Consider the following 137,574-nt stretch of genomic DNA (forward strand, 5'->3'; position numbering starts at 1 on the left):
CTTGGACATCTGGGATGTGCGGGAGTGGAATGTCTTGTCGTGGGAGCAGATGCGGCGGGAGGTGGAGGAATTGGGAATAGGGGATGGAATTTTTGCAGGAGAGTGGGTGGGAGGAGGTGTATTCTAGGTAGCTGTGGGAGTCGGTGGGCTTGAAATGGACATCAGTTACAAGCTGGTTGCCTGAGATGGAGACTGAGAGGTCCAGGAAGGTGAGGGATGTGCTGGAGATGGCCCAGGTGAACTGAAGGTTGGGGTGGAAGGTGTTGGTGAAGTGGATGAACTGTTCGAGCTCCTCTGGGGAGCAAGAGGTGGCGCCGATACAGTCATCAATGTACCGGAGGAACTGAGGTGGGGTTTGGGGCCTGTGTAGGTGCGGAAGAGGGACTGTTCCACGTAACCTACAAAGAGGTAGGCATAGCTGGGGTCTGGTGTTCCTAAATGTTCAGCACAGTATTTTAAACAGTATCTGTGGCAGTATTTAAATGCCAACAAGGTGATTAGCACACTTGAGCTGCTTTTTACAAATATTCATTTTTATGGTGACAGGGAAGAAAGTGTTGTTGTAAACAATTGCTGTATCACACGGATTTGAGAATTTCAACTTCAGGTGACTGTGTGGAGTTTGCACGTTCACCCTGTGTCTGCATGGGTTTCGTCCGGGTGCTCCGGTTTCCTCCCACAGTCCAATATGTGCAGGTTAGGTGGAATGGCCATGCTAATTTGCCTGTAGTGTTGAGGGATGTACAGGCTAAGTGGATTAGCCACAGAACTGCGGGGTTACAGGAACAGCATGAGTCTGGTGGGATCCTCTTTGGAACAGATGCAATGGGTCGAATGGCCTCTATCAGCACTGTAGGGATTCTGTGATACCTAATACTTAGAAGGAAAGATAAGCTGAAACTGTTTGAAGATAGTATCTAACTAGACTTTCACCAAAATAACTGGGTTGGGGGGAGGTTTGGTGAACAAACAGCACAACTGGGAAATCCAATTGGAAATCATTCAGCCTCCTGTTTTGTCAGCTGACTTTGACTGTGACCAGTTGGGAATTACTGGGAGCAATTAACTTACAAACTGGGGCTAACTGGCTAAAGTAGAGCACAGCCCATTTATGTGTTTTTTTTAATTCACTGATGGAATGTGAACATTGCTGCCTGGGCAGCATTTATTGCCATCCCTAGCTGCCCTTCAGAAGGTGGTGGTGAGCTGCCTTCTTAAAGAGCTGCAGTCCACCTACTGAGGGTTGATCCACAATGACTTAGCCAGGGAATTCCAGGATTTTGACCCAACGACAATGAAGGAATAATGGCATATTTTGAAGTCAAGATGGTTAGAGGTTTGGAGAGGAATTCGCAGATGATAGTGGTCCCATATATCTGTTGCACTTGTCATAGAGAGCTGTAGAGATGTACAGCATGGAAACAGGCACTTCGATCCAACTCGTCCATGCTGACCAGCTATCCTAAATTAATCTAGTCCCATTTGCCAGCATTTGGTCCACATCCCTCTCAATCCCACCCATACATATATTCATCCAGATGCCTTTTAAATGTTGTTATTGTACCAGTCTCCAACACTTCCTCTGGCACCTCATTCTATTCAGACACTACCCTCTGTGTGAAAAAAATTGCCCCTTAGGTCCCTTTTAAATCTTTCACCTTAAGCCTATGTCCCTTTAGTTTTGGACTCTGCCCTGGGAAAATGCCTCGACTATTCACCCTATCCATGCTTCTAAAAGATCACCCCTCCAGCCTCCGATGCTCCAGGGAACATAGTTCCAGCCTATTCAGCCTCTCCCTATGGCTCAAATCCTCCAACCCTGGCAACATCCTTGTAAATCTTTTCTGAACCCTTTCAAGTTTCACAACATCTTCCCTGTAGAAGGGAGACCAGAATTGTACACAATATTCCAAAAGTGGTCTAACCAATGTCCTATACAGCTGCAACATAACTTCCAAATCCTACACTCAGTGCACTGGCCAAAAAGACAAGTGTACCAAATGCCCTCTTCAGTATCCTATCTACCTGAGACTCTACTTTCCAGGAACTATGAAACTGAACTCTGAGGACTCGTGGTTCAGCAATGCTCCCCAGGACCTTACGATTGAGTGTATAAGGCCTGCCCTGTTTTGCCTTACCAAAATGCAGCACCTTCACATTTATCTAAATTAAACTCCAATTGCCACTCGTTGGCCCACTGGCCCATCTGATCAAGGTGCTATTGTACTCTGAGATAGCCTTCTTTGCTGTCCACTACACCTTCAAATTTGGTGTCATCTGAAACTTACTAACCATACCACCTACGTTTACATCCAAGTCATTTATGTGAATGACAAAAAGCAGTGGACCCAGCCTTGATCCTTACCATTACACAGGAACTGTGCTGCCTGAAACAGTTGTCTGGTTCAGGATGCCCACTGCATTGTGTGCGTTCTGCTGCGCACTGCGTTTCAATGAGACAAGTGACTAGATTGCACCAGTTCATTTGCAGGACCATATTGGGACTTTAATGTGATAGATGTATACAACAACCTCAAGTTTTTTTTTATCCTGTTGTGGGACATGGGCGTCACTGGCTGGCCAGCATTTATTACCCGTCCCTATATACACTTAAACTGAGTGACTTGCAACATTATTCCGTGGTGCCATACAGTCATACAGTATGAAAACAGACCCTTTGGTCCAACCAGTCCACGCCGAACATAATGCCAAAACTAAATTTCCCACTTGCCTGATCTTATCCCTCCAAATCTTTCCTGTTTTTGTATCCGCTCAAATGTCTTTCAAACATTGTAAATATATCTGCATCCACCACTTCCTCAGGTAGTTAATTCCATTTGTAAACTACCCTCTGTGTAAACCTTTCTTTTTAAATCTCTCTCCCCTCATCTTAAAGATGTGCCCCTTGTCTTGAAATTTGTCTTGAACTTAGGGAAAAGACAACTACCATTAACTCTGAGATAACAAAATGTGAGGCTGGATGAACACAGCAGGCCCAGCAGCATCTCAGGAGCACAAAAGCTGAATTTCAGGCCGAGACCCTTCATCAGAGGTAATGTAACGGAGGAAGAGGTGGGGTTTGGGACCTGTGTAGGTGCGGAAGAGGGACTGTTCCACGTAACCTACAAAGAGGCAGGCATAGCTTGGGCCCATGCGGGTACCCATGGCCACCCCCTTAGTCTGTAGGAAGTGGGAGGAAGTGAAAGAGAAGTTGTTGAGGGTGAGGACGAGTTCGGCTAGGAGAATGAGAGTGTCAGTGGAGGGTGACTGGTCAGGCCTGCGGGACAGGAAGAAGCGGAGGGCCTTTTACCATTAACTCTGTCTACGCCACTCTATTGAATGAACTTCTCTAACAGGTCACCGTTCAACATCGTACACTCCAATGAAAAAAGTCCCAGCCTATCCCACCTTTCTTTATAACTCAAACCTTCTACAACCAGCAACATTCTGGTAAATCCCTCTGAACCAACTCCAGCTTAATAATATCCTTCCTGTAACTGGGCAACCAAAACTAGACTCGATATTCCAAAAGAGGCCTCACATATCCCATTATCTAGTCACCCTTTATTTATACATGGAGTGTCCTTAACACTGATCCAGCTTCCTCAGAGCCAGCTCTCAGAGCCAACAGAACCTCTGACACTTTTGAAAATATGGATCAGCTAATGCTCCGTGACTGGATCATGTTAACACCCCCATTCGGAACTCCTATTCTATGCAGTTCACCTGGCTGACCTCGTTACAATCACTACATCTTGCTAGGCCATTTCAGAGGGTAGGTGAGAGTCAACACATTGCTGTGGGTCTGGAGTCACATGTAGGCCAGACCATATTACTGAGCCAGTTAGATTTCCCAACAACTGGCAATGTTTTGATGAGTAAGAATAGATTCTTAATTCTAGACTTTTTAAAATTGAATTCAAATGTTGCAGGATTGAAACCAGGGTTCCCGGGACATTAGCAGCATGTCAGGATCAATAGTCTAGCAATAATACCAATAGGCTATCACCTCCATTCACGTTACATGATTAATTAGTTACATTTAAATCAAAGTTGCAATGTTTCATGCGGTGCTGGAAGGCAGAAGTGGAGAGATATCAACCTGCCTCTGTTAGTAGCTGCAATGCAAATGACTGTGATTTTAAGAAGCTGCTCAGAGGTCTTCCAGTCTCTACTTATTCTCTTCATATTCCATCATTTCTTTGTATTTCCTGCTGTTCGACAACTGGCTCGGCCCACCAGCATAAAACAGAGTTACAAGAGTGGTCTGAGAATGACTTTAGAACACTCAAGGAGAAGCAGCTCAGCAACCCTGATTGGCAATGAAATCAGGACAAACTGTGCCGCGTTATTTCCAGAAGAGAATTATTACCAACATTCAGTCTATGGGACTGCTGTCTAATCTCCAACATTCCAGAAGCATATTTGTAGGTTAGAAAAGTACACATTTCCAAAGATATGCTTAATGGCTATATATACACCTTAAAAATTTGGTTATTGCATCCCTTCGTGAGCCTGTCCAAAATGCCCTACTGAAATGAAACCTTTCTTGCACGTCTAAAAGGTGTTTGCACAGACAGGGGCCATCAGCTGGAGAGATTCCGAACAGGAAATTCAAAACAGAGTGGATCAGTGCCATTTTGAAGGTCAGTATTCCAGCTAATGTCTTTATGCAGGCCAGGTAGTGAACCAAATGTTAAGCACGAGGATGGTCTCTCGTTCAGACTATTTAAAGCAATGATCAGCTATCTACTAGATAGTTGCACATTAATTTATTTTGGCAGCTGCTACGATTCTGTAAGTGTTTGGTGTTTTCACTAATTGCCTTAAGTTGAAAAGGTCTAGAGAGACAATACATTGGAACGTAGGAACAGAAATAGGCCATTCTGCCTTTCAAACTTGTTCCAACATTCAATGAGATCATGACTGATCTATGGTCTAAATCCACATACCTACCTTTGGCCCCTGTCCTTTAATCCCTTGGCTTTAACAAAAACTTATCTATCTCAAATTTAAAATTGATCCAGTATCCATTGCCATTTGTGGAAGAGAGTTCCAAACATCTACCACCTTTTGTGTTTGGGTGTGCTTCCTAACATCTCTCCTGTTCTAGAACTAGTTCTAGAATCCGCAAGCAGTTTAGATTTACAGCTCCTACAGCTTTTGTTTACTGCAAGATCCACCCATGTCATGAGTTCAATGGATTTCAAGGTTTAAATGGGGATAGACAATTCAGATATAGCAGCAATCTACAAGTCCATATTGTCTCTGAACTGAAAGCCTGTAAATATATTGAGCAGCTCAGAAAAAACATATTTCACTTGATGCAGCAGTGAGTGCAATCCAGCTAAAGGAAAATATGATGCTGGAGTGGTGTGCGTTATGTCAGAGACACATCCATAATGATGAGTTCATTGAACCATACATATACAGGTTGTGACAAATTGCTTCTTGCGTGTACTAACTTTGTAAAGTTACCTGTCTGAAAAAGCTAGGGTTACGCTTGTGAATAAGTGCTGAAGTGCAGTTTCCATAATCCAGTCTCGGGAAAGGATGGTGAAATAGTAAAACGTCAGCAGTCATTTAAGCAAATGGAGCAGCTCTTGAGAGAGTTTCAACATCAGATCATCAAAAGTGATCAACTGGAATCCCTTATGAAATTTTAATGATGTGTGATCACCAACAGTGTCACTAACACCTCGGGGAATTATTGGGAAATTGCTTGGATTTGTCTTGTTACATCTTTGATGTGTTTGCTGAATTATTTGGATTACCTCAGATTAATTTTGGGACGTTACAATATGAGATCTTCCTCATTTCTATCTTTGGAAATTCTACCTTTTTTGTCAATAATCTTTAAATTTTGTTTAAGTTATGTTTATAATAAATTTGTTATTCTTTGTTGAAATAAAATCTAGCTGAATTGTTTCTAATATTAAAGCACATTGGCTGTAACATCAACATGCTATAATTTCAAATTTATTGTGACTGTTGAAGGATTGAGACTTAAAATAGAAAGTTTCACCCCTCTAATGTCAGTGGTGTTGGTGGAAGAAGACAATTAACTGAAATCTGTTGTTATACAATTCCACAAAGTATAGGTATCCATTGCATTAAATTACCAAATAATGAAAGCAATAATGTTTGTCATATTCCATCCATCTCCATGCTTCTTCTCTAAAATATAATAGGTCTCTGTCGCGGAGCAAGGATTGTATTTCATGGGGTATCTATGCCCATTCCTCCTCCTGCCAACTCAGTAACATAGAATAATGAGACAAAATAAAGTCTCAGTACAGCTTAGTACAGACATGGACAAAAGAGGTGAATTCTGGAGGTAGAGTGAGTGTGTCTGCTCTTGCCATCAAACCAGCATTTGCCTAAATATAGCATCATTGAGCCTTAGCAAAACTGGAGTCAATGGGAATCAGGAGAAACAAAACACTCTTTGCTGGTTGGACCATGCATAGCACAAATTAAGATGATAATGGTTGTGGAGGTCAGCTCAACTCCAGAACATTTCTGCATGAGTTCCCCAGGTTAGTGTCTGAGACCCAACCATATGCAACTGCTTCATTCATGACTTTTCCTCTATTGCAAGATCAGAAATAGGAATATTCACTGATGATTGCACAATGTTCAGATACTGAAGCAGTCCATGTCCAAATGCAACAAGACATTGAGAATATCCACATTTGGACTGACAAGTAGCAAGTAACACTTCTACCACACAAGTGCCAGGCAATGTACATCTTCAATAAGAGAGAGTATGACCATCACCCCTTGACACTTAATGGCATATTCATCACTGTACCCTCACTATCAACACCCCAGGCAGGGTTACCATTGACCAGAAACTCAACTGGACTCACCACATAAACACATTGACTACAAGAGCAAGTCAGAGGCTAGGAATACTGCAGTGAATATCTCATCTCCTCACTCCCCAAAGCCTGACCACCATCTACAAGGCACAAGTCAGGAATGTGATGGAATACTCCCGACCTGCCTGGATGAGTGCAGCTCCAATAGCACTCGAGAAGGTTGTCATCATCCAGGATAAAGCAGCCCACTTGATTGGTACCACATCCATAAACATTCAGCCATTCCAATATTGACGCTCAATAGCTGTGGCTACAAGTTGCGCTGCAGAAATTCTTAAAGGCTCCTTCGGCAGCATCCTCCAAACTCAAGACCATTACCACCCAGAAGGACAACAGTGATAGTTATGTGAGAACATCACTATCTTTAAGCTTCTCTCCAAGACACTCAACATCTTAAAAGGATCAAAATCCTGGAACTTCCTCCCTGTTGTAATTGCAGGTCTACCTATACCAAATGGACTGCAGTAGTTTAAGATGGTAGCTTACCACATTTAGTAGAGCAACAAAGGGTAAGGAAAACATGCTTGCACAGAGAGGGATGCCAACAACCCGTAAGTGAATACAAAAAAGGCGATAGCTCTGAAATCACGATGCAGGATTAACCTATATCTATTCCTTTCAATGTAGGCAGCACATAAACTTTGCACTGACTTCTAATTTAAACAAGTGATGGTACCCACTGTTGACTGGCCAGACATTTCAGAAGGGGATCCAGTTTCATGCAAAATACTGTTGAAAGTTAGTCCCGACTACTTTTAAAAGCAATCTGAGCCATTTAAAGGGAACACGGCTGCTCCCTACAGACTTCACTTCAGCTCTGAAAAAGAGTGATCAAGACTCAAAATGTTAGGTTGCTGTCTCTCCATGGATGCTGCCTGACCCACTGAGATCTCCAGTATTCATTGCTTTCAGTACAGATTCCAGCATCTGCTGTAATTTGCTCCCTCTTAAAGGGAAGTTGTGTTCTGATTTCAATGGATGCTGAAAGTGGCTGCAAAAGTATATACGTCCTGCAAGAAATGGAAATGCAGTGAAACAAGACAAACAGCATGCTCCAAGGTTTACTCACTCAGCACTTGAAGTCCATGAAATGGACAGTAACAGAAACATGTATTTACACATGACCAAGATGCCCTTTACACAAACTTTGTGAATACAGTGGGACTATTGCTGTTCATGCAAGCACTTTGATCTTAATGCCCCAGAATTCAGTGTAGGAAGATGTTTGATAATCTCACACAAATGGTCAATGTCAGTGAATTCATCCATAAATGCCATATCTTTACAGTTGAAGCTTTGGTCTCACACTGGGCTTCATTCAGTACATTCATTTTACTCACCCACTAATCATTATCAATCATAACCTATTCTCACATTCACAGCTTCGCCTCACTCTCATGACCTTCACACTGCTGAAGACTGCTTGCACACGCAGTCAGCTATTCAGTTATGATAGACAGGCCAACTAAACAGATTGCACAACGTGTACTGACACACTGCCCTTTCTTGTGCAGAACATGTGGATATACAGCTGCAGGCAGCAACATCTAAGCAGAGTAGAGAACAGGCACAGCTATTTGTCCATACCTCGAGGGAGGAGACAGAGCTGCAATGGAACAGTCAATATGCAATTCCAGCTTCCACTACCTTTGAACTCCCATCAGTATAGAACCATTTTGAGTATTCTGCCATTTGAAGTTCCTTTCAAAATGAACCACTTCCTGTATTAATTACATCAGCTTGTATGTCTTCCCATTTCATTGCTATGTCTTCCTGCGCTGTGTTACTATGCTTCTCTCTTTTTATCACATTGTCATATGTTGCTTACCTGCAAACTTCAAAATTATACAACCTGTACCCAAACCCAGGTCATTTATAAATAGCAAAGGAGCAATGAGTTTCATGGACTTCAAGTACTGCGTGAGTAAACCTTGGAGCATACTCTTTGCCCTGTTTCCATTTCCTGTAGGACATATATATTATTGGTCATATTATATTATGTGCCTCCAACTGGTGTGTTTTCAATGTGGGAACATATAAAATAGAGCACCTCATCACATTCCTACTCATCCGAGCTAACAAAGTCAATATGTAAATAAATAATATTTAAAGGAATATGAGCTTGTTAAAAAGCTCAGTTGGTCACAAAATGATCCTGTCTACACGATAAAATGGTTAACAGTAGAGCAAGAGTGAACAGCCTGCTTTTTTGTTAGTGGCAGAAATGGGTTAATTATCTTTGGACAGTGTCCCTTGCCCAATGGGGTCATCCCACAAGATGATAGCAATCACTTTCCTTCCCTCTGCCTTTACTTGAAAGCCCATTCTCCCACTCCTCTCTCCCACTTCCTCCCTTAATAGCCTCCTGAATTACCTAACTCCAGGATCAATGGTGATGTTCTTCCTGAGCTTGCCTGTAGTCCTGGCACAAATCACGACTGATCTCTGACGCTGCCGGGACTATTAGATTGCCGGGCAGATCCAGAGTATAAACCTCCTCCACAGTGCAGAAGTTAAAGAAAGAAACATAAATTTCTGGAAACTAAAGGTGTCAAGGGTTATAGAGTGAGAATGACAGTGTGATGTTGAGTTAGGGAAACAACCATGACATATTGAATAGCAGAGTAGGCATGATGGGCCAAATGGCCTATTTCTATTATCTACAGATCTATATTTTTATGAGTAATCAATGATGTACCCAAGCTAGCACCACTCCTTTAATGTGCTTCTGTTTTTCAAATTTCTATTATGCTGCACTTAATCAAATGATTTTCTGAAGGCTTATTCTGAAGGTCTACATGTTCTACCACTCTTAAAAATAGTCCCCCCAAAAGCATTCTCAAAGAATATTTGTACTGCTCATTTTTCGGATGTAAGTATGCAAAGGGAACATTGGCAGGCCCCTAGGTCAGCGAAAGATTGCAAAATGATTTTAAGCTGGTCCTCAGTCATGTCCAGCACATATATTTCCAGTAAAGCACACTGGAATGAGAACTTTGGTTTAATGTTTCTCTGAACTAGAAACACTCTGCTGTGCCTCCTCACAATTGCCCAACTTAGATCAATCGGCTAACAGTACAAGATAGGGGAATAAATAAGGGACAAAAGCATTGCAGATCTGAAACAAAAACTAATTGCTGCAGAAATTTAAAACACTTGGTCATATTTTCAGAGCGTAAAGCAGAAGTTAATTCTTAATGTTCTCTTAACAATTAACACTGTGCCTCTTCCTACAGATGCTGGCATATTGAGTCATAGAATTATACTGCATGGAAACAGGCCCTTTGGCTCCATAATCCCAAACTGGTTCCACCTGCCTGCTCCTGGCCCGTATTCCTCCAAACATTTCCTATTCATGTACTTATCCAGATGTCTTTCAAATGTTATAATATCCACTACTTCTTCAGGCCATTCATTCCACACGCGAACCACCCTTTGTGTAAAATATTTGGCTCTCTTGTCTTTTGTAAATCTCACTCTTCTCACCTGAAAAATATCTTCCCTAGTATTGAAATTTTCCATCCTAGGGAAAAGGCAACTACCATAAACTCTAACTATATCTCTCATTAATTTGTAATTTTTTTTAACAGGTCATCTCTCAAGCACTTACACTCCAGTGAAAAAAGTGCCAGCCTTTCTTTATAACTCAAACCTTCTATGCCTGGCATCATCCCAGTAAATCTCTTCTCAACCCCCTCCAGCTTAATACAATCCTTCCTATAACTGGCCAATCAGAACTGGACATAGTGCTCACTAATGTCCTGTATAACTTCAACATGGCTTCCAACTTGCTGAGTTTCTCCAGCACCTTCTGTTTTCATATTATATCTGGAGTGTTTTCTAGAGTCATGCCAACTAATACCTTTATTGACAGAAACTGAGCTGTGTCACTTTAGTTCAAGACAACTTTTACATAAACAAAATGTACACGAGGGGATCTGGCCACCTTCCTCATTCGATGTGCAGGATTTTTCTGATGGTGGGATTCCCACCCTGCCATTTGAAGAATTGGCAGCAAATGTTCCTCAGCTGATGGCAGCTGCCAATTAATGTTCTGAAGAGTATTCTTAGTCTTTATTCAGGGGGACGTCTTGCCTCAGAGCACTGTTGGCCATCTGATTGTGCTATCAGGGAATGGTGGACACTGTTAGGACTACAAGCTGTCCCACATGTCTGTGCCAATGCTTACTGAATCAGGCAGGTAGTGATTCTTACACTGAGGGTGGGCAGCCTCACTATGGGATTGAAGTGAAAGTGAGGTAGGTGCCATGCTGACATAGCTGTGGGAGTGAGGGCTGGTGCATGGGGAATTATGGCAATGATGGAGGGGGTATAGAGCCCCCAGGGTTGGGGCTAAGCTTTGGTTGGGGGTGTGGTGCATCTGATCTAAAGAGAGAATCGCTGATGGAGGCACCTTTTCCCACCTTCCTGTCCAAAGCCTGAGCTGGAATGTGACCCACCATGCTTCAAGTCTCACCACATGCTGAAAAAATTACCACAGGCCAGTAAATGACCAATAATTAGCCAACCACAATCATCAGTTGGGAGGAGAACTAACTGACCATTCAAGGTCTCATCCACCCCATCTCCCACCCTGTCACATGAAATTACATACAGGTCAGGGGTGACAGGAGTGCATGAAGGTCACCTGGGAACTTGAGAGGCTCCGCACTGCCTTCAAAATCACCATCAGTGGATTTTAAAATTCTGCCCATTGCTGCAGGATTGTCTGTAAAAGAAAGAAAATTCTTCACTGAAATCAATAGTACAATGGGCAAGGAAAAGTTCAGAGTAACTTTTTCCAATTTGCATGAAGAATAATGCGGAGTGTGTGCTGACAATGCACATTTACTCCACACCAGAGCAATTACTGCACAGTAATTTACTCTTGAGTCTTTCCACTTAGCCATTTGCACGTGGTTTACTGTCAATAGCAAAAGGTCTACTTGATCTGCTAGACTCAAGTATATGACAGTACAGTATGTGAATCTAGCAAGATCACCATTTAATTTTCTGCTGAGCTCCTCCATCAATATGTCAAATTTTTAGATTTATGGGCAATGATTTAGGGTAAGTAAAAGCCGACTCCCTGTGGTGTAGGCTTTATTGCTATTAGCCACGAAAGGAAAATCAATGGCAAATGCTTCCTCAGAGAGCACTTCTGGAACACAGTCATCACCTCACAGCAATTACCAGCATTTGAACGACAGCAACAACAGATCACAATGGAGGAATAGCTCCTCTGTGCTGAATATGGAGCATTATAATTAGAATAGGATTGGTATTAAACAGCATTTTTCACTGCTCGAAAATTCCAAACAATTTTGATATGATTTTGTTCATTTTTTTTTCTATTTAATCTCTGTCAAGAAAAGCTTTATACACTTGCAGGGACATGAGAATTACTCTCACAATCTTTTAAATCCAGTGAGAAAGAATACTTCATTGTGAGGAAACTAGATCCAGGTAAAGCAGTTTAAGAAGTGGTCACCTTCTAAATCAGAGATGGTGAGGATTCTTCCCAATTTTTAGAAGCTCAATAGTTTGAGGAATTCTTTCCCCCAGAAAGGGTTGAAAGCTGAGTTACTGAATTTATTTATACAAGGCTAGTCAGATTCTTGATAGACCAAGAAGTCAAGGGTTGTAGGGCAGACAGGAGGGGGTGGATTTCAGACCATAATGAGATCAACAATTATTTTATAAAATAATGGAGCAAGTTCAAGGGCTGAGTGGCCTGCTCCTAAATCAGATGTCAAAGAATCACAGATGTGTTATGGTGGAGAAGGAAGCCATTCAGCCCATGTGTCTGCACCTGATGCCCCTATATTTTTCTAAAGAGAACATAACCAGTCTGCCTGTTTGAAACAATTACTCTCAGGCTATATTCACATTATCATTGTGACCCTGATGTCCAGAAAACTTGTCAGGATCCTAGTTGATAGTACGACTGGACAAGTCAGCTCCCAGGATGGAATCTGATTTAGTCAACCTTTATTATTTTGTTGGTTAATTAACATGATGGCTAGACAATTAAACATATTCACAAAAAGTTGCAGATTTTCTTTAGACTTAGTGGTTACCACTGCTGCCTCACATCACTAGGGACCCAGGTTCAATTTCACCCTCAGATGGCTGCGTGGAGTTTGCACTTTCTGTGTCTGCATGGGTGCTCCATTTTCTACCCACAGTCCAACGATGTGCAGGTTAGGGGGGGTAGGCCATGCTAAATTGCCGTCAGTGTCCAGGGATGTGCAAGGCTACATGGATTAGCCACTGAGAAATGGAGGGTTACAGTGATGGGGTGGGTCTGAATGGGGTGCTGTTTGGAGGCGCAATTTGGGCCCAATAAGCCATTTGGCCTGCTTCCACACTGTAGGGATTCTACAATTCTAAACATAGAAAACAGTTAGAATAATCGTAAAATGTACAGAAGAACTAAATTTCACTTGTTCCCAGACATTATCTGTCAACTCCATGGAAATTGTAGGCCTATCTCAATACTTTAGTTTTTACTTAACTGATTCCTTCCACACTTTTTTTTGCTGTAGGCTGTCAACATAATTTAGTTAGTCCTTTCCAAATCTGCCAACATGACCTTTTCACAAACCTGAGAACCTACATTTTCTGTGTCTAATAACCTGTAGGTATCTAATCAAATTGTCCTGGTTTAGAAGATTCATAGACTACATTCTTCTGCTGAGAAGGCATGTTCCTTGACTTGCCCTGAACTTCTTTTCGGAGAGAAACTAAACTTGCTCCTAAACTCAACTTGGATGTCTTCTGGACTGAATTTTATTAAAAAAATGCTCAGTTCTATATTCTTCAGAACTGCAAACAATGTTATGGAACTTAAATGTTTACCTCACGTGTCATAAACCCGACAGTATACATATTTATCATTAACACCACAGGTGGGGTTTGCAATCATCATTCTGTGACAAATGCTGAATTTAGGCTCTGTAGCAGATTAGTCTGACCTTATTTTTCATGAAATTAACCAACAGCCATCAGATCTATTTTGTAAGCAAAATTAAGGATGATTTTAATGGATATATAAACTATGTACCTTTCATCACATGTTTAATTACAGTTTGAATCTGGCTAAAACATAGCTTGACATCAATTAAATTCCATGGAGGAGGAGGTTTTACTCTACTCCAGTATCAGATAAAGTCACAACATTGGACATACATTATTAACACTGTTGCAAAGAAGCAACTGGTCAGCACTGATGCCAACCTTATAGTGTAAATTCACTTGCAATTTTCAACACACCAAAACTACAAGCCACAATTATTCCAAGATGGTGAAGTGGATTTGTTTACAGAACCTTTGTCTTCTATTCTGCATTGCGTTTTCTGTAACTCCCATTGTGCTTTTTAGGAACTGTATTATCTAATTCATATGTATAGCTTCTTATCTGCATGAAGTCAACTAAGAGATTATGTATTCCTAAAAAATAATCATTCAAAACTTCATCAATTTAAGCAATAATATAGTTTAAATTTATAAATAGAAACTGCTGGAAAAACAAAAAAATCTTAAAGAACTGCGGATGCTAGAAATTCGAAAAAAAGAGATTGCTGGAAAAACTTACTGGACCTGAAATGTTAATTCTGATTTTTCTCCACAGATGCTGCCAAGCCTGCTGAGTTTTTCCAGCAATCTTTTTTTTAAATTTCCAGCATCCACAGTTCTTTCAGATTTTTTGTTTTTGTTTTTTTTTAATTTTATGTGTGAATAATTTTCTATCCGTTTTTTACATGAAGTTATTATTCAAAACATCAAATTGAACTGGCTTCTTGAATCATGCTTATAGTTAGTCATGTTTAAAGATCTTTCACAAGTTTTGTAGAAGTACAGAGAAAACCACACAGACCAGAATGATACTGGTTTTATCTCTGGTCAGTCACCAACATCAGTTTAAGTAGAAATTCCCCATACAATGGGTTAACAACATTATAATAATAGAATCATAGAAATGGCGACACGGGGGGCAACTATTCTAATGCTGCAGTGCTTTCTTCACTTGAAGCAGTCTACTGTAATCCTATTCTTCCCTTTCATCATCCTTTTATATTCTTCCTATTCAATTACTTCAATTCCTTCTTCCCTTTTAAATGTTTTGGTTTCTGCCTGAACAGCTACTTGTGATAAAACGCTGCATGGTTCAGTAATTTTCTATGTAAAACAAGTTCTTGGACCTTCCTCCTTCATTCTTCTGGCGATAATCCTCAATTGTCTATATTGCTGGATACTAATTTGCTAATGGGTGGAAGCAACTTCTACAATTCATCATTTAAATTCTTTCATTAAAACTCTTTCACATCTTTGTTCATAAATACAAGCACTTACTCCTGGCATCATTTGAATGAATCTCCAAGGTTTCTGTGTTTTCACTGTATTCATTCATTATGCTTTTGTGTTCTCTTGTATAATGGGATGACTGAAATTGTCCATATCCTGAAATCTTTGTCCAACTAATGAATTGCACAAATTCAATAAACCACTCTTACTACTGTATTTAATTTATGTTAACTAATAACTCTAGAATCCATGTCTCTGTTTATGTTCTTTTCAATCTGCACTTCCATTTTTCGATATCCACATATCTACATTCCAAACTCTAAAGATTCTTAAGAATCTTGAAGTCTAATTTCAAGGAGGTAGATGCAGTGTAGCAAATTAAGTTACCTCATTTTACCTGACAGGATCAGTAAATATATCTTCAGAAGCTAAATCCTACATATAGCATGGCTAAGCTTAGATACTGCTCAATGCAAACTGCTCACAGTTTCACCTCACCTTCACAAATTAAGCACTGCAGCAAACTTTTCACATTTTATAGCTTACACACACAACCAGCTAGCCAATCATGGCCTCATTCACATTTCCAAATTATAACTGTTCCACTATTGTGTTGTAGGTTTTATGCATGTTTAACAGAGACTTACGATCTCATGGACAACCATAGCTTCAGTTTATTTGAAGATATACTATAGGGTTTCTCCAGAGTGGGTTTTCACTGTGAAGGTTCAGCAACTATTGTTACAGGAAAGCAAGGCTACTATTCCCTCACACAGCGTACTGCAAGTTCAATAATGCAAAAGCTGCTGATCACATGTTTTACATCCTGGCTATTTGCTCATTAGCATATCCTCTCCTCTTTACTTTCTTATTAGCATATAACTTCAAAATTTCCCTTTTTTTCTGAGATAACATCACGTACATTAAGCATGAATGTATGAGTACATCACGGTAGTAGAACAATTGACACAGAAATAAGAGTTCTATAACCGAAGAATTTAAGAGTCAAGGACACTGTACAGAGACCAGGTGATTTACCAGTTCTCCTGGATCTTGTATTGATATTAACTTCCTAAGATCCAGACTGATCACATGGATGTTCTTGACTTCTTTGGGGTTGATGTCTTAGGTAATGATTCTAGGGCTGACGTTTTCATGGTCATCTTCCACAATGTCAGTATGTGCCAGATTCCAATGCAGTGCAAGGATGAATTTGGAATGGTAATTCAGTCTGCCTCTTCCAGAAGACTTAGATTCCTTATAGTGTGGAAACAGGCCCTTCGGCCCGACAAGTCCACTATGGGCAATTTAGCATGGCCAATCCACCTAGCCTGCACATCTTTGGACAGTGGGAGGAACCACAGCACCTGGAGGAAATCCACACAGACAGGAGCACAATGTACGAAATCCACATAGACAGTTGCCCAAGAGTGGAATCGAACCCAGGCCACTGGTGCTGTGAGGCAGCAATACTAACCACTGAGCCACCGTGCCATCCCAAGGTGGTATCTAGCATCCAACCCATTTGCATTTAGATGTAATGGAAGCTCCTCATCTGCCATCAAGGCTGATATTAAGTAAGTCAGCACAGGTTGAATGTGATGTTTGATTTGATTTATTATTGTCACATGTACCAAGATATTGAGAAAAGTATTGTTTTGCGTGCTAACCAGACAAATCATACCTTACGTAAGTGCATCGGGGTAATAGAATAGATGCAGAATATAGTGTTGTAGCTACAGAGAAGGTGCAGAGAAAGATCAACTCTAATAAATGAGAGGTCTGTTCATAACTCATCTATGATTGAGCACAGGGGAAAACAGAAAGGCACCTCAGATCCTGATATCAATAATTTTATAAGAAGCACATTTATTTTAGCATGACTTGTGTTTTTTAGTGAATTTGATATTTTGGTTGTTGGATGAGTCGGTCACAGAGAGCAGCATGAAAGCAACAGGTGTGCAATTGTGTTTGCAAATGTCACCTTGCTGAGGAAAAAAAATCTATTTCTCTTTGTCATCTTACACTTCCATTGTTTACACCGTAACATTAAAATGCTGGTGAAAAGCATGAATCATAAATGAAGGAGAAACATTGGGAAGGACAGGAAATGTGTGCCTTCTGATAATGAGTAAAATGTATGTTTAACAGAGTTTAATGTTTTACTAGTGGATATTTGCAGTGTTATTTTTAAATAAAAATTAAAAGAAATAATTGATACATAAAAGAGCTATGCATCAAAAACATAAATAACTGCCTCTTAAATTAAAAATGGAAGAGTCATTAAATCACATAAATTAGAATAAAGTCAGATCATCAGAAGTATAAACCAAATGTAATATTTCATGTACAAATTTTGTCAATGCAAAATATGTGCATAAGTATTTAAAGTTTAAAACATTCTCTCTCAATTCAAGGAAATTCAGCTAAACCATGCATGAATTCCCACAACATTGAATCATTATATAAATTGAGAAAGAATTGAAATGGAATGAAGTATGCTGTTTTCTATCAACTTTTCACTTTTTTGAGAAAAAGCAGCTTTTTGTGCCATTTTTTCATTTTACTCCTTTGGGTATAAATTAAAATATCATATCACAGTTGAATTCCTCTCATGTTTATTATTGGTAATAGCCCCAATTAAATTCCACTAAGTGGGAATTACCATACTGTAAAGGATTTTTTTAACCAGGGAAGTGTGACATAATATTGGGTTACTTGATATTTAGTGATAATTGATTGATAGATAATTTTAAGTAAGCATTACATCTTGGGATAAAATGGCATATAATTCCTCAAGTGACTGAAAAAAAAGCACTCTGGCATCTAAGTTTGGGAACATTTGAGATAATCTGAGTAGCAGCATAATAAAACTGGAGTGTCCATTAGTTTCACTTTCCTGGGGAAAAGTGCACTCTCAACCAGTGTAATTCAATAGACTTTTATCAATTTGTTTTTTTCAATACAGCACATTCAAAATATAAGTGAACTTGAAACACATGCTTACAGCAGTCACAGTATAGCTCGAACATAAGGAATTCAAGACTCTGAACAGACACAGCAGGCAGTCAAATGAGTTAATGGTTCAATAGCATATGCTGTACTTTTTACTGTCAGGCAGGTTCAGGAGCACAGGCTAATTGTTTTATTGTGTTTATGACATTGTCTTTGAGATAAAACACTTGAGTTAGCTATGATGCAGTTTTATCACTCTGGCATTCTGCCAATGAGTCAGATCGCCTGTATTGGCAGCTCGCCAGAGGCACAACATGGAGCCAAAGTGTAAATGTTGTTTCTTTTTTGGTTACAAAGCCAACCGGACTGTTATATTTATGTCAGAATTTTCAATCTCCTTTAAACAATACAATGAAACCTGAGAATCAATCTCCTTAAACCCTTAAAACCACCAAAGCAACCACTGTCATTATCTGGTGGGGTTGGGGAGGATGGGCATCTGTATTAGTGACAGGCAAGGATTATTTATGTCAGAATAATTATTTTTTGTTTGTTTAATCAAAGTCACAAAACGAAGATGAACAGACCTGGCAGAATGTCAGTGAGTTTTTAGTAGTACAAAAGTCTACAAAGCTAAACTGCCTCCTTCTTATATGCTGATGACTTGAAGTTCACATAAAAGTGCGAAAAGTTGGACTAAACTCTTAGTTCTGAAGACATTTCCTACATCCTGGCATGGACCATATCCTACTAGGAGCTGTACAGTACAATACTGTCCACTGCTAATTTACTCATAAATAAAAATGCATGTGGCCAAAAATAAATTCTTACCATTGTACCATTAAACATACACTTCGTACAAATTTCTTATTCTGTGTTTAAGAACTGGTACCTTCTTAATTAATACAATATCTTTAAGAAGCGATATTATCATGTAACTTCATGCTAGCTGCTATTGCTTGGGAACTATGACTTTGTCTCCAACATTCTACTCCCAATATGGGGGTGCTGATGTTGGACTGGGGTGGATAAAATCAGAAGTCACATGACACCTGGTTACAATCCAACAGGTTTATTTGAAATTTGAAACTTGAAACAAGATCCGAAAGCTTATATGGTTTCAAATAAACCTGTTGTACCATAATCTGGTACCATGTGACTTCTGACATTCTACCCCCTACAGCCACTTGAGGCCATCCAAAACACAAACGCCCATGTCCTAATGTGCTCCAAGTCCCAAACCCCTTCAGCCCCTCTGCTCACGGACCTACATTGCCTCCTGGTCAAGCAACACCTTGATTTTAAAACATTATACTCATTTTAAATATTGTTCCATGACCTTGTCCCCTCCCTTTTCTTTGTGATCATCCCCAACATCACAACACTCCAAGATATCTGAATTCATTGAATTTAAGCCTCATGAGCACCCACTGTCAATTGCTGCACCATTGATGGGTAGGCTTCCCATGGACTAGATCCTATGCACTGAAATGCCTTTTTTACAGCTGTTCACCTCCCTCTACCTCATTGTTAACATTTAAGGCACTACTTAAAAGCTTCTTCTTTGACGAAGCTATTTGACCTACTAGCTCAATATCATATACCTTGTTCACAAAGCCCCTGTGAAGTGCCTTGAGACATTTTATTTCATTAAAAAAACTAATAATCTTCCATTAATCCTCATATTCTGGAAAAGTTCCAGATGATTGGAAAACCATCTATAACATCTATATTTAACATGGGAAGGAGACAAAAAAAAGGTCACTATAGTTCACTTAACTTAATGTCTGCTCTTGGGAAAATGGTATTGTCTATTATGCAAGATGTAATAGCAGAACACAGAAATACAAAATATGATCATGCAGAATCACTATGGCTTCATGAGGGGGAAACATCGCTTGACAAATTTACAAAAATTCTTTGAGGTCATAACAAACATGATAGATAAAGTGGAAGCAGTGGATGTAATATATTTGGATTTTCAGAAGGCACTTGATCAAGTACTATATATTAAGCTACTTAATAAGATTTCCTGGTGTTGGAGGTAGTACATTAGCAGGGTAGAGGATTAGTTAATGAATGGAAGACACTGAGTTAGGATAAAGGGGGGCATTTTCAGGATGGCAACCTATAACTAATGGTGTGCCACAGGGATCAGTGATGAGGCACAACTATTTACAGTATGTATTAAAGACTGGGATGAAAAAAATGAATGTACCATAACCAAGTTTGTGAGAACATCTTAGCAAGAACAGAAGAGGTAAATAATATCATTTAAATGGTGAAAGACTGCAGAAAGCACGAGAACTGAGGGACTTCAGAGTTCTCATCTACGAATCTCAAAAAGCTAGTACCTAAATTAGTGATAGGCAAGTTTTCCTAAAACTGATACTCATCAGATCACAGCCAGCATACTGTGATCTGTGTTGGGCCCCTTATCTAAAACAACCTACCATTGGATACAGTCCAAAGTAGGTTCACCAGGCTGATAGAAGGTATGGAGGAATTATGAGGACAGATTGATTAGATCGGGCCTATACTTGTTAGAACAAAGAAGAATGAGAGACGGCCTTGTCAAAATGTGCAAGATGCAAGATGTGGGAAGGTTGTTTCCCCTTGTGGGAAGAGTCTGGAACCAGCAGGCATAATCTCAAATTCAGAGGTTGCATATTCAGGACTGAAAAGGAGGAATTTATTCTCTTAGAAGCTTGTGAATTTGTGGAATTCTTGACCACAGAGAACTATTATGGCTGGGTCATTAAGTATTTTCAAGGATGAGATAGAAGAATGTTTAATTAATAAGGGAATCAAGGGTTACGGGGAAAAGACAGAAAAGTAGGGTTGAGCATTATGAGATCAGCCATGGTCTCATTGAGTGACGGAATAGAATCAATGGGCTGAATGGCTTAATTCTGCTCCTATGTCTTATGGTCTTAAGTAATGTCATTAGTGTGTACAGATTGATGGTCCAATCTACTGCAGCCAGGAAAGCTGAAGTTGTTCCACTTACTTTTGTACTAATGATTCCAGACTTAGAGGCAAAACACACTTTTTGGAGCACTATCATTGATTTTAGACTTAGCACAATTTACCTACAGCACTATTCACACAGTCAGGGCAGCTTACAACAGTTGCAATATAACAGAGTATCAGTCACTGCTAAATGGAGACAGAGACATCGAACAGGGTAGTGATTGACTGAGTTGAATTATCTTAATTTACACCTCACGTCTGGCTAGGCATTCAGATTCTGACTAATCTTGGGTTTTTGCTAAATGTACAGACTTGCATTTGTAGGGCACTCCAAATGCTCCCTTTTAAATTGTAATCACGGAAATAACTCCACAGAAGCCAGTAACCCATCTCCAAGCCATCCTGTATTTACACATAACCAGTCCTTAATGCTATCACTGCCTCTTCAGAATCAGCTCCCAGAGTGCCAATATCACTGACACTTCTTTTTATGTCAGCCAGGGCACTCTGATTGGTTCAGACTGGCATCCCCAGTCAGGAAACTCATATACTATGAGGTCCATCTGGCTGTCCTCATTACAATCACTACAATCATCACCTTGCCTCCACTTGTCTCAGTCTCATTTATATTTTGTTACTTCTAGACCTGATTGTTCAATGGACAGATACTGGTGGTGGTGGAGGGTTGTATTTTGGACTGGAGGCCTAACACCAGTGGTGTTCTGCAAGGATTGGTTCTGAGTCCTCGTTTGTTCGTCACTTATATGAATGATTTGGATGAGAGGATAGAAGGTATGGTTAGTGAGTTTGCAGACCAAAATTGGTGGCATAGTAGAGAGCAAAGGTTTTGTAAGATTATGAAGGGATCTTGATGAAATGGGTCAATGGCTGAAAAATGGCAAATGGAGCTCAATCTGAATAAATGCAAGGGATTGCACTTCAGTACAACAATCAAGGGCATGGCTGATATAATTAATGGTAGGACCTTGGATCAGGTTGTAGGACAGAGGAACCTAAGGGTTCCGGTACACAATTCTTTAAAGTTTGCTTCATGCATTGAGAAGATGGTTAATAAAACGTTTGGCACACTTGCCTTCATTGCTCAGTCCTTTGAGTTCAGAGGTTGGAAAGTCATGTTGAGGTCATACAGGACATTGGTGAGGCTACTTCTGAAATACTGTGTCCAGTGCTGGTTGCCCAGTTATAGGAAGGATATTACCTATTAAGCTGGGGAGGATTCAGAAGAGATTCATCAGGATGCTGCCATGTTTGGAAGGTTTGAGAAAGGCTGCACAGTCTTGGACTGTTTCACTGAAGTGTAGAAGTTGAGAGGCAGCCTTATAGAAATTTATAAATAATGAGGGGTATAGATTGAATTAACGTAGATGTCCTTTCTCTAGGATGGGAGGTTTCAAGTCGAGGGGGCACATTTTTAAGGTGAAAGGAGAGACATGTAAAAAAGACACAAGGGGCAAAATGTTTTACTTAGAGGATGGTTCATGTGCGGATTGAACTTCCCAACGAGGTGGCGGATATGGGTACAATTACAACATTTAAAAGACATTTACATAATTACGTGAATAGGAGAAGTTTGGACAAATATGGGCCAGGACCTGGCAGGTGGGACTAGTTTAGTTTGAGATTATGTTTCGCATGGACTGGTTGGACCGAAGGGTCAGTTTCCGTGCTGTCTGACTCTATGACTACTATTTTCCCAACTTTCTGATGTTCAGTTCATTAAAAACAGTTTCCAATATCCTAACTCATACAAAACCTACTCATCATCAGTTGACAAATGCCTGGATTTTAACATTCTCTTCTGTATTTTGAATTCTTCATGACTATTCTGATTCTATTCATACAACTCTTTGAGATAACTGTGTTCCTTCCATTTGAACCTTTGCACAACCTCAGTTTTAATCACTTCACTACTGCCAGACATGCATCTAGCTGCAGAGGCCTGATGCACTGGAATTCCCTCCATAAATCTCTCCATTTCTATTTTTTCCTTTAAGTCTCCTCAAAACCTGACTCTTTGACCACCCTCTTAGTCAATCTATCTTATCATCTCCTTATCAAAAAATCAAAGCTGTAAAGGAGAAGTTGGACAAATTTGTATTGTTTTTGCTTGAGTGTCAGACGCTGAGGGGTAACTCGATAGAAGTATATAAAATCATGAGAGGCATGTAGAGGTTGGATAGTCTTCTTTCCTAGAATGGAAATGTCAGATGTTAGGGTGCAAAGGTTTAAGATGAGAGGGGAAACATTTAGAGGAAAGGTGCAAGGAATGTTTTTCATATAGACAGTAGTAGGTACCGGGAACGTACTGCTGGGGGAGATAGTAATTTCAATGCTTAAGAGGCATTTATACAGACATATGAATAGGCAGGGAATAGAGGGATAGAGACAATGTACAGGCAGATGGGAGTAGTTTAAAATAGTATCATGGTCAGCACAGACATGGTGGGTTGGAGAGTGTCTTCCTGAACTGCACTGTTCTATATTCTATGTTCTGAAGAACTGTGGATGCTGGAAATCTGAAACAGAAACAGAAATAGCTGGAGAAACACGACGGGTCTTGCAGCATCTATGAAGAGAGCTGTAATCTTAGAGTCTTGTCAAGTATTTTGATGTCAAATTGTGGATGATAATGATCCTTGAACTGCTTTTACAGTAATGAAAGTGCTCTGTAAGTGCTTGTTCCTGTAGTTGTATACACAATAATGGCAATTAATTACGCACAGCAAGACCCTCAAACAGCAATAAGATGTAAAACTGACAGATTTGTTTTGCTCATACTAGATTAGGGACACAGGTTGGCCAAGATGCTAGAAGAACCTCTCTGTTCTTCTTCTGAGGAGCAATGAGGGACCTTTCTATTCATCTGAACAAGCAGGCAAGAACATATTATAGCCTCTGGAAATGCAATATTTCTGCAAAATGACAAAAAGTATCAGATTGGAATGTGTCAGAGATAATGGGAACTGCAGATGCTGGAGAATCCAAGATCATAAAGTGTGAAGCTGGATGAACACAGCAGGCCAAGCAGCATCTCAGGAGCACAAAAGCTGATGTTTCGTGCCTAGACCCTTCATCAGAGAGGGGGATGGGGAGAGGGTTCTGGAATAAATAGGGAGAGAGGGGGAGGCGGACCGAAGATGGAGAGAAAAGAAGATAGGTGGAGAGGAGAGTATAGGCTGGGAGGTAGGGAGGGGATAGGTCAGTCCAGGGAAGACGGACAGGTCAACGAGGTGGGATGAGGTTAGTAGGTAGGAAATGGAGGTGCGACTTGGGGTGGGAGGAAGGGATGGGTGAGAGGAAGAACAGGTTAGGGAGGCAGAGACAGGTTGGACTGGTTTTGGGATGCAGTGGGGGAGGGGATCAGCTGGGCTGGTTGTGTGGTGCAGTGGGGGGAGGGGGCGAACTGGGCTGGTTTTGGGATGGGCTGGGGGAAGGGGAGATTTTGAAGCTGGTGAAGTCCACATTGATACCATTGGGCTGCAGGTTTCCCAAGTGGAATGTGAGTTGCTGTTCCTGCAACCTTCGAGTGGCATCATTGTGGCACTGCAGGAGGCCCATGATGGACATGTCATCTAAAGAATGGGAGGGGGAGTTAAAATGGTTCGCGACTGGGAGGTGCAGTTGTTTATTGCGAACTGAGCCGAGGTGTTCTGCAAAGCGGCCCCCAAGGTGAGGGAGGAGGTGTGAGGGCAAGTGTAGCGCTCTCTCAGTCTCCATCTCAGGAAACCAGCTTGTAACTGATGCCCATTTCAAGCCCACCGACTCCCACAGCTACCTAGAATACACCTCCTCCCACCCACCCTCCTGCAAAAATTCCATCCCCTATTCCCAATTCCTCCGCCGCATCTGCTCCCATGATGAGGCATTCCACTCCCGCACATCCCAGATGTCCAAGTTCTTCAAGGACCGCAACTTTCCCCCCACAGTCGTCAAGAACACCCTTGATGACGTCTCCCGCATTTCCTGCAACACATCTCTCACACTCCGCCCCAGCCACCCAAAGAGGATCCCCCTCGTTCTCACACACCACCCCACCAACCTCCGGATACAACGCATTATCCTCCGACACTTCCGCCATCTACAATCCCATTCCACCACCCAAGACATTTTTTCCATCCCCACCCTTGTCTGCTTTCCGGAGAGATCACTCTCTCCGTGACTCCCTTGTTCACTCCACACTGCCTTCCAACCCCACCACACCCGGCACCTTCCCCTGCAACCACAGGAAGTGCTACACTTGCCCTCACACCTCCTCCCTCACCCCATCCCAGGCCCCAAGATGACTTTCCATATTAAGCAGATGTTCACCTGCACATCTGCCAATGTGGTATACTGTATCCATTGTACCCAGTGTGGCTTCCTCTACATTGGGGAAACCAAGCCGAGGCTTGGGGACCGCTTTGCAGAACACCTCTGCTCGGTTTGCAATAAACAACTGCACCTCCCAGTTGCAAACCATTTCAACTCCCCCTCCCATTCTTTAGATGACACGTCCATCATGGGCCTCCTGCAGTGCCACAAGGGTGCCACCCGAAGGTTGCAGGAACAGCAGCTCATATTCCGCTTGGGAACCCTGCAGCCCAATGGTATCAATGTGGGCTTTACCAGCTTCAAAATCTCCCCTTCCCCCACCACATCCCAAAACCAGCCCAGTTTGTCCCCTCCCTCCACTGCATCACACAACCAGCCCAGCTCATCCCCTCCCCCAATGCATCCCAAAACCAGCCCAGCCTGTCTCTGCCTCCCTAACCTGTTCTTCCTCTCACCCATCCCTTCCTCCCACCCCAAGCCGCACCTCCATTTCCTACCTGCTAACCTCATCCCACCTCCTCGACCTGTCTGTCTTCCCTGGACTGACCTACGCCCTCCCTACCTCCCCAACTATACTCTTCTCTCCACCTATCTTCTTTTCTCTCCATCTTCGGTCCACCTCCCCCTCTCTCCCTATTTATTCCAGAACCCTCACCCCATCCCCCTCTCTGATGAAGGGTCTAGGCCCGAAGCATCAGCTTTTGTGCTCCTGAGATGCTGCTTGGCCTGCTGTGTTCGTTCAGCTTCACACTTTATTATCTTATATTAGATTAGAATGTGTGTTCAGATCCTGGAGTCAACTTCAATTCATAACCTTTTTACTTAGAGGTAAGATATTGTCACTGTTTAATAATGTCTGAAACAAACAGATAGGAAATCCTCCCACAGCATGATATGCTTTATTACAATTAAGCAGTATTGAATACAACCTCAGACTGTAGACAGGTTATTGAGTATGAATTAGATTTCCTGATGTTCTGAAAGGACTATTGTGGCAGAATTTAAATATGCTATGAGGGTAATTCTTTTTGGGGTAGGTGAAATGTATTTCAGGAATCATTAACTTCAGCAATTGAGAAGTTAATTTAGAAGGTTTTGAAGGAGAATTATGCTTTCATTAGTAATATAAAGGAACCAACAATATCAAATACAAGTCATACAGCATAGCACCCTGGAATAGTACAAGATAGGTTTGTAAGATCTCAACCTTAATGTAGCTTCACATACAAAAACAAAGGGAAAATTTGAAGATAACTCATCTTCAACTTTGTCACTTTATAGCACTCTGAACTCTAAGAGAGAAAGTTGGGAATTCAAGCTTTAATTGAGCACACAATTCAGGAAAAACCTCCATGCAGAGAAGGTTGGAACTAAATTTTTTATACGTGTCATTGTTTGAACGATAAAGTTAAAGGAATCTGTTTCCTTGTGAAGATAAATGTTACCGATCCCATAACACTTGATTAATTGATTGATTGATAGATACACATGATAATAAATCAAATCAAAGTTCAGTGAAAAGCTTTGGTTAAGAGCAGTACAGGCAGATCAAAGTAAGCAAGGGCTTACAGATCTTTGGGTGAAAAAAACTTGGATAGTGTGAGGCACGTAAGTTACACTGTACAGGATATGCACGAGGCAACATCAACATTATTTGAATTTAAAGAGTCCATTCATCAGTCTAATAACGGCAGGGGAGAAACTGTTCTTAAACCTTCTGGTGCGTGTGTTCAAGCTTCTGTACCTTCTGCCTGACAGAAGAGGTTGCAGGAGATCATTAGCAGGGTGGGAGGGGTCTTTGATGATGTTGGCAGCCTTTCCACAGCAGGGAGCCATGTAAATGCAGTCCAGGGTGGAAGCTTTCATGCATTGGCTTCTGTAATGGTCTGGGCTGTGCACAAAACCGTTTGAGATTTATTACAGTCCTAGGCAGTGCAGTTGACATATCAGGCTGTTATGCACCTGGACAGTATGCTTTCAATGGTGCATCTGTAAAACTTGGTGAGGGTCTTCATGGACATACTAATTTTCCTAAGCTGCCTGAGGAAGAAGAGGCATTGTTGTGATTTCTTGACCATTGCATCTATGTGTGAAGTGCAGGACAAGTGGTTGGTTATCGTCACTCCTGGAGACTTGATGTTCTCAACCTCTGCCCCATTGACGTGGATAGGGGCGTGTACTCCTCCTTTCTTTCTGAATTCAGTGATTTTTTTTATTTTGCCGACATTGAGAGAGAGGCTGTTATTGTTGCATCACATCAGCAAGCCCTCTGACTCCTTTTTGTACTTGGGCTCATTATTGTTTGATATCCATCCTACCACAGTGGTGTCGTTACCAAACATGTGGATGGGGCTTATTTGGAATTTTGCTACACAATCATGAGTGTACAGGGAGTACAGCAGGGGGCTGAGGACGCATGCTTCGGGGGGGGCTCCAGTGTTGAGTGTATTCACAGAGAAGGTATAGTTACCTATCCTCACTGATTGTGGTCTATGGGTCAGAAAGCTAAGGATCCTGTTGCAGAGGGCGGAGCTGAGACCTAGGTCTCTCAGTTTTGAGATCAGTCTGGAGGAGATAATGGTGTTGAAGGTGGAGCTGTCATGGATGAGCAGGAGTCTGGTGTAAGTGTCTTCGTCGTCCAGATGTTCCAGGGATGAATGTTAGGGAAATGGTGTCCACTGTGGACCTGTTACGTAGGTAAGCAAATCGCTGAGGATCAAGGCAGGCAGTCTTCCTCCTTGAAGAATAATAGAATGTTAACCTTTGGTCAGGACCAGATTTTTCCTCAACCAAAACTGCAAAATACAAACATAATTAAATTCATCAATATCTACCGGATCTTGCTGTGGAAATTTGGCTGCCGTAGTTATCTCCATAGTGGGGGCTCCATTTCAAAATGTAATATTTCTGAGAAAGTTCTTGGCTGTATTACTGACACCACATAAATATGAGACAATCTTTTTCTCAGGCCATTTGGGGGAATGCCCCACATGGGCAGTGACAGAGGGCTGGAAGAAAGTAGCCACATGAGATGGGTGGCCTGTGGAGCAGCATATTGGAGAGTCACTGCTAACCATAAATCCACGTGAGGAAAGTTCAACATCTGCAGAAGAAGATAATTTTTGTTTGAAAAGCCAAGAGCAGATTATACAAATCATTTTTAAAAAACCCTCAAATTTAGAAATATGTAAAATGCAGCAAAATACACATTTTAAAGGTATTCTATTTAAGAATGAAGTTGTCATAGGAACTGAATAAAGTAAAGCTATGTAAATTATAAACAAAATAGCAACTGTTTGCATAGTTTAAATCTACTAGAGAGTAAAAATTAAGGTTGGTTTCCACTGTGCAAAAATAGTGCAAGCTTTTTTACATTTTTATGAAATTCCAGAAATAAACTTTGCTGAGATTAATGCACCAAGTAACCTAACTTCTCACTTTGAAACTCTGAAGCATATGTAGCATTGGAAGTAATTCCTGGCGTGAAATTCACATTAAAATATTCCTCAAACTATGTAAAAAGACAACTTTGGGTATTAAAGCAGGAGATTTCCAAACAGCTGTAAGAAGAAATCAAAAACTCGATGCTGGTACCATATTTAAAAGTCCATTGTGCACCTGGAGAAGTACTGTCAATGTCTTCTTAACATGTCCAACTTCTACACCTTGGTCATGATACATTCATTCTTCTGTCTCCTGGGAGGTGCCAGTGGCATCCCGTCAAGTCATGCCCTCCTTCATCCCTGCGAAAGAGAGCACGAATGCCTTAAAGGGTGCACCAACTCAACAGCCTCCTGCACCCTCCATCAGCTTAGATACTGACCGGTGATGGATATATTAACTAAAGTCAGGAGCACCGGTGGGTGCACAAAATATTGTCTCCTCAACTGATCGAGGAAGAAATACCCCAGGTCATCGGCACTCAGAGAATTGATGGAGACAAGTCATCTGCTCAGCCCCAGGCAAGGGACGACTCTGTTGTGTTGTGATAAGGAACTTCATTGAAGTACATGCAGAAAAACAGGAACAGCAGGCAGGTTTATTGGGGGCCCTGGTCAACTTGACCAGTCCAACTAAAACATTGTTGGACTGCACCAGTGACATTAGGACTCCACTGCTTCTGGCATGTGCTTACCTGACTGTCCCCATGGCAGTTACCATGGAAAGCCAGACCAGCGCCCTCAGAGTCTGTTGGATATACACACAGAGCAGCACTTCATCGTTCTGACCACTGTAACTCAGCTCCAGTGGCAAGGTAACAGGGAGACGAGGGAACCGTTAAGAAGATGAGTCACCAGACCTGACACTTTAACTCTGCTTTCTCTCCACAAATGCTGTCAGACTTGCTGATTTTTTAAGCTAAAATACAGACTGGCCATTTCTGCAGCACCAGGTTAAATCTACTTCCTGATCCTTTTACCAAATTACAGCTGTGCCTCAAGAAGCCTAAACTCAATGACTGTCATGTTTGTTTACAGACATGTGAGCTTTTTTTTATATACTTCTCTACCTCCATTTTTTAGATTTGGTGCCACCTTAATAAAATCCACCCTTGTTTAGTTAGGGAGATCTAACTTTACTTCCAGACTCTTCCCTGTTCCTAAAAGAGCTTCATTCACTAAAGTCTCAGTCTTTTTTATAAGTGTGGATGGTTTTTCTGTCTTTCCTAGCCCACATATTTTTTCCCTGTTCCTCTTATCAGCTTCTGGGTGAAGGTTTAACTTTGAAGAGCTGAACCAGTCGTGTTGCTGCTTTCACGGCTATTGCTGTCACTCTCTGTCAATAAGTGCATTTCACCTCCTAACTGACCGTGTCTTCATAAAGTGGCATGTTTTTAAAATTAAATTTGCACCTTTCTTCAAAACATTATTTTACATTATTCCTGGTGGTGACAGTCTGTTCAAAATTCACTGTGTCAGTATTCAAACAACTACAATGCAGTATTTTTTATTTGAAGAAGCATCTAGGTCTGAAACGTCAGCCTTCCTGCTCCTCTGATGCTGCTTGGCCTGCTGTGTTCATCCAGCTCCACATCTTGTTGTCTCAGATTCTCCAGCATCTGCAGTTCCTACTATCTCTGATGCGGTATTTGCTCTGATTGCCACTGCTCACATTTGCATGGATTGATTGCCTCAGAAGGTGTTAGAAGTAATTCACTGCCAGCAATCCTCATTTATTCATATTCTCTCCAGATTGCTTGTCTAAACCAAAGAAACACTTATCTTAGGGCTATTAAAGACTCTCAGCAGTTGTATACAATACATCTGCTCCCTTGGAAGGCTAGTGCTGAACTCTTTGTGCCCTAAGGACTAAAGACTATAATATTTCCCCATTGGGTGAAACTAATGCAATTTCAGCACTAACTCTTTCAGAATCATTATCTTATGTAATAGCTGAAAAATATTACGGACAGGATAATCATCTGGAATGTTGTAGCTGGCAAAACATGAGGCAAGTTCTACAGTTTGTCTTAACTCTCTCACCCTTATTTTCTCTCCTTACTGAAATCTCTCCCTAAACATGCATTTCACATCAAAATGATCTGACTTTGAATTCATATGTATCTCACTCAAATTACCTTGTACCTAAGTGCTAACCTCATCTACTGCCAGCAGAAATATAGAAATCTCTTGGAACAAAAAAATAAGAGGCAGATCTTCTCGAGTATATGACATCACTTGACTTTGCTCTTTTCGGCACACAGCTTAGAACCTGGTAATGTTGCACAGTATGGAGTACCAGGTAGAACGATATACAATTTAAAGAGTTGTGGATCACAAGTAAGTAGAAGTGGCATAGTATGCAATCAATAAATGGAGCACTGAGTTACTTGCCCTTACTCTTCTCTTTGACTCTTGACTGCGTGGTCATCTTGCTCCTTTGTGTTTTCTTCATGAGGCAGAACCAAGGGTTATACCCTTTTTACAGAGCAATGTTATTGAGAATTCAGTAGACCAGAATAAAGCTGGAAATCTCTGACTTTACTGAATGACTTATCCAGGCTGCTCTGTGAAGCAGAAATCTTATAAAATAGTAAGTTAGAACCACAGATTGCCCACTGTGGGGAAACAGGCCAATCGGCCCAACAAGTCCACACCGAATCTCTGAAGAACATGCTACCCAGACTCTCACACCTAACCTATCCCTGTAAACCTGCACCTCCTGAGGCTAATCCACCGAAACTATACATTCACAGACACTACGGGCAATTTAGCATGGCCAACCCACCTAACCTGCACATCTTTGGACTGTGAGAGGAAACCAGAGCATCCAGAGGAAACCCTCAGAGGCTTGGGGAGAATGTACAAACTCCACACAGACAGGTGGCCAAGACTGGAATTGAACCCAGGTCCCTAGCACTGTGAAGCAACAGTGCTAACCACTGAGTCATCATGCCACCTATATAATGTTGTTTAATATATTTATAATTTGTACATTTGCTTGCTAAATCATAATTTATTTACCACTAAAATAAATAAAGGTTCATTTGCACTCTTTGTTGACATGGTTGTGCAATTCAAATACTTTTATATAAATATCATCTTTGAATTGTAAGAGGAGGCTACAAGACTCTTCAAATTGTGGGATGTGCAAAGTCAAAACTGTGACCTCAAAAAGTCAAAAAGTTTCTGCGCTTACCCTCAGAATTGTGCAATAAATGTGAACACATTTAAAGTTACATTCTACCATTTTACTGGTCTTATTAATTTCTGAATTTTGTCTCACTGGTTTCTATGGTAAGGCGTATCATTTTACAACCCTAGTACAATATGCTAATAGCTTTACTTGTGGAGTGACTAAATCCTTGAAAGCTATCTCTAATTTTCTTGTATTTTAAGCGTTATGGCCTATTGTCTTCGCTTATTTAAAACAGTATAATGTAGCATAGCTCTGAGTCAGCCAGAGCAAGAATATTAACCTCTGGGTCAGTCAAAGCATCAATAACAACGCTTTAATGTCTTCAGTACCTCTGCATTTTGCATCCGGATTCATTGGATTGTAATAAGGAGCGGAAGTGACAATTTATTTATTCTTCTTAATCAGAAACCTTGAAACTAATTCTAACATTCCCACATGATAAAATGTGAGGCTGGATGAACACAGCAGGCCAAGCAGCATCTCAGGAGCACAAAAGCTGACGTTTCGGGCCTAGACCCTTCATCAGAGAGATCTGATGAAGGGTCTAGGCCCGAAACGTCAGCTTTTGTGCTCCTGAGATGCTGCTTGGCCTGCTGTGTTCATCCAGCCTCACATTTTATCATCTTGGAATCTCCAGCATCTGCAGTTCCCATTATCTCTAACATTCCCACTGTTGCCTGATAAGATTTCACAACTCAATGGAAACAGGATTGAACCAAAGCCTTTCTGCTTGGTGTGGCAGAGATTACACCACGTGATGCGTTCATAACAGCAGGGCAACAATGAATAATTCATAACATGCAAACAATTAGCACAGTTTTAGATAAACAAAATATTGCAACAACATCAGAGAATGAAAAGGTAGAATGAAAACCAAATAATCTGGAGGGTGCATAGTAGGAATCCTGACAGCATTCATTCAAAGCACAAACAATGCTGTGAATATTCTTACAGTGTGCAGTTTTCAATTAATTACTCCCAACCTTTCAGAGGTCAATAACAATGTTATGAAATACAAACATAATTCAATGGCTTCATTTTCCTTTTCGTGAGCAGGATATTTTGGTGTACATGTTTAATTCAAAAACCTCAGCTGCAAAGTCACACATTTGATAGAAGTCATTTTAATACATGCTTTGACTTGTGATTGATAGATCACTTTGTTTGATTAAAGAAATATTAGGAGTAAAGAACAATATTGATACATATCGTTAAGTTAAAGCAGGAAATGTCGTCAATACTGAACAGTCCAATGGCATCTAAAATAGGAAAATCAAATTAGCATTTTATCTGCAAACTTCTCAAGCTTTCTCAAATCACCAACTTTTCGCTTTACTAGTGTTGACAACCTAATTTGACTTTCCAGCCCTTTTGTTTTTATTTCAGGACTTCTGAATTTATAATTTTTTTTCTTACTCAGCACTAAGGAGCTTCTGATACTTTTTTAAAAACTTGCCTAGTTGCAATGCTTTACCCCCTTCACTAACTTACCGAGGGAAATGATGTATTCTTTATTCATCAAATCAAGAACATTCTAATTTTAAAAACCAACCCAATTAAAATTCCTCTTACTATACTCAAGTGAAAATAGTCACAGTATCAAATTTCCCACTATAGGTTTTTTTTTATCCCTAGTGCCATTAATTAAATTCTTTCATGGGATTATAGCATGGATGATAGCATTTGTTGTTCATCTTTAATAGCCCTTGACAAAATGGTGGTGAGCCACCTCTTTGAGAGAACTTCTTGTGGCACTCCCACAGTGATGTTAGGAAAAGAGATCCTGGTTTTTGATCCAGTGATTGTAAAGGAATGGTGATATTGTTCCAAGTTAGGATAGTGAGTGCTCAGGAGAACTTGCATCTCACGCTGTTCCCATGCCTCTGCTGTCCTCAAGCCTCTCGATGTTGTAACTTCAGAAAGTACAGTGAGAGGGAGCTTGCTGAATTGTTGCAGTGCATCTTACAGATAGTACACAATACTGCAGCTATGCACCAATGGTGGTGGAAGTTATTATTTAATGTGGAGGATGGGGTTGGTAACCTGGTCGGGTTACCTTATTCCGGATGATATTGAGCTTCTAGTGTGTAAATAGAGCACCACTTATTTACACAAGTGGAATAAGAGATGAATTATTCACTGCGGAATTCCCAGCCTCTAGTATGCACATCATTTCAATATTTATACAATAAATTCATAGAATGGTTACAGCACTGAAGGAAACCATTTGGCCCATGATATTTATTTCAGTTCTTTGCAAGATCAACTCACATAGTCCACATCCTCAAATTTCATAGAATTCTTTGGTCACTGGTAACCTTGAGGATTTTGATGAAAGGGGATTCAGTCAACTATTGTTTGACATCTATTGAAGAGGGTTAGATTTTTCTCTTGTTGGAAATGGTCAATTTTCGAAATTGTTTCAGCCAATTTGATTCACTCCACATGACATCAAGTAACGGTTAGAGGCATCGATACTGCAAAGATTATGGGCCCTGACAACATTCCAGCAATAGTACTGAAGATTTCTGCTCCAGAACATGCTGCTACCTTAGTCAAGCTCTTCCAGTACAGTTACAACACTGACATATATCGGAGAATTTCCTAGGTTTAAGCCTATACACAAAAATCAGAACCAATCTAACTCAGCCAGTTACCACTCCATCAGTCTACTCTTGATCATCATTAAAGTGATGGAAGTATCTTCTGTTGTGCTATCAAGTAGCACCTTCTCAGCAACAGCCCGCTCAGTTTGGACTCCACCAGGACCGCTCAGCTCCTGATCTCATTATAGCCTTGTTCAAACATGGATATAAAAGCTGAATTCCTGAGGCGAAGTGAGAGTGACAGACCTTGACATCAAGCATGCATTCGACCAGCATGGTATTAAGGAGCCCTAGAAAAACTGGAATCAATGAGAACCAGGGAGAAAAGTCTCTGCTGGTTGGGTTATACCTGGTACATAGGAAGTTTGCTTTAACTGTTGAAAGTAGGTCATCTCAACTTAGGGCATCTCTACAAGAGTTCCTTAGAGTAGTGTCCTAGGCCCAACCATCTTAAGCTGTTTCATCCTTGACCTTCACTCCTTCATAAGGTCAGAAGTGGTGATGATTGCCGATAATTGCACAACGTTCAGCATCTTTTGAGACTCCTCAGACGCTGAAGCAGTTCCTGTTCAAATGCAACAAGATCTGGACAATATCCAGACTTGGAATGACAAATGGCAAGTAACATTCACATCACATAAATGTCAAGGAATGACCATTTCCAATAAGAGACAATCTAACTGCCAACCTTGACATTCAATGGTGTTACCATCACTGAATCCCCCACTATTGACATCCTTGCGAGCTACCATTGCTCAGAAATTCAGCTGAACTCACCATATAAATGTTGTGGCTACAAGAGCAGGACAGAGGGTAGGAATTCTGTTATGGACTTGACCAAATCCCCTTGAAATATATTGAAAAGGTAGACTAGACCCCAATGTTTTCTTGTTTTAAAGGTAAAAGTAAGGTATTGTGCTCTAGATCTAATTCAATTGGTCAAACAACTATATGTTAAGCAAAACACCCTTCGTTTATACACTATAGGTAAAGTACAACCAAAGACAAAAAAGAGATTTGGCATGACTAACTCTGTTGAAATGCTTAACAAAATAATAGGTACAGTGCTAATACTAATTAACTCTTCCAATGTCTCATACACACACCCTGGACGAAAGGTAAATTCAGAAAACAGACTATCTCATATTCAACTCCAGCAGCAAGAGACCTTCCAGCTTTTAGTTGCAACAGACAGAGGCAAAAATAGCTTCCACTTCTGCAAGACCTCAGCTGCAACTGCTGAAATCTTAAACTAAAAATCCTGGTTCTGTGAGAACTTGACTACGCCCATACAAGTTGCTTTTATTGGTACAATTTTTCCAAAAAACCCAAGGCCTCACAAGCAGTTAACTTTATTGGCTTTGCAAATAGACAGCTCATCACCTCAATCTTAAAACCTGTCTTTAAAAGAACAAGGACAAAATAATCTCTTAAAACCATAGTATCATCCTAATACTGCAACTCATCCCCTGAATCCCCAAGGCCTGTCCGCCATCTAGAAGGCACAAGTCAGAAATATGATGGAAAACTCCCCATTTGCCTGGATGGGTACTGCTCCAGTAACATTCAAGATGCTTGACCCCATCCAGCCCAAAGTAACTTGCTTAATTACCACCATATCTACAAGTATCCATTTCTCCCACCACTGACCTCCAGCGCACACTGCTGCCACTATCTGCAAGATGCACTGGAGGAATTCATCAAAACACACAGGCAAGTTCTCCTCCAAGTCACCCACCACCCAGATTTAGAAATATTTCACAGTTCCTTCACTAGCGAGTTTTGAGAAGATTTGTAGCTCAAGTTGAGGTTCTGGATGTAGTTTGCTCACTGAGCTGGAAGGTTAGTTTTCAGACATTTCGTCACCATTCTAGGTAACATCATCAGTGAGCCTCCGACGAAGCGCTGGTGTTCTGTCCCGCTTTCTATTTATCTGGTTAGGTTTCCTTGGGTTGGTGATGTCATTTCCTGTTCTTTTTCTGAGGAGATGGTAGATTGGCTCCAAATCAATGTGTTTGTTGATGGAGTTACAGTTGGAATGCCATGCTTCTAGGAATTCTCGTGCATGTCTCTGTTTGGCTTGTCCTAGGATAGATGTGTTGTCCCAATCAAAGTGGTGTCCTTCCTCAACTGTATGTAAGGATACCAGTGATAGTGGGTCATGTCATTTTGTGGCTAGTTGATGTTCATGTATCCTGGTGGCTTGCTTTCTGCCTGTTTGTCCAATGTAGTGTTATGACCCACTATCACTCGTATCCTTACATACAGATGAGGAAGGACACCACTTTGATTGGGACAACACATCTATCCTAGGACAAGCCAAACAGAGACATGCACGAGAATTCCTAGAAGCATGGCATTCCAACCGGAACTCCGTCAACAAACACATTGGCTCCAAATCAATCTACCATCACCTAAGAAAAAGAACAGGAAATGACATCACCAACCCAAGGAAACCTAACCAGATAAATAGAAAGCGGGACAGAACACCAGCGCTTCGTCGGAGGCTCACTGATGATGTTACCTAGAATGGTGACGAAATGTCTGAAAACTAACCTTCCAGCTCAGTGAACCAGCTTACATCTGGAACAAAATATAGACCCACTCTTTGGTGGACCGAGAGGAGGAGAGCGCTGTGTAGGAGGTGGAAGGAAGACGTCGGGTTGGCTGTGCACCCTTGCAACCAGTGGATCTTAATGCTGGCTTCGGCCTAACGCTGGTTCAGGGGAGCAGCCAACCTGCAACGATGGCTGCGGCAAGTACTTGTGCCCCAGGTCAGGGGGTCCGGAACACCATCCGTGTTTCCGTAAAGAAGGTGGATGAAGGTGCACCTGTGGACCGCACCTTCTTTGTGAAGAGGGTCCTGTTGGACTGTTGTGGGTTCGCTGCTGCGGACATTTACTGCCTGCAGGATTTCCCTGGAGGAGGTTTTTACGATGTGACCTTCAGGAGTGCCAAGCTTTGCGAGCGCTTCCTGGAGGTTTTCAAGGAGAAAGGAGGTGAGGGCCCCCCCTCTGTATTGACCGCTGTCCCGCTGTTCCTGACGCCAGCGCAGAGGAGCCGTATGGTGACTGTACACGTGTACAACCCGCACGTGCCAGCAGTTGATGTCCTGACCTTCCTTGGAAGGTATGTGAAGGTGGAAGGGGACCTAACTGACATCATGGACCCTTTTGGCATCTGGACCAGTAAGAGGGAGGTCAAGGTGACGCTGAGGGTGGGCTCGGACGGGTACATTGTACACCCACCGTCCAGCTTCGCGATCGGCGGGAGCAAGGGCTACCTGACCTACGCAGGGCAACCTAAAGTCTGCCATGCCTGTGGTAGGTCAGGTCACGTGGCGGCCAACTGCAAAGCCACCATCTGCAGGGAGGTGGGACACCTTGCAAAGGATTGCCCACACGAAAAAAGCTGCAACCTTTGCGGGGAAGCGGGCCACCTCTATAGGGCATGCCCGCAGCGGGGGACCACCTACGCCCAGGTCGCCGGCAGGGGCAATGCGGGGCCAGCCTCCCCGGAGGAGAGGAAGGCACCAGGGCCCTGCAAGGACCCCACTAATGTGCAGGAGGGCCAGGTCGTGCAGGAGGTCCCAGCCCCGCAGGATAGGCCCGAGGCCAGCAAAGCGCCCCTCCAGGCTCCGCTCATCCCCGACAACCCGGAGTCGATGGAGGCGGCGACAGGTGACTAAGGGGAGTGGACGATGGTCCAGAAAGCGAGGAGAAAGGCGCGTCGGCGGGCCCAGGAACCGCAACCATCAGGCGGGAAGAGGCAGCTACAGGGGGGGCTATAAGAGCTCCTCTGACTAGGGAGATTTGGAGACGGCCCGCCCAAAGCAGAAGCTAAAGGTCTCAAGGGAGAAGGAAAGCAGCACCCCACTTCCAGGTGACGGGAGGCATCCTGATGCTCCCTCGGACACCCAGTCACGTGCCCCTGGGGTACTGGAGGGCCCCCCGGAACTTCCAGGCCGGAAAGAGGAAACAGCGCGTCCCCAGCCTGACCCAGAGCCGGACCCTCCTGCCTCCGTACCCCCAACAGGAGGATGCCACCAGGAAGGCAGCACGGACGGTTTCCTCAGCCCGGAGAGCGTCCAGCAGTTAGCCCGGGCAATGGGCATGAAGGGACAGATGGAGGGGCTGGACCTTGGACTTGGGGAGGGTACTGCAGTCACTGCCCACAATGGGGGTACGAGTTGCGAGCATTAATGTGAGCAGCGTCAAGTCCACCGCAAGATGTGTGTCCACGTTGGCCTACCTGACCACCGTCAAGGCGGACCTCCTGTTTCTGCAGGAGTGCGGGATACCGCACCTCAGCAGGTACGGGAAATGGTCCGGCGCCTGGACCTGTTGGCCTTCAATCTGGTCGGGGGGTAACGACTGTCGCTCCTCGGGCCTGGCTATTCTGCTGCGGGGGCGCAACTTCACCATCTCTCAAGTTCAGGTGGTGGTGGGGGGGCGCCTCCTAGTGGCTGACGTCACCTACAGGAACAGTTCCCAAGGCTGATCAACGTGTACGCCCCAGCAGTACAGAGTGAGCAGTTGGCCGTTCTGCAGTGGCTTCCACCCCTGCTGGCTACGTCCAGGCCGGTCATCGATGCAGATGGAAGATCCGGCACGGGGACAGCGGGTGGGGGGAGTCAACTGGACGTCACGTCCAGATTCCTGATGGGTACGGTGAAGCATGCCAAGCTGCTCGACGTCTTCAGCACCCCTGCACACGGAGCGCAGCGGAGGTACACCTGGTCGCGGCCAGACGGGTGTATTCGCTCAAGGATAGACTTCCTGTTTGTGTCACGGGCGTTCTCGGTCAGGTCCACCAGCGTCGAGCCGGTGTTCTTCTCTGACCACGGCCTCCTGCTGGCCGACTGTCACTTACAGGACGACCAGCCGACCGGCAAGGGGACGTGGAAGCTCAACACGACTCTATTGACCCCAGAGAACGTCAAGGGGCTTAAGAGGGAGTACGCTGGTTGGAGAACCGTGAAACCCCTCTGAGTCTCTGGGCGACTGGTGGGAGACGGTGAAGGAGAACATCAAGAGGTTCTTTGTCCTCAAGGGTGTTCGGAAGGCGAGAGTGAGGCGGGGAAAGCTGTCGCGACTCCAGAAAAGGGTGCAGAACCTGCTCCTTCTGCAGTTGATGGGGGTCGATGTCACAGAGGACCTCTGCGAGGTGAGGGGCCAGCAAGCCTCGCTCTTCGCCGCGGAGGCCTCCAGGATAATCTTCCAGTCCAGGGTCCGCTCCGTAGTGCAGGACGAGACATGCTCGCGTTTCTTCTCTCAGAAGGTGCACAAAGAGAGCTCTGTGCTTAGCCGGCTGAAAGAGGACGACGGCTCGGTGACGTCGTCTCGGCCCGACATTTTGAGGATCAGCAGATCCTTCTATGCCGGACTGTATGACACGAAGCCCACGGCCAGCACGGCCTCCGAGTCGTTCCTACCGTCTATCACGGAGGTCTTAGACGATGGCACGAGGAAGTGGCTGGACTGGCCGATATCTCTGGACGAGCTGACCAGAGCCCTCAAGTCCTTGGAGAGGAATAGGACTCCTGGGAGCGACGGCTTACCGGTCGAGCTATATTCTGCTCTGTGGGACCTGGTCGACCAGGACCTGCTGGAGGTGTACAATAGTGCGCTTCGGGCAGGGGAAATGTGCAAGTCCCTGAGGAAGGGCATCATCACCCTCATTTACAAGAGGAAGGGGGAGTGGGAAGAAATTAAGAATTGGCGTCCCATTTCACTACTGAACGTGGACTACAAAATCCTGGCCAAGGTCCCTGGAGCTGTGAGGCAGCAGTGCTAACCACTGAGCCACCATGTTCCCCCTAACAGGATTCAGGGGATGAGTTGCAGTATTAGGATGGTACTTAGTTTGGAATTCAAGCTATTTCTGGCCTGTCCTTGCTTCAGATCATAAGCAAGTGTGTGGCTTTCAGCTTTATTTGCTTGCACTCGGTCATTTCTGTTTGTGGGCAATGCAATTTAAAATTGCTTGCTAAAGGACACACCCAAACAGGGAGTTGAACCCTGGACCCTCCGACTAAAAGTCTGATGCTGTACCAACTGAGCTATTCAGGCTCACTTCTTGCCTTCAAACAACTGCCAAATCTTAAACAAACCATTGTTCGCAGTAAACTACACAGTCTTCAGGACAACATTGACCACAACATCATACAACCCTACCACAGCAACCTCTGCAAGACATGTCAGATCATCGAAATGGACACTACCATCACAATTGGGAACACCACCCCACACACACACACACACACACACACACACATCCTCGCACGCACGCGCACATACACACACACACACTCTCTCTCTCTCTTCCTCACACGCATATACATGCATGCGCACACACACACAAATTGTGGGGTGAATCTGCATGTGCAGATTTGTAATTGAGGGTACATTCTATTTTGTTGAAAAAACCTGCAAATTGTAGACAGTCAATGTGGCATTTTATGAATTCCTGCTTTGGAAATAAAACCAGTCTGACTCCAGCAAGATTCTAAACAAGGCCTCACCTAAAACACATTGTCTGACCTGGGACGTCACCTCTGGTATACTGAGGGAACTGATAAAACCTTTAGTTATCTCGGGGCAGCATCTTGAAAGAAATTCTGGAATTTGCATATTAGTCCTTTCTAACGGTTTAAAGATTTAACAGCCATTTTAGGTTTGTTCAGTCCATTCACTTCAGTTCTCTGACCCTTTGATCTTTTGCTTATAAATTCTGTGTCTGATGCCACCTCTGTCACTGAAGCCTGAAGAAGGAGCCAGACTCTGAAAGTTTGTATTTTCAAACAAACCTGTTGGACTATAACCTGGTGTCGCGTGATTTTTGACCTTGTCCACCTCAGTCCAACACTGACACCTCCACATCAAGCCAGGAAAATAGAACAAGTGCATAAAAGTATATTGAAAACTACATTTAAATTAGGTATTGGAATTTTTTAAACTAAAATGGTGAATATTTTAAACAACTGGCAGGGCAGGGGTAAGCAATAAAAACAGAGATATTGAAATGCAGCTAGATGCTAAAAATAGACTTAGGGAACTAGAGGAATGAATTTTAAATAGACCTGTGACCTTTTCAGATCCTTTACTTTTTTGTCTTTTTATATCTGTGGAAGTAAACAGCAAACTAAATGTGTACAAGATGAAAGCTGACATGTATCTGAGCATTAATTGTAATATTGCTATCTGCTTATTATTAAAGGAAATTAATAAATGTATTTATCCTCAAATATTTAACTGATTCACCAACTGCCCCACTTACTACTTTTCTTCTGATGGCAGTGAGTGGCCTGTATTAGGAGATTATTGGCTGACATATTTTCCCCTCATAGCATCACTTCCATTGGCCTTTCTTTAAAGAAAACCTAGCCGGTGAATCTCAGCAAACTAATCTATCATGGGTACAATCACAACTAAACCTGATCCTATCTTTACATGGAACCCATATTCTTTCCAACAGGAAATACTGGAATGGAGTCCGGAGCAGCTACTCCCAACTGGATTTTAGTACAGGATGTTGACGTCAATTTCAATCTCCTTGTCCATACAACTACTCCACTTTATACTGCACAACTCAGCTCCAACCAGCGACCAAGGCATGGATTTTTCGAAGGGTAAAAACCTCGGAACAAAGGAACAGGAGTAGAACATTGAATGAGATCATGGCTGACCTGTGGTTGAGCTCTATATACAGGTAGTTCGGTATAACACGTGTTTTGTTAACACCAGTTGGCTGTAACATAATTGATGAATAGTGGATGCTATTTGGATAACATGAACTTTCTGCTGTACAGGTATAGCGATTTTCTACAGCAATCTCCCTGTAATGCAATTTTCTATAATATGAGGTCACACAAGAACACAACTAACACGTTATAGGAGAACTAACTGTACCTGCCTTTGCCCCATATCCCTAAAACTTTTACTTAACAATAAATAGTGATATGCTGAAAAGTGTCCACAGTGCAAAAGACATGTTGGATGTCTTAAAAAACATAAAGGTAGATAAATCCCCTGGTTCTAATCAGGTGTTTCCCAGAACATTGTGGGAAGCTACAGAAGAGATTGTTGGGTCACTTGCTGAGATATTTGCATCATTGATAGCTACAGGTGAGGTGCCAGAAGACTGGAGATTGGCTGATGTGATGCCATTATTTAAGAAAAGCTGTAAGGAAATGTCAGGGAACTACAGACCAGTGAATGTTACATCAGTGGTGGGTACATTTTTGGAGAGGATTCTGAGGGACAGGATTTACACATATTTGGAAAGGCAAGGACTGATTAGGGATAGTCAACATGACGTTGTTTGTGGGAAATTGTATCTCACTAACTCGATTTTTTGCAGAGATGATAAGGAAGATTCATGAAGCCAAAGTGGTAGACATTGTCTATCTGGACCTCAATAAATATTCAACAAGATTCCATATGGCACACTGGTCAGTAAGGTTAGGTCAAATGGGATCCCGTAGGAGCTAGCTAATTGGATACAAAATTGGCTTGAAGGTAGGAGACAGAGGGTGGTGGTGAAGAGATATTTTTTGGACTGGAGGTCTGTCACTTTTTTGTGTGCCACAAGGGTTAGTACTGGGTCCACTGCTTTTTGTCATATATATAAATATTTTGGGTGTGAATATAGGAGAAACCGTTAGTAGGATTGCAAATGACACCAAAATTGGTGGTCTGTAATGGACAGTGAAGATGATTATCTCAAGAGTAAAATGGGACCTTGATTTGATGGGCCAAAGGGCCCAGGAGTCACAGATGGAGTTTAATTTAGATAAATATGAGGTATTCATTTGGTAAGGCATATCAAGGCAGAACATAAACAGTAAGTTGTAAGATCTTAGGGATTGTTGCCTAGGATGCAGGCAATAAAAGTGGAGTTGCAGGTGGAAAAAGTGGTGAAGAAGGTGTTTGACGTGCTTGCCTTCATTTCTCAGTGCATAGGAGTTGGGATGCCATGTTGCGCCTGTACAGGACATTGGTGACGCCACTTTTGGAATACTGTATACAATTCTGGATCCCCTTCTACAGGAAGGATATTGTTAAACTTGAGAGGGTGCAGAAAAGGTTTACAAGGATGTCGCTGGGAGTGGAGGGTTTGAGCTACAAGAAGAGGCTGAATAGGCTGGGACATTTTTTTCCTGGAACGTCAGAGACTAACAGGGTGACCTTTAGTTTATAAAATCATGAGGGACATCGAGAGGGTGAACAGCCAAGGTCTTTTTCCGAAGCTTAGGGAGTCCAAAACTCGAGAACATAGGTTTAAACTGATAGGGGAAAGATTTAAAAAGGTCTGAAAGGTATTTTTTTTCATGCAGATGTTGGTGTGTGTCTGGACCAAACTGTCAGAGGAAGAGGTGGAGGTGGGTATAATTGTAACATTTAAAAGGCACCTGGATGGGTATATGAATAGAAAGGATTTAAGAGGCGGAAAAATGGGATTAGGTCAGATTGGGATGTCTGGTCAGCATCGATGTGTTGGACTGAAGAGTCTGTTTCTGTGTTGTATGACTCTATGACTCCAAAACAAGTAAAATGGGCCAAATGGCCTCCTTCTGTACCATAACAGTTGTGAATTGTTGGCTTTTCTTCTTTCATTGTAGCACATTGCATGAATAGCAGCACATTATAATATGTTTGCCCTTGAGACTGGCAAAGTAATATGCCCAGGAACTAACATTCACTATCTCGACTCAACATGAAGTACAGTTATTTAAGTGAAATATCGAAGGAAAGCTTGAATGCAAATTTAGTTTGGAAATCAAAACAAAAAGTGCTGGAGAGACTAAGCAGATCCAGTAATATCTTTACTTCAGATCACCAGCATCTGTATTATCTTGTTTTTATTTATTTTGGAAATGCCATTTGTCCTCAAGTGAGAATCACTGGGATTTGACTCAAGTCTGACAGGGACTCAGGACCACATCACATATCATAGAGTCTCCAACGAAGTAGCTGCAGTGACAGTAGATGTATTAATCTTCCAAAGTTCCTTAGATTCTGGAAGGATCCTAATGGTTTGGAAAGTAAAAGTCAAGAAAAAAAAAAAAGAGAAGCAATATGCAGGAAACCATAGACTGTTTATCCTAACATCCTAAATGGCCAGATTCCATTATTAAGGCAGTTAGAGCAGGATACTGAGAAAATCATAACGAGGCAAGTAACTGTGATCAGACAGAGTCAACATCATTTTGTTAAAAGGAAATTGCATTCAACTAAGTTTTACCACTTTTGAGGGAGGAACAAAATGATTATTCTATAACGGGATAAGTGTTAACACATTAGCAGGGGTAAAAGGTTAGTTAGCTAATAGAAAGCAAAGAGAAAGGGTAAATGGGTCATTTTTGGATTGGCTACCTAAAACTAGTGGAGTGCCACAGGGATCAATACTAGGGCTTCAACTATTTATCATTTGTATCAAACGATTTGAGTGAAGGAACCAAATATACAAAATTAAAATATCTGATGACGCAAAGGTAGTTGAAAAGTAAGTTGTCAAGAGGTAGACAGCTTGAAAGAACATAATGACTGACTAATTGAACAGGCAAGTATTTGACAGATGAAATATAACGTGAAAAAATATGAACGCGTCCACTTTGGCAAGAAGAATGAAGAAACAGCACACTATTTACGTGAAACTGATACAGAGAGATCTGGGTGTCTCAGTCTATCAATCACAAAAAAAGTATGCAGATACAGCAAGTGCATAGGAAGGCAAATTGAATATTGGCATTTATTGCAAGGGGAATGGAATAAAAACTTAGGGAAGTTTGACTGCAGCTGTGTGTAGCCTTGGTGAGACATCTGGAAAACTGTGTACAGTTTTGGTCTATTTAAAAACAAATACAGTTGTACTGAAAGCACCTCTAAGAAGGTTGGCTCAACTTTTTCCTGTGATGAAGAATTTATTTTATAAAGAAAGTTTGAATGGGTTGGGCCCAAAGCTTTGGAATTGAGAAGACTGGGAGAGGATCTTTTTGAAATATATGAAATACTGAGAGGGCTGGATAGAATAAACACAGGAAGGGTGTTTTCTCTTATGAGGCAGATTAGGACAGTTTAAGAATAAGAGCTCTCCCTTTTAAAACAGAGATGAAGAGAACATTTTTTCAGAGGGTTCAGTGTATTCAGAATTCCATTTCTTACAAAGCAGTGTAGGATAGGTCAAAACTGAGTTAGTAGATTTCTGACAGGCATGGAATCAAGGGTAAAGGGACAAGCAGGGCAGTGGAGTTGAATCACAACCAGAACAGCCACAATTTTATTGAATGACAAACCAAGCTCGAAGGGCTAAATGACCTATTCCAGAACTTAAGTCTGAAGTTTCTGTAGCCCACAACACAATCCAGCTCAATCCTATTCCCACTTAAAGTGTACTTTCCAGTGGCAGAGGAGGATTATTGGATACTGATGTGAAATTTGAATCTTCCCTGAGATACTGAGGCCAAATGAAGGAAGCTAAAAATTGGCCCACACCCCAGCGCAAATTAGCTTATGCAGCACTATGCGGTGTTTAAACCTGCCTAGTCTCCACAGCTGAACTATTCATTAGATAAACTCAGTGAGTTATGGGAACCCAGTCTTTGAAAGGTTAAACAGGAAGCAGGTACAAACATTATACAGAAAGAGACACAACATTTCTAAATAAATATAAGTCTTTTAGATGACCAATGTGGTTTCATGTTTTCATTTCTCCAGGCCAAAACATTCAAACCAAAGTGACATAGTGTGTGGGTGTGCAATTATAAAACACAAAGTAAAAGCTCTTAGGAGGTAGTTCAGTGACTCTGAACTTCACACTTTGCAATAACTGACCAAATGCTGTCACAAGAAAGGAAACGGCTATCTGGGTTTACATTTTTCTCAGGAAGTGAGTTAGGAAATGTTAGGATTAAAAAGCAAACAAAGTGACCAGGCAATAATTTTGCTGCAAGATTCTTTTAACAACTGTGATTATCTAGTAACGTCAACTCTGCCAGTTGGCCCATCAGATAGAATGCATATATGATACCTCCTGTTGTTATGTTTTAGCCACAGCCTTATCTTTGCAGTGCATCACAACTGACATTTCTACAGCACTTTGAGCTTAATGTATACTTGTATTACCAAAATTATATTAACGCTTTATGTTCTAGTTTCCCAATTCAAAGCAAAACCTATATAGATCATTTACAAAGAGAGAACAACTAAAAGCTCACAATTTAACTAACATAATTGCAGAAAGTTTTTTTCTCAGAAACTAAATATTGTAATTATTGTGTTTCTATTAACTTTATTCCCTGGTTTGTCTTCTCCCTCTCCTAAAGTTACAGAGTCTGACTAGGATACAGTTCTGTGGATGGTGATAGATAAGGAAGCAATTAGTCATCGGTCACGAACAAACAGAAGGAGTGATATAATTAGTTGTGTATAGTCAGAGCGCACCACTAGATGTGCAGGGGGCAGTGCTAAGAGGAATGTCTCCACAGCCACGATGATAACCTTCTGATTATTGCCGTAGAATTGGATGGATGTTAAAACACAGATTCACCAAATTTAATCTGACCAGTCTGTGTTGGGGTTTATCCTCCTCATAAGCAACAGTCCTAATCTCACTTGACCAACCAGTCCCCTTACAGCTTTATTGCTCTTCAAGCACCTTACTCTATTCCCAACGCTTCCTACGAGACATAAAAAAGTGAGCTACTTGTGTTCTACTACTGTAAGTTCACTGAAAGCGTGGTGATGAGTCTGTAGAAATTTAAATTGGGTTTCTGCCACATTTCCATTGCTAGAAAGACTAGAAGTGTGAGAACATCTAAAGAAATTCTTGTCCTTTGTGTGTTTTCAATCTTGCACTCTGATAGCGAATTCAACAACACAGCTCCCCCAAAAACATTTCTCTATGTCTTATAAATTCATAAAATGAAAGCTCAACACAAGTTATAGCACACAACAAGGGTGGGAAAAATTTGAAAAGAAAACAGTGTCTGTTTAATTTAAAATATATGTTGTTTATCTAATAAGATCAGTATTGTTTGCGGAACACATATAACAAGAAGATTAAATAAAGATAAAAATGCTGGAAAAGCTAGCAGGTTTAGCAATACCTGAGGAGACATAAACAGAGTTAATGTTTTGAATCTGACATATCTCTTCTTCAGCATCTCAACAAATTTCTGTTCTGAAGAATCATATCGGACTCAAAAAAATTAAATGTTTCTCTCCACAACTGCTGCCAGACCTGCTCAGTTTCTCCATATTTCTTTTTCATGTCAGATTTCCAGTAGCCACAGTATTTTGCCTTCAACATGAATGTTAAGTAGATTCATAATGTGAATTAGCATTTGTAATTTAAAAGAAAATAAAATTCTTTTCTCAATACAGCTGTAACTACTGCAAAAATTGTGTAAATAGCATAGTTCATATCAAGGGCACAGAAGTAATTATAGTTTATGCATTTTAAAATTTCTAATTTATTTTCATTCTACCTCCAGTTTCACCCAGTCGCCCTCTATTAAATAAATAGTTGGTAAGCTCCCAGGTCAATACCTAGTAAAGTTGTTTGTATTTCCCTTCTGAAGGTGAGTCAAAGTAATCAATATGAGCTGTCCCTTGAGCTTTCCCTGCTTCTGCCAGAGAAACATGGCGATAACTCAGTAAAAAATCAAGAAATTGCTGTTAGAGGAAAGCTAGATTGAGTCTGCATCCACAGTGACCATTGCTTCTGCATCACAAACCGAGATAAAAATATTCAATCACTTGTAAAGGGACCAAATATAATCACTTAAAACTAGACAAATTAGCTATCATATATAAAAGCAAGGCTGTGAGCTATTATTTCCTATTCTGTAGAATGAGGAATTTCCAATATTTTCTGTGGAACATTTCAGCTGCTTTTGACGACTGAAGTTTATGCAGTTCAGTGGTGCCACCCAGTGGATTCTGATCTCTCTACATTCTGCAGTTGGGTAAGCGGTCATTGGAATTTGCAAGCTGAATTGTAACTTTGTAATGAATTTGATAATTCCTCATGTGTACAATTCCAGGATGCTCAGAAGGATATTGAGAATGGTATCAGAGATAATGGTCTTGTGCAAGTGACTTCTAATGGTAATTGCTGCAAATCTCACTACAATAGTACTATGTTAATAGCACTCAAATTCCATGACTCATCTATTTTATGTACAGGATGCGTGAAAAATTGGAAACTTCCAAAGGACGAGACAAGAGCCTAGTGAATGGGACAACATTATTTCAGGATATCTGGTCGGCACGGACAAGTTGAACCGAAGGGTCTGTTTCCGTGCTGTACATCTCTAAGTGTTTTTCGGGAGGTTTAGCAATACCGGAGGATTATACTTGCAGCATTTACACAGCAACAAGTGATAGAATAATAGCTAATTGTGTTTGCATATTTAGAAAATAGGAGTCAAGAGACAAATGAAAAAATATTTGTTCCTAAAATATATGTGGCAGTAAACATACTTCAAACGGAATCTCCAATAGTGAAAGTTTTTTTTTAAAAGTCTGTATTACATTTAGATCTGGTGCAAAAGTGTTGCCATACTTTTCATTGCCTGTGACAGATTGACAAATGGCACCATTTTCATGTGTGTGCATGAGTTCTCAACAGCCCATAAAATCATTGCATTTCCCTCAAATAATCTAATTATTTATTCTGTAAGGTCAGCACCATTGAAGCAGCTGGACCAGGCCAACTGGCAGGAACTCACACCAGCATTTAAAACTAGCAACCCTGTGCAATCTTAGAAGAGGGCTTCATGGAATTCTTCCAGTCTCATTTGGCATTTTTTTGCTTCAGCGAATTTTGAAAACTGCTGATAGCTCTGTTAAAACTTTGAAAACATCCATACTGGGCATAAGTTTCAAGCAAGTACAGAGCACAAGTCTGATTACTGCAAAGTGGTCATCAGTGAAATAAACTGCTGATAGTCCTTTCCAGTAATTTCACAGGTTGAAAAAGTATTATGATTTTTTCGAAGTAGTGCACCTGGAGAAGGCACAGGATATTTCCTTACTCTGACTTTGCTTTAAAATTCTGAAGGTATTCAGGATCCTAGTTCCAAATGCTTGTTCCTCATGCCCAAGCCACCAATCAAACATGAGGTTTAATAGCTTGTCAACAGTGAAAGACATTATAACTAAATCTGATTGAGTTTACACGAGGTGTCCATTGTCCCAACTTCCAGCTGGAGCTGCTGTTTAACTAGCTGGCCAGTTACCAACTTCCTAACCCGGAGGTATTGAACCCAACTGTAACATTTATATCATAAATTCAAACAAAACCAACACTTTCATTACTATATCTGCACAGACAAAGCAATGAAACTGGAATCTTCCAGCTCTCAATACTGGACACTTTTTAAAATTGCGCAAAGACAGTCAAAAACTTGTGCAAGAGTACAAGAACAAAAAAATACTATTATCAACTTTGCAAAATAATGGTAAGGTGTTAGAATGCAGTGTTTGGATTAGAAGGACAATTTATGAAAAGAACATTAAGGTCATGAAGAAAACAATAGCCTGAAATTTCCTAGGAGAAACAATTTCAGCTGCTATACTGGGAGTCAGTGGAGAATTCATTAACCTAAAATTAACTCTGAGATTGAAGAGAGAAGTAAGAGGATGGTTTTTAGATATGCAACAAGTTGTTGGAACTTAAATGCCACAAGGCTTAGCTGAACATAGAAACATGCAAAAAAAAAGGCAAGACAAACAGAACTATCAATCTAGTCCCATCAGCACATACCTGCCTGCATTCTCCACCACCTTTCCCTAATCTCAAATTTTCCTGGAAGAGACAAAACAAGGGGAAAAACACTACACGCTAATGTAGGATCAATCGTTAGTGACATTCCTTTTTAAGCCTGAGGATGATTAATCAAACTTCAGGAAGTCATGGTCAATGATATTTGCCATCAGTTCACCCACCTGCCTACTGTAACTTGGGGTGTCTTTTATTTAACCAGGTCAGTTTTTGAAGGTCTGCAGGCAGTTCACACCCTCAAAAACATACCTGTAAACTCTTACTGACACCAAAAACTCTGTCTGTAAAGTAAGTTTAAAGCAGTGCACCTTTCTCTCTTAGTCAGCCACTACAATGGGCTGAATGGCCTCTTTGTGTGCTATAAGTGTCTAAGGCTTTATGTTATTTTAAGCAGAGGGAAGAACAGCTCTCCAAAGAGAACTGTGAAGTGGAATTTGATTTTAATTACATTAGCAATGAACAAGACACAATTTTCTTAATGCAATTTGTCTGCGTTGGAAGCTTTCGTGGTTTTAATGTTACCACGATGGAATTACTATATTCTAAGGCAAAAGGGTAACTTATTCCTTGTACTGATGCTATCAGTTTTTAATATATCAGAGTAACAATATCAGTATTTATTAAACTGGTGGGGAAAAATGTTCCTATTATCCCCAGATAGTTTATATGATGCAGGTTACATCAACCTGACGGTAAAACTTTTAACCTCCAGTTATTTCTAATCAGTCAGAGCTGCATAAATCTAAAAACATATGTGTTAATTAAATGACCCATAAAACTGGCTGTCTGGAACTGGATATGGCTGCCTGCCTATATTCAGAATAAAACTTTTCTAGAAATTGTCTGGAAAGAATTTAAGGTGCAGTATCTCAGCAAATTAATTTCATGCCTCATCTTTCAAAACAATCAGAATTCAAATTAAACCCATACTTATTCAAAATAACTCAGATTAAGATTGTACTTGAGTATCTGTACTTAGTGCTACATAGACTTTTAAAATAAAATCTGAAAAATAGATTACACTAAAATTTGGAAATAATAAAGTGCAAAATCAAGGGTTTTCAAACAAATGTTCAACAAAACGAGGAAGTGATAAAGCTACAAATAGCAGTGTAGGAAGTTTATTTATAAATATCTGAACTGTCAGAACCATTTTGTTAATATTTGCTACTATCTACTAGCTTCTAAGGAATCAGTGTGATTGTGGGATATAATGATGTCTCCTTTGTCTGATGATAATGATGGTACTTTGTTCATAAGCAAGACTTATGGGAAGGCATGTCTCTGTTGTTGACATGACCATCGAATTAAAAAAAAAATTCTCGAACTGTTGATTCTTCGTTAGGCAGGCCACACAAACTCCTGGTTTGGAAGGGCTCTGATACCAGTGGGCTCCTCTTGTTGCCTGTGACTTTCACCAGCTGCCTCATGTCTATTTATTTCAGACTTGTAATTTGACTGGTAGCTGTAGGTTGTTGGAGAGAGATCTTTCCAGCTAATCGTTCAAGCATTTACAAGGTGCTGTCTGATCTTGCTCACCACAGCACACTTCACCACAAAACAAATCATTTGACATTTTAGAATCTGCAACACTGACACAGGTCCTGCCCAACTCAATTGACACTGTAAGAAAATATACTCATCGATGGGTATTTTGGATCTGTTGGGAAATTCATTGTTTAGGATATAGTATTGTCATTTGATGTCATGATGGATTAAGCGTTGTCAAGTTTTCCAGCAGGTGCATATGCTTTCTGTACAGCACGTGTTCTAACCCATATATAAAAGGGGAGACGCCAGCTAGTCTATTCTTCACAAACAAAAACAAAGTTGCTGGAAAAGCTCAGCAGGTCTGGCAGCATCTGTGAAGGAGAAAACAGAGTTAATGTTCCGGGTCTGGTGACCCTTCCTCAGAACTGACGGTGGCTGGTCAGTTTATTCTTCAGTTTTGGTAGAGATGCTCAGCAAAATGGTTTTGGCAAACATGTTTAAGGAGGCAACCAAGGAGCTACTCACCCTGGACAGTCAATTCCCTATGTTCCTGTTAACATTGGCAGCATGATGGCTCAGTGGTTAGCACTGCTGCCTCACAGCATCAAGGGTCCAGGTTCGATTCCACCCTTGGGTGACTGTCTGTGTGGAGTTTGCATATTCTCCCCATTGGTTTCCTCCTACAGTTCAAAGATGTGGAGGCTAGGTGGATTGGACATGCTAAATTACCCATAGTGTTCAGGGGTGCATTGATTAGGTGAGTTATAGGGGGATGGGTCTGGGTGGACTTGTTGGGCCAAAGGGCCTGTCTACACACAGTAGGGATTCTATGATGATTGACAAATTTGAGGTAATGCAAATGGATTACACTAGAGAGGTGTACAATTCTACATTGATTGAGATTATTGTTGTCATTGGTGATTCAAGGTAGATTATAGTTTACTTGTGGCTATGATTGATGCACAACTTCTGTTTTCCTTAGGCTAACAATCAGGCCAAAAGCACTGCAGCCTCTGAGAAACCATCTATAAAGAGCAACACTGCCTGGTTTGTGGGTGTTGGAAAGGTGCAATTGTCAGATATTCCACAAGAAGCGATTCCTTTGTGTGGTCTGTGCTCACAGTTGCCGAGGTTGAAGAGACTGTCACCCATTTATAAGCCACCAAACATGCCCCCAGTCCAGTTTCCCTTCACTGTTTGAAACATCACATGGAAGAAAGTAGAGAAAGGGATCAGCGCCAGAACACATGTGGCTTATCATCAACGCAGATAGGGAAGTTTCTGGGCAAGCTTCTTCTTGCTTGACCATACTATTCTGGTCTTTGCACATTGTTTGGTGGATGGTATGGGAACCTTGGAGGTCACCTCAGTCGCAATAATATATTCCAAAATTCATCCTGGCTGATTGCCTGAAACATCATGGTGAGTTGTACAAAATGAATACAAATGCCCTTTTCCTGTCATATCATTATTCACATTATCCTTTTTCAGCATGTTCCTGTTTACAAAGTGAAAGGGTTTCTTATTAAAAACATGCCACATGCAACATATTGTCAGTCTTTTAAAAATATTATCTTTTGTATGATAATTGAGTAGTGTGTATTTTGCTTTGTCTTTTACCAGAATTTAGACTTCCATCACAACAGATCCATTCAAGCAATCCCTAAAAATACAAAATATAGCAGATAGAGTTTGGTTCCTTGGCCCTGCTCCAAAATTCAATAAAATCATGGCAGACCTGTTACTGCAATCAACTCTATTTACCTAGTCTATCCCTACGTCCCTTAGTTTCCTTTATGCCCCAAACCCCTCAATCTCCACGTCTAAACATGATCTAAATATATTATGCATCTTCAGCCCTCTGAGAAAGAGAATGCCAAATATTCAAGACCCTCTGCGTGAAGACATTTCTCTATGATGTGCGTCATAAAAAGCAGGTTCCTTATCCTAAGACTATGACTCATAGTTCTAGACAGACCAGCCAGAAAAACAGTCTCTCAGCACCCATCCTGTCAAGCCCTTGAAGAATTCTCTGTTCAATTAGGTCACATCCATCTTTTGAAACTCCAGCAAAGGTAAGGCCAATTGCACTTAAGACTGCACCAGTATGTCAGGTTCCAGCTAAGGCAGCACTGTATTTCATATACAAGAGCAAATACCACCAGTATATTGTTGAAGAAATTCTAAGTGCAGCTAAGATCGTGAGCCCACTACATCATCCTAAAGATCCAGAGGTAAACTATTAATGCACTGCTATTCTGCTGTTAGTGAGTTCATAACTGGAGAGGGCTGGAGAAATCACTTGAATTATTGCCACAAGACTACAGAACATGCAAGTTACTATCTGACCTGGAAAACCCCACATGACAGTAATACGTCACTAAACTATGCAGCATGACAATTCCGAAAACTCACAAAATGTTGGACATTGGTTCAGATTTGGATCTCATAGTACTTCCAATGGTTAAGAATCACTCAACCAAAGTTAACACTAGTAGCAAAATCTCACGGTTTGTAAAGGGTGCCAAAATAGAAGAAATTACAACAAAATAGAGGTCAATTCAGCCAGATGCACTGTTAAATAGTACTCTCAGCCAGATACCGTTTAATATACAGGCTGTAAAATAATTATACCGGACTGAGAAACCAAGAGGCAGTCTACTTAAATGAATTGACCCAAAGCATGCTGATCAAAACAACTGTTGTAGATAAATCTATTAAATCAGCAGCCCACTTTTTGACTGCAATGAAAAGCAGCAGATAAAACACAAACTGAATGAGGTCATACTGATACTATAAACATTTATTGAAGCGACATCTTGATATCGTTGCCCTTCAGAGCGCATAGTCCAGAGCAGCTAAAATGATTTCCTCAATTAAGAAATAAATATAAGTAAAGGTGGCTAAAATTGTTTCTTTTGGGAAAGAGAACATCAAAGTAGTTGATTGGCAAAAGAAACAGAAGCGAGGAAAAATCTCTATGCAATGTGTGGCTGGATATCAAAAGGAAATTGGATAAACGTGAAGGATAAAAATATTGCAGGATTTGGAGAAATCAAGGTAACCGGATCACTCTGAAAGAGCATAGACACTTTAAGGGCTCTCATAGTCCTGTGGTAGTGTCCCTATGTCTGAACCTGAGGCCTGGGTTCAAGTCCCATCTTCTCCAGAGGTGTATCACTATGTGTCTGAACAGATTACTTATAACTACCTATACAGGCTTAATGGCCTGAATGCTGTCAGTCTGTCCTGTACAGGTGAGATCAGCCTGTGAGTTGTAGAAGCTTGATCATGGCAACTGATTACAATCCCATTTTCATCCAAGGCTGTTGTGTTCGTTGTCCAATAAAACTTGATTGATGGTTATCATCAGTAAAAGGCATGGCCCATTATTTTTCTGGCATCTTTTACCTCATGACAAACTCAGCACAGTTGTCCAGCTGAATTTTTGCACAGGGATCAAACATCATTGTTATATTTAGGTTCAAGCCCACACCGATACTCAAAGTACCGTCACCATATTGGGAGAGGGTGGGTGTCCTTATCATCTACCTCACATTAGTCACCCAGTGAAGGATAGGAAGTGGATTCCTAATGCTGAAGGCCCAGTGGGAGCGCCATGTTCATTTCCAGTCGGAAGACCCACCAGTGGATGGGTGCCTCAAAATGGAGAGCATTGCTAAGACATCCCTTAACAGAGGTGGAAAATTGATGACAAAGTATTGTGAAAGGGCTCTGAGAACGAGTTGACCCCTCAGAAAGTGTGTCTGTGTTTGTTCCTAGAGCTAAGAGTACTCAGTTTTGTGATGTTGCCATTGAACTTAACCACCCATAGTCCATTAATATCCTTGTGAGGCCACTTCCACAGTGTAATTGGGCTCTTGACACAGTAGGGTAACTGCAGCAGTGAGAACGTTATAGTACTATGAGAAAATGATCCTTAAATGGCCCTAAATATTTTCAGTGCCTGAGTTTATGCTTCCTCTTCTGCAACAGTTTTACCCCCAAAGGTTTTTGTGATTGGGTGCATTCAACTATTGTGGGAGTTTCTTCTAATTCACAACACTGATTACTAGATCTTCACAATTTATCTTAGTAAAACAGCTGCAGTTGAAGTAGCCTTGATCACTGCATTTTTCACTGCATAAATACCATGGCAGAGGGAGCTTTACTTCCATCATTTTTAATGGAACACAAGCAAATATGCCACTGACAAATGGGAACTCTTTATAAAACATTTGCTTCCGAAATCTAATGTCCACAGGCATGGTTACTTAAAATTGAAAACATGTCCAATTTTGCCTACATACTGCTGATGTCAATTTTTGCCAAAGCATCCTCCCAATCTCACCGAAATATAAAACCGAAAGAACTGTGGATGCTGTAAATCAGGAACAAAAACAAAGTTGCTGAAAAAGCTCAGCAGGCCTGGCAGTTTTTCCAGCAATTTTGTTTTTGCTCCTCATTGAAATATACCAAATTTGAAATAGGTGTAAATGTGTATTAATCATACAAATAACTAAACGCTCCAAAGAAACATTGAAACCATGCCAGTATACACTTATATTATCCCTACAATGTGGAATCAGGACCTTTGGCCCAACAAGTCCACACTGACCCTCAATGTATCCTACTCAGACCCATTCCCCTATAACCCACCTGTTCTACACATCCCTGAATATTATGGGCTATTTAGCAAGGCCAATCCACCTAGCCTGCACACCTTTGGACTGTGGGAGGAAGCCAGAGCACCCAGAGGAAATCCACACAGACACGTGGAGAATGTGCAAACTCCACACAGACAGCCACCCTAGGGTGGAATTGAATTCGGGTTCTTGGTGCCACGACTTGACATTTATACATCAGGCATCATAATGGTAGCGGTATTATCACTGGACTATTAATTCAGAGACCCAGGTAATGTTCTGGGGACCCGGATTCAAATCCCGCTACGGCAAATGGTGGAATTTAAATTCAATAAAAATCCGAAGTGAGAGTCTAATAATGACCATGAAACCATTGAGGATTGACAGGAAAATACCCATCTGATTCCCTTATGTCCTTCAGTGAAAGAAACTGCCATCTTCACCTAGTCTGGCCTGTATGTGACTGCAGACTGCAGCAATGTGGTGGATGCTTATAACCCTCTGGTTAATTTGGAATGAGCAATAAATGCCAGTTGAGCCAGTAACGCCCTCATCCTGTGAATGAATTAAAAAGAAATCTATCGGGGGGGGGGGGGGGGGGGCATGAGTGAAGTGAGTGGAGTACTCAAGTTTGAATAGGAATGGTGCCAGAAAAATCTCATAAAGAAACAGGAAGTACACAGCAGCGTTTGGTGCGAATTTTCTTTTAAGTTCTAAACAAAATGGCATTTAAGCAGCGGAACTTCTAACCAGTATCCACACCCCACTAGAGTTCCAAAGACACTGGCCCAGGAGCCCATAAAATAATTGAGCAGTCCCGGAATGAGCAACAGCCCAAGGCTAGCTCAGTGTGAGCTAGGAGCACAGTATAGCTGTGACATGGGCAGCACAGAGTAACCTGGTTGTCTCACCTGGGAGGGGACTACACATACAGGACAGAGAAGAATGGCATGTCTTTCAGAGTATACTTAAGTTATAATGCAAGACCAATAAGACCTTATTTCTTACATGATAACTTTTATTGTCTGCGGTGTTTTGTTGATTTGTTCATAGAAATTATGCAAAATAACCTTCTTAAAAATAGACAAAATGCTCCTCCATTAAATTATAATATTAATTGGTTATGCTTACTGATGATTTTACAAGTCCAGTTGATTCATAGATTCAATGTTTGATTTTATTTTTCTGCTGGACAATCATGAGTTTAGTTGCTATAATTTTCTGGGTTTAGTTCATTCTAATTTAAAATTAAATCCATTTGAGAATGATTGAGCACAACTGCATTAACTTCAAGACTGAAATACATTTACAGAGTATTTTATACACTTTTCTGCCCTCCATATTTCTTTGCTGTTTCTCTCCAGCTAGCAGAGTTGTACTACTTACTTTTACCAGTTAAAACGTTTGATAAGATATTTTAATAAAGGTCTAACAAAAACTACTGTTATTTTCCCTCAAACATCTCTCCCTATCAGATACATCCTAGATGAAGACTGATTTTACAAAACTTTGTTCCCATCCCTTACCCGTGAGCCTAGACGATAAACAACATCAGCCTATGAATGTAGATCTAGAAGAACATAAGATGCAGAAGCAGGAGTTGATCATTCAGTTCCTTGAACCTGCCTCACCACGCAATATGATCATAGTTTTTCCTTCTCCATCAACTCCATGTCTTTGACATAGTCTCCACCCCCCTCTTCCCCACACACCCTGATTCCCTGAGAGATCAAAAATCAGTCAATCTCAGTTTTTAATACACTCAATGATGGCATGTCCACAACCCTCCAGGGCCAGTCAATACTGAAGATTCACATCCTCCGGTTGAATATATTTTTCCCCACTTCAATCCTAAATAGTTGACCCCTGATCTTGAACCTGTAACCCCATCTTCCAGATTCTCCAGGCAGGGCATTCAATTTTCCGCAAACCTGTACGTTTTTTTTAAAACTCACCCATCAATCTTTTAAACTCCAGAGATCACCTATCATTCGTTTACACTCCAATTTACTCAGCCTTCTCTTTCCAGTAACTGATCTAGTGAAGCTTCACTGTACCATCTCCAAGGCAATATATCCTTTCTTCAATATGAAGAATAGCTACCCAGGTGTTGTTTCATTGAAGTACCATAGAACTGTGGCAAGACTTTCATATTCTGTAACTCCACTCCCCTCGCACTAATGTCAACATCATTTGCATTCTCAAATATTTGCTGAATCTACATACAAACGTACTGATTAACTTTTTGTGTTCTTTGTACGACTGAAGTCATGACACCTGTGATAGACACTCAAATGCTTACCTGCAGAAGACAGAAATCTGGACGAGAATGCTTCCAAAGATCATGAAGGCCCGATCACTCCTTACAGAACGGGACCAACTCTGGCCCCTCAGCAGCAAATCTCCAGCATCTGCAGTTCCCATTATCTCTTCCCCCCCTCTTCCAACCAGAATGAATAAATCATTGTCGAAACGAACAAAATGAGATTCGTCATGCATCAGATTGTGGATTCACTAATAATTTTGCTTATTCTCCTAGTTTTCAATCACCACTTCCCTTAGGTACTTAGGATGGAGAAGCGCCCACGAACAATGCGGTAAACATTTTCAAATATTAACTAAGATTCAGACTGAAATCTAATCTATGGTCAAAGCTATGAAAGCCAGCTGAAGATGTCAGATAACGATATGAAATAATTTGTTATTGCATGATTTCATCTTATGATCTACTGTGTAAGATAACCACATCCAACAGCCATCTACAGAACTCAAAAGACATTAGATTCTGCATCAACACTGCATTTTACCCAACGGTATTCAGAATCCAGATTGATAACATAATTCTACATTGTCCACCCCTGGGTTTCCGTTACTGAACAGGAAGGTTGTGTGCTGTCTCCACTGGAGGTTAGATGCATTGTCTGTTGATCAGAAAGCTGTGAGGCTTCCTGTAGCACTAAGGTTGATGAAGCACTGGATTCAGAGTAGAATGCCCGCTCAGAGAGTGGATCATCAGTTTGTTGTTGCTGTGTTGTTGTAACAACCATTGGAAGACTCTGTATAATCACCCCTGAAGTGCTGATGCCAATGCTGGATACCAAAAGACCATTTGTTTCCTCGGGCTGCGAAGGGAATCCTGCAGCTGATGAATTATGAGATGGAATTTGTAATACTGAGCACGTAACACTGGATGGAGCTGCTGCTGGAATGATAGGATAAGTATGTTTAGGTCCCTGCAACTGAGGAGATGGTGAGGAGAAGATAGGTGATGCTGACGATGAGGAAGAGGTTGCAACAGTATGGCTAGAGTCACTAACTACAGTGACCTCCCTGCTGTCCTCTTGAATGAGTGCATTTAGGCCATCCAGGTCTGAGCAGTTGATTGTGGACGCAGTGATGAATGACTGACTGTTTGAAGATGCTTGGTTACCGACTGCTGTGGTTTGCATTAGTGCCTGATGGAGGCTGTCAGTGGCACTGGAATCAATAGGGCTAAGTAAGGTGGCTTCCTGCTCTAAAGATGAGTTAGTTTCAGTTTCATTCTGTGATATTGCTTCTTGAGTTGGAGCAATCAAATTGACCTGCTGCAACAGTTGCAACTGGTTACTGGAAGTCACATCACCTCTGTTCTGATGACTTGGCTCAGACACCACAGTGTCTCTTAATGTGTGATGTTCATTCACTGCTGCTTGAACAATGCTATTGGCTGGACTCAGCTGCTGGCTAACTATAATCTTCACTTCTCCTTTACTAAAGGTTGTGACTGATCTTGGTTGGAGATGATTAGACACAGAAGGAACGCTGTTTTGGTTTTCATGATGTATCTGCAGCTGGAGAACAGCTAGTGCACTGTTATCACTGCTGTGGGATAAATCACGGTGTTGATTCTTATGGCTGCGAAGTGAATCCTCTCTGACAAAACTTGCATCACAAATATCACACTTGAATGGCTTTTTGGCATCTAGTTTGACCACTAGCCGTGAACTGCCTTGCTTTTGCCCATCAGCGTCTTTCTTCCCAGTACTCAGTTTATCTTTGCCTATATGATGCTTTTTAAGATGCATGAGGAGATTGCTGCGTTGCTTTGAATCAAAGGAGCAGAACTTGCACCTGAAAGGTCGATCTTCAGAATGAATTCTTTCATGGACCTTTAACGATCCTTTACTAGCACAAGAGTAGCTGCACTGCAAGCATTTTATTGGCTTATCCGGTTGATGGGTCCTTGTGTGCTGCCGCAATGTAGACTTGTTCCCACATCGGAAGTCACACTGTGAGCACTTGAAAGTGTTCTCCATGCTGTGCTTTACACGGATGTGAGATCGGAGGTTGCCCTTCATGGCGCAGCGGTAATCACAGAAGCTACATTGATAGGGTTTTTCACCAGAGTGGATGCGCATATGTCTCTTTAGGTCCGAGTTGATTTTAAATTTAGCATCGCACAATTGACATTGGAAAGGAGCATCCCCTGAGGAGAACAAAATTATAAACACAAGATTAAAATTAGTATATTTTGCAACTGAAGTTCTCAGCATTGTTTTCAAATTCCTCCCTGGCCTCATCCCACATCCCTCCAGCTTCAGCTCCAAAATCTTCCATAGTTAAGTGCACTTCAATTCTAGTATCTGTAGCATCTAGTCTGTTGAGTGCTCCACCACTGATAACCATTTAGCATGCAAGGCCTTAAGCTCTGGAATTCTATCCTTACAATTCTTCACCTGTCTTTGTTTCCTTCTTTGAGATATTCCTTAGGTCCCACTTCTTCGATCAAACTTTTCATATTTATCCTAATATCATCATTATTAACTTGGTGTAATCTATTTTTAAAGACCTGTGGAATGTCCTGTTAAAAGAATGATGTACCTGAAAAATATTTTAATTACAATAAATTGCAATACTGAGTAACTATTCTAAAGATGTTTACATTTGTTTCTTTTAAGTGAATTACTCAGCACTGGCAGGATAAATAACTTCAATGCACACTGACTATCACAGTCTTTTTTGCGAAAAATGTTTTGGCTTGATCTATTTGCCATTGTCCAAATTTTAGTTCATACCAAGAATTCATAGTAAAATGAAAATCTTTATTTCTCTTAATATGTCAATTTTTAATACCATTAAGGCTGGATACAGTCAAGCGAACCAATTGATTATTTTGGGCTGAAAGTATCTTTCAAAACCAAGGTAGTGTTTTTCTTCTCTTTCTTTATCATGCCTGTTGTATCTCAAGTTTCTTACAACATTAAATTGCATTCTGTTATGAGAAAAGTCCAAATACCCAAGGAAGGAAGTCAGTATAGACCTTTGCCAGAGTCAGCAAATGATAAACATAATATTTTTAACCAAAAGAAGAAATGGATAGATTGGCATTGAGAATAGAAAAAATTGCACCTCCCAGTCGCGAACCATTTCAATTCCCCCCTCCCATTCCTTAGATGACATGTCCATCCTGGACCTCCTGCAGTGCCACAATGATGCCACCCGAAGGTTGCAAGAACAGCAACTCATATTCCGCTTGGGAACCCTGCAGCCCAATGGTATCAATGTGGGTTTCACAAGCTTCAAAATGTCCCCTCCCCCTACCGCATCCCTAAACCAGCCCAGCTCATCCCCGACACCCTAACCTGTTCTTCTTCCCACCTATCGCCTCCTCCCACCTCAAGCCCCAACACCATCTCCTACCTGCTAACCTCATGCTGCCCCCTTGACTGTCAGTCCTCCCTGGACTGACCTAACTCCTCCCTACCTTCCCACCTACACTCACCTTTACTGCCTCCATCTCCGCCTCTGTGTGACCAGTTTGTCTCCCCTCAACCTATCTTCTCCTCTATCTATCTTCTATCCGCCTCCCCATGTCTCCCTATTTATTTCAGGACCCCCTTCCCCTCCCCCATTTCTGAAGAAGGGCCTAGGCCCAAAACGTCAAGTTTTCTTGCTCCTATGATGCAGCTTGCCCTGCTGTTTTCATCCAGCTCTACACCTTGTTATCTTAAACAAAGGTGGTGGTTTGTGTTTTCTGAAGAAGGGTCCCGATCCGAAATGTCAACTTTCCTGCTCCTCTGGTGCTGCCTGGCCTGCTGTGTTCCTCCAGCTCCACACTGTATTATCTCTGATGCTGGCATTGACGGTTCTTACTATCTCTATTGCTTTATGTACTCATTTTGGTTAAGAGAACAATAAGGTGGAATCTCTCAGTACATAAACAAAGAAGCCACATAAAATTCAAAACCAAAGATAAGCAATGGAAGAGTATGCAGTGACAAGAGCAGGGAAGTTGACCAAGAACAGCATAATTTTAATGCAAATGAGAAGATGCTAGACTTGATTCTTTTAGAATTAAATAATAACAATTTTACTCAACAGCCACAGGAAAAGCTCATTTTCTAGCTTTTAAAACTTGAAATACATCTGGACAAATGTGTAGCTGGACTTGTAAAGGCCTTGAGGAGCAAATGTTCAATGTAAAGCAGAGCAGGACTTATATAGTTAATAGTAGGGCCCTGGGGAGTGTTGACAAACAAGGAGACTCACGGCTTCCTAGTTCCTTGAAGGTGAAATCACAAGTACACAGGGTGACAAAGAAAGCATTTGACACACTTGCTTTCATTGGTCATAACTCTGAGAATAGGAGTTGGGATGTCAAATGACAGCTGTACAGGACATTAGTGAGGCCACTTTTAGAGTACTGCATTCAATTCTGGTCTCCCTTCTAAATGAAGGATGTTGTTAAATTTGACAGGGTGCAGCAAAGATTTACAAGGATGTTGTCAGGAGTGGAGAATTTGTGTTATGGGGTAAGGCTGAAAGACTGGGGCTTTTATCCCTGCAGCGTCGGAGACTAAGGGGTGACCTTATACAGGTTTATAAAATCATGGGGGGCATGGACAGGGTGAATAGCCAAGCTCTTTTCCCTAGGTTAGGGGGAGTCCAAAACTAGAAGACTTAGTTTCAAAGCGAGAGGGGAAAGATTTTAAAAAATCCTGATGGGTAATATTTTCATGCAGAGGGCGGTGTGAGTATGGAATGAGCAGCCAAAGGACGTGGTGGAGGTAGGTACAATTACAACATTTGAAGTGCATTTGCATGTGCATGTAAATAGGTAAGGTTTAAAGGGACATGTGCCAAATGCTGGCAAATTGGGCCAGGTCAGATTGAGATGACTGATTGACGCGGACGAGTTGGATCGATTTCTATTAAAAATGCAAACATATGAAAATATAGAAAAGGTAACAAGGTGTAGAGCTGGATGAACACAGCAGGACGAGCACCATCAGAGAAGCAGGAAAGCTGATGTTTCGGGTCTGGACCCTTCTTCAGAAATGAAGAGAACAAGCCAGCTGGGCGAGCAAGTCAACAACCTTGCCCACAACCCGCGCTACAGATAATTGCCAAAACTTTTCTGAGCTTTTGCTTTTGGTCATCATCGCTCTGCAAAAAAAAAAATTAACCGTTTACTGGTATATATTTCCTTTTCTCCTCTTAAAGTACAGCTATAGAGATCCTTTACAACTTTAATTATCAGGTGATAATTAAAGCTGATCTGCTAATCCTTCAAGAACACAATACAACACAGTAGAAATGGTTGATAGCATTAACACACATATATGTGGGATCAGTTCATGGATTCCATCATGATTGTGATGTGCAACTAAACTATTTGTATCATTTATTCAATATTTGCAATACAAATTTGCAAGTGTGCTTGAGCAGGAGTCCTTGTTATCTTATAGTGGTAGCCTTCACATTCCACAGCAGCTGAGGAACTCCAGCTGTAGCTATGCACATAAACAAATTGGGGCCCAGTTTAAATTGTTTTGCACTCTTTTAGTAACTGGAGGCACATGTCGCTGCATGTTATTAAAAGAGCTTTCAAATGGCAATTATTTGCAAAAACATAGTTTGTGGCTTTATCACAATATAACAATAACCTCTTGCAGTACAATCATTTACTTCCTGTGTGGCTTTTTAGAATTGCTGGTGAGTAATTTCACAGCAATTAACATCCTTTCCCCAATTCTTCACTTAATACTGCAGCACAACTTACAGTTCGTGGGTACCAACACCTTCCTGGGTGAATGCACCACCCAGTGAAATAATGAGCTACAAAGATTAAGAAGTCCAGGTTCAATACATGGTCACTACCAGCTCTGAGCAGCAGAATGGCTGTCCCAACTAATGGACATGTAAGATCAGGTAAAATCATTACTGGACTGTGTTTGGGGTTGAAGACTGAGGTTGGCGAGATACAAAGGATGTTTGCTGGGGCAAGATCAGCAAAAGAGAAGGAATAAAAATTAGCAGGTACAGTTGAGAGGAGGGGCATGCTTGCAGGAGTGGGCAATAACTTACATGCGTACTTAGATATGCTCATTCTAAGTAGCTCACTGCCAGTCTACCTAAAAATGGAGCACATGCTCTAAACAAAATTCCTGTCAAACGGATGGCTGATGAGCCAGGAAAGGTAAGCTGAATTGTAAACTGCTGATCAGAGAAAGGCCAATGCATTGCTCATATCTTTTCCCCTTCAATCTAGGACCAGCATGGAGGCATGCTCCGATCATTGATGAATGTTTACATCAGAATTTTGCAGCAATAATCTCTGCACAGCTAGACCAAGAGCCTTAAATTGGGCCAGGCCTGCAGTGGAAGCAGGAATAAAAAGCACAGAAGGTAATGTGTGTCTCAAGTCTTTCACCAAACATCAGAAGTCACAGCAGGAACTGGATAAGACTATTACTGCCATATAGACAGGTCGACACCATGTAGAGGAGGAAGAGGCACATGCACCAACATTATAATAATGTCCTCAGGGTATCTCAGTGAAATTTTTCTCAGGTACTCCTTTCGTTGAGTCATGACATGGGATGGGGCAATAAAATAACAAGTCATTAGGTCACAAAACACAAGGAACACACAAATACGGCGAGGTGAGGTGTCAAGGCTATGTTTGACCAAGCATAGCATCAAGGAATTATACCAAATTGAAAGTCAATGGGAATCAGGGGAAAATGCTCTTCTGGACACAGTCATACCTGGTGAATTGGAGGGTGGCTGTTGTTGTTGAAGGTTGATATTCCAGCTCCAGGACATGTCTGCAGGAATTCCTCAGGGTAGTACGCTAGGTTGACGCAGCTTTAGCTAATTCATTCATGGCCTTCCCTCCACCAGAAAGTCAGAAGTGGAGATGTTCACTGACAATTGCACAATGTTCCATACCATTTGCAGCTCCTGTGATCCTAAAGCAGTGCATGTCTAAACACAGCAAGGCCTGAACAATATCCAGATCTGGGCCGAAGAATGACAAGTAACAGTCGTGCCACATAATTACCTCCAATTACCAGCTCCAACAAGAGAAAATCTTACCCCTGGACTCTCAATGGTATTATCCTTGCTGAATTCTACACTATCAATATCCTTGAGGTTACCATCTAACAGAAACCGACCTGTACCAGTCACAAATATAGTGGTTAAAAAAGCAGGTCACAGGCTAGGAATCCTTCAGAAAGTATCTCAACTCTCGACTTCACAAAGGCCATTCACCATCTACAAGGCACAAGTCAGGAATGCAATGGAATATTCTTCACTTGCCTGGATGATTGCAGCTCAAATGATACTTAAGAAACTTTGCACCATCTAGGACAATGTAGCCCACTTGATTGGCACCACATCCACAAACTTCCACTCTCTTCACCTCTGGCACAAAGTAGCAAATGTGTGACCATCAGACCATCACAAAGCCTCCTTTGACAGTACCTTCCAAACCCATGACTACCACCACCTAGAAAATCAAAGGCAGATACATGAGAACACCATCACCTGCAAGATCTGCTCCAAGTCATTCACCAACCTGACTTGGAAAGATAATGTTATTTCTTCATTGACAGAAGAGCAAAATCCCAAAATGTCCTCCCTAAAGGCATTGTGGGTGTACTAATACCAAACAGACTTCAGCAGTTCAAGAAGGCAGCTCACCACCACCTTCTCCTGGGAAATTACAGGTAGGTAATAAATGCTCGTCCAACCAGCAATATCCACATTTTCCAAGGGGGAGGTGATGGCCTAATGCTATTATCACTGGACTGATAATCCAGAAACTCAGATAATATTCTGGGGACTCAGGTTCAAATCCTGCCATGGCAGGTAGTAGAACTTGAGTTCAGTCAAAAAAAATGTGGAACTAAGAGTTTGATGATGACCATAAATCAATTGTTGATTGTTAGGAGAAACCCATCTGGTTCATTAATGCCCTTTACAGAAGGAAACTACCAGCCTTACCTGGCTTGGCCTCCACTGGATTTCAGGCCGACAGCAATGTGGTTGACTCTTAATTGTACTCTGGGCAACTAGGGATGGGCAATAAATGCTGGTGTAGCCAGCCACACCCTCATCCCATGAAAGAAAGAAAAATAAATAAAAATTGCAGGAAAAAAATGGAATTCACAAGTAGACTTTTGTAAACAGGCTCTCAAAGATATTGAACATTAAAGTTTGCAGAAATATTTGTAAAAGTTAAAAAAAACAGTGTGCACTAATTGGAAAAATGTCTGTGTCTTACATGCAAAACAAAGCATGAGGAAAGAGTACAGAATCTGAAGAAAACAGAAATAACTGATTAGTTGCTAAGTTCATCGTCTGGCTTGGAGAGAATCCCATCTCGGTTCAAGCCAAAGGGTACCATGCTGCAGCTTCTCTCCATCAGTTACATGTCTGCTCTTTGTGATGTGGAAGTGTCCGTGTTGGATTGGGGTGGACAAAGTCAGAAGTCACACAACACCAGGTTATAGTCCAACCGGCTTATTTGAAAACACAATCTTTTGGTGTCTTACTCCTTCAGCTGTTAGTGAGAGAGGTTGAAGCAGACACAGAATTTATAAGGAAAAGATCAAAGGGTCACACCACTGATGAGGATGTACCAAATAAACCTAAGATGTTGTTAATCTTTAATCAATTAGAAGGTTTTAACTCATTAACATGTATATGTAAAACCCTGAATCCCTTTGAAGTCACTGCCCTGAGAACTAAAGGTTCTATCTGTGTAAAGAAAAGGTGACATTTTAGGTCAAAGAATGCATGTTAGGTGTGAGGCCTTGTTTAGAATCTGTTTGTGTTCTGGTTTGGAGTCAGGCTGGTCTTATTTCTGAAGTGAGAATTTATAAAACAGCACATCGGCTGACTGTATATAAGTTGTGTGCTTTTGGAACGAAACAGAATGTATCTGCAAATACAAATTCACCCCATTGATTTGCACGTGTGTGCGTGCGAGTGACAGAGAGAGAGAGAAAGAGAGAGACACACAGAGAGAGAAAGACACAGAGTGTGTGAGAGTAAGAGACAGAATGTGCATATGTGAGAGGGAGAGTGCGTGTGTGAATGCGAGTGTGTAAACGCACATGTGCGTGTGCGAGAGAAGATCTGTGAGTGTGTGTGTGTGTGTGTGTATGTGGGTGGGCATGTTTGTATAACTGAGTGTGCGCACGTGTGTATGTCAACGTATAGTGTGGTGGGATCAACTGGTCGTGCAACATAAACCCAAGATCCCAGTTGATGCCGTCCTTATGGGTATCGAACCTGGCTATTAGCATCTGCTCGGCAACTCTACGTTATTGTGTATCCCGAAGTCCGCCTTGGAGGACGTTTACCTGAAAAACCGAGGCCGAGTGTCCTTGACCAATGAAGTGTTCTCCCACTGGGAGGGAATAAACCCAGTTGGTGATTGTTGTGCAAAGTCCATTCATCCATTGTCGTAGTGTCTGCATGGTTTCGCCAATATACCACGCCTCGGGGCAGCACATGAGATAGACGGCATTGGCCGAGTCACTTGAGCATCCGACGTGCATGTAGTGGGTGGTGTTCCCATGTGTGGCGGTAGTGTCCATGTCTTGCGTAGATTGTATGGTGTTGTGGTTGATGTCGTCCTTGAGGTTGGATAGTTTGCTGCGAAAAGTGACTTTAATGCAATTTGGGGACTTACATATACATATTAATCAATTAAAACCTTCTAACGGATTAAAAATTTAACAACATCTTAGGTTTGTTTAGTACATCCTCATCAGTGGTGTGATTCTTAGATCTTTTACTTATAAATTTTGAGTCTGATACTTCCTGTGTCACTAACACCTCAAGAAGGAGTGAGACACTAATAGCTTGTGTTTTCAAATAAACTTGTTGGACCATAACCTTGTGTCATGTGATTTCTGACTATGTCTGTTCTTCAACCATGATGTGCAACATTTTCAACTGGGTCTCTCCAGCTCTTCCCACAAGGCACCATCAAAATAGTCCAAACATTGGGAACATTTTAGGTAATGTTCTTATTATGTTCATGTTATATTTCTTCCATATAAATGTGCTTTTCTTTACAGTCCTTTTTTTGAGGTACGAAGGTTTAGCATAAGTACCATCAGCCAGATTGAACAGAGAGCCTACGTTCAGAAGAAACAACTTCTCCTGTTCAGAAGTAAAATAGGGTCAGCATCTCCACAAATGGTACCTAGAATGGTTAAATTTCATCATCAGTATAATTCTTTACAACTAATTTCACTTGTGAGAGGAAAGGAGTTCTGGTCCTTCTGTGGTGCACTCAGAAACTCAAAGTGACTTACACACAAATGACCAGGAGGTGTAACCACAAGTGCAACATTCAGATACTTTAAATTACATTATCCTCTGGTTATTCCAAGGCTGTAGTGTGAGATCAAGATGCTGACATATGTCCATCAGAACAGTTTCTTTACATCTTATTCTTTGGTCAAGTACAGGAAAGGGAAACGTTGGAAATACTGGTGCTACTTCAGCACAGGGAAATTTACAAGTCCAAGTCACTGAGTATCAAAGATCATCATCTCACACTGTCACTGTCCCTCCAGTTTCCCTTTTGTTTTGAGCATCGACAAACTTAAAATGATGCTCATGTTGCAAGTTCATTAAAAGAAACTCCTCCTTTGAGCAAAACCGTCCTCCAGGCTCACTGCAGGCAGCCTAGCAACATTCAAATGAAACTACAAATTTCAATGTGAGAAATTGAAATGATATGGGAAGCAAATCCTAGGGTAGATTTACTAGTTTCTCATTAATGGCTGTTTAACAAACACACAAATTCGTTTTGCTTAAGTGTGTTTTTGAGTTAATTAATCAGCTCATCCCAGAGGCAGAAGTTAAGATCCACTCAGATAATGACAAAGCCCAACAATTCAATCTCACACAAGCTCAAGGTGTAAGCCCTAATGTATAAGGAAACGCACAACACTCAGGAAGTTCTTACACTTCTTCCTTCTTTCTGTCTCCACCTCCTGGAGAGACTAAAACCTTGCTAAACAACATGCAAGATACTCTTCAATCCCGATAACTAAGCCGCTATTTATTCACATTTATTGTCACATTTGACAGTAATGACGGCAGATCATATCACTGTTAGGAAAGCTAAGTCCTATTCCACACTCATTTACAGAAATTGTGTACTTCCTGCAGTTGTCATTCATTAGAAATCAGGAACAGAAACTCTGATCACCTTTCCAATCAAAGGTCCTGAAGTTAATCCTACCACTTTCACTAAACTCACTGCAATTAGCTGACTTGATACAGGCCAAGGAGTAAATCTAGGATTTCATTTATCCTTTCCAGCCTAAGTCATAGAGTCATACAGCATGGAGGGTAAGTTTGCTAAGTAAATAGATGTCACATTAGAGATAATGGGAACTGCAGATGCTGGAGAATCCAAAATAACAAAGTGTGGTGCTGGATGAACACAGCAGGCCAAGCAGCATCTCAGGAGCACAAAAGCTGCTGTTTCGGACCTAGACCCTTCATCAGAAAAGGGGGATGGGGAGAGGATTCTGTAATAAGTAGGGAGAGAGGGGGAGGTGGACCGAAGATTGGTACAGGAGGAGATAGGTGGAGAGAAGAGTATGGGTGGAGAGGTAGGGAGGGGGTAGGTCAGTCCGGGGAGGACAGACCGGTCAAGCCGGCGGGATGAGGTTAGGAGGTAGGAAATAGAGTGCGGCTTGAGGTGGGAGGAGGGGATAGGCGAGAGGAAGAACAGGTTAAGGAGGCGGGGACGAACTGGGCTGGTTTTGGGATGTAGTGGGGAGAGAGGAGATTTTGAATCTTGTGAAATCCACATTGATACCATTGGGCTGCAGGGTTCCCAAGCGGAATATGAATTGCTGTTCCTGCAACCTTCGGGTGGCATCATTATGGCACTGCAGGAGACCCAGGATGGACATGTCGTCTAAGGAATGGGAGGGGTAGTTGAAATGGTTCGCGACTGGGAGGTGCAGTTCTTTATTGCGAATCGAGAGTAGATGTTCTGCAAAGCAGTCTCCAAGCCTCCGCTTGGTGGTTCCATTACAGCTTTTATGTGTCATAGAATTTGAAGCTTGCCTTTTTATGGAATTTTCCATTATTCTAATCTGAAAGTTGTTATGCAAATAGAAGTATGATGCAAGAAATATCAAATGTAAGAGCAATATAAAAATGAGATAATCTATTTTTTTTAAATGCTGAAACCAGAATTTATAATCACCTTCCCAGCCTACAAACTTATTTCATCAAACCAACAAACTCTGAGTGACCTTATGCTGTGTTTACTTAAATTTAAATGTTAGTCCCAAAGTGTGTTTGTAAAGCATAACTCCATTTCAACCAGAGAATTATGAGGAAGAGTTCAAAGCAGGAAATTATCTAACATCTGCCATGTTAGGCTCTCCACTGCTCAATACATTTTTTTTGCACTAAGTCACTGAATGTGCAAGCTGATACAGGGCAGTGAGGAATAAAGGATATGTGAGACCAAGTAAACAGGCATCCAATGTGTATCTCCTTAACCGATCAGATCAAAGGACTGTGAAATTAACAGCACAAGAATGAGTTACGTGTAATTACAGCGTGCGAATTCAATGCCAGCTCAAGTGCAAAAAAGAAAAACAGAAAGAAAGATTAAGAGACAGAACCGATGTGTTAAAATAAAACTAAGAACATGTTTAAATTGTGAATTCAGTACACTTAAAGACTCCAATAATTAATCCTGGAGTAAGGCTCCAGTTTATTTTCAGAGAGACAGTATTGAACAGTTAAAAAGTTGCACAAAGGGGACTTCAGGTATAATGGCAGGACTTAGTTTTCTGCGACATTGGCAAAAATAGCATCTTCATTGCATTTGATGCATTTCAATGAGCAGGCAGTCAATGACATACCGTTTGGCAAATTTAATGGCCAAAGAGATGCAACACAGATGGCAATATTTATATATTGACATTTAACTGCAGACGTCCCTCACCTGGAGTTGCTGGATAATTTATGCACACACATATGTCATTTGTTAAGATAGAATACGGTTCTTTCTGGAAAAAAATACTCATTTTGACAAAGCTTTTCATCAGGACAATTCACAAGAAATACCAAGGTAAAGAGAAAACAATGTTTGTACTGTTAGAAGAAAAGTCCTGATTGGTTGCTAATTTGACTCTGATTAGTAGAAGTCTTGCCATGGAGAATGCACCAGTTATATGCCAACTGGTAGTTAACTGTGGGGCTTAGTTTAAATTTTAAACCCGGCAAGTTAATGATCAGAGTTCATTTGCTAACCAACCAGCACTTACCTCTTCTCTCCATAATCCTGGGCATGCTTCCTTTTCAGATAACTATCTAATTCCCTTTTGAAAGGCTCAATTGAACCTACCTCTATCACATTAATGCATTTCGAATCTTAAGTATTTGCTGTGCGAAAAAATAACTTTTCCTCGTATCACTTTTGCTTTATTTTAACTACAGAATCAAATCTGTGACTTATGCCTTTCAATGCTTTCATGAGTGTGAACAATTTCTCCCTATCCATCCGCCAGACTCCTCGTGATTTTAAATGCTCTGTCAAATCTCCTTTCTCTAAGGAAAACAGACTTAACACCTTGAATCTATCTTGTGAACTGAAATTCCTAGTCTCTGGAACTACATCAACAGCAAAATCTGTCCTAATACATTGAGTCTTATACAGAATAACATTCCTAATGTTGTATTAGTTTATTGTTTTTTAGATTTTAAGTCAGAAATAACATTGATGAATAATAATATTCATAAAAGTCAGCAACCATCAAACTGCATTTATATCGTGCTATTAACACAGTAAAACATTCCAAGGCATTAACACGCATAATCAAACAAAATTTGACATTAAGCCAAAACTGGATATTAAGACAGATGTTAGAATCATACAATCCTTAGAGTGCAGAAAGAGACCATTCAGTCCACTGAGTCCACAACAGGCATCCCACCCAGATCCGCCACCTCCCCCTTACATATCCCTTAATCCTCTGTCTCCCACGCCTGATTTGCTAAGCTTGCACATCCGTGGACACTGTGGGCAATTTAGCATGGCCAATCCACTTAACCTGCACATCTTTGGACTGTGGGAAGGGCGCCCTGAGGAAACCCACACAGACACCAGGAGAATGTGCAAACTCCACACAGACAGTCGCCTGAAGGTAGAATCAAACCCTGGTGCTATCAGGCAGCAGTGCTAACCACTAAGCCATGTGCAAACCCTGTTCTGTTAGGACAGAAGAAAGAAAGACACAGTTATACAGCAATGTTGACAACCGCCAGATACTTCAAAAGTACTAAGTATTTTTTGAAATGTAGTCACTTCTGAAATGAAGGAAGTATAGCAGCTCATTTGTGTTCGGTAAAGTCTCACAAACAGCAATGTGATAATGAGCAGACAATCTGTTTGTTATCCTGTTGACTGATGGTTAAATATTGGCCAAAACAATGGTTCTAACTCCTTGCTCTTTTTCAAAATGGTGCCATTGGATCTACTCCGTCCACTCAAGCCAGCAGGTGGTGCCTTATTTAAGCCTGTCATCCCTCTGACAGTGCGATGCTTCCTCAGCATGACACTGGTGTGACAACCTTGAATTTGCATTTAAACCCTAAAGGAGCACCCAGAATCTTGTGATTCACTTTCAGTGTGGTATCAGGACTGACCCAAAATAGGGTACCAAATGAAAAACCTACTCAAAAACACAAATTTTAAGCAAAGCCTTGAGGGTGAAGGGGTTAGATAGGAATTCCAGAACCTGAGCAGCTGAAGGCATAGTCACCAATGATAGGACAACAACATCAGGTGATACACAGGAGGCCAGAACTGGAAGAGAACAGAGATTTGTTTTTAGGCCTTCAGGAGGTATAGAGCTAGAGTGGGGTGAGGTTATGCAGGGATTTGAACACAAGGATAAGAATTTTAAATATGGCATTGTAAGACCTGGCGCCAATGCAGAAATCAAAAAATCAGTCTCATTAAAAGAGGGAAAGAAATGACTTGAGAAAGAAACAGAGGTAGATTTGAACAGGAGAAAGATTAGCAGTGAAGTGCAGTGAGAGTAACTAAGATCATCTTGCTGTTGAAAATATACCAAATGAATGATTTTTATTGATTGCAGAATATTGGTTCAGCCTGTTTTCCATTGGTTTCAGCAATCAGTCAACTCCATGGTTGTCTGCACCGACATGATATCAGAATCTGAACTGTAAAAGCAGACATAATCTGCAATGAATTACGAGAATTCAACCTGTTACTGATGGGTGTGCTAACTGTTTAGGTTGAGAACCACACAAAATGTTCAGAATAAATCCTAGTGGAAAGTATAATTTTATTTTAAAGTAGTAATATCTGAGTTGGAGGAAATACAGTATCTTGAGACTCAATCCTTCAATAGCTATGAAGTTTCATTTTAATTTCCCTTACTTGAACTCCACATTTAGACCATATGGCTCATCATCCTGTTCATTTTTTTTATTATATGATAATAAAATGTGAGGCTGGATGAACACAGCAGGCCAAGCAGCATCTCAGGAGCACAAAAGCTGACGTTTCGGGCCTAGACCCTTCATCAGACTTCATCTCTGATGAAGGGTCTAGGCCCGAAACGTCAGCTTTTGTGCTCCTGAGATGCTGCTTGGCCTGCTGTGTTCATCCAGCCTCACATTTTATTATCTTGGAATCTCCAGCATCTGCAGTTCCCATTATCTCATTTTTTTTATTGTTTGGGAGGCAGTGGCCTAGTGGTATAATCACTAGATTATTAGTCCAGAGACCACAGCAACGATCTGGGGACCCCAGTTCAAATCCCACCTTGGGGAGGTGATGGAATTTGGAATCAATTAAAAATCTGAAATTAGTAGTCTAATGATGGCCACAAAACCAACGTCAATTGTTGGAAAAGCCCATCTCATTCACTAGTGTGTTTCCGTAAAGGAAACTACCATCCTTATTTGGTTGGACTTACATGTGATTCTAAACCTACAACAAAGTGGTTGCCTCTCAACTGCCCTCTGGGCAATTAGGGTTGGACAATTAATGCTGGCCTAGCAGCGGCACCCACATCCCATGAAAGTATATTTTTTTAAATTCAGTTAGCAGCTAAATGGTTAGGTTTAGAGAAGATACCAAACCAAGAGAACGGAGAAAAGATATCCAAAAGAATATCAATGGTGCATAACATATAACACACACAAATGCAAAGTACCACACATTAAGGAACTAATGTGTGACCTAATATACTGCAAATGGTGATGAAATATTTAACAAGGCTAAACAAACGTAATGGTAAATGTGATCAACTAATGCAGAGAAACAACCAAAAGAAGTTAATAAGATGATAAGCCACATAGTGGACAGCACGTCAGGAGAATTAAAGATGAAATTACATTGCAATCCAGACTGCATTTTGAACATTACAGTCAATACAGGCTACAGTGGAATCCAGGAGGCAGTGCAGAGAAGAGGCTGACCTCCATTATAAAATGTATGAGAAAAACACTGGAGAAACTTTGGTTTTGCAGTATGGAAGGGTACTTTTCATAGTGATCTACAGATGTTTACAGGTTAAGGCGTAGTCAAAGGTAGAGTCTCAAAATAGCCACAGTCCATACATTTTTTTCAAATATTAATTTCATATTTATGGTTCATGTTAAGAGGTGTCATCAATGACAGTTCTAAAAAATATAAATATAAATCAGTAGCAACATGATTCATCGTTATCTGTTTCCATTTTAATATGTTCTGCTAAATGCGGCCAACGCTGAGAGTCAGGAAATGACAAAAGACCCTGAATGGGTTTTGCACCATGGGTCTGAGCCATCTAAAGCAGACTCTCGTCTGAATTTCTTGGAGAATTAAATTGTTACGTTTGGTACAATTGGCATATACAGCAAACCAGTTTAAAAAAAAGTCGGCTAGATTGTTACGACATTACTTTGGTGGGGTTCTTCTTCCAAACTTTAGGCAGAAATTGATAGAACTAATTGTATGTATTTGAGGAGTATTCTGGAGAGTTAGGAAGTGAGCAGGCTAAACGCTGTGAAATTAGGTTTCTGGAACAAGTTGTTTTACTGTTTCCCCATTCAATGCACAACAACCTCCTTACGCACGTCTTTCCAATCTAAACCGCACCTGGTGTAAGCAGCCTTACCAGTGTGAGAGCGGAGATGGATAATGAGCTGGCTAGAGCTGTGGCTAGCGTAAGGACATATCTGACATTTAAATGGACGCTCGTCAGAATGGATCCGGAGGTGCTTCTTTAGGCTGCTGCTGTCTGCTGCCGCATAGTCACAATGTTGGCATTTATGAGGCTTCTCTCCAGTGTGTGAACGATTGTGCATCTTCAGTTTATCCAGACGACTGAATCGCTTGTTGCAAGTGTCACATTTGAAAGGCTTTTCGCCTGCAAAACAACATGGTTTAAAACAGAATATATCCCAAAAACATACAGGCTTTTCCAGATGGACTGCATTACTAGTCTTCATTTTCCTAAACAAATGCGTGCGACTTGAAATGCTCATGTCATTCCACTTTGGAATGAGGTAAATAAGTCAGGATCGGCGATGTTTATGATAGCTATTTAACTATTTGGGCTTACGGCACAATTTGAGACAATCAATCAATGCACAATGGGAGCTTGACAGCACTGATTGAAAAGAACATTTCACCTTGGTTGCAGTAACTGGTTCTGATTTCTGCAGGGTAAGAACTCAATGACAGTCATCTTGCAAATTAAGAGAATAACTCAAAGCAATTTTCCAGCAGGTTTTGAAAAGAAGGACCAAGTAAAATAAAATGGTAATGATTGCATGATTGGATCACCTACCCTCTTCTGCCATGCATGGAACGGTTATATGGCCAAGTAGAGCTGAAACAAGTACCAGCAAAACATAACATGTACAAGCTCCCCCCAAATTGCTGCAAATTCACACAAATACAGACCTACCACCCTACAGGTAGACTACACATTGCTGAAGGGAAAGAACTTTCCTGGGCAATATCAGCAGCTGAATCAGCACTTCTGATTCAGAAGTGCACACTGCATTACCACCTCAGTTGTAGTAATCCATTCCTATCCACAGATGGCCAGCAAAAAACATAACATGATAGACAAAGGCAATAACTTCATTAATAAAATCCTTACTCATGGAAAAAGCCTTTGGATTAAAACCATAAATTTTGCAACACTGATATTATACAGGTAAAGGTAATAAGTTTCTGAGTCACTTACACCCGAGGATCCCCAGTTCCACATTTTTAGCCAGTGCATGGTTAGCAGATTCTTTCAGATATAGATGTAAGAGTCCTACTATTGACCTCAGTTCTGCTGATTCAGGGATAGGGCAATGAACATGGGTACTGTGACTGCAACTCATGGACTCCTTCTAAAAAAATGAAAGCAGGTGGATACTAAGTCAGTACAGAACAGGATTCAGACATGATTGGCTCCAGCCAATGAATAACCTCCCAACAATGTTACTAACATTAACCTTAGACAATGAATCAGCAAAGATCTGCAAAACCAAGGGGGAGCCTGTGTTTGTGGAAATTCAAGAATCGTAGCTGACAATGGAAGATGTTGGCAGAAAGTGTTGGATGAAGATTATAAGGGTCTGAAAGGGTTAAACTTTAAGCAGCACCAATTGTGATACGTCATATAGACTTGGGAAAGCAGGTTATGAGTTTAAAAAAGTTAGACCAAACATCCAGGACCTCAACATAGACTTTAGAACAATATCTATTTCATCATTGTACACTGTTGCTAACATGAAATAAACTACATCTCGTTTAAAGACAAGAGTCTCTTCTCTTTAGTCTAATACGTAGTTCCTTCTGTCACATTCCAGATCAAGCAGACCAATTGTTAGCAAACTATCTCAGGTAGGATTAGATCCCTACACTAACAAAATATGGTGTCGGCAAATCTAATCAATAGCTTGCAATATTACAGACAGCCTCATGTAACACAGTGGTCAACAGTGAGGATTATGTTCTGCTAAGCTGCACAGTTGCTCAGCTGTTTGGAAGCTCCATGCATGCTAACTGGTGTGCCTTCTCAGTGGCAGATATAATAATTAATGGGAATGCAGAGTGAGGACTGCACTTACAACAGATTCAACAGAGGACTTTGAAATATTTGTTCCTTCTTTTTTCCCCATTATAGACAGTATGAAGTTAAAGCTCGAATCTAAAAAATGTTGGTTTTGTTTACTTATCAACTGTATTTGATCTGAAAAGAAAATGACAAAAGTTACCTAAATTTGAGAGGATTTAGGCAGTGGTATGACCTAAAACTACTCTTACCTGTGTGCGTTCTTAAATGCCGATCTAAATCTTTATTTCCATGCGTTGTTTTGAATGAACAACCTAGTGACAAAACACAAATATATAATACTTGTAGGGTGGGCATCTTTTCTACATCACATGGAACCCCCTGTGGTTCTCCTGACAATTCAGCAGCGAAGTCTTGTTCACTGTGATACTAAGCCATAATGTTTCATTGATAAGGGTGAGTCAAGAAACCTCAGCCCAGGCAGCAGTAGGAGGAGGGTAATTGGTTGTAATGTCCTAAAGCAGTAGAATGGATTAAAAGGGTTAGCTGTCATTCAGTTTTAATTCCTGTCCAGAGTCGGCCCCCTACCATTGCCCTGAGAAAGGACAATAATTAAGTACAGGCAATGAATTGGCAGTGATAGCCCTTATGGTAGAATCTCCCACTCGTGTAAAATGAATGACAATATCAGGAGACTGGTGGCTATTGATGCCTGTGTAAAATGCACCTCAACAACAAGCTGTGCTTTCAGAAGGAAAAAATGCAAAAAGAAAATCTTTATGAATAAACTTTGATGTGTTGATGGCCACATCAGACCCGTGACACAGAAGTTGTGCTGACATTCATTTAGTGATAGAAGCTGTCTGGTGAAAAGAAAATTGAATACGGTAAGCGGTAAGAAGGGTGCAAAGAGGTCACAGAGGGATATAGACAGGCTGGGTGAGTTTGATTGAGTCGACACTGAGAAAATGTTTCTTGTGGTTGTGAAATCTACAGCAAGGAGAATAAGGGCTCAACCATTTAGACCTGAAATGGGAGCAGTTTCTTCACTCACTGAATTATTAATCTTTGATTTTTTTTAAACTCAAAAAGCTATGGATATATAGTCGCGGGAATATTCAAGACAGAGTTTGTAGCTGTTTTGATGTTAAGGGAAGTCAGGAATAAGGGAATAGTTCAGAACCCTGGAACTGAGTGTACAATATCAGCCATAATTACATTGAATGGCAGAGTGGGACTGTGCAGCCAACCATTTTTATTTCTTTTCTCCTTATGATCCCTCAAGCAGAGGGGCAATAAATGTTTAAAAGCCTGAATGACATTTTCATTAGCCGGTAAAGCTTGCCAAGATCCATACAGTGCTCATTTTGCTACATCTCTGTATGTTTACAATCCAATCTTAGATAGAAAAAAATACATTTAAGAAGACAGAGATAATAGGAGCTGCAGATGCTGGAGAATCCAAGATGACAAGGTGTGGAGCTGGATGAACACAACAGGCCAAGCAGCATCAGAGGAGCAGGAAATCTGACGTTTTGGACCTAGACCCTTCAACCTGCAATTCATTCATTATTGTATACTAATCAAAAATATATTCAGACAGAAATACTTTCCGTCAACTACCACCTGCATAGTTTCTATTTCTTAACCCTATGACTGACATAGAAGTTAAAAGCATATGTGATCCAGGGTAACTTGGCATCCAATATCGGCTTAGAGATAGGTGACAGAGGATGATGGTGAAAGGCTGTTCATGTGACTAGAGGCTGACGTCCAGTGACATACCACAGGGATCAATTCTGAGACCTTTATTGTTTGGGATATATATATATATATATATATATATATATATATAAAACAACATAGATGAGAATGTGGGAAAGGTAATAAGTCAGTTTGCAGATGACACAAGACTAGCTTGGTGGTTAACAGTGAGGAAAAAGGTCACAGGTTATAGAAAGTTGTAGAAGGGTTGGTCAGATGAGGAGATCAGTCGTAAATAGAATTTAACCCAGGTAAGTCTGAGCTTCTGCACTTTGTAAGCAACAAGACAAGGGAGTACTCAACCAATGGCAGGACACAAGGAAACTCTGAGAAACCGACGTTCTTGGGGTGCTTGTCCTCAGACCCCTGAAGGTGGCAGAGCAGGTTACTGGATAGTTAAGAAGCAGACATGACACTTGCTTTAATCAGTCATGGCCTAAATTACAGGAGCAGGTAGGTTATGTTGGAGCTGTACAAAACCTTGATTAGGCCACAGCTAGAGGAGTGTGCAAGGTTCTGGTTACCACACTATAGGAAGGATGTGATTGCACTGGAGGGAGAGTAGAGGAGATTCAACAGGATGTTGCCTGGAATGGAGCATTTTAGCTGTGAAGAAAGGCAGCACAAGGTCAGGTTGTTCTTTTTTTTAAAGAACAGAGAACGATGAGGAGGAACCCGACTGAGGTGTATAAGATTATGAGGACACAGCCAGGGAGGTGGGAAGCAGCTAGTCCCCACAAGGTGAAAGGTCCGTAACAAGTGGGCATAATTTTAAAGGTAAAAAGCAAAAGGTTTAAAGGGGATTTTGGCAAAACATTTTCCACTCAGATCGTGGTGGGAATCTGGAATACACTTCCTGGGATAGCAGTAGATGCAGCAAATCTCGCAACCTTGAAAAAGAATGTCAATAAGCATTTGAAATATCATGATATTTAAAGGCTATGGGCCAAGTAATGGAAAGTGGGTTTAGTGCAGATAGTTGGTGCACACCCAATGGGCCAAAGGGCCTCTTTTATGCTGTATGACTAAAGGACTCTAGTTGATGCCATGCAAAACAAGTTGGTACATTGTACTGTGGTGCGCAGAGACGTCTAAGTTCAACAAAATATCTAAGATTTAACCAAACAACAAGCATCAATATTGCATTTTCTGTTAACTCCCATTATTCTATCTGCACACAATTATCAGAACAGGAGTTACTCCAAGACAAAAGTAATGCAAAGCATTACAGACAACCTCAAAAGATCATTATTTAAGGAGTCCTGTACTGTACGTACCTGGATAGCAGCACGTCAGCATTTTTTGTGATGTTGAATTCGATTTTGATTTTTTTGGAGTTGGCCTGGTGGGTCCTAAGGATATACTGGAAACTTGGCCTGCATTGCTGGTACCAGGTAGATACGCCTGATATCCTTGTTCAAAACCAAATTCTGACAACCGATTGGAAACTGTTCAAATAAAAGCAACATTAACTTGTTATACATTCTCCACTTATTGAAAACTTTTATTTGTAAAAGCAGACTTTTAATTTACAAACTGGATGAATGCTAACATTCAAGTTATCAGCACAAAACATGAATCCCTCTTTTCTGGAATTTCTGTTCATTTTGTTGCAAGTCCTCTGGTGTATACCTTCTCCAAAAGATCGCTAGGAGGCATTCAAAATCAGCAGCAGCAGCAGCATTTTATTGCTCCAAATGTTCCTCTCACCTGTTATTACTGAACAGACCTTTATCTCCAATAGATGTACCTCTTCTTGATCACCCAAGGATCTGAATTTTCAATGTGTGGAGAATCACTGATGCATGCACATACTTCAGTGTTCTATAGGCCCAGGATTTCTCTCTCTTGATATACTCACTCCATTCACAAGCAGACCACCAAGCATTTTGAATCATCAAAACGTTGTGTGAAGGTGTTCCACTGCAGTTCCCATACAGAAACCCCGAACGCCGGCTGTGGGTGTATGGTAGCCCAGAAACCGGAATCTCACAGTATCTTGTGTCATCCTAGCCTTTCATAAGCAGCAGTATCAGTGCTGTATCCAAGTGAGACTTGAGCTATGTGGATTGTTTTGCTTTCTTTGGGGGTGATGGTGACAGTCTAAATGAGAAGTGCATTGGTTTATGGAGGGTTCAATGGACAATACACAGAACATAAATAGCAGGTGGTGGTGCCTCAAGAGCAAGAATTATAAACGAAGGACCAGACAAACTGAATGAGCATGTCTTTCCGCGGCTGATCTTTAATATAGTCTAAGTGCTGGTTGCCATTTGACTGTAGTCTCATGTCAAAAAGAACACACGTACTTTTCCATCATATTTCGTGCATAGTCTTTATTGAAAAACAATATAATTATTTGCACTTCCGTAAGTCACCCAAAGCATTTTACAGTGTCTGAATTGTCACTGTTAATGGCTTGAATTTTGGGAGAGAGAAAAGCACAACTTCTGCTGTACACTTCCAGTGCAGTTGCCCAGAGACTTTCAGCAGGCTTGGCAACCGACATATCTACTCTTCCAGAGTCACCTAGACTCAAAATGTTAGCTCACTGTCTCTCCCTGGACGCGGTCTGACCCACTATGGTCTCCAGCATTTGTCGTTTTCAGTAATATTCCAGTGTTTGCTTGAATGCAGCAAATTCCCGAAGAATCTTCTTTGACACATGTAGACAGATCAGATAGTAAGAAACAGGAAAGACAAATCATGTTTAAATCTTTGGACATGTACATAGGGATTAAGGGAAATGCAAACGTGCGAAATGGGAAAGCTAGTCAGCAACATAACTTATTTCCTGAAGGAATTCGAATCTCTAACTGTGAAATTAGAACATTCAGAGCTAGAGGTTCTTCAATAGTGATTACCATATTGTACAGCATTTAAAAATCAGTGACTCCTGATGGAAGCTCTATCTTTTTCAGCCCTTTTTAAAGTGAGAATAGCAGGTAATTAGATAATGTCTCAGCCATGGCTGTGAGGTTTGCACCAGCAAGGCAACCTGAGGGAGACAGCAACTTTCAGATTTCCATGCTTTACTGTATATGGGAAGATATAAAAAACATTGTTGTCAGTTTTACCCAGCAATACTGTTATATGTCAACAGAATTCCCATTATTATCACAGCAAAATCTGGACCATGATTTTGACAAATACAAAATTCATACACCAAAATTTGCGCAAATAACAAATGGACGATGAATGATGAATTAATTTCATAGCATTTGTGCATGAAGGGATTTTGGCCAGTACACAAGAAACAAAAAAACTTCACTTCCTATCACAGTTTACCACCTCCTCTTGACATTCAATGCAGTGAGAAAATCAAATCTTCCTTACACTCATTAAGTTCCTGGGAGCCACCATTAACTCAACCAACAAAGTAAATGTTTTGGCTACAATAGCGTCAGAGGATGGATTTTCTGCAAATGATTTTCTCAGTTCACACACCATCTTGACCTGACCTGAAAATATACTGTTCTTTCTTCAACATGACTGGGTAAAAAAAATCCTGGTATTCCCTCCCCAATAGGAGTCCCAAAACCTCACCAACTGCAGTGATACTAGAAAGCAGTAGAGTACTATCACCTTCTAAGTGGATTCACTTGGGCAGTAGGTTCTAACTTTGTCCTAAATCAGCAACACCGTAAGCCAGCAACTGAATAATATAACAGTCCCTCTTCTTTATTGAGTGAAGATATACAATCTCTGATGTTAAGCAGAGCCAGTAAATGAAACATCGGCTCAATATCTGATCTATGATCAGCACCTCCAGTAAAGTAGCATTTCCTCTCAATAGTCTAAGCACCAGCAGCTTACATTTTCTAAACTAGTAAGCGTCAGAGAAATATTCAAAGTATGAACCAAATCTACTGTAGATTGAAAAGACCAGATCCAATCACATAATAAGAATGACAATCTCAAAGCAGGGAAAAAGTACTTTTGTATTAATGGTCATGGTTATAAAAATTTAAGGAAAATGTGGCCGCTATTTTGACATTTAATTTAGTTTTGTGGGACAACTTTAATTTCAAGTTTCTCTTCCTTGTTAGTAGTTGGATTTCTAAGAGGATTTTCTTTAAAAAGAGCTATATTTGCAATAATACATAATGAAAAGGAATATATATTCATTGAAGGTCAAATTGGAACATCTTAGTCCCACCAATTATTTTCTCCTCACTACATTCTTTCCTTGCTCGAGAACTTGCGACAAAACAGGTTCACAGACACAGACAAAACTCCTCTACTTTACTCAAACATTCATTATTAATGGTCATAGAATGAGCCAGCGCAGACATAAAGGGCCAAATGCACTTTCAGACCTTCTGTGACGTATAAATCTAGTAATATTGTATTATAAAAGCATGACAAACCTAGCTTATTATTACAGGCATTGTAACCTGTTCCACCTGGAATAATAGACTGTAATAATTGTGTAGAATCTGAATTGCCATTTCCCTGAAAAACCCAAGGTTGCATAATGCCAATCATGATGCCTTGAATGTGCTTAACTAAATCAACACAAACCAAGTAACTGGGTTCTTACCTACTCTGGATAACAGCAATGACAACTATGACAACAGCAAGTTTACTGAATTTAGCGCCGTTGGCACAGAAAAGTATCTCAATAAGGCTCACATAAAGACACAAAAAAAGTATGCAGTTCGTTGAAGGACAGAGTAGGATGGATTTTATGGGCAGATTTTTTTTAAGAACTCCTTCGAAGGAGGAAAGTGAATTACAGAAGAGTTTGTGAAAGAATTCTTAAGTGGCAATTAAACAATTGAGAAAACGGAACTGCAGAACTTGTACACATCACTGACTAAGTTACAAAGGTAGGGCGATACTATTGCACAAAGTTAAAGGTAAGATCTGACAAGGCCAGCGAAGACACTTTTTATTGTCCAGCCATTTATCTCATTCATGATTATGGGAGTTTACTGCACTAAATTGAATTTGAGGAGTCAGGAGGTGAGTAATATACAAGCAGATATACCAGCCTCTGGCCTGCACTTGGCACCACAGTGTCGTTATGGCTGGTTTAGTTCAGTTTCTGGCCGATGGTAACCCTCAGAATGTTGACAGAGGGGGGATTCAATGGTGGTAATGCCATTGAATGTTGTTGTGATTGGACCCGGAATAAGAATCACCAACTTGTTGCGACGCCAGACAGGATATCCTGAAATGGTCACGCTGGGTGAGGAGGGATCAGTTGGTTCCCGTTTCTTAGTTCAACGTCTCTCTTGGCTGGTCACAACAAAGATTAACTTAAAAAAAATGCTTTCTCTCAACAATACCTTTAACCAATTCAAGTGCATTAACATTTTGAAAAGAATTAAATTAATCAGGCTGTCTTGAATGAGCAGATTAGAAAAATGAATCCAGCAAAAATAAACGTATCAATTCCTGGGTTCTGTGAGGATGACATGATCAAATTTTACAGCAATTATGTTGAATGGTATCACTAACACTGATAGGGAAGAGATTAATTTTGAGATTCTTAGTTCTGCAGGTTGACTGACAGCTTCTGTCTTCTTGCCTTTTTGATAGTAACTTCAATACCTTTCCTGGCCCCAGTACTCAGAGTGAAAGCCTCTCTAGGCCAGCAGTGAAGGGACTGCCCTCAAGCTGTGACTTGCACAGCCCTCTAGTTCATGCTAGCATATCAGTCAACTCCCTGCATGGAGGCTAGGACTACAGGGATTTTTAACCTCTGTTCTTGCATATTGCTGTGAGGGTAAAACATGATCATGTCTTTCAATTGATATAAAAATGACATAATCCACAGGAAATGGCTTTTCTGCTGATGGGGTAATCAGTTTTGGTCTTGCATCTCTTGCTTTTATATCTCTCTGTTTGAAGTTTCCCTGACACCATGCAGATGTGGCTTTACAAAGGGACTTTCCACAATCAGTGAATTCCATTCTCATGATATACTTTAATCAGCCATTCTTAGTTTGCAGGTCTTTTATTTTTAACAAAAAGGCTTGCTTCAAAGCTTGATATGTATGTAAGTAATCTAGGCTGTAATTCACGGTAATGACAATATTATGGGGCAATGGTTAGATTCTCTCTCATTGTAAGTAGTCATCGCCTGGCATTTGTGTGGTGCAAATGTTATTTGTAACTTATCAGTCCAAGCCTGACTATCAACCAGTTCTCGCTGCATTTGGGCACAGACTGGTTCAGTGTGCATGGAGTCACAAATGGAGCTGACCATTGTGCAATCAGCAAAAATCCCCACCTCTGATGATATGATGGAAGGAAAGTTATTCATAAACTAGGTGAAGATGGCTGAGCCTAGGACGCCACCTTAAGGAATTCATGCAGTGGGGTCCTGGAGTCTAATTTGATCAGATTCAAATAGAATCCATTTTTGCAAAGAGTCCTGGTGCCATATATGGTCAAAAACTGCCTTCATGTACTTTTCTTTTATTCATTAACAGGATGAGGATGTCACTGGCCAGGCAGCATTTATTGCCCATCTCCAATTTCCCAGAGGGCAGCTGACGGCCAATCACATTGCTGTGGGTCTGGAGTCACATGTCGGCCGGACCAGGTAAGGATGGCAGTTTCTGTCCCTAAAGGACATCAGTGAACCAAATGGGTTTTTCTGACAATCAGCAATGGATTCGTGGTCATCATGAGATTCTTAATTCCAATTTTTCTTTGAATTCAAATTCCACTATCTGCCATGGCAGGATTCAAAACTGGATCCTCAGAATGTTATCTGGTTCTCTGGATTAACAGTGTAGTGATAATACCACTAGGCCATCATCTCCCCAATCATGTGCAGTCACATCCTCATGAGTTCATCTCCTTTGTTCAAGTTTGGACCAAGGCCTGTATTATGGTCAAAAGCTCAGTGGGTCTGTCAGATCCCAAACTTAGTATCAATAAGCAGATCATTGTTGACTATATGCCACTTGGAAGCACCAACAATAACACGTTCCACTATTTTGCTCATGATTGAGAACAGAATTATACGAATGATGAACGTCAGTTAAATCAGTGACATCTTGGAAGAAAAAGCTAAGACAAGATCTGAGAGAGGAATTCAAAATCACGAAGAGTCTGGGCAGTGTTAAGGGTTAACTTTTTCTACCTGTGGAAGGACTGAGATAAAGAAAACGTAGATTTAAAGTAATTGGCAAAATAAAAATCTAGAGAAATGGTTTCTTGGCCAAGAGAAGTTAGGGTCAGGAATGCACTACCTGAAAAGTTGGTGGCGATAATTTTAATCAAATCATTCAAGAGGGAGTTAGATTATTATTCAAAAAAGAACACTCAGAGCTATAGTGAGAAGGTGCAGTAGTGGCACATAGTGAATTACTCCTTTAAAGAGTCAGTGCAGAGATGATAGGCTGAATGGTCTCCTGTATTGTAATAATTTTGTGACTACACAGTGATTTCTTTAGTTATCCTGTACGTTTGAGAAACCCTGGAGTTATAAAAGGCACTATATACTTGCAAGATGTTTTTCTTCTGCCTTTAACTGGCTCCTAAAATGAGTCTAAGATTTTGATTTCAATATCCTCCCCAAGAAGACTGTTCAAAGGACTGATCATGCTTTGTACGAAGATCTTGCCAACATCCATTAAAAATAATTTCCTTTTATAATCAGCATTCCCTACTATTGTGTGAAATAAGATTTTGGATTAATTTTATCTGCACTTGTTAGTATCTTACTCCTCCGGTAAGATTGCCTCTGAAGTGCCTCCTTCCAAGATTAAATAAGATTCAGTTACTCCAGACTTTTCACTGGCTCAACCTTTCGGTGCCAGTTGTCAGCCAGGTGGCTCACATCCAGCTCCCCTTAATGAATTGAATGTTTCCTTTATATCTTAATGACCAAACTGAAACCTGACCAGGTCCCTTTACACTCTTAGTCTAGCATTTCCAAAGTTATACTCAACTGACCTTGCAACAATGCGTAAGCATTATATTCACCTTGTTTCTTGTTGCTCCACATTCATTTGGCACAGTGATTGTGGTAATGCAATAGAAGACATTTAAAATTCACTGTGATATGGCCTTACATTTACAGGGTTGGGAGCCTGAAGCCTAATCTGCACTAGTAGAAGTAGACTGTACAAAACTGCAAATGGTGCCAGAAATTGCCTAGTTTATTAGCAGCCTGCACACTAACAGAGCTCAAGACTGGTTCGGTATTCATTTATTTAAGTTGGGTGTCAACTTCATAAATTTGACAAGAGCATTTGAAAAACAATACATTTCCTCAATGCCAAATTACAATGATGCAAAAAAATCACACACCTTTTTCTTACTATTTGTGCCTTTGGTTTCCAGTGATCAAACCATTTTAACTCCCTCTTGAATGATTTTTGAATAATAATCTAACTCCCTCTTGAATGATTTGATTAAAATTGTCGCCACCACCTTTTCAGGTAGTCTTTGTTCAAGTACTCTTTCAGGGCTAAAAAACACCCAGCATGTTTTGGGAATTACCACTCAACATTTGATTCCCCAAATCCTTTGACCTCTTCAACACATCAAACGATAAGTCAGTTTATAGCTGGAAGCAGGGACTCCATTACGCATTCTATAAAGCATCACTACACATCGAAAATGAATAGAGAACTATGTATTCAATATATATAATGCACACTGTAGTTCAGAACAGATGGCCTGTATATAGTAATTTCAAACATTTAAAACACATCATACAATAAAATTTAGCAAGGGGTTACAGCCAGATCCCTGATGCAATTGTGTTGCTAGTTAGAGCAGCTCTTAGATTCTGCTGACAAGCTCAAAATACCTCCAATAAGATCTCTCACGATCAACTGAATATGTTGCAAAACAAAAGCGTCTAATGAAAATGTAACCGAAATCTAATTAGAATAATGGGACAGTTTCCAAACCTCAGATCTATTTTCTTTGTCGCAAACAGAGTGTAGTACATTATTAAATGCTAAGCTACATTTACACAGTCTCTCTCAAATAAAATCAAACTGAATGACAACAAAAGACTCATTTACTGAAACAAATGCCAGGCTTATCAAACACTGTCCATATTTTCCCATCAACCAAAAATGCTTTAATTGTACATATAATAAGCCTGGATTTTAAAAAAAATGTATCATCAAGCGATCCTTCCACACCATCTTTTCCTTCAGTCCTCTCTCTCTCTTTGATGGCAATCAAACATACGCAGCCAAACAAATTGCTATTAGACTAGTTTTACAACCAGGCCCTTGGCACGGTTCGCCAAGTCATTGCAGTTCCAGACAGGATACCTTAAACTGTCAAGGGTGAATGGTGAATTGGCATCCCTTCTTTATTCACCCCAGCCCTTGCTTGGTCAAAACAAAATTAATTGGTTAATTAATTAAGAAATCAGAAAAGGAACAAAGTGTTTAGACAACATGATCATGATGGGTGGAGAAGAACTTATAGAATGATCAACTTACTCATGAAAAATGAGGTAATCCGTAATGCAGATTTGTTACACTATATTTTCTTTTGAGTGCCAGATATGTAAGCGAATGCCAGTGACAAAGAAAAACATATTGAATCTCTGTTATCATCAGATAGATAACCATAATTTACTTTGTTCTTCTTTAAAAAAGTAAAGCAATAACAATGCATCTGGAGCTGTATTTATTGGAAACTTGGCTTCATGTTCTAATTGGTGAATCTGATACCACAGATTGAACATTTAATCAAGAATTTCCGGGACACCCATGTATGTTCAGGCTTTCATTACAGGTCTTCTCAAACTAATCAACCTTGACTATCCTGTTTCTCTTGTTTGCATGACATGAGACCCAAGGGTCCCAACTGTCAAGTGTATTTTCAGTCAGATTAATGGAAAACAACATCTTAACAAAATCCATTTCCAAAACAGATCGTCAGAGATGTTAACTTGTGACAAATGTGAGCTGCTTTTGTAAACATTAAAACCAGGAACGAAGCAATAAATTTACCAGTAAAAAAGAAGAAACTGTCTTGTTAGGGATCACTGACAATAAAAACAAATGTCAATTCAAGGATAAGCCACATACTGCAACTAGGAAATAATTTAACCAGCATCAAACAAGAAGCGAAACTCAAAACCTAAATCAGTCATCTTTGTTGATAAAGTCGTGGAAGTCAACTTGTTTGTTAAACGTCAGCATCATCCGCTCCACTACCCAGTCACTCCTTCAACACTATGACCTTCTGCTCCATCTTCTGTTCTACTTGCCCATTCAATCCCTAGCTTAGAAAGCCTCCTAACGACTTTTCACCTTCAGCCTGCTTGAACCTTTTCCAACTGGTTGGTCTTCTCCAATTTACCTCTTGGCTGCAATACTTCTGAATTATCTCACTGAACAAGGGCTGCTTACAGGAACCCAAGACATCGTCAATGTTTAGAATCACTTTATTTTGTGGTGATGATATCACAACAGAAAACCTGGGCCTTTCTCCACCTTTTTATCCTGATGTCTTCTGAAGGCAATAATTCCAGCATTGCTATCATTCCACAGACAATTCAATAGAGCTATTCTTCAGGGATGAGAACAGATGAGAATCTAATAATACTCAAACATAACAGGCTATTTGTGGGGTATTTCATTATATTTGATTTGAGCTCTCATCCAATGTCCACGCTGATGCACTTCTGAGGAATCACAGCTGACTATTTCCTCTTATATAGCTTGACGGAGTGCAGGCTACATATTATCCCCAAACTACTGACACCCATAAGACTGGCTAAAATAGCACAGACTCAAAATCAGACGTCAGGTCCTTACTCTATGTAATTGAATCAAATCTTGTATCGTTTGTAATAAGATACGCAACAAATTCAATGGAATGCATCAAAGATATTTTTCTAGAATATGCTAACAGAATCATCTCGTGACCAGACTATTTTAGATCTAGTATAACGTCACGTGACTTGGTTAATTAGTAGTATTGTGGTATCTTAACTTTGCAGAAGAGCAATCATAAAAGACACAACTTCAGATTAAGTCTCAAAGTTATGTGGTTAAACCTGGAACTGAGGTTGCAAACTTAAAAATAATTCCAGAGATTTAAATAGTGAGTTGGCTGAGGCAGAATGGGAAATTAGATTTAAATGTCTGTTGTAGTAATAATATTTAAGTAATGAAGAATCTTTATACCAGAGGAAGAGTACAAAGGTCTGTGAATTAGCACACAACCATTCAGCAGTGTGGCGTCCCGTGTGGTCCACTGCTCTTTATTGTTCTACATACTTTATCGTCAGGACAGGTATGGGGTTTTAAAACTCCTCTAGGTGAAATATTTCACGGACGTTTCCACAGATAGCTTCTGTTTTAAGTGCAAGCAGCGATTGTTCAGAAATAAACGAGGTAAACCTTGCAAATTCTAGGTGTGTTTGGTCAGATCATTTCCCAACGGTACAGAATCATTGACGGCATGCCTGTAGCAATAAGTGGCACAAATGTAACAATAGTCTTTTCTTCCCCTAAAACCCAAAAGAACTGCGGGTGGCTGGAAATCAGAAACAAAAACAAAAATTGCTGGAAAAACTCATCAGGTCTGGCAGTATCTCCGATGAGAAATCAGATTCAACGTTTCAGATCCAGTGATCCTTCCTGGTTCTAAGGAAACATAAACTCCGATTTCTCACCACAGATGTTACCAGACCTGCTGAGCATTTCCAGCAATTTCTGTTTTTGTAGCCTTTCTTTTCTGCCTCACAATCAGCTGCACTCTTAGCAAGTGGGAATAAACTTCATGAGTAGACCCTAAAAGTTTACTCAATAGCCATAAGACCATTGGCCACTTTAACTACCATACTAACCAATGAAAAGGAATACAAATGACTTCCACCTCTGCTTCGTCAAACATAGTGATTAAATGTGCAAAGCAGATTCTCTCTGCTGTCAAGTCTGAGTTAATGGTGTCCTTGACAGAGAGAGTGAAAAACTTGCCCCGAAGCACACTTGCTTTTCTCCATGTTCTTCTTTCTCTTTCTCTCATTTGTTCCCTTTTCCTCCCTAACATTTTCTATTTCAGTTTATTTAACTTCAACTTCCATTGCTCCAGTTTTACTCTTTCTAGCACACTACCATTTGGTTCGCCGTCCTAATCTCCATCTGAAATCCATTGGCCTATTTAAAATATGGACTTTTCCAGCTTCCAGGCAACATTCTAGTTCCAAAAGCTTTTAACCATTCAAGGGACTGAAAGTTTAAATCCTCAAAAGGAATTTCCCCTAATTCTCCTTGAAAAGCACAGCATCAAATGTAGACTTTTCTACACTTTAGTAGTACAGATTCAAAAAGTCTTTCTGTATTTTAAAAATTAGTTTCAAAGGAACGATTCACTTTTGCCATTTTAAATTTGTTTGTTTTGTCAGTGGGTAATAATGTGGACAAAGGCCTCAGTTTGTTAGAATCAGTACCTGGGTGAGTCACCGATTTGTTAGCATCAGTCCCTGGGTGGCAGTCACCAATTTGTTAGAATCAGTCCCTGGGTGGCAGTCACCAATTTGTTAGAATCAGTCCCTGGGTGGCAGTCACCAATTTGTTACAATTTGGACCAGATATCCCCAACGTATCTGTTTCCGGATGAGGAGCAAGCCCTCTCTTGGTTGGTTGTAACAAGGTTAATTCCCTTCCCTTGCTGGTACCTTTACCCAATTCAAATGTCTGTATATTTCAAAAGGAGCCAAGTTAACCAGGGTTTCTTTAGATTAGGAAAGGGTATGTTTATTGACTATGAAACACAACAAAAGGTAATAAAACCACAACACACACAAACTAGAAACATGAATGAGTAAAAAAAGTAACTGTTTAAAACATACATGAATCAGTTTCTGGGTTCTGTGAAGAGTGGTCAGTAGAAAGTTGCAAATATTAAGTGTGATGGTACCAGTAACATTGAAGGTACTGAAGTAGCCAATTTCAAGATTTTGGGCTTTGCAGTGAGGTGACAGTCTTTTGTCCTAGTTCCTGCTTCATGTTGACTTCTTCACTGAATTATTTGGCTACGAGCACTCACAGCCAAACAGAATCTTTTACCTGCACTATGCTAATGTCTAATGGGTAGTCTCAAACTATGATGTTCACAGCACATTAGTGCCCATGAATACATCAGCCTGTTAACTCACAAAGCCATGGCTACAGCTGGCTTTCAACGTCTTTTCTTTGTTATAATTTACAAACCTGTCTGTAGTTACAGAATTAATCCACAGTGAGTGGTTTGCTGCTGAGAGGAGTAGCCAGCTTCTTTTCTCTATTGTTTCAGTGTCAGGTTTGGTTTGTGATGTTAGCACAATGAAGGCAGTAGGTAAATTCAAGTTAAGTTGTCCTAAAAAGCTGAAATAATCTCAGTGAAGTGGCTTGTGGAGATCCTTCCTCCTGCACATAGCTTAGTGTGTTCACCTCTTTCTTCCCCAAACTACCTCACCTCAACTCCCAGCTAATCTTTTTACACACATAAATGTGAACAGCTGTACACTGAAGGGATTCTTGCTGTAGAAAGCAATGTGGTGGAAGTTGCAAATACATAATCTGAATCTATAACTGCTAAGGCCACTAACAGCGGCTGGTGGAAACATCTAAGCACTGTGAGGTTAAAAATCACTGAGATAGTAGGGACTGCCGAAGCTGGAGCCTGAGATAACAAGGTGTGGAGCTGGATGAACACAGCAGGCCAGGGAGCATCAGAGGAGCAGGAAAGTCGACGTTTCAGGTCTGGGCCCTTGAGTCTTTTGAGAGGTTGGTCTTAGCCCAGGGTATTTTACATTTGGCTGTACAACAACCTGCAATTCATAAACCTTCTGCCAATAACACAGCACAAAAAGGGCCTTTACTTTGGTTGTACCTCTGGCAACTCATTAATCTATCCCCAGCAAGACAGCAGGGGAAGCACACAGAGCAAATTACTTTCACATTACTACATAGTATTATTATTGTGGACTGTACCATTAATGCTAATTGTACCATTAATCAATGCTATTTGACTGTATATTTACACACTTGATTGTGGCAATTTGCCAGCCTACAAAATTAAATGAATCATTTATAAATGAAAAGAAAATTGGCTGATTACATGAAGTATAATTCTATAAGCAAATTGCATAATGCAGTACAACACTGCCTCTCAAAGGAATACATTGTTATGCAATGTCAAACAAGCAATGCATAATATTAGCATAAATGTTTAGACACATGAGCAATGTTTTATTGGTGTTGCAAACGGTTATGTTTTGAGTCAGTTAACATGGGAAAATTTTCAACTGAGAAGAATGACTGCACGTGAATAAGTTTTGCTACATTGAAACCCACAGGTAGGGATACTGCTAGCAAGTGTAGATTAAATGTGCAATAATAGAAGCAGTATTGTAAGTCCATCAGATGTAGGAGCAAAAGTAGACTGTTTAGCTCATCGAGTCTGTTCCATCATTCAACAGCAGAGATCATGGCTGGTTGGATAATTCTCAACTCCGTTTTCCTACCTTTCCCCTATAACCTTTGATTCCCTTACTAACAAAAAAAAAGTGCCAGTCTCAGCCTGGAATACACTTCGTAACCCAGCCTCAAGACCCCCTTGCAGTAAAGAGTTCCACTTTTCATTACATTTTGAGAGGAGAAATACCTCTTCGTCCTGGTCTTAAATGGGCAATCCTTGAGATCAATCTGAGGTTAAGCCCTCCGATCTTAGACTCTCCTAAAAAGGAGAAAACAACTTTTCCGCATCTACCCTGTCAAATCCCTTAAGAATCATGCACGTTTCAATAAGGTTGCCACTCATTTTTCAATATTTCGACAAGTACAGGCTCAATCTATTCAACTTCTCCTCATAAGTCAATATCTCAATACGTGGTATTAGTGGAGTAGATAAGGGGCCCAAAACTGTTCACAATATTCCAGCTGTAGCCTGACCAATGACTTGTCTAGTTTTAGCAAAACCTTATTACTTTTATACTTAATTCCTTTTGAAATAAAGGCCAACGTTCCATCTGCTTTCCTTATTACCTACTGTACTTGGCTGCTAACTTTTTATTATTCATGGATAAGGACCTCCAAATTCCTCTCTTGCTTTCTGCAGTCTTTCTCCATTAAAATATTATTCAGCTGCTCTATTCTTCCTGCCAAAGTGCATTGCCTCACATTTCCCCATATTATATTCCATTTGCCAACCTTTTACCATTGGGTTAACTTGCTTATATCTCGCTGCAGATTGTGTAATCCTATCACTTGTGTTCCCAGCACAGATCCCTATGGCACATCTCTATTGACAGGTTTTCATCCTGTAAATGCTCCCTTACCTTAACTCTGTCTTCTATTAGCCAATTTTCTGTCCATGTTAATATACTACATCCAACACCATGAGCTCTGAACTTCTTAAGTAATCTAACATGTGACACTTAGCAAACACTTTCTGAAAATCCAAAAATTTTATATCCACTTTATCTATCCTGCTTGTTCATTCCTCAAAGAGTTCCAGTACATTTGTAAGATCTGATTTCCCCTTCGTGAAGCCATGGTGACTCTGGTTGACCATATTATGCATTTTTAAATGGTTTGTTATTACATTCTTCATCATAAAAGTCAACCATTATTCCCAATAACAGACATTAAGGTAACTGGCCTTTATTTTTGTCTCCTCTTTTTATATAAACATTGGTAGTTTTGCAATGCTCTTGGATTTTTCTACAATCTCAGTGATTAGCACTGCAGCCTCACAGCACCAGGTACCCGGGTTCGATTCCAGCCTCAGGTAACTGTCTGTGCGGAGTTTGCACATTCTCTCCGTGTCTGCGTGGGTTTCCTCCGGGTGCTCCGGTTTCCTCCCACAGTCCAAAGATGTGCTGACTAGGTGGATTGGCCATGCTAAATTGCCCGTAGTGTTCAGGGGGGTGTGTGGGTTATAGGGGATGGGTTGGGGTCGGATGCTACAAGGGGCGGAGTGGACTTGTGGGGCCGAAGGGCCTGTTTCCACGCTGTAGGGAATCTAATCGAATCTAATCTAAAACCGTGTCCATTACCTCTGCAGACGCCTCCTTTGACATCCCAGGATGCAACCCATCAGGTCCAGGGGACTTATATTAGAAATTAGTCCACATTAGAAGAGAACATCACAGGGACAGGTCATTTGGCCCACTATGTCTGTGTTGACCATAACGCCATTCTAAACCAATACGGTCTACCTGCACATGGTCCATATCTCTCTGTTTCCTGCCCGTTCACGTGTCTAAATAGGTCTTTAGCTCCACAAGTAGCCCTAACACTTTTTCTATAATGATAGTTATTGTATTTATTTCCTCTCCCTCTTTTGTCCCTTGAATATGTATCAATTTTAGAATGCTATTAGTGTCTTCTACAGCATTGACTGACGCAAAGCATTTATTCCACTATTACTTCCCCAACTTCATTCTCCATGGCCTTTGTTCACTGTCTTCCTTCGTTCCTGTTATGTATTTAAAGAAGCTCTTGCTGTCCATCTTGATGCTAACATATTAATGACCAGAACAGAAATGACATCTAAGTTACCCTGTCTGATCTTTTAAAAGAAATTGGTGAACCCACAGTACAATGATTATTCAAACTAAATGTCATCCAGAGCGGTGGTACTTTGAATATACTTTCGCTAGCAGCGAGGAATAACAAGGGTAATGTGGTTGATGTCATCTATATGCACTTCCAAATGACATTTGCGAACATGATACATAACAGGCCTATCAACAAAGTTGAAACCCACTGAAGTAAAAGGGACATTGACAGTTTGGATACAAAATTGGCTAAGTGCCAGGAAATGGAGCAATGGAGAACAGCGTTTCTCAGGCAGGAAGAAAGTACACAATGGGGTTTCCTGGGGGTCATTATAGGGACCACTGCTTTTCTCAAGGAAATATTAATGATCAGCATTGGATACACAGGGCACCATTTCAAAGTTTCTGGATAACTGCGTTGTGAACTGGGAGATCAGGTGATACATTTCAAGGCTAGCAGAATGAGCAGACATCTGGCAGTTAAATTTAAAACAAAGAAGTGTAAAGTAAGGTGACAAGAATGATTGATGAGGGAAGGGCAGTGGATGTTGTCGACATGGACTTTCATAACGCATTTAATAATGGTAGGCTGGTATAGAAGGTGCAGTCTCAAGGCATCTGGGGTGTTCAAGCTAGATGGATACAGAACTGACTTGATCATGGAACACAGACTGTGGCAGTGGAAGGGTGATTTTTCAGAATGGAGATCAGGAGCTAGTGATGTTTCATAGGTATCAGTGCTGGAATCTTTTGTTGTTTGTAATATATATATTATCATCTGGAGGAAAACGTAGGTGATCTGATTAGTAAGTTTGCAGATGACACCAAAATTGGTGGAGTTGCGGATAGTGATAAGAATTGTCAAAGAATACAGCAGGATATAGATAGATTGTAGATTTTGGCAGAGAAGGGGCAGATGAAGTTTAATCTGGACAAATGCGAGGTGATGCATTTTGGAAGATTATATTCAGGTGCAATAAATGGCAGAACCCTTAGCAGCCTTGACATGCAGAGGGATCTGGGTGTATAGATCCACAGATGCTTGAAAGTGGCCATGTAGGTGGACAAAGTAGTCAAGAAGGCATACAATACACTTGCATTCATTGGTCGTGGTATCGAATATGAAAGTTGGCAAGTTATGTTACAGCTGTATAAAACTTTAGTTAGGCCAGAGTTGGAACACTGCTTGCAGTTCTGGTTGCTTAACTAGCAGAAGGATGTGGATGCTTTGGAAAGGGTACAGAGAAAGTCTACATGTTTATTGCCTGATGGGGTGTTTTAGTCATGAGGAGAAGTTGAATAAAGTTGGATTGTTTTCACTAGAAAGACAGAGCTGAGGGGTGACCTGATAGAGGTCAACAAAATAATGTGGCATGTTGATAGGGTGGATAGTCAGAGGTTTCCTTCCCAGGGTGGAAAGGTCAACTAGAAGAAGGCACAGGTTCTAAGTGAGAGAAAAAAGTTTAGGGGAACAGTGTGGGAAAATCTTTTTACAGAGAGTGATGGATGCCCGGAACACGCTGCCACTGGAGGTGGTGGAATTAGGCGCTTTAGCAACGTTTAAAGCATATCTTGATAATCTCACGAACAGGAGGCAAACAAAGGGATTGAAGCCATGTAGGGGCAATAAGTAGTGGGTCTCAATAAGGAGTAGGAATCGGCACAGCTTAGCAGGCTGAACAACCTGTTCCTGTGTGGTATTACATTGTATTAAAATATAGTTTGGCAAGAATATTAAGGAGAGGCAACATAATCTATGCAGCACAATTCTGAAAGGGTGCAGGAACCAAGAGCGCTAAGAAAGTGGCTGGACAGGTTGAGAAAATGGTTAAGATGACATATTGAATTCTGGGTTTTATAGCTGCAGATAGAGTACAATAAGAAGGGAGTTATGATAAATTGTCATAAAATACTGTTTCAGCCTGAAATGGAGTACTGTTTTGATTCTGGGCACCACACACTTTCAGAAGCATGTGGAAGCATTAGGCAGGGTACAGAAAGATTTTACAAGAATGGTTCTGGGAATGAGGGACCTCAGTTAGCAGATTGATTAGATCAGATGGCATTGTTCTCTTTGGAGAGAAAAGGTTTGAGAGAGGCTACCATCATTTCTAAGCAGAGAAGACAGAGAGAAATGGTTTACTTTGGTGGAGTAGTCACAAAGCAGAGACACTAACTGAAGGTGAGCGACAAAGAAGCTAAAAAAAGACATGAAAAATATTTTAATGAAAGTGGTTAGGATCTGTTATGCATCACTGGAGAATGTGTGGAAATTGATTCAGTTGCGGCATTCAAAAATGAAACTCCATAAACACCCAAAAAGAGAGCAAAAAAAAACAAAATCACTTGGGATATAGGCAAAGGGCAGGAGTGTGTGCCAAGCAGAGATGTTCTTGCAGAGAACTAGCATGGACATGATCAGCTAATGTGCTGTAACCATTTTATCATTCTTGGCTCCAGATCATTCTTCTCCTTGACGTTATGGCTATAGCAACCACATTCCAATTTTCTTTTTTAAGGCACACTTGTCAGAAGCAACATTCTATGAACTAAAAGAAAAATCCTTGATGAATGCTACCCTCACAAAGCACAGAGAGCTTTATGCTGTATTTGCTCTGAAAGTGTTTGAAACAAAAGGCAAAACTTCTTTTCACATCAAACATTCTTCCATTGGTTCCTTAATAACTGCTTAGACAAATATGCCACCCACTGAGTTGCAATGCTTATGCTGCCTTTATCAACATTTACCTTCATACACATCCCATCAGAGCTATTGACGAGGAAGTGAGGATCCTGGCTGAATTTTCAATCTCACTAATCCAGGTGGGTGACAGTAACCCCCTGGTTGTGTCAGCTAAAATTAGCTAACTCAGATACTAAACCTCCATTGCTTTATGCTTCACATCTGTCATATGTTGACCATTATAATATGTGACAACCTTCTTTATGTTTTAATAAAGAGCGACCGATACTGGAAACCTGAAACAAAAACAGAAATTGCTGTAGAAACTCAGCAGGTCCGGTAATTTCGGCAGAGAGAAAGAGGAGTTAACGTCTCTTACTCCCAGGTATAGTATTATCCATTCCTTTGTCGCACTGTCATTCTCTCTCTTTCTCTCTAGACTCCATCTCTGCCAATCCAGTCAATCCTTCTCTCCTCCAACCTCCTGTTTTCACCATACATATTACCTTTTCTTAGCTACTATTAATTCTGAAGAAACACCATTAAACTTGAAACATTAGCCCTGCTTTCTATCCACAGATGCTGCCAGACCTGCTGAGTTCTTCAGCAACTTCTATTCTTGATTCTTTACTTCTTATTCTGCATTGCATCACTACACCGATAACCTTAATTTCTCTCATAGTCAGGGTGGTAAATGTGAAATGCAGAGAACAGCAAATTGTTTCCAGCGAATTTACTGTCATAATTTAGTTGCCGGGCATCACCATGCTTTTGTAGTTATAGAACCCTAAGCCATTTTAATTAATTATTGTTTTGAAACTTACAGCCAGGCATCTACAGTTTTATTTCTGTTGTTTAACAAGAATTTGCACAATTGACTTAAGGTACATCTCACGTAGCTTCTTCCTGTCAGCTCATTCCAAGTAACATGAGCAACATCAAAATACATGTAGACTGCACGCAACATCTCTTATTGTTGCTAAAGCGTGCTAGCCTTTCTTGCCCACTACTGGAACTCCATTCCCCCTATTATTTTGTGGTGCGGTAACTTAAAGCAACAAATATTAGCTGCTTTACAAATATCAGAATTTTAAATACACCGATATCCCACAGTCGAGATACTTTTGATGTGTTTCCAACTATTCTGTGGAAAATCTTGGATTTCAGATATATTTTCCCATTCCAAAAACTTCCCTTTCAGAAGTCAATTTCATCCCTCAAACATGCCAGATCAAGTAACTAAGTAATTTTCTGGTTGATTATGCAATTGAAAACATCTATATACGCTATTAACTTTGTACCTTTCCTTTACATGGAAAGCTGACCTTTATTAGCTTAAATAATTTCCTTCTCAAATTCACCCAGCTATGTAATTACAGTTTAACCTACAACAGTGACCGTACTTCAAACAAGTGCTGCTAATGTAGTTTCAAAAAAAAAATCACCATCACTTTTCTTCTAGTAAATCAAATCAATGCACTAAAAGGATCTGGCAGTCTCTCACATACCTGAGATGGTCTGTGTCTGTGCGGTAATCATACTTGTAGCAGTCTGAGTCTGGGTGGCAGGTGTTGCTGCCTCTGCCACAAACTGTACAGAGCTGGTGCCTGCAGTTGTCCCAAGGTGACAGCCATTTTGCTTGTGAGCCACAAAGGTATCCAGAGTGTTGTACTGCTGTTTGCAGATTCCGCAGATGTGTATATCCGCATTTACTTCTACCAACACTGTGGCCCCTGGAGAAACTACAGATAAGGCAGAATTAGAGCACAGCATAACAAATTTTTATCCCTCTTTTCTAAAGCTAGTAATGTTCTGATGACCGTTTGCAGGCCAGTTGCCCTGCAGTTCCATTTTCTTCTCTCCCTTGTTACTTTAATAGGGTTATTACATTCACTGAAAACAAACTGGAAAACGGGAGAGCACAGCGGGTTAGGCAGCATCCAGGGAGAGAAAATAAGCTAAAGTTTTGAGTCCAGATGACATCGACACCACTACCACACCCTGCCCCCCAAAACAACCTTGCATTCCCAATCCACGTCCCCGCCACCACCACCCGAACAGCAACCTCCTTCCCCACCACCCAATTGGGATCTCTAGCACTTTTTGTTTAAGGTGCAGACTCCAGCATCTGAACTAATTTGCTCATTATTGTATTTATTGTCCTCCAATCTACGGGGTCTGTTCTTGAATCTGGCATATTTTAGAAAACCATAACCAGTGCACCCACTATTACAGACTTAGAATTGTTACGGCTCAGAAGCAGACCATTCAGCCTCATCATAACTACACAAGCTCCCCAAATAAGTGATTCACTTTGTTCCATTCTTATGTATTCTCTCCATCATCTTGTCCACCTTCCTTTTCAGGTGATCATCAAATTTCCTCTTGAATATTTGAATCAAATCTGCTTCTACCATAGTTCCAGGCAATGTATTCCAGACATTAACCAATTACTGCATAAAAATGTTGTTTTTTTCATGTTGCTTTTCCTTATTTTACTAAATACTTTAAATTAGTTTCCTCTCATTCTCAAGTGGGAACAGTTTATCATGATCAACTCTGTGCAGGCCTCTTATGATTTTCAATGACTCGATCAAATATCCTTAACCTTCCTTTTTCAAAGGAAAGCTGTTCTAACTTCCCCAATTAATCTTCATACCTAAAACTCTCCATTTCCGGAAGCATTCTGATGAATCATTTGTTCGTTCTCTCGAATGCCTTCACACCCTTCTTGAAAACGTGATGCAACACTTCAGATGAGACCAAGTTGCTGATTCACATAGGCTCAAAACCATCTCCTTACTCTTGTACTCTACATCCTAATTAATAAGGCTTATGCTACTGGAAGTTTTATTAACCGTGCTCTCACAACTTGACCTGCTACCTTCAAATAACTAATGCACATATCCATCTGAGTCTCTTTGTTCCCTTAGAATTGTCCTTTATTTATGTCATTGCTTCATGTTTTTCAACTAAAATGTATGAAATCTCAGTCTTTGTGCTGAACTTCATCTACCACTTTTGCCTCTGTTCCATAAACTTTCTCCATCCCTCTGAAGTTCTAGACTATCCTCCTCAGAGTTATTAAAGGTTGCACGTTTTGTATTGTCCACAAACTTTGAAGAAGTGTCCAGTACTTTAAGTCATTAATATCAGGAACAGTAAGGTCCCAATGCTAACCACTGGGGAACTCTGCTGCACAAATTTCCTCTGGTCTAACAACATCAATTCACAAAATACCTTGCAAGAACTGTGACAAACACTACATTGGACAAACAGGCAGAAACCTAGCCACCAGGATACATGAACATCAACTAGCCACAAAAGGACATGACCCACTATCACTCGTATCCTTACATGCAGATGAGGAAGGACACCACTTTGACTGGGACAGCACATCCATTCTAGGACAAGCCAAACAGAGATACGCACGTGAATTCCTAGAAGCATGGCATTCCAACCGGAACTCCATCAACAAACACATTGATTTGGAGCCCATCTACCATCCTCTGAGAAAAAAACAGGAAATGACATCACCAACACAGGAAATGACATCACCAACCCAAGGAAACCTAAACAGAGAAATAGAAAGCGGGACATAACACCAGCGGTTCATTGGAGGCTCACTGATGATGTGACCTACAATGGTGACAAATTGTCTGGGAACGAACCTTCCAGCTCAGTGAACCAGCTCACATCCGGAACAAAATAAAGACCCACTCTTTTGTGGACTGAGAGGAGGAGAGTGCTGTGTTGGAGGTGAAAGGAGGACGTCAGGTTGGCTGTGCACCCTTGCAACCATTGGATCTTAATGCTGGCTTCGGCCCAATGCTGGTTCAGGGGAGCAGCCAACCTGCAACGATGGCAGCGGCAAGTGCTCGTGCCCCAGGTCAGGGGGTCCGGAACACCATCCGTGTTTCCATAAAGAAGGTGGATGAAGGTGCACCTGTGGACCACACCTTCTTCGTGAAGAGGGTCCTGTTGGACTGTTGTGGGTTCGCTGCTGCGGACATTTACCGCCTGCAGGATTTCCCCGGAGGAGGTTTTTACGATGTGACCTTCAGGAGTGCCAAGCTTTGCGAGCGCTTCCTGGAGGTTTTCAAAGGAGAAAGGAGGTGAGGGCCCCCTCTCTATATTGACCGCTGTCCCGCTGTTTGTGATGCCAGCGCAGAGGAGCCGTATGGTGACTGTACACATGTACACAGTCCTCCAGAAGAGGCTTATCATCCTGTAAAACCTCAACATCTCCTATACTCAAAGGGTCTGAGCAATGAAGGCAAGCGTGCCAAATACCTTCTGACGCACCTTGTCTATATGTCACACTCACACTGGGAAGGGTATGTTTGCTGTTGATTGTATTGTTTTTCTGAATGATCCAGTCGTATACGGCTGGGAACAGTCCCTCAGAATCCAAGAAGGGGAATGGCAGAGGGTGCTCATTTAATCATATTTGAGGGACAGTCAACAGGCTGTGAGGTTGAGGGGCAGCAGGGTGGCAGCCTCACAGCACCAGGGAACAGGGTTCGATTCCACCCTTGGGTAACTGTGTGGAGTTTGCACATTCTCCCCCTGTGTCTGCACGGGTTTCCTCTGGGTGCTCTGGTATCCTCCCACAGTCCAAAGATGTGTAGGTTAGGGTGCATTGCCCATGCTAAAATTGTCCTGTAGTGCCCAGGCATGTGCAGCTTAGGGTGGGATTGGCCGTGCTAAATTGTCCCATAGTGCCCAGGGATATGCAGCTAGGGAGATGGGTCTGGGTGGGATGTTTCAAGACTTTTCCCCAGGGCAGGATTGACTGCCACGAGGGGTCATAGTTTTAAGGTGTTAGGAGGAAGGTATAGAGGAGATGTCAGAGGGAGGTTCTTCATCCAGAGAGTTGTGAGCGCATGGAATAGTTTACCAGTGGTAGTCGTGGAAGCGGAGTCATTAGAGATATTTAAGCAACTGCTGGACATGCACATGGACAGCAGTGAATTGAGGGGAATGTAGGTTAGGTTATTTTGTTTTTGGATTAGGATTATTCCACGACACAACATTGTGGGCCGAAGGGCCTGTACTGTGCTGTACTTTTCTATGTTCTATGTTCTATGTTCTATGTTCTATGTACAACCCGCATGTGTCAGCAGTTGATGTCCTGACCATCCTTGGAAGGTACGTGAAGGTGGAAGGGGACCTAACTGACATCATGGACCCCTTTAGCATCTGGACCAGTAAGAGGCAGGTCAAGGTGACACTGAGGATGGGCGCGGACGGGAACGTCGTACACCCATCGTACACCCACCATCCAGCTTCGCGATCAGCAGGAGCAAGGGCGACCTGACCTATGCAGGGCAACCTAAAGTCTGCCATGCCTGTGGCAGGTCAGGTCACGTGGCAGCCGACTGCAAAGCCACCATCTGCAGGAACTGCAGGGAGGAGGGACACCTAGCAAAGGATTGCCCACAAGAAAAAAGCTGCAACCTTTGCGGGGAAGCGGGCCACCTCTATAGGGCATGCCCGCAGCGGGGGACCACCTACGCCCAGGTCGCCGGCAGGGGCAATGTGGGGCCAGCCCCCCCGGAGGAGAGGAAGGCACCAGGGCCCAGCAAGGACACCACTAATGTGCAGGAGGGCCAGGCCGTGCAGGAGGGCCCAGCCCCGCAGGATGGGCCCGAGGCCAGCAAAGCGCCCCTGCAGGCTCCGCTCACCCCCGACAACCCAGAGTCGATGGAGGCGGCAACAGGCGACCCAGGGGAGTGGACGACGGTCCGAAAAGCGAGGAGGAAGGTGCGTCAGCGGGCCCAGGAACCGCAACCATCAGGCGGGAAGAGGCAGCTACAGGGGGGCTATAAGAGCTCCTCTGATGAGGGGGATTCGGAGAGGGCCCGACCGAAAAAGAAGTTAAAGATCTCCAAGGAGAAGGAAAGCTGCACCACGCTTCCAGGTGACGGGAGGCGTCCTGAGGCTCCCTCCGACACCCAGTCACGTGCCCCTGGGGCACTGGAGAGCCCCAAGGAACTTCCAGGCGGGAAGGAGGAAACAGCGCGTCCCCAGCTTAACCCAGAGTCGGACCCTCATGCCTCCGTACCCCCAACGGGGGGATGCCACTCAGAAGGCAGTACGGACTGTTTCCTGAGCCCGGGCAATGGGCATGAAGGGACAGATGGAGGGGCTGGACCTTGGACTTGGGGAGGGTACTGCGGTCACTGCCCACAATGGGGGTACGAGTTGCGAGCATTAATGTGCGCATGTCAAGTCCACCGCAAGATGTGTGTCCACGTTGGCCTACCTGACCACTGTCAGGGCGGACCTCCTGTTTCTGCAAGAGTGCGGGATACCGCACTTCGGCAGGTATGGGGAATGGTCCGGCGCATGGACCTGTGGGCCTTCGATCTGGTCGGGGGGTAACGACTGTCGCTCCTCGGGCCTGGCTATTCTGCTGTGGGGGCGCGACTTCACCATCTCTCAAGTTCAGCAGGTGGTGGGGGGGAGGTGCCTCCCAGTGGCTGACATCACATACAGGAACGTTCCCCTGAGGCTGATCAACGTGTACGCCCCAGCAGTATGGAATGAGCGGTTGGCCGTCCTGCAGCGGCTTCCACACCTGCTGGCTACGTCCAGGCAGGTCATCCTGGGCGGAGACTTCAACTGCATCATCGATGCAGACGGAAGATCCGGCGTGGGGACAGCGGGTGGGGGGATTCAACTGGACATCAGGTCCAGATTCCGGATGGGCACGGTGAAGGACGCCAATCTGTTCGACGTCTTCAGCACCCCTGCACACGGAGCGCAGCGGAGGCACACCTGGTCGCGGCCAGACGGGTCTATTCGCTCAAGGATAGACTTCCTGTTGGTGTCACGGGTTCTCGGTCAGGTCCACCGGCATCGAGCCGGTGTTCTTCTCTGACCACTGCCTCCTGCTGGCCGACTGTCACTTACAGGACGACCAGCCGGCCGGCAAGGGGACGTGGAAGCTCAACACGCCTCTGTTGACCCCAGAGAACCTCGAGGAGCTTAAGAGGGAGTACGCCGGTTGGAGAACCGTGAAACCCCTCTTTGAGTCTCCAGGCGACTGGTGGGAGACGGTGAAGGAGAACATCAAGAGGTTTTTTGTCCTCAAGGGTGTTCGGAAGGCGAGAGAGAGGTGGGGAAAGCTGTCGCGACTCCAGAAAAGGGTGCAGAACCTGCTCCTTCTGCAGTTGATGGGGGTGATGTCACGGAGGACCTCTGCGAGGTGAGGGGCCAGCAAGCCTCGCTCTTTGCCGCGGAGGCCTCCAGGATAATTTTCCAGTCCAGGGTCCGCTCCGTGGAGCAGGACGAGACGTGCTCGCATTTATTCTTTCAGAAGGTGCACAAAGAGAGCTCTGTGCTTAGCCGGCTGAAGGAGGACGACGGCTCGGTGACGTCGTCTCGGCCCGACATTTTGAGGATCAGCAGATCCTTCTATGCCGGACTGTATGACGCGAAGCCCCTGGACAGCATGGCCTACGAGTTGTTCCTGTCGTCTATCACGGTGGTCTTAGACGACGGCACGAGGGAGTGGCTGGACCGGCCGATATCCCTGGACGAGCTGACCAGAGCCCTCAAGTCCTTGGAGAGGAATAGGACTCCCCGGAGCGACGGCTTACCGGTCGAGCTGTATTCCGCTCTGTGGGACCTGGTCGGCCAGGACCTGCTGGAGGTGTACGATAGTGCGGTTCAGGCAGGGGAATTGTGCAAGTCCATGAGGAAGGGCATCATCACCCTCATTTACAAGAGGAAAGGGGAGAGGGAAGAAATTAAGAATTGGCGTCCCATTTCATTATTGAATGTGACTACAAAATCCTGGCCAAGGTCATAGCCAACCGGGTCAGGTCTGTCCTGGAGTCGGTGATTCACCCTGACCAAACCTGTGCTGTGCCGGGCAGGAACATCATAGAGCCTCGCACTCATCAAGGATACGACGTCCTATGTGCAGGACAGGCGGGTGGACACCTGCCTCGTCAGCCTGGACCAGGAGAAGGCCTTCGACAGGGTCTCTCATGCTTACATGAGGGACATTCTCTCCAAATTGGGGCTCGGGGAGGGCATCCGCAATTGGATCCGGCTGCTCTACACCAACACCATTAGCGCAGTCTTGATCAACGGGTGGGAATCGGACAGTTTTCCCATCAGATCTGGAGTCAGGCAGGGCTGCCTGCTCTCTCCTGCCTTGTTTGTGTGCTATATGGAGCCCTTCGCCGCATCCATCAGGAAGGACATGAGCCTGAAGGGCGTGACTATCCCAGGCAGCAGAGGCCTTCAGGTCAAGACCTCCCTGTACATGGACGACATCGCCGTCTTCTGCACCAATCGTCGGTCGGTGAGTAGGCTGTTGGACATCTGCGGCCAGTTTGAACTGGCCTCTGGTGCCAAAGTCAATAGGGGTAAGAGCGAGGCCATGTTCTTCGGGAACTGGGACAACTGCTCCTTCATCCCCTTCACCGTCAGGACAGACTACCTGAAGGTGCTGGGTGTTTGGTTCGGTGGAGCTGGGGCGTGCACTAAGACTTGGGAGGAGCGTGTCACCAAACTGAGGCAGAAGCTGAACAGGTGGACGCTCCGCTCCCTCTCCATCGCGGGTAGGAACCTGGTTGTCAGGTGCGAGGGGCTTTCGATACTGTTGTATGTGGCGCAGGCCTGGCCTATTCCCTGGACCTGCGCCGCTGCGGTCACCCGGGCCATCTTCCACTTCATTTGCGGGGGTCGAGGATGCACCGGGTTCGCAGGGACACCATGTACAAAGACCTGGAAAATGGGGGAAAGGGCGTACCAAACGCCACCCTCGCCCTGATGGCTACCTTTGTGTGCGGCTGCATCAAGCTGTGCGTAGATCCTCAGTACGCAAACACCAAGTGTCACTACTTACTGAGGTTCTACCTGTCCCCGGTGTTGCGAAGGACGGGCCTGGCCTCCTTGCCGTGGAACGCTCCGAGTAGTTGGACCGTTCCATACCACCTGTCCTTCATGGAGAAATTTTTGAAAGGAAACACCTTTGACCACAAGGCCGTCAGGCAGTGGTCAGCACATAGTATCCTCGAGACCCTTCGGGAAAAGGAGAGGGTGGATCCCATCGTGTGGTTCCCCATGCAGACTGTCAAAGTCGTTTGGCAGAATGCCTCATCGCCAGAACTTTCAAACAAGCAAAAGGACATTGCTTGGCTGGCAGTGAGAGGGGCTCTGCCAGTGAGATCCTTTATGCATGCCCGGAATCTCTGCACCACCGCACGCTGCCCTCGAGGTGGCTGCAGGGGGGACGAGACTGTCGATCACCTCCTTCTGGAGTGTGCCTATGCGCAGGAGGTCTGGAGGGGGATGCAGTGGTATTTGTCGGAGTTCGTCCCAAGCAGCTCCGTGACACGGGACTCCGTGCTCTACGGGCTGTTTCCCGGGACGCACACCAAGACCAACATCAACTGCGCCTGAAGGACCATCAATGCGGTGAAAGACGCTCTTTGGTCTGCCCGCAACTTGCTGGTCTGCCAGCTGAAAGAACTGACCCCGACCGAGTGTTTCAGACTGGCGCACTCCAAGGTCCAGGACTATGTGCTGAGGGACGCGCTAAAGCTTGGGGCAGCCGCCGCCAAGGCGCGGTGGGGAAAGACCACCGTATGAAACCCCTCGTCCAGAATAGAAAGAGGGCCCTATCTGGTAACTGGGCGCAGATGGCGCCTTCCCCAACTGGTCAGGGGGCCAACAGAGATTGTGCGGGGTGACGACTGCCGGGGTATTTTCTTTGCTTTGTTTTTTTTTCCTGTAGTTGGTGTACGTACCCCCTGGGTAACCCGGAGTGGCTTGCATGACTGGGTAGGTGTATAAAAGTGACGAAACGTCTGAAAACGAACCTTCCAGCTTAGCAAGCAAACTCACATCCAGACATCAACTCACCATTACTCTTTGGTTACTGGCATTTAGCCAACTCCAAATCCATGTTCTCACTGCCCCTTTTATTCCATCAGTAATGACTTAAGCGCATTTGTTCATGGTGCCTTATCTACTCTCGTACTTAAGTCCTGCTTCTTGATTTTTAAATCCATTTAGAGTCTGAATTCCGTCTTCTATTTCCATAGTCTGGATAACATCTTGTTCCTTTGGTAAAAACAGATGTAAAGTATTAAGTTGATATCTCAGTTACGCCCTCTGCCTCCATGGGTAGATTCCTATTTTGGTCCCAAAATGGCCCTAACCCTCATTTTACAGCTCTTTCATTATTTATGTGACTATAGAAACTTTGTGATTCCCTTTTACATTGGCTGCATCTTTTCATTCTCTCCCTTTGCTTTTCTTTGTTGCTTCTTCAACTCCCCTCTGAACCTCCCATATTGAGCCTGATTCTCAATTGAATATTCTACCTGACATCTGTTGTTTGCACACTTTATCTTGCTTATCTTAATTTTTTGTTATTCAAAAAACTCTGTTTTTGTCCTACCTTTTTCCTTTTTGAGGGAATATACTTTGACTGTGCCTGAAATACCTCTCCTTTTCAGGTAGCCCACTGTTCAACTCTTGTTTTTCCTGCCAATTTTTGATTCCCACTTATCTTGGCTTAGGCGTGAGATTGGCTTTCTCCCAATTAACCATTTTAATCTGGATTATTATTTTCCCTTTTCCAAGAGTCAGCCTAAATCTGAAAACACAATGATTACTGTCCACTAAATGTTCTGACACCTGACTCACTTCAGTCTTAACCATCAGTTCGATCAGTGTCTCCTTTCTTATTCATCTGCAAACATATTGTAGAAAACTTCCTGAACACATTTTTTTCTGCACCTCAGTAATTACCTTGTAAATTTGTTCCTCTACACCATTCCTACTGTCTGTTGACCATAAATAATATTAATCAATGTTTTGTTTCTTAGCTCTACCCAAATAGATTCTGTCTTTGATTCCACTGAGACATCCTCGTTCTGTAGCATTACAATGTTTTTCTTAATCAATACTACCCATCCCTCACCATTTCTTGAGCACATTGTATTCAGGAATATTTAATATTCATTCTTTGAGTAAGATCTGCCATAGATACAACATCATTATATTTCCAATGGCAATTTATGCCTATAGCGTACCTGTCTTGCTTATAGTAATCTAGGTATTCATATACATGCACAATAACCCCGATTTAGACTTCACTTTCTCTCTCGCTGGCCCCACCAACTAAATCATTATTCCTCATTCGAGAGCTATATATCTCTCCTGTATTCTGTAGACCATGGCACTTCTCTCTCTTATGATCACTGGGTTTCATATCCAAGGCAAGCAAGTTTCAACCCTCTCCTATAAGACTAGCATAATGCTCCACCAAGAATTCAGCTCCAGCTCTGCTTAGGCGCAACCCATCCAGCTTCCACAGAGTCACTCCCAATGTCCTGAGAATCATTAACACATTTCCAGCACTGTATTTATCTGTTTTGTCTACCTGCTAAAGACTTATTTTTGAATGGTAGTGCAAGTGAAGCATCCATTTCTTCTTTTGGAGGTCCTTCTTTCTAATTTCCTGCTTGGTTCCCTAAATTCTGACTGCAGGACCATATCACTTTTTGCCCATGAGCTTTGTACCAATATGGGTTCACCTTCCTCCTCTCAAATAGTGCTCTGCAGCAGCTCAGTGACGTTCTTGACATTGCCACCAAAGAGACACCACACCACTCCAGATGGAGGCCTTTCTGTGGTTACAAAAACACCTATCTATTGCCCAAATTATTTCTGCAACTAGCTCTTTGAGAACACAAGAAAGTAGACCATCAGACCCTGAGTATTCGCCAAATGTTAATTTGTTATGGTTCTCCAGTACTGATTCTGAGCTAATACTAATTACCTCAAATCATTTCAATATTATCAGTGATAATAAAATGTGAGGCTGGATGAACACAGCAGGCCCAGCAGCATCTCAGGAGCACAAAAGCTGACGTTTCGGGCCTAGACCCTTCATCAGGGGTCTTGGCCCGAAACGTCAGCTTTTGTGCTCCTGAGATGCTGCTGGGCCTGCTGTGTTCATCCAGCCTCACATTTTATTATCTTGGATTCTCCAGCATCTGCAGTTCCCATTATCACTCAATATTATCAGTGCCTATTTTACTCTGTATCTGGTATGTAAGTTATGTATCGTACTGTGAAGGTGGATTTTCTTTGTCCTGCACCTTTTCCAATTCTTTTGCATCCCTTTCGGGCAGAATGTCAAGAATTAGTTATTCCAATGACTGTTTCATTTAAATTAAAGTCAGAGTAGTAATTAGTTTCAATATTTTAACTCAGCAAATTTAATCAGCACTGAACTCAGAAAATGCTGCAAACCTATTGATGGAAATTAAATTGAATCTTTCAGATTTATTATTCATTACTACTTTTAATCCTATGCATGAGGTATGCTTCTTTGAGCGCACAATTACTATTTTTGACTATTTTTATAGCAACTTTTATTGTCATGAACATTATAATGTAACTCAAAGTAACAATATTCTGAGAGATACTGGTGAAATTCTTGCAGGCATGTTTCACATTAAGAATAAGCTGCTCTAGTTTTAATTCCGTATTTTACAAACAAAACCCTCATGCTTATGCATGTTATACTCAGATTCCGGTTTCCAAGTTAAAATATAAGAGTATTCAATACTTCCCATTTCCCACATCATCATGTCTGGTTTACTCAAAAGATGCACGAAAGCTCTGACTCCTGAATCTTGCTCCAATCAAATAACCCTTTGAACACAAGTGGTGTTCAATTTTTTTCCCTTAATGAATCACAAATATGGACACAGAAACAGGGCCATGTGGAAAAAAAAAAGCCAAATCAATGATTCTGGTAATTTAAAAATATATCTTATGTGGGAATATGGAAAGCACAGGGCCAGAATAAACTGCAGTCCAACTGGCTGGTGCAGAAAACAAATGTTTTATCGGCTTCTCAGTTACCCCTTCAATGCTTGATTTTTGGCTCTGTGACACTTCTGGGTAGCAGTTTCATTTTAAATTACTTCTGTAGCCATGTCTCCTTGCTGAAGTGTGTAAACTGCAAGAGTCAGCAAAGTTTGCTGCAAAACACGTAAAACGGCACAGCCACTGTGTAGCATCACCCACTTTAGCTCAGGGAAAGATTCAGGGTGCAACATAGCTTGGTAAACAAAAAGCAATGATAAATTTAAGCCTAATGTCAGATGTTTAGTTGAAGTATAAAATTTTCTTTCTGTATGGCCCCAACAATACCTTCAGTATCAGTGACTGAGATCATGTCCAGCAAGAAGCAACCTACGAAAAGTACAACTGAGGAAGCGAGCATTTTGGTTTCGCCAAAGCGAGTGAAAGCGTCCAAGCCGAGCAACAACTTAAACAGTTAGAAATGCAGCCCTCCAGCAGACTGAGAATAAAAATCTGTTTCTTGACAAATACCGTATAAACCGAAAAGTGCCTTGACCAGAGATTCCAGACATTGCGTTAGAGCAAGTCCCTGTTTCAACAGGGTAGTGTCCTCCATGATCAGAGATAATGGGAACTGCAGATGCTGGAGAATCCAAGATAATAAAGTGTGGAGCTGGATGAACACAGCAGGCCAGCAGCATCTTTGGAGCACAAAAGCTGACGTTTCGGGCCTAGACCCTTCATCAGATGCATCCTCCATGATGTTGATTCGTGAGATTAAAAGGTCCTTCAGACATAACAATGGTGTAAGTTGCCAGCTTCAGCAGGAAAGATATCCTTAGTCAAGGAAATACAAATGATAAAAAGGTCCTTTAGCCTCAAAGGACTTTCAGACTTCAGCCCAAAATCTACCACTCTACCAAGTGAGAAGAGATTACAAACTTGGAGAACAGCAAAATCCCCAAACCAGCTGAATTTGTGAAATTTAAGTCATATATTTGGCCGGAGATGCGATAGTGTGTATGGTAAATGTAATTATAGACAAAAATGTAAAAATATTCGTCATGAAATGATCCTGGGGGTTGATAAGGTTTAAGGGTCTGAAAGGGTTAATGCTTAAGAGCACCTTAAGGACCACCCTTTGTTACGATGTCACACAGACTTGGTGGGAGAACCATTTAAGGTTCTGGAGGAGTGAAACCCACCATCTGAGTCTTCTTCAGTCTCTGTGGCAACATCTATCAGACTAACGTAACTTGGGTCTAGTTGCTGACATGAAATAAACTACATTGGGTTTAAAACAAGAGCCCCTCCTTGCTGGAATACAAGGTAGTTTTTTTTCCCCCTACTGCACTAGTTGCAGCAAAATCTACCAGAAACTCATACAACCTGAGGATGGAGTACCTTACAGCAATCCTAAGGCTGCGACCTTACACTTCAGAAAGCAGTATTTTCGATTTCAATGTAGATATTCCATTAAGGACCTTGAATTGTTGAATAAAATGACATGCTTGTTCTTCACAATAAATCTAGATCCTGAGTATTTAATCTCTCCTTGTGGCTCAGGTTTGCCTCAACCAGCGAAAAAAAAAACTAGGTCTCAGATTGGTTGTTTTTCCCAGGCTGCATCTGAATAAATATTAAAACTGCCATGCCAATAACTGGTCAATTTTATTACATTAAAATGTTACACTAAAAAATGAAAACAATACAAGACAGATCTTCATTTCTGAAGAAGGGTCTAGGCCCGAAATATCAGCCTTCCTGCCCCTCTGACGCTGTTTGGCCTCCTGTGTTCATCCAGCTCTACACCTTGTTATCTCAGATCTTAGCACATATTTGCCGCAACGTAGTGACTATCATATAAATGTATGAATAAGGAACAGGAACAGGCCCCTTGGCCCTTTGAACTCGCTCCGCCCTTCAATAAAATCATAGCTGACCTGATTTTAACCTCAACTCTACATTCTTACTTATTCTGAGTAATATTTCATTCATTGTCTAGCCTTCAGTTAAAAATGTACAAGTACTACACATCATCTGTTCCACTTCCAACATCTGAAAAGCATTAAGTCAATCAGAAATATACAAAGTACTCAAACAGTGGGCAGGTCATGCCTTACGTGATTTTTTTTATTACTTGAGTTGCAATCTATTCCTTTGGTTATACATCCAAAGTTATAATTTGATTTCTTTGCTTCTGTTACACACCGGGCATTTAATTTCGAAGAGCACCCTGCTACACCTCCACATCTCTCTCTTTCCACCTTACAAGTGGAGACACTATTGGTTCAGTGCACAAGAAAAGAAATACCATAGACAGAAGAACAACTTCAGTCAACAGAATGGATTAAGAGACTTGTGCCCAGTCAACCATTGTCATGAATGGCATTGACTGAAAAACTACTGCTTTGATTAAGTTTGTTTTGGCACTAGTTGTGAACTTAATAAATTCTGAAAAATGTGTGAAAACATTCTTGTACCTGAAATGGGATTTATAATTAATCTAGATTTATAAACTTTTAGATTGAATTTTCAACCGGCCTATAATTGTAGTTGACTTAGGTTACAACAATTATTGTTAAAGTTCACCCCAAAATCTTGCACTTCTCTCGAATTCTAAAGCAGAATTTCAGGAAGTTATTTTCTGTTCACCACTTGAAATAAAACACAAGTTGTGTTGTTAACTGTCATAGATGTGAAGTGTCATTACTGTTGTAATGTTGGAAATACTATTGTCACCCTAAGCTGCAATCAATGAAGCCCAAGGCATTCTGCTGCTCGAGCCTCATCATATCAACGTAGCTTCACCAATGGCATAAATTCTGCTTTCTCCTGTTCAGCAATCAATCCATCTCAGAGGATTGCCCTCTATTCATATCTTTCTATTGGTGAATTAATAACTTGGGTATTCCAGTGTTTGAATTCTTGTTGAATTCCAAATCTGTCACTGAGAATTTCAATCGTTAACACCACCAATTATCTCCTTAAATGGGTCCAAACAAACTTGTTAGAAGGGCACACTGATAGGTTCATGATGTTACAAACAAATCCATCAGAGAAGCACTGGCTTCAAAAAAATGTCTTTCCAAACCGCCACAAATAAAATCTACTATCACAATGAGATGTAATTGTCTGAGATTTAAGGTTTAGGGTGTCCTGGTTCAGGGTATATTTTAAACCATATGCCAGAGTTTAGATTCTAATACAGCATTCATGTAAAATTACGTTTAAAAATAGGCGAATTACAACATTTTCACAAAAATATGGCAGTGAATCTGGGCCATGCTTCTTCAGTGTAATGTGTAATCTGTTGTCCAGCTTAGGTAAGAATAATACAGACAAAATACATATTTTTCATTCACTCACAGGATAAGGGCATCATTGGCTAGGCCAGCATGCACTGCCCAGAGGGTAGTTAAGGGTTAACCACCTTGCTGTGGGTCTGAAGTCACATGTAGGCCAGGCCAGGTAAGGATGGCAGTTTCCTTCTCTAAAGGATATCAGTGAACCAGATGGTTTTTTCAGACAATTGAAAATGAATTCATGGCCATAATTAGACTCTTAATTCCAGATAATTATTGGCAGGATTTGAACCTGGGTCCCCAGAACATTATCTCGCTCTCTGGATTAACAGTCCAACAATAATAGCACTAGGTCTTGTCTCCTCTTAAAATATATCAGATGTTTTGCAGTAAGTATGCACAGCAAAGTTCTATTGACACTACCAGGCAGAGCACTAAGCTAAACAGACAACAGGTCATTGTTTAGACATGAAGGATTGGTGAAGGTACTGATGTGGCCAAAGTGAAGCCATATTCCAAAAAAAATCACTGCTTTCAGAAAAGGAGGCAAGAAGTTTAAAAAAGCTATGCTTCTGAAAGTAAAAATATCTGGAAAGTAATTTCACTGTAACCATGTCATTAATGAAACTATACAATATGTAAGCCTTTTAAAAATGTTAACAAACTGTTACTTTGCATTCATAGTAAATGTGAAATTGACTGCAATAAATGTGACGAGTAGAATTTGAATTTCTTTTGACCTTTTCACTCATTCCACATTATTATTGTGCAAGTACCCATTATGACAGCAGAGGGAGCTATTAATCTTAGATAACAAAGTGTGGAGCTGGATGAACACAGCAGGCCCAGCAGCATCTTAGGAGCACAAAAGCTGACGTCAGCTTTCCTGCTCCTAAGATGCTGCTTGGCCTGCTGTGTTCATCCAGCTCCACACTTTGTTATCTTGGATTCTCCAGCATCTGCAGTTACCATTATCTCGGAGCTAATAATCTTCCCTTCAGACGTTGCCATGCAACTTTGAAGAGGTCAGAGAGTGAGCTGGTATCCTTCCCTGCTTTGAAATGTCAGTCCCACAGTGTCCTTTATATCATAGCACCACATTTAAAAATTACTTTTCTTAAACACAATTTAAATTAACAATACTATGTCAAAAATGGCTATGACTAAAGTCAAAGAAAACTAGGAATGTAGATGCTGGACATCTGAAACAAACAGAAGCAGAAATTGCTGAGAAACTCAGTATGTCTGGCAGCATCTATGAAGAACAGTCAGTTCCCATTAGCTCTGAAGGACTCGAAACATGAACCTGCTTTCTCTGCACAGATGCTGGCAGACCTGCTGAGTTTCTCCAGAAATTTCAGTTTGCGATGCACAAGAAGGGTCCTTTTTTTTGGTGACATTGGTTAAAGCAGGAATTTAGGGAAAGTGCATTAATAGGAATTATTGTTTTGCTTTACAGTATGTCATAGGGTCTTTAAAACTCTGTAAATCAAGCCCAGCTTGATAGCTCATCCCTAAACATTTCAATCCAGGCAAACAGTAAAATTGTTTCAGAGATAGTAGGAACCGCAGATGCTGGAGAATCCAAGACAACAAGGTGCACAGCTGGATGAACACAACAGGCCAAGCAGCACAATCAGAAGGACCTAGGCCCGAAACGTCAGCTTTCCTATTCCTCTAGTGCTGCTTGGCCTGCTGTGTTCATCCAGCTCTGCAAACAGTAAAATTGGAGATAATGAAATGTGAGGCTGGATGAACACAGCAGGCCCAGCAGCATCTCAGGAGCACAAAAGCTGACGTTTCGGGCCTATGAAGGGTCTAGGCCCGAAACGTCAGCTTTTGTGCTCCTGAGATGCTGCTGGAGCTGCTGTGTTCATCCAGCCTCACATTTCATTATCTTGGATTCTCCAACATCTGCAGTTCCCATTATCACTCACACATCCCAGTAAAATCGGACATGTTTTTTATAAAAAGATTAACCACTCAAATGTTGCATTAAATATAGATCTCATGACCCAGAAAAAGTTCATGCAGTAGGACACAGGATTGGCATGAATTTAGTTTCAAACATATGATTACTTCTATCTCAGGATAAAAGACCAGAACTGCACAAATGTGCAATTGTAACAGAAGTAAATTTACAAGTGACTCAAGGACAATGTGAATGCTAAATGCATGAGTTTTATTTTATAGTAGGACTTCTACTCATGTTTTTCTAGTTTAGATACTGATCAAACTGTATTTCAAACATTTCAAATACCATTCCAGAAAACCTACCTGTATACACAATGTATTTGCTGGTTTGTGTCCTAAATAGATAAAGTTAACTGCTTCACATAACAATATGTGATGAACAGGTCCTATTCGTCCAATTTATACATTTTTTTATGAAGGCAAAAGCCTGACCACCCATTTGGTTTACATGTTCATACATAAAGCATTACTTGTAAGTTTGTACAAGTAAGAGTGGCCACTGATCTAGGTCACTCACCCTTCCAGTTGTCCACTTCCTATCAATCAATGTGCCTCTAAAAAGATTTCAGAGATTTTAACTTCACAATCTAATCCAATCATCCATTCAGAGTACTAACAGCTTATTTTTAATGAAATGACTTCCTGACTTAAAATCCCAAACTTGCTCATTGTCATTTTGTACCCACGTCCCTCTCTCTACAGACAAAACAATTCTTAGGTTCACCTTTTCTTTTTAACATACTTGTCATATTTACAATGCGACCAAAACATTTGCCTCTTTTCAAAGCTATAGGCCCAGAGCATCATCCTGGAGGTAGAATTGCAAATTTCCATCCTGCTGTTTCTTTTAAGTGGTTCTTTAATGTTTTGTTTGTTTACTTTAATTATTTAATGAAATTTAACAGGATTATCCTTTTTTCAAATGTGTGTTTGTGTATTTTAAACAACTTTATGAGCATTTCAAAAGATTTTGCAGCGTTAGTACAGGACTGTTGGTAGATGCTGGGAGAGTGGGTTGAAGGCTAATCAGATCTCGGGATTTTAAATCAATATGCAGACGTAAGCACAGCAGTCCAATGACTCTTTAATGTCTACTTCTTAATAATGCCGAATGCAGAAATGGACTTTAACTATTGGACAAAGCATACTAATGCATGTTAGTAATGCAGGTCAAATTAATGACAACTTGCCTTTTAAGAATAAAGTTTTATTAGCACACTACATTAAGGGCATATCTAATTTATCATACAGGAAATGATTATGACAGTAAAGTTAGAAAGACCTTTTAAATATGCTCATCAAAAGAATTCCACAATTGGATTCATCTATAGTTCTTGTTTTCTCTGAAGTCCCATTAGTCTTCTGACTGAAAGGGCCCAAAATATTGGAAATTGCAGGGATGTAAAACATCCATCTCCACAATGAAGGTTCGTTGCATGGTGACTTGCTTATCCTGAAGTCATATTATGGCCAAAAATGGAAATAGGAGCAGGAATCCTGGAACTATGTCCCATTGTCCATATTTAAACCCCTCCCAACCCCCCATCCCCATTAGCAATGGCTAATAACCATCTTCTACTGCAGAACAAGCAGAGATCTTTCAGTGGCCCAGTGCTGTAATGATGCTCAGATGGGATTCCTGCATGTTCAGGTTATCATCAAGTATGTTCAGACAGCTACCATCGGTTACCATTTGCATCTCCTCAGATGGTGAAATAGTCCAAATGCAGCAAGATGCGGACAATACCCATGTTTGGGCTGGCAACAACACATAAGAGCCAGACAATGAACATCTCCTCTAAGAGAGAACCTAACCATCACACCTTGACATTGAATTGCATAACCATCACTGACTCTCCCACTATCAACACCTTAGGGCTACCATTGAGCAGAAACTCATCTGGCCTAGCCATGTAAATCTAAAATAGCAGCAAGTAATTTATCTACTAACTCATCAATGCCTATCCATCTATAAAGCACAAATTAGAATTGTGATGGAATACTCCTTACTGAATGACTAAAGTTCCAATGACACAAGAAGCTTCACACTGTCCAAGACACATCAAACCAGCTCCATCAAGTGGCACCGCATCTGCAAACATTCACTCGTACCAACACTGATGCACCGCAACAGTAGTATGAAGTTCTGCAAGTTGCACTGCAGAAATTCACCAAGGCTACTTGACAAGCACCTTCACACCTATGACTACGACCAGTTAGAAGGACAAGGGCAGCAGTTACATGGGAACACCACATACTGCAAGTTCTCCTCCAAGACTGTTCAGGAAAGCAGCTCACCACCTTCTCAAGGGCAGCTTGGGGTGGGCAACAACTGCTGGCCCGGTCAGCAAAGCCCACCTTTCACGAATGAATTTAAAAAAACTGTCTTGGTGAAGCTGCACGCTTAGGAAATATACAATACTACCTATTATATTTCCCTGAATCATCAGTTGGAGGTGTTGCTTGATCCAAATGCTAAGGAACTTGATACAAATTATTTCAATGCTGTCATTATCTCTGCAGCCATGGGCAATGGCATCCTCACCTTGCCCAGAGATGTAGATCTGTTCACACAAGGCACCATAGAATTAAGATTCTAACGATGACCACAAAACGGTTGTTGATAGTCAGAGAAACGCATCTGGTTCACTAACGTTCTTCAGAGAAGGAAAACTGCCATTCTCACTTGGTCTGGCCCACATGTGACTCCAGACCCACAGCAACGTGGTTGACTCTTCACTGCTCTCTGGACAATTACAAATGGCAATAAATGCTGACTGAACTAGTGATGCCCACATCCCATGAACAAATTTAAAAAAGGAAAAGGTCGCACATGTACTTCTTTGCTGTACTCAGACTAGGAGAGTGCTTCCCAAAGATCCATCATCCTTCCTCCCTATTCACACAGCACACCAAGCATATTAAAAATAGGAGCAGCCAAAAGCCAGTAGCAAGTGTTCTAAGCAGAATCTGTGAAGCGAAAACCATTCACCATGTACCACCCACATTTTGCAGATTTGACTAAAATTAAGCGACAGTATAAACCTCCAAGCATATGTACCAGCAGAGCATGAGCCAGCAAGTTACTAATCTTAAAACTGTGACTACTCTACAAGAATAATGCTGGTATCGTTCCTGCTGCTGAAGGCAACTTCAGCTGTTATGAGAAGGCATTCAACTCAGCACCACACAATAATCACACTCTGCTCAGTCTGCATAGTACTGGTGCATATGCAATGATGCACCAGAGATGGTTCACCATTTGTGCAAGCACCTGGTGTGAGCACCAAAAGTAGGAGTGCTACACAATTGAATTTTGTAACCTTAACAGAAACAAGGCACTGGAAAAGCGGCTGGAATTATTGATCCGAAACCTTTAAAAATTCCCCACATTTTAAGTTCAAGTCTCTAAATACAAGGCCATGTCTTCAAAAGGCTTCAATTTGAAAGTGTGTCAAGCTAGGAAGCTCTTTAAATTCAGGGGTTGAGCGCATTTGGGGAGCCCCTGACTTTTGTCTATGACAGACACTAGATCCCAGCCCTGGAACCTGAGTATTCAGTCTCCCCCTGCCTCCTGAGAGCCTGGCTGCGGGGTGTTCGCTACCCAGGTTCCGGGGCTGGCCTCGGCAGCGCGCGCTGCTCTGGGCCTGATCTCAGGCCCTGCGTCCGCCGCCCCAGCCCCTGCATACGCACTGCGGCATACTCACACGGCACCGGGGCGAAACCATCGCTCTGTTCGCCCGCGTTCATCGTGCAACCCCGGCAGCTCCCCCGAACACACCTTCACAGAAACAAAAAATATTATTTGCCAACAAACAAATAGGCTGAAAGGCTGCTACTGAGCCCGGCCGGCTACCCAGCGCGACGGAAGCGGCTGTGGGAGACTTCCGCCTGTCCTCGGGGGAGAGAGAGAGTATCCAGTTGTTACAAAAAGGGTCTAACTCTGGGGCATGCCCTTTATCCTGGGGAAATGATGTACACGACACCTCATGTCTTTCAACTGTTTTCCCGACTGCCACAACTTTTTTTTTGTGCATGTATTTAGCCCAGATTCAACGTAACATTCATCCATATTTATAACAGGCACATTTCCTGCATAATTTTGCATGTATTTGTTGTGTGAGTGTCTGATAGTAGCAATCTTTTAGGCTGTAACCAGCAAATTGTCTAAAGAACTAACTGGGAAATAAAACGATCGCTCAAATTTTTACAATTGTAGACCAGTCCTAAGGATTGAGGGCATTCATTAGGTTAAAGAGCCATGTTTTGACCAGGACAGTCGTATATGTGAGAACATTGTTAAAAAATACTAAAGTTTGCAACTTCCTAGTCTTTAAATCTGTGTGTGCGTTTGGGACAAGAGTGATTCTAGATTAGATTCCCTACAGTTTGGAAACAGGCCCTTCGGCTCAACAAGTCCACACCGCCCCTTGGAGCATCTCACCCAGACCCAACCCCATGACCCACATACCCCTGAACAGTATGGGCAATTTAGCATGGCTGATCCACCTAGACTGCACATCTTTGGATTGTGGGAGGAAACCAGAGTACCCGGAGAAAACCCACGGGGAGAATGTGCAAACTCCACACAGCTGCCCAAGGTTGGAATCAAACCCGGGTCCTTGGTGCGGTGAGGCTGCAGTGCTAACCACTGAGCCACCATGCCACCCCATGGACTGAAGGGTTTGTGGTCGACCTAATGCCAGACCGCTTTTTGCTTCATTCAATGTAGAAAAAGCAAAGATAAACTGGTCAGTTGTGAATAATGTCCAAGATTGCGGTCTTTCTGGTTATCTTTTACTGGGAAAATCTCCGTGCATTAGAGAGGACAGAAACCAGTCTGGAAATGATTCAAATAGGGAATTGCAGGAGATTGCCAAAAAGAAAAGTGGAATCTACCAGGTATGCCCCATCCATTTAAAGCAGGATAAACCCATTCCTCCTAGTTCCTATCCTACCAGTTTGGTTTTGACAATGAAAGTTGTGAAAGATTTTGTTAATACTACTAAGCAGCATCTAACCAACAATAACCTATTCACCATTTATGAGGTTTTTCTATTCAGAATCATTCAGGTCCAGACCTCATTATAGTCATATTCCAAGTATGAAAAAGCTGGTTAAATTTGAGCAGTGAGGTGAGAGTCACTCTCCTTGATAGAAATGCAGCATTTGAATAAGTGTGGTATCAAGAAGGCCTTGTACAATTAAAGACAGTGGGAATCAGGAGAAAAACTTTGCACAAGGTAAAATCATCCCTGGAAAAAAAATGGTGGCTGTGGTTATTGGAAGCCACACATCTCAACCTTAGATCATTGCTGCAGAGGTTTCTCTGAGCTGTCCCCTCAGCACAAACATTTTCAACTTCTTCATCAGTGACCTTTCTTCAAATATAGATTCAGAAGTGGGGATATTATGCAAGGATTATACAACGTTCAGCACTATTTGCAAATCCTCAGATACTGAAACAATCCATGTTCAAATGCAAAAAGACCTGGACAGTATTCAGGCTTGGACTGAAAAGTGGCAGGTAACATTTCAGTAAGAGGCAATTTAACTATGCTCATCAACGTTCAATGACATAACCATCAATGAATCCACAACTATCAACATCCTGGGGTTACCATTGGCCAGGAACTGAACCTGACTCACTACCTATGTACAATGACTACAAAAGCAGATCAGAGGCTAGGAATCCCGTAGTGAATACCTCACCTCCTGACTGCCCAAAGCCTGTCTGCCATGTACAAGGCACAAGAAAGTGATGGAATACTCTCCACTTGCCTGGATGGGTGCAGCTCCAAAAATAGGCAAGAAGCTTGACACCATCTAGGACAAAGCACTCCACTTCATTGGCATCACATCCACAAACATTTAGTCCCTCCACCACTGATGCTCAGTCACAGCAGTGTGTACCATCTGTTAGATGCATTACATAAATTTACCAAGGCTCCTGAGACTGCACATTTCAAACCCATGACTACTTCTATCCAGAAGTAAAAGGGCACTGGATACATGGCAACACCACCAAGTGCATGTTCCTCTTCAACGTACTTACCATCCTGATTTGGAAATGTATTGCTTTTTTTCTTCAATATCACTGAGTCAAAATCCTGAAACTCCTTCCTGAACAACATTGCAGTCCAGCATGTGGACTGCAGCAGTTTAAGAAGGCAGCTAACCATCACCGTTCCAAGGATATCTACAGATGGGCAATAAATGCTGGCCCAGCCAGCAATGCCCATGTCATGAGGGTGATTTTTTATTAAAGCTGTTTGATCCATAATTCCTGAGAAAATGACTTTCTGTGGCCACACGCAATGAAACCTGGATGATAGTCAGGCTTTGAAAGTAGCATTCACATCATACAACTTACCAGGTGATGATCATTTCCAGCAAGAGAGGATAGAATTACCTCTCCTTAACATTCAACAGCATTACCTTCACTGAATCTCCCATAACCTTGGCGTAACTATTGACTGGAAGCTTAACTGGGCCAGCCATATGAATACAGTGACTATAAGCATTGGTTAAAGACTGTGTACTCGCTAGTAAGTGAGTCATTTCCTGACTCCCTAATGTGTTTCAATGTTTTCAAGGCACAAGTCAAGAGAGTAATGGAAAGCCATACACCTGTCTGGATAAGTCTAATTCCAACAATCCAAGAATTGATACTACTCAGGATAAAGCACCTCAAGAGATTGGCATGTAATCCAACAACCTTAACCATTAATTTCCTCCACCACTGGTTCACTGAAGCTGCAGCCCATACCATCCACAACATGCACTGCAAGAATTTACCACGGCTTCTTCAAAAGCACATCCAAAGCTGTAATCTCTACTGACCAGAAAAACAAGGGTTACAGATACATGGAAACCCTATTGCCCACGATAAACCTAAATTGAGTAAGAGAATTCATCAGCCACTATCCAGGAGAGTGCACACCCTGAAAAGTCTATCTACATCTAGTTTGGAACAGATAAATTACTTAGCAACATCCAAATCAGAACCAATCAAAATAAAATTCCGGTTAAATGGTCACCTGGTTGTAATGGAGGTCAATACTGGCCTGACCATTTCAGTGACTACAGAATCAGTCTTTAGCAAAATTTGCTTTGGACTCCAACTCTTAAGTTTGCGCAAGATCTCAGCTAGACTAAGACCATACATCGGGGAACCTCTACAGATTAAGGGTACAACATTGGTTCCAGTCTCTTATGAGAAGCAGTTGGTTCAGTTACCACTAGTTATAGTAAAAGGCTCAGGCCAAGGCTTACTGGTGTGAAACTGGACGAAAAAGATTTGCTTAGATTGGCACAACACTTTTTGATTAGAAAATGGCTGCCTGACTGAAGTCCTAATTAAATACTTGGACATTTCTCAGGCAGGTCTGGGGCCTATCAAAGGAGCCAAGGCCCCCTTGCATGTTAACCAGGAAGCAATTCCATGACTCTGCAAGATCCGTCCATGCTGTTTGCCTTGTGGGCAAAAGTAGAGGCAGAAATCAGAAGGCTGGAAGGAGAAGGAATTATCAAAACAGCCCAGTTTGTGAATGGGCAACCAGTCAGACAGATTGTGAAGCCTAACCTGTCTGTTTGCCTTTTTGGGCATTATAAACAAATGGTAAACCTTATTTTGCAGCTTGGTGGAGGGCGAATGCTTAAGGTGAGGGGGGGGAAAGATTTAAAAGGGACCTGAGGGGAAACTTTTTCACACAGAACGTGGTGTGTGTATGTAATGAGTTGCTAGAGGAAGTGGTGGAGGCTGGTACGATTACAACATTTAAAAGGCATCTGGATGGATATATGCATAGGAAGGCCTTGGAGGGATATGGGCCAAATGCTGGCAAATGGGACTACATTAATTTAGGATGTCTGGTTGGCAAGAACGAGATGGACCGAAGGGTCTGTTTTCATGCAATACAACTCTATGACACTATAATATGGGCTCTCCGATTTTCGCTGTCAAACAGGTCCAATCAGGGATCCGGGCTGACAGGTATAAACAGGAGTGCCAGAGGTTCTGTTGTCTCGGAGAGGTGGCTCTGAGGAAGCTGGATCAGTGTCAAGGACTCTCCATGTGTAAATAAAGGGTGATTTGGTGACAGTATACTGGCCTCTGTGGGATTATTTCATCATCAACTCTCTCAAGTCTCCTTCTGAAATCTCTATAAACTCTTGTTCAACTTTCATAAAACTTTTCAAAATTTACCCTTTTCATACAATATTTTCTGGTACATCCCCTAGCTTCTAAAATATTTGCTGTTCAGTGGCAAATACCTCTTCTGTAAAGTTCTTTGGGAAATTCCATTATGAAAACACATTATATTAATGTATGTTGCCATAGGGTGAGTTTTGTGGGTAATTATGTGTCATTTATGTATCTCATAATTACCTAGCAACTCTTCTGTTTGGTATGAAAATTTCCTGGAAATATTTATATAAGCTGAACAAAGTGGTCGAGCCACCTACTTACTGGATGTATCTTATGTAAATCCCAAGAGTTGAATTTTCATTCTGAGGCCAGGATCCCAATGGATCGTGTCCATGTCTTAACAGTGGGCCTCTTCAACATCAGTATTTTAACACACGCACCTAAATGTTTGCAGCAATATGTAATGAAACAGGTTGCAACTCTAAATTATGACAGACATTTTAAGTCCTTTATTCCAAAATATGTTTTCAAATGAGGGCTGCTACAGAGACAAAATAACCAATGTGCAACCCCACCACACCCAGCACCTTCCCCTGCAACCGCAGGAAGTGCTACACTTGCCCCCACACCTCCTCCCTCACCCCTATCCCAAGCCCCAAGATGACTTTCCATATTAAGCAGATGTTCACCTGCACATCTGCCAATGTGGTATACTGCATCCATTGCACCCGGTGTGGCTTCCTCTACATTGGGGAAACCAAGCGGAGGCTAGGGGACCGCTTTGCAGAACACCTCCGCTCAGTTCGCAATAAACAACTGCACCTCCCAGTCGCAAACCATTTTAACTCCCCCTCCCATTCTTTAGATGACACGTCCATCATGGGCCTCCTGCAGTGCCACAATGATGCCACCTGAAGGTTGCAGGAACAGCAACTCATATTCCGCTTGGGAACCCTGCAGCCCAATGGTATCAATGTGGACTTCACCAGCTTCAAAATCTCCCCTTACCCCACCGCATCCCAAAACCAGCCCAGTTCGTCCCCTCCCCCCACTGCATCACACAACCAGCCCAGCTCTTCCCCTCCCCCCACTGCATCCCAAAACTAGCCCAGCCTGTCTCTGCCTCCCTAACCTGTTCTTCCTCTCACCCATCCCTTCCTCCCACCCCAAGCCGCACCTCCATTTCCTACCTACTAACCTCATCCAACCTCCTTGACCTGTCCATCTTCCCTGGACTGACCTATCCCCTCCCTACTTCCCCACCTATACTCTCCTCTCCACCTATCTTCTTTTCTCTCCATCTTCGGTCCGCCTCCCCCTCTCTCCCTATTTATTCCAGAACCCTCACCCCATCCCCCTCTCTGGTCTAGGCCCGAAACATCAGCTTTTGTGCTCCTGAGATGCTGCTTGGCCTGCTGTGTTCATCCAGCTTCACACTTTGCTATCTTGGATTCTCCAGCATCTGCAGTTCCCATTATCTCTGATACAATGTGCAATGTCTTTGGTTGGCTGGCAAAAATACAGTGCAGGTCTGATGGAATGTAACACTCTAACATGTCAAAGAAACTTCAAGAAGCAAGAGAGAGACTGGAGATAATGAGTTGGTTGACTATCCTAACCAAAACAACCCACCTCTCCATCCCAACTCTGGGTAGACAGCAATTTCTTGCAAATAGTTTTGATGGTTTCCCTTTCTAGGAATATACAAACATAGATTAAAAGCAAGCAGAAACACAACGGTGTGTTTTTATTATGCTGCTGTGGGTTAGGGTGTCCATTTGCTGTAGAACAGGCAGTAAGCATCTCTGCTTCACAAGTAAATGAAGGAAGAATAACTCTCACTCCAAGTGCTCCAAACTCATTAAAAAAGAAATCAGGGCAAAGGAACTTAAACTAGCCTACAAAGCCAAGAACTCAAAAATTTACTGTTTGACTATTAATGTCAATGCTACTAGTGCCACCCATTGTTGCATCTGCTCTTCATGACCAATGCAGAGACTGATCCATATAATGTTTTTTAAAATGTCAATTTTTTTATACTGACCTCGTATTTTAATCTGTGTGCATGTGTAGTCATTTAATTCATAAGTTTGAGGAGGCAAAGGGAGAACTTTCATTATCTCTTTCAAGCGGATGTCACAGTAGTTAAAGCGACCAGTCTTTTGGTCACACATCACTGCACAGGAAGCTTACCGGGAAAATGCACACACTGATGCCTGAGGAAAGTACCACTGATTATGAGGCAGTAAAAAGCCTATCTTAAGAGCTTACCATTACAAATTTTGTTCTTTCACGGAATGGTACATTCAGAAATAATTTGAAGGGTTTAAGCACCTTGATTTTGCTAAGTGGGTATGGACACTTAATATACAGGTTACTTATGAAAGTTTTTGTGCAATGATTCTGATTAATGAGTTTTAAATTTCCATTCCCTTCCAATAAGAATTCACCTCAAAGAAGCAGAGAGATCAGAGCAGAGAACCACACTGGCTGATTGTAATGAGCGGATCAATAGACCCAAAATTAAATAGAAACCCTCCCCTAGCCACGCCCAATCACCTGGAAGAGATAGCAGTGGGGAAAGTGAATTTATTGAATGTAACTGTATACAGCAGGTGGAAAGAAAAGTCAAACACTGGAGCCAGGCATCAGTTCCATTTGATCTGATCTCACTATATTAGAGTTCATTTCACACATGCTTAGTAGCTAATCTTAGAGTAAGGAACAATATCATTTAATCCAGAGTGTCAGCCATTAATTGGCATTGAGTAGAGTTCACTAGGTATTGAGCATGGGCAGGAGCTAGGCATAAATGGATAAGTTAAATGGCAAAGGACAGCCATTGCATTTAGTAATGAATGAATGGGAAGGGCATCAATCCTTTTGCTGCCCACAATTTTCAGTTCTATCTTCAGGCCTGAATGAGGCTGTAGTGGACATGTGGGCTATACTCTACCCTCCAGTCAGAGGAAGAGCTCCAGCAAGCCAGGCCAAGCAGATAGGGCTGGAGGTGGACTTAACTGCCTCATATTCCTCTCAAAAGTCCACTTGCCTCACAAAGACCAAGCCCTGGTGATGTCAGATCTGGTGATGACGACTCTGTAACACTGCAAGACCAACTACATTTCACCCTCCCTTTTTATGCAACCTATTCACACTGCAGCGAGGAGCACTATTCACTCCTAGCAGCTACACTGAAACCCTCAGTCTTCCCCCTGCTCATTGTTACTCTCCATAATCTTAAATAATTCCCAGGATCGCAGTGGAGTAGCTGTGCAATGTGTGAGCTCCTGAACTCATTCACTTCAATCTGCTTTTCTTTTGTTCTTACTTTTGGCTTTTGCTTTTCTCCCCCCTTTTGTTGAAAGTCTTTTGCTTCAGTGAGACGTTAAATAAGTAAAAGAACCCGGCAACTGGAGGCTGCAGGCAGGCCCTGTCTGAGCATGTTCTACGACCTAGTGAGTGATCAAGTGATTGAGGCTTGAAAGCAGGTCTAACCAAACATGCTCTAGGAGCCAGTGAGTGATCTGGCAACTGGAGGCTGCAGGCAGGCCCTGTTCAAGCATGTTGTACGATCCAGTGAGGGATCTGGCAATTGGGGCCTGAGAACAGGCCCTGTACACACATGTTCCAGGATTCGGCTGTGGCACTGGTAGTTGTAGAATCAGAAACGGTGGCAGCAGCAGGAGGAGTCCGGGGGTGGTAGTGTCAACAGCAGCAAGCACTGAGCTCATCCCGAAACTCCAGGTGTCTGCATGGAGGTAAGGCTTAAATAATACCTGGATGTTTCTTGTTTCTTTTGGCATTGTTTCCTTTATCCCTGCCTTTTTGCAATTCCGGTTTTGTAATCAAGTTTGTTGCCAAGATGGGGCTGGTTACGTTGGTAGAGGCGAGACAGCACCAGCAAATGGAGACTTTTGTTCCAGCAGCATGGCAAAGGGGAATTTTGCCTGACCACCTGGCCCATGGCTGTTGGCTGATGACAGACCACTTAGCAAGAAGGGCTGTAAAGTTAGACACTTTCTTTATTTCTTCATTTTTCTGCCTTTACATTCTATGTTTCAGTTTATTTTTCAATGCTTTCACATGGCGCCAGAGAGTCGCAAAACTATACGCTTTTCACTGTGTCTTGTAACAGGGCACACGTGACAATGAGTAAATCAAATCAATTCTGCGCAGGTTTAAGAAGTGATTATCTGAAAGCAAGCAGCCTCCTGCTTCTCCCCCACCATGCCACTGGCTCTCTTTCTTTAAAATCTATACGTGTTACTGAGTTGTCAAGAACCAATGATGTCTGACAAGTCTGTGATTTGTCAGATCCACCCACACCAAAACTTAATGAAAAATGGAAAATTTAGCCTTAAATCTCTGGATTATTTGTCATGCTTCTGACACAGCACTAAAAAAGAGATGGAAAGTCTTGTGATGCAGTGGCAGTGTCCCTCTCTCTGAGCAAGAAGGCCAAAGTTCAAGTCTAACCTGCTCAGCAGAGTGTCGTAACATGCTGGAACAGGTTGATTAAAATAATTAAAATTAAAAAGAAAGTTGAAATCCAGTTCATTATCTCTAATCCCCAGTGTATCAGAAATGCGTATATGTCTAGGATACCGGGGCCAGGAATTTATAGCTCACTGGCAACAGTCAAATCTAAAGATCAGATTTTGTTGATTGCATTTGGTGAGTAAATAGAACAAGCCTACTCATGGAGGGCAATCTGGTTCATTATGCCTTTGGTAGTGACGCTGACAATAATTTCACAAACTTCTCTTGGCAAAGAGATTTGCTGATAGTAGAATTTACTGGAAAGAACTCAGTGACTCAATTTTGACCTGAGTGAACGTCTCCTAAACCTGTAAATCCACTTTGTCTTCCCACGCGGAACCAATCAAAACATGCAACTCTCATGTAGACTTCTGTTGTCATTTATTAAATAGCATATACCACCGAATTAATACCTTGACAAATCATCGAATTCTACACATTTTTTATGATTAAATCTAAATAAAGCATTCTGGGATTAAATTGGAGAATCTCAAAATTGCTTGTGGGGATCACAAACACACAATTAAACTAAATTCATTTATCATGCTGCTTGTTAAATTTATATCATTCTCAGTTCGAAATGATTGTTTTGTGCAGCCATGCTATATACACTATTCATTGGCTGCATACATCAGAATCTAGATAGACAGTGTGAGTGGTTACAGACAGCCTACACCTTTTCAACGCAACATACATATGGCTGAAAAGAGGGTGTAGAACATAGAACATAGAACAGTACAGCACAGAACAGGCCCTTCAGCCCACAATGTTGTGCCGACCATTGATCCTCATGTATGCACCCTCAAATTTCTGTGACCATATGCATGTCCAGCAGTCTCTTAAATGTCCCCAACGACCTTGCTTCCACAACTGCTGCTGGCAACGCATTCCATGCTCTCACAACTCTCTGTGTAAAGAACCCGCCTCTGACATCCCCTCTATACTTTCCTCCAACCAGCTTAAAACTATGACCCCTCGTGTTAGCCTTTTCTGCCCTGGGAAATAGTCTCTGGCTATCAACTCTATCTATGCCTCTCATTATCTTGTATACCTCAATTAAGTCCCCTATCCTCCTCCTTTTCTCCAATGAAAAGAGCCTGAGCTCAGTCAACCTCTCTTCATAAGATAAGCCCTCCAGTCCAGGCAGCATCCTGGTAAACCTCCTCTGAACCCTCTCCAAAGCATCCACATCTATCCTATAATAGGGCGACCAGAACTAGACGCAGTATTCCAAGTGTGGTCTAACCAAAGTTTTATAGAGCTGCAACAAGATCTCACGACTCTTAAACTCAATCCCGCTGCTAATGAAAGCCAAAACACCATATGCTTTCTTAACAACCCTGTCCACTTGGGTGGCCATTTTAAGGGATCTATGTATCTGCACACCAAGATCCCTCTGTTCCTCCACACTGCCAAGAATCCTATCCTTAATCCTGTACTCAGCTTTCAAATTCGACCTTCCAAAATGCATCACCTCGCATTTATCCAGGTTGAACTCCATCTGCCACCTCTCAGCCCATCTCTGCATCCTGTCAATGTCCCGCTGCAGCCTATAACAGCCCTCTATACTGTCAACGACTCCTCCAACCTTCGTGTCGTCTGCAAACTTGCTGACCCATCCTTCAATCCCCTCATCCAAGTCATTAGTAAAAATTACAAACAGTAGAGGCCCAAGGACAGAGCCCTGTGGAACACCACTCACCACTGACTTCCAGGCAGAATATTTTCCTTCTACTACCACTCGCTGTCTTCTGTTGGCCAGCCAATTCTGTATCCAGACAGCTAAGTTACACTGTATCCCATTCTTCCTGACCTTCTGAATGAGCCTACCATGGGGAACCTTACCAAATGCCTTGCTGAAGTCCATATACACCACATCCACAGCTCGATCCTCATCAACTTTTCTAGTCACATCCTCAAAGAACTCGATAAGGTTTGTGAGGCATGACCTGCCCCTCATAAAGCCTTGTTGACTGCATTTAATCAAGCCATGCTCTTCTAGATGGTCATAATTCCTATCCCTCAGAATCCTTTCTAACATCTTGCAGACGACAGACGTGAGGCTTACTGGTCTGTAATTGCCGGGGATTTCCATATTTCCTTTCTTGAAGAGAGGAATTACATTTGCCTCTCTCCAGTCCTCAGATACGACTCCAGTGGAGAGCGAGGATGCAAAGATCTTCGCAAGTGGCGAAGCAATTGCATTTCTCATTTCCCAAAGCAGCCAAGGACAAATCTGGTCCGGGCCTGGCGACTTGTCAATCTTAATGTTTGACAAAATTTTCAGCACATCAGCTTCCTCTATCTCTATCCATTCCAGCATGCACACCTGCTCTTCAAAGGTTTCATTCACTACAAAGTTCGTTTCTTTCGTAAAGACAGAAGCAAAAAACTCATTTAGGGCTTCCCCTACCTCCTCAGACTCCACACACAAGTTCCCTATGCTATCCCTGATTGCCCCTACTCTTTCTTTGACCATTCTCTTATTCCTCACATAAGTGTAAAATGCCTTTGTGTTCTCCCTAATCTGTTCTGCCAAGCCTTTCTTGTGCCCTCTCCTGGCTCTCCTCAGATCATTTTTGAGCTCTTTCCTCATCTGCCTGTAATCATCTAGAGCTGAGCTTGACCCTAGCTTCCTCCACCTTATGTAAGCTGCCTTCTTCCTTTTGATGAGAAGCTCCACCGCTCTCATCATCCAAGGTTCCTTTATCTTACTCTTTCTTGCCTGTCTCAGAGGGACATATTTATTCATCACTCGCAACAACTGTTCCTTAAACAGTCTCCACATGTCTATAGTGCCTTCGCCATGGAACAATTGCTCCCAGCACATGCTTCCTAACTCATGTCTAATCGCATCATAGTTTCCTCTTTCCCAATTAAATGTCCTCCCATTTTGCCTAATCCTCTCCTTCTCCATAGCTATGTAGAATGTGAGGCAGTTATGGTCACTATCACCAAAATGGTCTCCCACCACAAGATCTGATACCTGCCCCGGCTCGTTTCCGAGCACCAAGTCTAGAATGGCCTCTCCCCTCGTCGGACTGTCAACGTACTCAGTTAGGAAACCCTCCTGAACACACCTTACAAAAACAGCTCCATTCAAGTCTTCTGCTCGAAGGAGGTTCCAATCAATATTGGGAAAGTTAAAGTCACCCATTACAACAACCCTACTACGTCCGCACTTTTCCAAAATCTGTCGACCTATGCTTTCTTCAATCTCCCTGCTGCTATTGGGGAGCCTGTAGTAAACCCCCAATGAGGTGACTACTCCCTTGCTGTTCGTAATTTCCACCCATACTGACTCGGTAGGCAGATCTTCCTCGACAACGGAAGCTTCTGTAGCTGTGATACCCTCTCTGATTAGTAGTGCTACACCCCCTCCTCTTTCCCCCCCTCCCTATTCTTTTTAAATGCTCTAAACCCTGGAACATCCAGCAACCATTCCTGCCCCTGAGAAACTCATGTCTCTGTTATGGCCACAACATCATAGCACCAGGTACTGAAACATGCTCTAAGTTCATCACTTTTATTCCTGATACTCCTTGCGTTAAAGCAAACACACTTTAACTGATCCCTTGGTTCCTTCCCGGAAAATCCTTCCCACTAGCTGGTCTACCTCTTGCTACTGCCTCACCTGCATCAACTCTCACCTCCGGTATACAGCTCAGGTTCCCACCCCCCTGCCATACTAGTTTAAACCCTCTCAAACTACTCGAGCAAACCTTCCACCCAGGACATTGGTCCCCTTCCAGCTCAGATGCAACCCGCCTTTCTTGTACAGGTCCCACCTTCCCCAGAAGGCATCCCAATTGCCTACATATCTGAAGCCCTCCCTCCTACACCAGCTGTGCAGCCACGTGTTAAGCTACGCCCACTCCCTGTTCCTCGCCTCGCTATCTCGTGGCAATTTTTGCAGGTGGGTAGAAGGATCTCCAGAAATGCTCATGAAGCAGTGGGTAGAAATAGAGAAGGAGATCAATGCCAACACTGTAGCTTCAGAAAAATGGACAATACAGGAAGAAGCTGAACAGACTGGTGAGCTGTGATGTGATTGAACTCAATCTGCAAATTATATGCTTCCTAATACACTGTTCTGATGATGATCGCCAACTGTGCATGTCACCGCTGATTATTTCAGGCTGCACATGGGCACATGTATATGCACAATAATTAGCTGATTTTTGAAAGTTAAAATAAACTTTTACCTTGAGACTTTATTTCTCTTAGGGGTATACTCTTCCAATAAATGATTTTCATTATTAGGCATTTGTCACTCTTTGACTACACTAAAAAAATCGCTGCTAATATGCATGCTCTTGGGCACCAGCAAGCATTGCCATCTTCAAATGACATCTTTCCAATGGATGACAAATCAAACCACTAATTAATTCACCATGCTCCTATCATCAATCTTCCAAGAATCTCTGGCCACCAAAACTCAACCTTTCAATTAAAAACTCACTATCACACACTTACCACTGCTGCAAATTTCATCCCACAATACACCGCTCACTCAAACTGTCAAGTATACAAACATGATGGTCAAATCATCCAACCACATTTCAAGACATTCACTCATATACATCTTTGTTCCTTGCAGGCAATGCTGGAGTATAACAGATATTTATAACATTTATAGCTTTAAATTGAGGGGTGAAAGATATAGGACGGATGTCAGAGGTCGTGTCTTTACTCAGAGAGTAGTAAGGCAAAGGAACGCTTTGCCTGCAACGGTAGTAGATTCGCCAACTTTAGGTACATTTAAGTCGTCATTGGACAAGCTTATGGGCGTACATGGAATAGTGTAGGTTAGATGGGCTTGAGATCGGTATGACAGGTCGGCACAACATTGAGGGCCGAAGAGCCTGTACTGTGCTGTAATGTTCAATGTTCTATGTTCTATGTTCTAGAAGATCACAGAAAAGAACTGAAGGAGGGCATGTTTTAATACTTGTGAAGGAGATAGTGCTGACAATTTTTTAAGTTATTCAGGTGTCTGTAAGTCATTGAGCAGAATTTTTTTGTTAGCATAATGGCCTGCTCTATGGCCTGCTGTCTTTAGGATTTATAGATCTCAGATGCTCCATAACTAGCCAATAAATGCTATCTAATAAACTTATTATGTTTATAACGATTGATCCTATCTTCTGCTGAAGACCCTAAGTGGGCATCCTTCCCACTTAGTATCAGTAATTTAGACTAACTCCATTAAGGATTGTTGGCAGTGTAGCTACCTAGGTCATCCAAGATAGTTCTGGCAGGCATGAATGCAAAATATAGCAATTATGGGAAGTGGCACCTGTAAGTGATTGAAAACATCTACATAGCAAATTGTCCTTCTTGCTTGTATTTCTCCCTTACTCTTCAGTTTCTTCTGACTGTCATGCTACAAGTAGTGTGAGCATGCATTCATGGTTTTCTAGCCTCCCTCAACACAACCAAACCCTTATTCCTTTGCATTTCAAGTACACAAGAACTGGAATATTCCCAATCAGAGAAGAAAGAGAGATAAGATATTGAATATGAAGGAACAGTGTCACTTGATATTACTCTCTCAGCTACCAGCTCAATGAATGACACTGCATGTACTTTAGAAGTTAGGATAAAGTAAGAATTTTTATGTGATCAAACACTGTTATCATTGCCTTAATGCCAGAAATAGAAGGAAGGATAGCAGAAGGCAAGTTGACAGACTTGTTCCGCTCCAGATGATTTAAATGAAGATTTTGATGAGCCAAATTGATAGGTGCGTATGACAAAATACTATTGCACTGGAAAACCTGCCGGAAATGATGTGTACATTGTCAAGGAGCCTGAGGAGTATAACACTAACCTAATATGTAATATGTTGCACAGCTTGGGGCTCATTCATTCCAACTAGAATTGATGCTCACTTATGTTGGTATGTCTGTGGAATGAATCATGAAACACCATCTGATAGTGAAAGTCACAGCTCCCATTGCAATGTAAATGTTTGCATTGTGGATCGTTGAGTGTTGCATTAGAAGCTCAGAGATTTGTAATGTGGCTTGGAATGCCATTGTTCATAGGAACATCCAAGCTGTCTCAATCTTCCATCAAAGTCGTCTCCAATAGACCGTGAGGATTGCCTAACCACCACCTCAGAAGATTGCCTGTAGCTCCATGAAACAGAAACCTGAAGTGATCCATCAGGATGACAACATTGTTGTTCCCATCCAAAGCCATTTCTGTTGCCTATCACCCAGTCAGCCCATCACTCCTTGCTGAAATTCCAATGAAAGAATTGTTTGTGCAAGACTCAATGGTTATGACCTTTCATTTGAGCCATTCTCCCTCTTTCTCAATTCTGAAAGCTATCTAACACTGAAAAATTTAGCTCTGAGTTCAGCTACAGCAAGGAACATTACTTAAGTATAATTCTAAAAGAACAAAAGCAATGCTACCTTCAAAACATTTTCGGTCTGCATCACTGCTGGCCTCACCCTTATCTTTGGGCATTCATTCTCATGGATAAGCATTTATTAGAAGTTGCAGAATTAAATAAAAGAGCCAAATATCTTGAACTGATGAACTAAAATGACTTCATCTCCAGCAGCTCTGTTAATCCCTTAATTTTCCACATCATAGTAATAACCAGAAAGTCCATTTTTTTAGGAACATGTTGATTGAGGAATAAGTAGTGACCATGCCTTGGGGATAACTTCACTGCTTTTCTTCAAAATAGTGCCAGTGGATTTATATAATCACCTGAACAAGTAGAGGGTCCTTTGTTGAACATTTCATCTAAATAATGGCACTCCTTTTGGTGGAGTGGTGGGTGTGTGGAATGCACTGCTGGCAGCGGTAGTGGAGTCAGATACTTTAGAGACTTTTAAGCAACTCTTGGATAGGCACATTGAGGATAATAAAATGTAGGGTATGCTGAGGGGATTGATCTTAGTAGGATAATAGGCCTGTAAGACATCGAGGACTGAGGTACTTGTTGTGCTGTTCTAAGTTCTATGTCGTGGACAGAAAATGTTACAAACGTGAATGGGAGAGAATTGAAACCCTTGTTCCTTTCTCTGACTCTCTTTAATAAGGGTGTTTTTGAAAAGGAGGATGTGTGTGTTTCTTTTCTCCTGAGTATTGGGTAATTTAATAATCAGCAGCAGGCCTTTCATCAGTTTAAATAAAGAGGATTGTTTAATTATCTATTCACCCAGAAAAACCTAATGCTACATCAGTCACTCATGCAGAGAAATGCTTTCAAGGGAATTGCAATCAAAGGGAATAGTGCATTTTTACAAGTTATAAACAAAAGAATGTTTCACAAGGTGATTTGTTCATCTTGGAAACGAAACAGTACAGGCATGATGAAGTTTTTTTTAATTTCTCATGCATAGTCCAGCTGGCATCATTAGCCATAGTGGTATTGTCAGAATCATTGCAGGATATACATGAAGTGATAGATTTTTAACCGGTCACAAGCCTTCCTCACCTGCAGCTTTGCTAAAGGAGGTTGGTTTTCTCTACTGGTGGGCTTGAAAAAAAATGCTTGGAGCGCCTATCATATTGCAATCTCTAGATCTTAAAAATGTAGATGTCACAGCATTTTGTGTTGCTGTCTCTGCACTTGTTATATGTCTCTCAGACAACAGACCCTTTAGAAAAATAGAATCCAACATCTGCACTTTTGTGTTTTTTAAAACTATGTTCATTAATGGAATGTGGGTGTCTCTGGCTATGCCAGAATTCATTACCCATCCTTAATTTGCCAGAGGACACATGTAGACCAGTAGTTTATTTCCCCAAAGGACATTCATGAATCAGATGGGTACTTTTTCCTTAACAATCAACCATGGTTA

General features: G+C 41.8%; 1 protein-coding gene across 1 annotated transcript; it reads right to left on the bottom strand.

Annotated features, from left to right (window-relative positions):
• Positions 1-57,653: 57,653 nt before the first annotated feature.
• On the bottom strand, positions 57,654-120,937 carry zfp64 (zinc finger protein 64 homolog (mouse)). Its single transcript, XM_048550202.2, has 6 exons — positions 120,759-120,937; positions 100,432-100,665; positions 81,026-81,196; positions 78,236-78,298; positions 76,083-76,334; positions 57,654-61,087 (listed from the first exon to the last, which is right to left on the bottom strand). Exons 1-6 carry the CDS (start codon positions 120,799-120,801, stop codon positions 59,466-59,468), a joined length of 2,385 nt encoding a protein of 794 aa, XP_048406159.2. The 5' UTR covers positions 120,802-120,937; the 3' UTR covers positions 57,654-59,465.
• Positions 120,938-137,574: the final 16,637 nt, after the last annotated feature.

Source organism: Stegostoma tigrinum, chromosome 19 (assembly GCF_030684315.1).
Source record: "Stegostoma tigrinum isolate sSteTig4 chromosome 19, sSteTig4.hap1, whole genome shotgun sequence".
Taxonomy (NCBI): Eukaryota; Metazoa; Chordata; class Chondrichthyes; order Orectolobiformes; family Stegostomatidae; genus Stegostoma; species Stegostoma tigrinum.

Bases quoted from the DNA above. Each gene is read 5' to 3' on its own strand.
- zfp64 (XM_048550202.2), bottom strand. From the start codon at position 120,801: ATGAACGCGGGCGAACAGAGCGATGGTTTCGCCCCGGTGCCGT. The intron at 100,666-120,758 runs GTGAGTATGCCG...CCTTATCTGTAG, and splicing joins TGGTTTCGCCCCGGTGCCGT to TTTCTCCAGGGGCCACAGTG. The intron at 81,197-100,431 runs GTATGTGAGAGA...TTATTTGAACAG, and splicing joins ACAGACACAGACCATCTCAG to TTTCCAATCGGTTGTCAGAA.